The sequence below is a fragment of the Nicotiana tabacum genome, chromosome 6 (assembly GCF_000715075.1).
Source record: "Nicotiana tabacum cultivar K326 chromosome 6, ASM71507v2, whole genome shotgun sequence".
In the NCBI taxonomy this organism is placed as follows: domain Eukaryota; kingdom Viridiplantae; phylum Streptophyta; class Magnoliopsida; order Solanales; family Solanaceae; genus Nicotiana; species Nicotiana tabacum.
The window spans coordinates 171,511,958-171,656,136 of NC_134085.1; the positions used below are offsets into that span (position 1 = coordinate 171,511,958).

The window sequence follows — 144,179 nt, forward strand, 5'->3', positions numbered from 1 at the left end:
GGGAAATAGCCCTAACCGCAGCGCATCCTCGGAGACATTTGTTTGCTTTCTCCCCCAATAAGTATCAACAAACCCTTTGAGATGCTTGTAAGCATTTTGACTCGGAGCCTTGGTGATGAATCCCATTGCGCAAGTAGTGTAAGAATCACATTGGTGATCTGTAAGCATCGCCCTAATACGGGGCGGGACTATAGCACTTGCATAACCATCGTTCGGTAACTGTCGGTGTGTTGTTGCTCTTGGTGGAGGTGGGGTAGGGACGGGAACATTATCTTTAGGTGGGCGGCCTCGTCTATTTGCTTGAGGTTCAAGAGGAACCTCATCAACTTGGTCATCATCCACATCCTTCTCCATTGTCCCGATGGGCTCGTTGTTGAGAGCCATTTTCTTACCTAAAATCTATTTAAAAACAAAGTTAGTGACTCGGAAAGAAAAGAAGACAAATCACACAAAAATCTAGATATATAGCTAAATCTATTTAACTCCCCGGCAATGGTGCCAAAAATTGATGTCACCCAAACTCACACCACAAATATAGGTAGTGAGGTGGTCGATGCAATAATAAAATCCAACGCAAGTCGGGGTCGAATCCATAAGGAGTTAGAATTGGGATTATGTATATATTTAGTATAATTGTGTGATGTGTCTCAAATTACACTTCCACATTCTTATTTGTTGTTTCTACTTCTACTTTAAGCTATTGATTGCAATTATAAAACTAGAAGACAATATTTTTTGTTTAGTTTTTTTTCAAATGATAAAAGATTTAAGGTTGTGACTTCCACTTAGGTGGTTACCTAACTAGTTGTAAACTCTAGGACAATTTTGATTTGTCGGGGTTGTAATATAGCAATCACACGTAATTACCCACTCTATACCTCTCGGTAGTTTGAGTGATTTTGCCTAATTTGGCTTTCTCAAGTCCAAATGGGTATTGCACAAAACAAGTGATATATGCTCAAGTCGGGTCTTACTATCTCTAGATTTGACCCTTTAATTGGGGCTATCAATTTCTTGAGTTCACCTCAATTTCTTATTAGCCAAGTTTTCCTAGACTTGGTCTCTCTTTCTCAAGTAGAGACTAAGTAAATTAGGCATTGAATCAATATTTGTAACCATTAATTCTTGAATTCAAGCAAGAACTAGGTTAAATATCACCAACCTAATCACAAACAAGCCATAAATCAAACACCCATGAAGTACCCACACTAGGGTTGGGCCACAACCCTAGCTAAAAATTTAGCTACTCATGAAAATGGAGAAATTAAAGAAGAAATTAAGATAGAATGCATAATAATTAATTAAGGAAAGAAATCTAATGTTTAGAAGTTAATCTAGTACAATATTACTCAAAACAGTAAAGAAAAACAGCTCAGGTGCACTACATTGATACAACTTAACCTAAAAATGACAAAAAGTTCTATTTATACTAAGCTAAAAATATCTGACTAAAACGCCCATGCGGAGGTTGTACGGCCGCACAATTCTGTGTGTGGTCCGCACTCTGAGCTTGACTGGTCAAGTGGGCTTTCTGCAGTCGCATAAAAGTGGGATGTGTCCCCACTTCATTTGATTGTGCGGACCGCACAATTCTGAGTGCGGCCGCACACTTGAATCTAGACTAGACATGGCAATCTGATTCTTCTCTTCTGCGGACCACATAATTGTGAGTGTGACCGCACAATTATGGTGCGGTCCTCATATCTTCAGCCACTCAAAAACCAACTCTCTCAATCTCCTCTTCTACGGCCACACAATATTTGTGTGGTCCGCATACTCTGAAGGAAGTCTGACATTGTTCTTTCCTTGTTTGTGCCCGCACACAGTATTGTGCGGTCCGCACTGTAGGCATTTTTGCCTTGTTTTGGTCCTTGTCCACTTTTGACTCCTTTATGAGTTGATTTTGACTTTTTTGGCTCGCTTCCCAATGTTCCTGCACGAAAGCACATTTCATTAGTTTTCCGGAATACCTTTAAGCATTTAAGAGCTAAAATACAAGTAAAAGAGAGCAAATAAGCGGTCAAAATCCCTACTTATCAGTGCACACAAGTGTCATGAGTTAATTTTTCTGTACTTCTTTTTACGTATGTATGTCTTATTCTTTTATAATGATGCAAAAAAGGGAAAGAAAATTGAAGGGCAGAAAACTAGTCCTTAGGGGGAAGGCGTCTGATTCGTAGGGGGAACATGTGGAAATTTAGTACTCAAAAGAAAATATCAATTCTATGTTTGTCATCACCAAAAAGGGAAAATTTGATAAATTATGCGAGTATGGTTTATATGATTTATCAAACTTCATTGAAGAACATGATACAAGGTTTTGACCTAATACTTACAACAAAAACATATATTCTCTCAAGTGTATGGAGCCGCCTTTGTTTCCTCAAGTGCATTGAAGAACAAAGCTGCTACAGAACAAAGGACTAGATCCCATCATTGAATATGTCTTGTGTCCTTTAGTTTGTTGTATCTTTGTCTTTTGTTATTTATTTGTATTGCTACACGATTTTTTGAAAGCATTTAGTAGGACTCATTTAATTATTATTGCTTTTGGTTGTTTGACTAGAGTTAATTAAGAGTGTGGCTTTGTAATACAGTTATTACAAAGAGTTTAAATAGAGTTATTGTAAGAGGTGAGGGATTAAAAGTGTAATTCATGCACGTTAAAAATCCTGCTAAGGTGGTGATTTTTAATCGTGTGAGCCGATTGTTGTTTGTTGTGAGAACTTTGGTGACCCTTATAGCTTGTGTGGATGGTTGTTACGTATCGTTTAATTTCATAATGTATTGTATTGTATTATACTGTATCGTTTGATAAATACAATGTTTGGATAGATTGTGTCGTTTGTCATCGTTTCACGATATCACACACTTAGTAACATGAAGAATAAACTTACAATATTATAAAGAAAAATTATGATACAAGATAAATTATTATATAAAAAGGTAGAGTAAATGATAAAATATTATTATTTAATAATAATGAAGGGTGAGATTGAGAGAATAAAACAAGGTAACGATGCGACCACACCAAATATATCCTTACATAAAGTGGTATATTTTATTGTTATAAGGATACCATACCATAAAATTTAACCAAGCATACAAAAAATAAGTGCATTCAAATTGAAATAATCCTTAACACCATATTGATCTCCAACATCTACCTCAACAAGTAGAATTTCTCAATCGACATTGACAGCTTAGTAATGGCGGAAACCGTGAAAGAAGAGCTGGAGGAATCCGAGCAAAGCGAAAATCAGTTCGTATGGGATGAAAGTTCTCAGCTTTACTACCACGCCCGGTACTGTCTTCTTTTCTCGAACAATTTCCGTGATTCGTCTCCAATTCCATTCCTCGTTTTTCTCTTCGCTCCTGAAATTGGGGCTTAAACTTTTAAATCACCTCTGGATTTAATCTGAGATAGAATTTGGATTCCTTTTAGCAATTATATTAATTACTTAAGATTAATCGTTATTTCTCGCGTTCATTTGTAGCTAATATTGTGTGACCTTCGTCTGGTTTGATGCAGCGCTGGATTTTATCACGATCCTCAAGCAGGCTGGTACTACAGCTGTAAAGATGGCCTATATTACAAATTCGAAAATGGTACTTATGTTCTCATGGAGTATTCTCAGGTATTTTTTTGGGGGGGTTTAGCCTTCCATTTACGACATCCAAACAGTTGGCGTAGTAGTTGATTTTCGGAGTGATTTGTGTTTGTAAAGCTCGTTTATTATTCAACATCAGGTTGCTTCTCCTGAAAAGAATAGTTGCGTTGCGCCTGCGCCTGCGGAGTCTAACAAATATGAGATAAATGCTGACATCAGTGAAGATGTGGCTCAAACAGTGGAACCACTTTCTGTTGAGTTCTCTGAAGGTAAATTAGTTCGCCTGCCCGTCTCTGCCTATGTATAAGATGTTGTGTTTTGTGATGAAGTTTGTTGCTGCAGTAGATATACTTTGCTTATCCATTAAGTTTCGAGCTATTTGAACTTTTTGTTGCAACTTGGTGGGTGCGAGTAGTCTAAGATATATAGATGTGGAGCCATTACTAGGAATCAGTTTCCTATTAAACTGGGAAAAGTGGTTTCTTTAAATTTAAATGAATTGTAGCAGTTTCTTCTGAATTATTGCTGGCTGAGTTATTGTCGAATAAGTTTTGCTCATGGTTTGCTCATTGCTGATATATTTGACTTGGGGAAAGTGTTTGATGTAAGATGTTTATGTTGAATATGTCTTCATCCCACATCGGTGGGAGACTTGTATTTGGGGGAAAATTGCTCCCTATAAAAGGAGGCCTAATGTTTAGGATTTAAACACACCTCTCATTTGCCTTCTTATCTTCTTAAGGCATTTGTATCTTCTCTCTTTAGTATTATTTTACCTGTATTTTGGAGTGGAATAAAATATTGGTTGTGTCCGAGGAAGTAGGCAAAATTGGCCGAATCTCGTAAATTCTGGTGTTCCTTTTGTTGTTGCTTTATTGTCTTATTTATTATTTGGTGGTTGCCATAATTTTTGGTATAGTAGTTGTGACTCATTCACACTATATACACTTGGCTTCAGCAACAATTGGTATCAGAGCCAAGGTACTGTCTAAGTATGCTCTGTGATTGCAACATAGTCTGATCTTCCACATCAGAAAAGATTTATCTTGGTAACTGAGTCAAGGTTCTGTCTGAGTATGCTCTGTTGTTGCAGCTTAATCTGATCTTCCACACCAGAAAGAAAATAATCTTGATTTGTGTCGTCAGCTATTAAATAATATTTGTGTCAAAGATGGGAGATAATAAACAAGAAGAATCTACATCAAGTGTCAACAATACGTCATCATTGGCATCTTCGCTTGTGACAAGAATTGTGTCAAATGCGAAATTTGCGGTAAAAATTTCTGACGGGTCAGGACATTTTGGGATGTGGCAAGGCGAGGTTCTAGATGTCCTTTTTCAACAAGGGCTAGATCTTGCCATTGAAGAAAAAGACCAGATGTTATTGGAGAAGAAGATTGGAGAATTATCAACCGTGTTGCTTGCGGTACCATTCGATCCTACCTTGCTAGAGAGCAGAAATATCCATACACAAAGGAAATTTCTGCAAGTAAATTATGGAAAGCACTGGAGGATAAATTTTTGAAGAAAAACAGTCAAAATAAATTGTACATGAAGAGACTGTTTCATTTCACCTATGTTCCTGGTACCACAATGAACGAACATATCACCAGTTTCAATAAGTTGGTCACAGATTTGCAAAATATGGATGCAACTTTTGATGATGGTGACTTGGCCTTGATGTTGTTGGGGTCACTTCCTGGTGAGTACGAGCACCTTGAAACTACTCTACTCCATGAAAATGACGAAATTTCTCTCAGAGAAGTTTGTTCGGCTTTGTACAGCAATGAACAAAGAAAGGGAGAAAAACAAAAGGGCGGAGAAGGAGAGGCACTGGTTGTGAGGGGTCGTCCTCAAAATCAAATGAGGACAAAGAAGGGAAGATCCAAGTCAAGATCTAGACCCAGCAAAGATGAATGTGCCTTTTGTCGAGAAAAGGGACACTGAAAGAAAGACTGTCCGAAGTTGAAGAATAAAGTCAAACATAACAATGGAAAGGCCATTATGGATTCAAATGTAGCTGATTGTGATGATTCAGACTTCTCATTAGTTACAACAGACGGCTTGTAGCTATCATATGTGTCCCAACAGGGACTGGTTCGTGGATTTTCAAGAAGGAGAATATGGAGTCATCCACACAGCGGATAACAGCCCTCTTACCTCATATGGCATTGGTTCAATACGATTAAGGAACCATGATGGAATAATCAGAACATTAACAGATGTTTGATATGTACCGGATTTGAAGAAGAATCTCATCTTTGTGGGAGCCCTAGAATCAAAAGGGCTCAAAATCATTGCAGAAAATGGAGTGATGAGAGTATGCTCCGGTGCACTAGTGGTAATGAAGGCCAATCGGAAGAACAATAACATGTACCGTTATCGCGGTAGTACAGTTATTGGGACATCGACAGTAACATCCAGTGACGAAAAAGAGGCAGAAGTAACCAGGCTATGGCACATGCGCTTGGGACATGCAGGAGGTAAATCCTTGAAAACTTTATCAGATCAAGGATTGTTAAAAGGAGTAAAGGCTTGCAACTTGGAGTTTTGCGAGCATTGTGTCAAAGGGTAACAGACAAGGGTTAAATTTGGTACAACAATCCATAATACTAAAGGTATTTTGGATTATGTACACTCTGATGTTTGGGGTCCTTCCAAAACACCTTCATTGGGTGGGAAGCACTATTTTGTAACATTTGTTGATGATTTTTCCCGAAGAGTGTGAGTGTATACAATAAAGAGCAAAGATGAAGTGTTGGGAATTTTTCTCAAATGGAAAATGATGGTGGAGAATCAAACAGGCAGGAGGATCAAGTGTATTCGCACAGACAATGGAGGCGAATACAAAAATGATCATTTTAATAAGGTCTGTGAAAATGATGGCATCGTCCGACACTTCACTGTCAGACATACACCACAATAGAATGGAGTGGCAGAACGTATGAACCGGACCTTGCTGGAGAAGGTATAGTGTATGTTGTCCAATGCTGGCTTGGGCAAAGAATTTTGGGCTGAGGCAGTTACATATGCATGTCACCTCATTAATCGTCTACCATCTGCTGCTATTTATGGCAAGACACCATTTGAAAAATGGTATGGAAAGCCTGCTGTAGATTATGACTCTTTGCACGTATTTGGCTCAACTGCATATTATCATGTAACAGAGTCAAAATTGGATCCAAGGGCAAAGAAGGCTATTTTTATGGGGATTAATTCTGGAGTCAAAGGATATCGCTTATGGTGTCCTATGACAAAGAAAGTAATATTCAGCAGGGATGTTACCTTTGATGAATCTGCTATGGTAAATAAGGTAACAGAAGATACCAAACAAAATGAGGGTGCTTCTAAGCAGGTGGAGTTTGAGGGAAAATTTATTTTTCCTACATAAGAAGCAGAGAAGGAAACAAATGAAGATTATCCTCTGGAAGAAGAGCCAGTAGAGAGGGAGATTCCAACTCAGGAACCTCAACAACAACTTGAATCAATTGCAACTAGCAGGCCAAAAAGGACAATAACAAAACCTGTTCGTCTTATAGAGACGGTTGCTTGTGCAGCCTCAATTGTAGCTGATGATGTTCCTACCACTTATAAAAACGCAATCCAAAGTTCAGAAGAAGATAAGTGGAGGATTGCCATGAAGGATGAAATATAGTCCCTTCATCAGAATCATACATGGAGATTGGCCAATCTCCCGAAGGGAAAGAAAGCAATTGGGTGCAAATGGGTATTTGCAAAGAAAGAAGGATTTCCTAACCAAGAAGATGTTCGCTACAAAGCAAGATTGGTGGCCAAAGGATATGCTCAAAAGGAGGGAATTGATTACAATGAAGTGTTTTCTCCAGTTGTAAAACATTCCTCTATTAGAATTATGTTGGCTTTGGTAGCACAGTTGGATTTGGAACTAGTTCAGATGGATGTAAAAATTGCGTTTTTACATGGAAACTTGGAGGAGGAAATCTACATGACTCAGCCAGAAGGATTCAAAGTTGCTGGAAAGGAAAATATGGTGTGCAAACTTGAAAAATCGTTATATGGATTGAAATAATCTTCCAGACAATGGCACAAACGATTTGACAAGTTTATGTTGCGGCAAGGGTACAAGAGAAGCAAATATGATCATTGTGTGTATTTGCGCAAGCTTAAAGATGGTTCCTTTAGTACTCCACTTGCTCCCCATTTTAAGCTAAGTACTACTATATCGCCAAAAGATGAAGCTGAACGAGGGTAAATGTCAAAGGTACCATACACAAATGTTGTTGGTAGCTTGATGTATGCAATGGTCTGTACGAGACCTGATATTTCACAAACTGTTGGAATTATTAGCAGATATATGCATAATCCAGGAAAGGAGCATTGGCAAGCTGTGAAGTGGATTCTGCGGTATATTCATAATATTGTAGATGTTGGGTTAGTTTTTGAGCAGGAAGGCAATCAGTCTGTAGTTGGATATTGTGACTCAGATTTTGCGGGTGATCTGGACAAACGAAGATTAACTACTGGTTATGTGTTTACTTTTGCAAAGACACCAGTTAGTTGGAAGTCTACTTTACAGTCAATAGTTGTTTTGTCTACAACAGAGGCAGAGTACATGGCTATTACAGAGGTTGTGAAGGAGGCAATTTGGCTTCAGGGGTTGCTAAAAGAGCTTGGTATTGGACAAAAAAGTATCACAATTTTTTGTGATAGTCAAAGTGCTATTCAATTAGCGAAGAACCAAGTTTATCATGCAAGGACGAAGCACATTGATGTTCGGTATCATTTCATACGAGAAATCATAGAAGAAGGTGGAGTCATGGTGAAGAAAATTCATACTACAGAGAATCCTGCTGATATGCTGACAAAAGTGGTGACTGCGGTCAAGTTTTAACATTGTTTGGATTTGATCAACATTGTTGAACACTGAAGATTGAAGATGAAGACACAACCAAAATTTGTTACTGAGAGAAAATTAAAGATGTGGAATTTTGCCAAGGTGGAGATTTGTTGAATATGTCTTCATCCCACATCGGTGGGAGACTTGTATTTGGGGGAGAATTGCTCCCTATAAAATGAGGCCTAATGTTTAGGATTTAAACACACCTCTCATTTGTCTTCTTATCTTCTTAAGACATTTGTATCTTCTCTCTTTAGTATTATTTCATTTGTATTTTGGAGTGGAATAAAATATTGGTTATGTCCGAGGAAGTAGGCAAAATTGGCCGAACCTCGTAAATTCTGGTGTTTCTTTTATTGTTGTTTTATTGTCTTATTTATTATTTGGTGGCTGCCATAATTTTTGGTATAGTAGTTGTGACTCATTCACACTATATACACTTGGCTTCCGCAACAGTTTATTCATGCAATTTCTTCCCTTATGATATCTGTAAATTCTTTGTTATTTTACTGTGTCTCATTATTGAGCCCTCTTGATATCAGTCCTTTGTCACCACCAGTAGTGTTTTCACCCTAAGTATAATCATTGTTCTTCGAATTGCGGCCTATTCAAGAAAACTATTTGGGCATGATAATCCTTGTTTATGGTAGTTTAGAAGTCATCTGCACTTGACTGTCGCTTACTTTCTCTTTCAATTTCACTCTAAGCAGAGCAGTTGGAGGATACCGATTGCAAGCTTCCAGAAAATCCACCACCACCCTCGGAGTGGTAAAACGACGTGTTTAGTTATCTTGTATGTTTGTTCTTGTAGTTATTTTTCTTTCCCAACTGGTGTGATACATCTACTGTCAGGCTTGAAGATACTCTCATTGAACTTTATCTGGCAAATTATTCCAGTCAAGCTGCCAATAGTACTCCTGACATGACAGTGGCTCCAGAAACAAATGAAACAGATAACTCATATTTATCCGCACCTGGTTGGTTCAAGATCTCTGCTTTGCTCAAAATATGATTTGAACTGTTGTATTGCAAGTCATGCTACCTTGGTTGGTGCAGGGAATGGTATCATATATGAACTTGAGGAAGGTGAATGGATACCAGATGACTGGACAGATTCTGCTGATCCAAATGCAGATGTCACGGATGAAGGTTAGTATTGATTTTTGGTAATCGGCATTTATTTATTCTATAAAAAATTTCTCACTTGGAATTAAGGCATTAGTGTTGAAAATGTTGATGAATTGTTGACAGAACGCATATGGGGGTGGCAAAAATTTTGCCTATTGTCAATTGCTTCCTTTGCTTTTCTCTTTTTGTCTAGCATTTTGTTCTATTGACAGGTTTAACTCTTAGTGAAATCGAGGCGTAGTAGTTGTTGTATAGGTTTAACTCTTCTCCAATGATATAGTAGTTTAGAAATTCAAGATATATCGAAGGAAGATAGAAAAAGGGCAGCCCGGTGCATGAAGCATTCCGTGTTCAAGCAGAGCCTAGGGAAGGGCTGCACCCAAGGGGGAAGATATCCTCATAAAAAATTATTTGGGGTCACTGGAGAGAACTAATGATGGTGAATCTCTCTCTCTCTCTCTCTCTTACTTCTTTTTGTAGTTCGAACAAAGTGGGAGTTAAAGAAAATCTGACTATCTAAGGGATTCCTCTGTGCTGCAACTCATACGGGGAAAATGGAATAGGCAAGCAAGGAAAGAAGAAGGATTTTGGGGATTTTGAAACAATATGATGCTTATTTTGAACTTCTTCATTTTCATACTTTTGTATGCATGAAATTGACTGAAGTTTCCTCAGAACAGACATTTGTTTGGAGGAAGAAAACTGGCGAGCCCAGTATGGTCAAGTTGAACGACCATTTGAAGATTCTCTCTCACATATTCAGGCTGTTGATTTGTGGGACTGGTCAGTGGTTAAAAAGATCAGAAAAGGTCGAAAAAGAAGGGTGGCCAGGCTGGTTGGACGACTGGTAAAGCCCAATGCTAAGTTGCATCCATCAATGCCCCCAAGTGGCCATCTTCTTAAAACTGCTCCAGTATGTGAAGTCCATCTTGATCTGGTACGAGTTACATCAGGTTTGCATTGTCAAACTTCCATTTACATGGAATCTTCTGCATCCTATGCAATTACACAGATCACTTACTGCTAACATGTCCTGTTTTAGTTTAGGTTTACAAAATGGCCAGTTAAACTATTGTGATCTACTTTTTAAAAGAATCTCAATTAACGTAATTCCCTTTCATATGTTCCGTCCATTCAATCTGTGATATTTTCATTCCATGTGCTAGAAACTTCCTTTTTATTTTTTTACATGTGAGCACACTCATGCTGCCCTGGCAAAACTTAATGGCCCAATACTTTCTTTTCCTGTTTCTGTCATCAGCATGTATGCATTCACATTCATTCATGATCAGCCTGATTCAGAATATTACCGTATTAGGCGTTCATATTTTAGTCAAGTCATTTAAGTTATAGTATGCTATGTTGCTCGGACTCTCCGAAAATGTGGCAGGATACGTGTCAGATCCTCCAAAAGTAGTGCATTTTTGAAGGATCCGACACGGGTGCGGCTACATTTTGGAGAGTTCGCGCAACATAGATAGTATGTATATCTGGACAGTAAAGGAGATGTAATGAGGTGCAACTTTGAAGGAATAAGGTTTTCCAACTTCTTCTGAAATATCCATAACTTTCTTCAGCATTCTGAAATAAGCTTGCACTAAAAGGAACTGAAAACTGCAGATACAATCATTTATTTCATTAAATCCACTGCATCAGCAAATTCACAGAATACTTGTGTAGAACCACAAGGAAAGAAAAGTTCTGTTAATGTGCTGTCATGAAAAGATGTTTGTTTTCTTATCTTGAGTACGAAATTTTAGTTAAGGCATGGGCCATCCTAGTTTCTATCTTCACTGGCGTTCTATCAAAATGTTTCCTTCCTACAGGTCAGGTGTATAGGTTGAGAAATCCTAGCACACAATATTTGGCTTCTTTGTCCAATTATGATTCTTCCAATCCAACGAAAAATTGGCGCTTTCCACAAATGTCAATCAGCAGAGAAATCAAGACATGCTCACCAGTCACTGAAAGATATAAACCCATAAGCACAGGGCTACCGGGTGAGGAGGATGTGTGTCTGCCGTTAGAGATCAGTGCTGCTGAAAGGGTATTTTACGTCCACTTTATGTTTCAAGTGCTTTACAATTTTTCTACTTAGAGATGATTTGGGTTATGCAGTCAATTAGGGTGAGTTCTTTAGCAGATTTAGTATCTTAAAGCTCTAAAAATGAGTTAGACCTTTTCGAAAAGAATTACTATCTATTAAGTTGCTGCACTAGAAAAATTGTTATCTGGGAAAGGTAGTAAATTGTGTTAAAATATTTAGATGGTCAGCACAGCTGAAAAAACGAAGATAAATTAACATGTCAGTACAGCTGATTAACAGCATAAAATGAAATATCTAGACAATAGTGCTAGTGGCTGAGTTGTGTTTGGATGGATGATGATTTCATACTCATTAGTGATAAAATAATCAATCGAAGACAAGGGAGGGATGATCTAGTGGTATCGACCCTCCATCTCCAAGCATAAGGTTATATGTTTGAGTCACCAAGGAAACAAAGTGGGTAAGGGCCACTTGGGGCTCCTGGATAGAGGGGCTTTTGTTCGGTGGTTGGGAGAATTCTACCATGTATCGTAAAAATAATTGAACTGTCTCATAAGATAATTTTGTAATTTTCAACAATCAAAAAAGATAGTTTTGTAATTTTACTAAAGAAATGCTTTCTTCTATTTAGATGGGCATGCACTAGGATCTTTATCTTACCTATCTGTTAAATTGTGTGATTATGTCATTCCAGGACAGAGACCATGTGTACAGGGACAGAGCTGCAGAAAGAAGAGCATTGCATGGCGGGTTTGGTGTTGGTCCAGGGCAAAAAAGTTCACCTAACTGTGATGATTCTGTTCCTTTGGATACATCTGCCGGTCCAGAGGAAGCTCTTTCTGAATCCTTGAGCAATTCATTTGGAGCTGGTAGCTATGCCAGAAGAATTTTGGAAAACATGGGCTGGAAGGAGGTACAATTTAAAACATTCACTAGCTCAGGAATTATAATTTTAGCTACTAGTGTCATGAGGTGGTTTCACATAATTTAGAAATGCCTTATCTGATGATCTCAAGAAAGTAGAAACCCGCCTAGACTTTTACCTTTCTATCACAAAAAATAAAAGGAGATTCACCTAGACGTGTAATACTCTGAATGTTCTCTCTCTTTCTTCCATATTGATCGCCTATCTCTAGGTGTCCATCCAATCTTTTCACTTGTGTGGAAAAGGAACCTTTCCTTGTTAATTCATTACAAGGTTGCTGCGAGCCTCTTTAACTTTAGGGTTGGACGGCTTTCTTTGCCCCAGATTGGCAAATCACATCCTCGTGCAATGACATTCTTTGTGTGTGTCCCTACCAGTCTCGCTCAGTCTTTCAGTGGATATATTAGTTCTAACTTATCATAATCCATCTTTTATCAAAAAGAAAAAGTTCTATATTTGAAAATTATTAGATTCTCTTTATGGGTAATTTCAGTGCTATGTCTAATAATGAAGATAATGTAACCTCACGATTACATAGGATCTTTGTGAAAGAAACTGCTTAAGAGAAATTTGCAAATATACTATTGGTGTTGTCACCTAAATGCTTGGCTGTTTGCACAGGGGGAGGCACTTGGCCGCAGCAACAATGGTTTGATCGAACCATTACAGGCCACAGGAAACAAAGGTTCTGCAGGGTTAGGGTGGAACGATGAAAGAAGAAAGCAGTTGATATACAGTTCTAAATAAATGAAGCGATGTAATTCCTTGTTGGCTGTCTGGTAGAATGTAATAATCTAACTTCACTTGTCTGCTCAATCGGCTTAGTTTACTATTTGTTGCCGTTTTACTTGTCACTTATATGCTTAGGACCTATTTTATTGAACACTGTATTTGTTAAGATAGATTGAAATCTCACTTAAAAATCATATAAAAAGTTGTTGGACAAAATGTTAGAAAAGAAAGTGTTCCAAAATAGCTTCCTAATTTTTGGTGTTGGGTTGTGCGAAATTATGCCCCCTTTTTTTTCTTTCTGAAATACTACACAAATAACTATTGATTAATAATAGTTTAATAGCTTTACATCTATTATGCCCTTTTTGCCGATGAGTAGTTATGATTGCATATTTGATATAGATATTCGAAATAATATATATCTGATAAGACTATCTAAGCTTCAAAATAGTACATCATGGGATTAATCTAGTGGATCTTATTGTAAATATCTGTTTTTTAATATTTATTTTTGAATTCAAATTTAGAACTTTATCTTTCACTTATCAATTCTTAAGTTTTATTGCAATTCTTATCGCTTTGTCTAAATTAGTTTAGTCCTAATTTTTCCTTGCGTCCTTTCTTAAAGTGCTAGTTGGCTTAACCACATTGCAAACTATCCTCTTTAATATAGGTTTACATTGTTAAGGACTAGTAGTCTGCTTGGCCAAGCTTCTTTTTGGCCAAAAGTACCTTTTTGGGGGCCAAAAGTACTTTTGGCCAAAAATTGAGGTGTTTGGCCAAGCTTTTGGAAGGAAAAAATGTTCTTTTGAGGAGAAGCAAAAGTAGTTTTGGAGAAGCAGAAAACAGTGTTTTTAGGGGCGTTTATGGGGCGAGTCTCGGGGCGTGAATCAGGGCGGGGCGTATGTAAAACGCATCTGGGCGTTAATGAGAGGCGTAGATCCTTTGGGCGCACGCTCCAAGAGATGAGGCGCACGCTTAGGCGCAAGACTCGCCTCAGAACTAAGACTCACGCCCCAGGGAACTTAACCAATTGAAGGATAATTTTGACAATTGCCCTTATATTTTTAAAACCCTTTTTGGTTTTACCCCAAATCTGTCTCCACCCCATTAAAAAAAGAAACATTAACCTCGTTATAATCATCCATACTCCATAGAACCTTGAGCTTTCTCCTCGTTAGATAGTGAAAAAGCACTAACATGCATTTCTGCTTTTTTGTTGAAAATGAGTGTCATTTGTGCTCTTAGCAATGATATCAATATCTGACCAAATTAATTTGTTTGCAGCAAAATTTTCTCTAATATTAAACTACTAGAAAGTTATCCTCACTCATATTTTAAAATATTATATTCTAAGGCATCTATAATGTTTGTCTTTATAGTTTAGAACGGCATATAATTGCCATGAACTTGTTTGATTTTATTTCATTTTTATATTTTCCTACAAATAATCAATGACGCATTTTGCTTATCTTGTTTGGAATATGGATTGTTATTTCGGTTAGAACATTATTGACTTATTGTTAAGTTGTATCTCATTTATTAGTATATTGTTTATTGTTAGTTCATATAATTATAATAATTATCTATTTTTTGTGATTTGTATGGATTTTTTAAAAGAATTATGTAATTTTTAGATTTAAAAATAATTTTAATTTTATTTTATTAATTATAAATTAAAGATTTTTGGGACTTACGCCCCGTGTCTCGGGGCTTACGCCTCACCCCATGTTGGGTAAAACGCCTCGCCTCAGGCTTCCGCCTTTTAAAACACTGGCAGAAAAAAGTAGCTTCTCTCCAAAAGCACTTTTTTGAGAAGCACTTTTGAGAAAAATACACTTAGAAGCAGTTTTTTAAAGCTTGGCCAAACACTAATTGCTGCTCAGAAGTGCTTTTCAAACTAATTAGCCAAACATAAACTGCTTCTCACCAAAAGTACTTTTGAGAAAAGCACTTTTGAAAAAAAAAACACTTCTCAAAATAAGCTAATTTTGCAGCTTTGCCAAACGGACTATAGAACTTGTTATTTTAAAATTAGACCCATCTTCTTATCGGGTAGATTAAATGGGTACAAGGGACCTTGTTGTCCTAAATAAAACAAAAGTAACTTTGCTAAGACATTTCTATAAGTTGGATGACCATCCATGAAATTAATTGGGAGAATTGCACATAAGTACAACTCATACACACACATTACATCTGAGTAGCCTAGTTATAACTTTGCAAATCTATAGCTCAAAGACAATAGGCCCAAATCCGAAAAACCCAACATTTTTTGACGCAATCAGCAGTTCTTGCGATCAATGCTATTCAACATTCCTATTGTTGAGGAGAGCTTCTGTATTTATCTTCTACCAAAATCAGTGTTTTACTATTAACTTTATGAGACAATTAATAAAAATATATTTAAATACAAAAAGGGAAAGGAAAAAAAAGAATTGGTAGCTTTTTTCCCTTTGCCAGAGGTAGAGAATTTGATGGGTTTCAATTAAACAGTTATTAAATATATAGTATATGAATATAAAAGTAGAAGAATTCGATTTAATAATTAGCAAAATATACATTCAAATATAAACGAACAAATAAAAATAAATTTGGTTGTTTCCTCAAGTCGAATAAAATCATGAGCTATTCGGCTATCAAACCGACTACTCAGGCTATTCAGAGCGGCATAGGAGGGATTGGGAAGAAGAAGAGAGAGGAAGCAGCAATGGTTGATTCAGGAACTTGGTCCGGATCTAGAGGTTCACCTTACCACTACAATCAACCTCGACCCCACCAACAAACTTATCACCACAATCCACCCCAATACTACTATCCCCCACCAGAACCTCATTTTTCCGTCCACCATGCACAAGCATACAACCAACCTCCTGCCCACGCTCAATAGCGTGCTCCTGTCCTACCAAATACTTATCCACATCCACACCATGCCCCCCATCTTTACTACTTCGTTGAATGACTTTCCCACAGCTGAGACCAAATGGCCATAGTAAGTAGGTTCCAAAGCCTGTAGGAAGTAATCTACCATCTCACTTTCCTTCATTGGGGGATCTACCCTTGCTGCTTGTTCCCTCTACCGGAAACCATATTCTCTAAAGCTTTCACTGTGCTTCTTCTCAAGTTTAGTCAAGGATAGTCGATCTGGAATGATCTCAAGATTGTATTGGAAGTGACAAGCAAATGCTTGCGCCAGATCATCCCATGTGTACCATCTCCCATGGTCTTGGCGGGTGTACCATTCCAATGCTGATCCACTCAAACTCTGACTGAAGTAAGTCATTAACAATTCATCTTTTCCTCCAGCTCCCCTCATCTTGCTGCAAAAACCCCTCAAGTGGGCTATTGGATCGCCGTGCACGTTATATAGATCGAACTTGGGCATCTTGAAACCTGCCGGTAATTGCACATTTGGGAACAGACATAGGTCCTTGTAGGCCACGCTGACTTGCCCTCCTAACCCCCTCATGTCTCGGAACGATTGTTCTAAGCTTTTAACTTTCCTGAACATCTCCTCTTGTTCGGTATTTTTGACTGGTTTATCAGCTTCTATTGGGAGGTCAAAGCGAGGAGTATATGAATGGGTTTCTGAAGCTTTGAAAGTGGGCTCCGAAGAGTAGTATTGGTTGTCTTGGACCTGGAACATAGGCTCATTAGGAGATTTGTGGAGTGTAGCTGGTGGAGGTGCTACGAAGACAGGAGTTACTGGTGGAGGAGGGTATGGAATTGGTTTAGGGGGTGGCGATTGTGGTGTATGAGAAGTGGTGCCCCGGTAGTGCTGGTAAATGGGAAAGCTCGGGGATAGATCGGTGGCAGGATGATCTTGAGTCTGAGCCGGTGGTGGGGTGGAAGCAGGGTTAGCAGGGTAAGCTGGGGGTGATTGTCCTTCAGACCAGGCCTGATACATCTCGGCCATTTGCTGCTTAAGTTTGAGCATCTCCTCTTTCATTTTACTGACGTCCAACTCCTCTACCTCAACCCTTGTGTCGACATCCGGGAGAGACATGATTTCCGGTATTGGTCCTTTTGATCTGGTTTGGTAATGATAATGTGTCGTATACTCTAGATAAACTAACTGCTTGAATTCTCTGGAAAACAACAAACTTGTTAATTTTTAGAGTTTAACACATATGCAATTACACGTTGGGATACAATGCACCTAGGCAATTAACCATTTTCTATCATGTATTTGCTCGGTTGCTTGTGTCATCCCAGCTTTTCCTGATCTTTCCTTTTATTGTCACTCACGCCTATCTTTATTTCCCCTTTTTCATTTTATTCTTTTCTTTTGGTTGTGGTCGAATCTTATGAAGATTGCATACGTATCATGACCATGCATGAATCAGACCGAGCGTAGTTCTGGTGGAAACAATTATTAATACTCTTATTCATTTTTAACAAACGAAACAATACAAAGACAGAAATGACATTACATTTGGACAACACTTTAAGAAAATGGTTTTAAAAGACTCGACACGGACTCAAACTAAAACATGACTATTATACAAGAAGTTCCAACAACTATGACTACGCTTCACTCCACAATCTTTTGCTTTTGATTACTGGAACATCTGCTCACGGTGGGGTTTGACCCAGCTGACCTCCTAGTGTATGGTACATTCTTTCTAACTCCACCGCAAGATGATGAGCAAAAGTAGGTGCATGCTCTAGAAACCTTCCATAATCCATCCATTGGCAGTTTACATAACTTTGAGAGGTGTAAACAGCCAAATCATGGATTTGTGCTCTGAAATCTTGGAGATTTTGGTCTTGGTTTTGCAATCACTGTTGGCGAGTGGTGGCTATATCTCTTATGCGGTCTTCGCGATCTAAAGCTGACTCCAATTGAGCTCGAAGTCTGGCCTGATCGAGTCTTGCCTGTGCTCTTTCCCTATCAATATCTGCGTGCTGATGTTCTCTATAGTACCTTCTCATTTCTTCCAACTGTGCATGGAGTTGAGCTTCTGAATGTATCCAATGGTCCTTCTCTCTCTTAAATTGAGCCATTTCTTCTTCACATCTCATTACTTGGCGTTCCTTACTAGATTTGGCTTCCTCATTTAACTGTATGATTTTTTCCTTAGGTTTGTCTAAGGCCTTTTCAGTTTTTGTCAAGATGGAGTCATAATCTTGCATTTTTTCCATCAGATTGGCAATGATTTTCTGATCTTTCCAACTTCTCACTGGCGCTTCAGAGGCTTTCTTCATCTGTTGAAACTGAGCGCGAAGAGTTTTATTCTGGCTAATCAGACTCTTCTTTTCACCTTCTGCTTCTTGTGCTTGTAAGTCTCTCTCCAAATTGAGGTTCCTCAGGCTTTCTTCTAAGGCACGAATAGTTGCTTTGTACCCCTTCTCCTTTTCAGCCCAAGCCAACCGTTCTTGGATTTTGTCATCAAAGGCTTGAACATGCGGTCTTTTTATGGGCCTTCTAGGATCAGGTTCTGGCGCATCATCCACATGGGATCTTTTCTCAAACCACCTAGCATAACCCGGATTTATCTCGCCTTTCGCAAGATCTGGAACTTGGGTATCATCTTTCAAGTATCGACAACCATTCCAAATCTGCTGGATTAAAGCCTCAGGGATAGTGGCTTCGGGGTGCAGTTCGATCACTTGCACACTTAAATCTTCATCATCAGGCACCACTTGGTATCTCCCCAGTTGTCTTAGAACTCTCTGTGGCGCATGCGGCTGGATGCTTCTTAAACCCAACAACAGCAAATAACTCTTCAAGGTTGACATGTGTATCACCTCTCTTACCGGGAGCCATCCCAAAGTCCACTCAATTTGACTCGCCATTAAAGATCTTAAATGGGATATCCAGGCTTCCACCCCTTCTGGAGATTTATAATCTTTTATTCTTTCTTCATAACTTTCGATGAAATTGTCTTTGCTTGGACCATACTGCATGAACTTGGGGTGATGTCGGAGATGTTCAGTCAACCACATTTGCAACAAAATATTGCAACCTTCGAAGAATTTTGCCTCGGATTTACACAAAGTCAACGTCCAATAAATGTCTGAGAGAATGATCGGGGCAAGAGTGTGATGTTCTTTGGTAGTGAGGACTTGTACGACTCTGGCTATGTGAATATCAATCGTCCGCTCTTTGTTCGGGAAGACCGTGATTCCTAGAAAAGCTACCATGAAAGCAAAGCGTCAGTGAATCTGCTAGGTGTCCCTGTTTTGTTTGTTAGTAAGGCCCTTTTCATGAATTTCAAATCTATCCTGCTTTCCGAACCTTTAAATAGGAAGTTGAAAGAACAACACCCTTTGACAATGTTGCTTTTTCTGATTTGATTACTGATATTCAAAAGATCAAAGAATCGGTGTATTGAGGGGGCCTTTGGGAATATAAGATTCTAGTTTCTCAAATTTCCGTCAAAACCGGAATATCCAGCTATTTCTTCTAATGTGGGAGTAAGCTCGAAATCAGAGAAGCGAAAGACATTGTGAACAGGGTCCCAAAAGTCACTAATGTCGTGATCAAATCATCGCGTGGTTTAACTTTCATAATATCTGTGAGAGCTCTCAAATACTTAATGACCCATTTCGGACCATCTTCTCCTAACTCATGCCACCACATATGAAGCTGAAATAGAAACTCATTTGTATCTGTGAACGGTGAGTTTTGGATGGTGCTCATTTTGTACCTGGGAGCGATGTTAATTTTAAAAACCCAAAATCAAGACTCATTTTGAAAAAATCATTAATATTAAAAAAAATTCATATATATAAAAAAAATACTTCGATGAAGAAGGTTTAAAGGCTGTGTTTGCTAACCGACAAAATAAATTGTTTTTTTTTTTAAGAAAAACGACCAAAGGCGGTTGTTCTTGTAAAAACAGCCTTCCGGCGCCCTTTTGGGGACATTCGGCATATTTTGGACAAGAATGGCATCGCCTTACTTATGACAACACAATGACATTTATGTACTCACATTTTTAATTATTTCTTCTTCTTTTTTTAAATAATTGGGCCCGATGTGGGTTGCCTACGTATCTCACATCCGGCGAGAATCAAACTTACGTAGTTCGAAAAAATAAAACCATTTTTTTAAAAGAAACACGACATTTCCTTTCCTTTTCAGAATTTCAAACTATTTTAGAAATTATTATTTTTTTCGAAAACTGCCAATTTTCTTTTTCGATTCTCACATTGATTTTCCTTTTCTAACTTTTCCTATAAGCTGGTCAACATGCAAATCCGAAACAAATGAATGCACAAGAAGCAAGTAAGATGCATCAGGATGGTCTTTTCATTTCGGGTGCACCTGTCCTAGACAGACCCAACCCCTGTGTTGAGTCTCCGAAGTCAAATGCACATGATGCAAACAAACGTTCCTACTAGGGATCCGGCATGAAGCTGAGTTATTCTAAGTGTAAAACCTGGGGTATACTGTTCTAGACCTGGCTTACCCAAGCGGACAGCTTGAGCCGAAGTGGGGGCAACGTACCGGGAGCACGAAAGTCTACCCGACCTAGTTACTTGGCCCATCTTCGTTCTATTTGGTATGACTTTTAACAGAAAGGTGGGCCACGCGCACGTGTGCACCATAAATTCAGAAGACTCAGAAAGAAGAAGGGTTTCGTAGCAGTTTATATATACAATTCAGATAATATCAAAGCGGTAAAAAGCAACATTTAGCACATTAGGCACAAACATGTAAAAATACAAATAATAAATAAAGCCAAATATAACAATTATTCTAAGCTCAAAATACTATTGGAATACATTGATTTACTTTGCATTCAGTTATTATTTCTCAATTATTCCTATTTCAATTTGATTATCAGTAACCCGAGTTCTTCTAATATAAGCTTTGACCAAAGTACTTATTTTTGGTTAAACAAATTGGTTCCGTTACCGGGAATCTGATAATTGTTTACTTTCTTAATCAATTCTTTCATCAAAAAACTTACCATGTCGAATAACAACAACAACCACCAACAAGATCCTCAACATCAGAAGAATGATGCGGGTGACAGGACCCCACTTCCCTCACCGTGTGATTCACAACATCAGTCACGAGAAGAAACTCCAGATGGCTTTGAAAAAATAATGGGGTTGCAAATCAAAACGGATTCGAGGCAAATCAAAATGTTGGAGTTGCGAACGAACAAGAACTCGATGATGCCTTAAAAAATCTCATTGCTCAACAAGTCAGCAATGCTCTCCGAGCTTTTACCAGCCAATTGTCAGTTGCACCACCAACACCAACTCCGAATCAGAATACTTTGGAAAACCCACGTTCTAGGCTCGTTAACTTAGGCACTGGTGGAACTCCAAGCGAATCTCGCGATGGTGAACCGGGTAACATAGTTAATTCTGATTTACAAAATTTAGTTCTAACCTTGCAGAAGCAGCTCAAGGAACAAAGCGATCGCATAGAGCAAATACCTGGAGTACCACCTGTAATCAAAGGAATAGACATGGATAAATACTCACAACAACCATGAAAGCCTAGTGCTGCTCCGGTGCCGATCTCGAAGAAGTTTAAAATGCCTGATATTCGAAAGTATGATGGCACAACGGATCCACGAGACCACGTGACTGTATTTACAACTGGTGTGAAAGGCAACGATTTAACCAAGCAAGAAATCGAATCAGTTTTGGTCAAAAAATTTGGTGAAACACTCACCAAGGGAGCATTGACATGGTATTCTCTTTTACCCGAAAATTCTATAAATTCGTTTGCTGAGCTTGCAGATTCATTTATCAAAGCTCATTCGGGGGCTCAAAAAGTTGAAAAAAAATGAAAGATATTTTCAAAATCAAGCAAGAAGATTCAGAGTTTCTTAGAGAGTTCGTGGATAGATTCCAGCGTGAAAGAATGATGTTACCACGCGTACCTGATAACTGGGCATCTATGGCTTTCGCCAGTAATTTGAATGCGAAAAGCTCAAAAGCCACGAGACGACTCAAGGAAAGTCTGCGTGAATTCCCAGCAACAACCTGGAATGACTTTACAACAGATACATCACGAAGCTAAGGATAGAAGAAGATACTATCTCTCGATCCCAAAAAGAGGAGAAAGTAAGTTCGAGACGAGCAGAAACCGAAAAAGGTCCGGTGAAAATAGATACGAACCATACATGGGCCCAGCAGGAAAAGACTCACGATCAAAGCAAGATAATTCAAGGTATGATCATAGATCGAGGAATAGAGAGTCGAACCTGTACTTCACAGATTTCTTCCTTGACTTCCTTCCCTTTGTACATCACCGTTACCCGTTCGTAATTCCATGGAATAGCCTTGTTGTTGACTACTGGTAACTGGGTTACTGGCTTGATAATAACCCGATCTGCGCGGGCTCCTTCCACGATTATGATGGGTTTGCTGGCCGCTCCCGGTACAATCACCTTTACCCCTTCCTGTTTCGTTGCAACTTTGCTTAAAGATCCCTTCTCTACTGTCATAGATGGCTCAACACTCTTTTTGCTCTGCTTGAGCACCAACTTCTCATCTGTTGATTGTTCATTTGTCTTGACTCCACTGGACCGAATCATTATGACGGTCTGTGATGGCTTCTTGGGTTCCCCCTCCGCATGCACTATTTCGATCATATTTGCCTCCTTATGAGCTGGCATCGGATTCCTGTTGATATTGGGTGCTTCAGGAGCTTGAACTTCAATTCTATTGGTATCAATCAGCTCTTGTATCGCACTTTTCAAGTGCCAACACTTTTCTGTATCATGACCCGGGGTACCAGAACAATACTCACAGTTGACAGTATAGTCAAGATTCTTTGGAGGAGGATTTGGTAGTTTGGACTGTATCGGCCTTAGCATATCTTGCTGTTTTAGCCTGTGGAACAGACTAGTGTAGGACTCTCCCAACGGAGTAAAGGTTTTCTTTTTCTGCAACCTTTCACCCTTGAGTGCTTGACTAGGCCTGAAACTTGGTCCGGGAGTGTTTTGGTAGATGGTTATTCCTTCTCATACACACATCATTGCTAGATTTTAATTTTTTTATTTTTTTCCTTTAATGGTGCTACTAATAGAGTTTAACCCAAAACAGAGAATAAGTTAAAAACAAATAAAGGAGGTTGTCCAGCTCGAGAAAAGGTAAGAAAACATACAAAAATTGGATTTCACCTTTCTACATTCTTATACACTGGTATATACATAATTATACATATTTATACGACAATATATATACTTATATTTATAATGTTTAAACAATGTATTTACGTAAAAATTGCACGGGGCGCCCTATTTGGTCGCCCTCATTTAACCTATGCCCAGTTTTTTTAAAATTTTTAACTTGTACCCACTTTTTAAACAATTTCAGTCCTCCTCCTCCTCCTCCTCCTTCTTCTTCTTCTGCTGCTGTTGGTGCTGCTATGAAACTTCAGTTCATGGGATAATTGTCATAAATATGTTTATCAGATTATTTTAAAAAAATTATAAATAATTACATAAGTTAGTAGACAATAATTTGTAAATATTTTCACATACATAAGTTAGTATACAATGATAATTCTGTTTTTTTCATGTTTATTGTTTTTAAAATTTATGATTTAGATACTGTTGGCAATCTGATTATTTATCTAGTATGTTAGAAAGCTTTTTCAAAAACTTCAGCTTATATAGTGCAGAAGTTTATACAAATAAACTAAATAACTTCATCATTTTCTGCTGAAATTTTTGAAAAAGCTCTATGACAAAACTAATGAATCCAGGACAAAAAAACTTCAGCTTTTAGTGCTAAAGTTTTTACAAAAGAACTAAATAACTTCAGCATCTTCTGCTGAAGTTTTTGAAAAAGCTTATCCATGACAAAAAAAACTTCAGCTTATTTAGTGCTGAAGTTTTTATAAATGAACTAAATAACTTCAGCATCTTCTGCTGAAGTTTTTGAAAAAGCTTAATGACAAAACTAATGAATCCAGGACAAAAAAACTTCAGCTTATTTAGTGCAATTACAAACAAAAACTTCAGCAAATAGAGAACAAAACTTCAGCTACTATGCTTAAGTTCAGCAATTACAAATAAAAACTTCAGCAAATAGAGAACAAAACTTCAGCTATTATGCTTAAGTTCAACAATTACAAACAAACACTTCAGCGCACTTGGTTCAGCACACTTGCTACTTCAGGCTCGTCTACTAGAATGCTGAAGTTTTGTGTGATTGTCTTTGCTACTTCAGCCCCGTATGCTGAAGTTACGCGAAAAAGTGGGTACGCTTGCAATTTTCTTTTGCAAAGCGGACACAAGTTAAAACGTGACCCAAAAAACGGGTATAGATGCAAATGCCCCTGTATTTACGTTGTACAATTGTGCATAAACAACAATTATAATACGTTTACAGAGAAAATATCTTTTAGCCACCATTATGCATAAACAACAATTGTAATACGTTTATAGAGAAAATATCTTTTAGAAGATAATGTATCGACTTGGTATAATAGTGTATAAGAGATGTTTACATACCCATATACATTATTATACAATTGTTATACAAATGAATCCTATCAATGGAGCTTCACGGGTTTCCTTCTTCTTTCTTTAGCCTTTACTGAAATTTGACTTAAATCTATCTCAAATCTGCTCTAAATAACTTCAAATTTAGGGTGTGTTTGGTATAACGGAAAATGTTTTCCAAAAAAATATTTTCTTGGAAAACAAGTAGTAATCTTATTCATTTTCCGGTGTTTGATACGAAAATTAAGGAAAATGACTTCTCAAGAGTATTCATAAATAATTTAGCTATAATAAACATGAAGTCATAAATTTTTAAACCAACAACCTTCCGAATCCACAAATTTCATAAACTTTTGAACCGCTAAACTTTCGAAACCGCGAAATTTCGAACCTGTAAACTTTATAATTTCTAGACCCGTAAACTTTCAAACACATAAACCTTCGAACTCATAATTTTGGAACTTGTAAAATTTTGAACCTTTAAACCGATAAATAAAAAAAACTGAAATTTGAAAAGAAAAAGCTTTTTTTTGGAAAGATGGGGTGGGGTGGGTTGGTAATGGCGGGAAGGTTGAGAAGGAGTTTTGGAAAATGTTTTCCCTTCTCTTGATAAGGAAAATGAGTTGATAAGGAAAATATTTTTCAAAACATTTAAGCCAACAAAATATGAAAAAATTGGAAAATATTTTCCGAAAAATGTTTTCCTTCGTACCAAACACACCCTTAAGCTTTGAACTCCTCTTGATGTTTCCAATCAATTAGAACAACACACAATCATGTTTTCAAGCAAATCCAATAACACCCATTTCAAAATTAATCTCAAATCTTAGATCTGAGTGAGCTTTCAAACCCAAAATCTCAAATATGGTTCAACCTTAAAGCTTCAGCCTTCAATGTAGTTTTTTTTTTAATCAATCAAATTTTAGATTTGAGAAACTTGAGCTCCAATAATGGATGTTTTATGATTATATACACTTGAACGAAGAGAATACTAAACCTAGTAGCAAGGATGAGAAGAATTCGTAACTAAACAACTTCAAATCTGTTCAAAGATGAGCTTCGCTCTTGGAGTTGAAGTGCGCTTATATGATAAGGCAGAATACGCATAAAAGAGAGATATCAAGAAGCTTAGGTGTGTTATGGACTGTGGAGGAACTGAGTATCTAATAATGGGCTAAATGATGAAAAGATTCTTTCAGGTTATGTACAACCTGGACCAAACAGCATAAGGACTTCAAACCTGGGTCATTTTCAATTAGGTTGTTGGGCCAAGTGACATCGGACGTAATTCTTTCAAATAATTTACCAAACAAAAATTTTTTTGGAAAGGAAAAATAAGATGTGTTACCATACAAATAGCACTAGTCTAATTCCAGTAGCCTACCTACTCATTCTCTGCCTGTGCTTCTGTAGCTGTCATTCCCTCATCACTGGCAGTTTTATCAGGAGTTAATTCGGTTTTCTCCATTACTGTGTTTCTTTCATTCAGCTCTACCTTCAGCTTACTGATCTCTTCATCCTTCTCTTCAAGTTTCTCTTGCAAGATTAGTACCTAGGACAAATACGATTAAACCATTAAACTCCACATCCTTCAAAAGTCATCCTAATACTGACTCACTCTAGATAAAATGGAAACTGTGTAAAGCACCATTTCATTTGATCTTTCCACATCGTTTGTCAGTCCCTCTATCTGCTTGCACAGGCCTGCAAGTGCGAATGAAAATTGGAAGAAATTGAGTGAATCAATCTACTCATCATTGCATCCTGAATAACGATGGCAAATCAACTGAATCAATCTCCATTACTGTGTTTCTTTCATTCAGCTCTACCTTCAGCTTACTGATCTCTTCATCCTTCTCTTCAAGTTTCTCTTGCAAGATTAGTACCTAGGACAAATACAATTAAACCATTAAACTCCACATCCTTCAAAAGTCATCCTAATACTGACTCACTCTAGATAAAATGGAAACTGTGTAAAGCACCATTTCATTTGGTCTTTCCACATCGTTTGTCAGTCCCTCTATCTGCTTGCACAGGCCTGCAAGTGCGAATGAAAATTGGAAGAAATTGAGTGAATCAATCTACTCATCATTGCATCCTGAATAACGATGGCAAATCAACTGAAACTGGTTAGGTTAGGTCAGACAAAAAGGAATCCCGATGAGAGCAAGAAGGTAAAATGAAGTCAAGAAAACTCTACAACAAAATTAGCAAAGATATAGATACCTTAAGCAACAAGGGTGCTTGATGCCTAGTTATGCCATGTTTCTTTTTTCCCCACAAATTATATGAATGTGAAAGTCAAATACTACAATCCACCATCAACCTGCTTCAACTTCATTAAAACAAGTTCTCATAACAGAAGTAAACTACACTGTTGGCAAGATATTAGGGGGAGAAGAAGATGGAAACCAAGGCAGAGAAGGCATAAAGACCCATCCATAAAAAAGCCCAGTTTCTCCATAGTGCAAGGAGATACTACTTTAATCTACAAACAAATTGTGAGCACTGGCAAGAGCAGGTTAATGGCTGAACCAGTGTAGGAATTAATGGTTTCTCAGTTGGGATGGTGCAGGTCTCTCTGATTATGATATGACTCAATTCTATGTAAAAGCATGCCTTATGTCTGGCATGACTTTACTGTCGCATGAATAAGGGCATGCAGATATATGGCAACCACACAGATCAGGTGACAGCAGCTGGTTTCTTTCTGGGTACAGAGAAGATATGCATGTGAATCATGGTGGTATAGTTCCTTTTCCAATACTCACTGAAGCATTTAAATTCCACAAAGAACCATAATCTAAGAGTATGCCTCTACTCATGTAATGTCATGAACCAGAGGAGTATATGCAAATATTACCAAATGTTTCAACATTTAAAGCAAATATAAACATCCTATTTAATACAAATCTAAACATCCTCACAAATATTACTATCAATTACACTGATCATATCTGGAACCTGTTGTACCAAACCGATTAGTCAATCACAATAAAACAAGCAGCAAACGAAAAATTCCTATCCCAATCAAAAGGCAAACAGAGATGTATTTATGAAGCAACTTGAGAGAACATTAACCTTCAAATTGACCTTTGAGTTCAGCATTCTGAGACCTCTGCAAAGCCAGTTTCATTGTTAATTCATGCATCTGCAAGTGAAGAAATAGACCATCTGTAACATCTCACATGTATGATGTACAAACCTGGAAAAACCAAGCTAAGCAACTAGGTAACCTATGAATAGACTAGTCCCTTCCATCTCTAAATTCAGTTGTGAACTAAGTGAATTATATATTTTACACACTTCACTGATCATATAATCACCTAATACCTTTCCTTCATTAGCCTGGTTTCTGATCTCTTCATTTTCCTCTTGCAGTGTCCTACATTTAGCCATTAGCATCTTCCCCATTTTGCTTTGTGGGGTAAAATTGACTGCAGCAATGTTATCATGCAACTCCTTCACTTTCTTATCCTTCTCCTCAACCAAATTCTGGCATTGCAAAATAAGAAAAGATGTAAGCAAGAGTGCAATCAGGCAAGCAAGCCCATGAAGGAACAATGAGAAAGTCAACTAAACTACATGCCAAAAGCATCCAAAAATTTAAGCACCAACATGCTTTATTCATTGGCAAAAGGATGCATCATCAGAGCTCATAGAGCAATTCAAAAGGCAACCAGTAACTATGTCACCAACAGAACACTGCCCCCAGTAAATAACGAATACCAGCCAACCATCATAGAGACTTGGAAGCACAACGAAGTTAAAGTATGGAACCACTAAATAAGTGTATCAAATTCCTCTATATACATTTCAACTTGAAATTAAAATTAAAGTCCAGAACTTACCTTCAGTCTAGTGAACTCTTCATGAATTGCTGGATCCAGCAATAGCTTCCGTGCCTGTTAATATACCCCCCAAAAGAATAAGGAAACTGAGCAAAAAGTGAACCACCAATAAAGAGATTAAAAGCAAATGTTAACCCCATTTTTTTTTTTTTTGAAACGTTATGGTATAAGATGAGAGAGAGAGAGAGAGAGAGAGAGAGAGAGAGCGCACTCAGTGCAGATGCATATCATAGCAGAAAAGAACACAAAGCTGCAAAGGTGTATTCAGCAAATCATAGTGCTGTTCTGAGAAGAAAAAAAAAAGATAAAAAAGAACATAAAGAATTAAAAAAACAGAAAGGGTTTTATTCCATAAATCTGGCGCATTGCAACGTCTAGATTTCTGGAAAGTACTGGAATTAATTATATATTCCTTGAAACTTTCTTCTTAGTACCATCTGTTCTCACCTAACAGGAACATCTATTAGGCATCATTGAGCATATTTGAATCCAAATCTTAGAGAAACTAGTTAAAGGGGCATCTGGTGTGTGTGCATAATTTTGGTTTAGGAAAGAATAAAAGGGCAGCCCGGTGCACTAAGCTCCCGCTATGCGCGGGGTCTGGGGAAGTGCCGGACCACAAGGGTCTATTGTAAGCAGTCTTACCCTGCATTTCTGCAATATGATGTTTCCACGGCTTGAACCCGTGACCTCCTGGTCACATGGCAACAACTTTACCACTTACGTCAAGACTCTCATTCAAGGTCTAGGAAAGAATATAAACTTTAAAATATAGGTTGAACTGATGTGACTGAGCATAACTGTCAAAGCAGAGTTAAACAACAAGGAAATCACCACCCATTAAATACAATAACAATCTTAACATCTCTGAGTTTTTTATAAGTGTGATTATGAGGGCGTCAACAACAACAACAACACAGTGTAATCCCACAAGTGCGGTCTGGGGAGGGTAGGATGTACACAGCCTTACCCCTATCCTGGAAGGGCAGAAAGACTGTTTCCAATAGACAAAATAGTGCCAGCTTCACAAATTGTGATACAGTAAGAATATATCTGTCCCTTAATTAGGAGTATAGATAGTAGAACAAGTGCCCACTGAGGACTAAATCTTTTCGAAAAGATTAAAGACCCAAACTTAGCTAGTAGGATCTACATTAGAATTAGACAGAATGATTCAAGCAGATAAGAGGTCCAGGCCACCATTTTGCAGTTCCTAAGCAGTTCTATCTTATAGGGCGGTTTCATATTAGCTATATGCTGCTCTTACCCTTCAGTTCTCTTTCCTCGCATCAAATGTATCAACAAATAGAAACACAAATTAAACCATTTCCATTCACGATTCCCCTTGGTAACTTACAATTTACAACCCTAATTACTACTCCCTTGGTTTCAATTTAGATGAGGTAGTTTGACTTGACATGAAGTTATGTGGAGGTAGGGGATTCTAGAGCCTTGAGACCACAGCACTAGTGTTAACAGAGGGATTGTATTCTCAGGCCAATATGTGGATAAGGTTGATAACTGGATTGGAGTTGGAATTAAGATTTCAGAACTAGAAGAACCTTCTTTAAGTAAATCAAGCAGTTAATACTCTCTCGAATGTATCCAAAATTACACATGAAGGTGCACCAGCTAACAAAGTGTATTATTTAAGCAAACGGCATAAAATTAGCAAAGCAACAACCAACTGAACCAGAAAGAAAAAGGAAGTTTAAAAATTGAGATCAAGGTGGCTGCGATAATCTGTTGTCCTTGTTTTGGCGGACAAAACTAAGCCAAGATGCAATTCGGAAAAAAATGAGGTGGGATGAAACTAATTTAACCTGTGGTAGGAAAAATACCCCCGACCTTCATATGCAAAGAAACTCTGCATCACAAATAACCCCAAGAGAGGAATGGGACTTCTATTTTTGTTAGAGGGTAGCTAGGTGGGAGTAGAGCAAAACTAACTTCCCTCGGTTGACAGTTCCAAACACACATCAAACTATGTTGAACATTCGTTTAGATTTCAGCAACATTCAGGTTAAATTCTTTACTTCCCCATAACTCATCAAGCAGCATCCAATGACATCATAATCAAAAGTCTAACCGAACTCCTAAAATGCTACATCTGTACCACTTTTAATACAGTTTAGGTGTTCAATAGGTACTAGCTCGTGTATAGGTGTTTAAATGAAAGTCAGGGGGCCCATATGTATTTGGCCGATTGTATTCTTTTGGCTGTCTTGAGTGATAAGACTTTTACTTTTCTGTTTGGCAAAAAGTATCATCACTAAAACAGGCAGCAGAGAAGTATTTAGGGATGGGAAGAACCAGCTCCAGAGGATCAATGACCTTTTTCTCCATATTTTACATGTGCTACAACTATAATTCAATACTTCTCATTCAGATAGTTCATACTAAAAACTCTATTGTTCCAAAGAGAGTGAAAATCATATGAAACGAATCATACTTGACAGCTCAGATACCAAATGAAATTCTTATGTACCTGTTTGACCCTCTGTTGCATCTCAAGGTACTTTTCCTTAGAGAAAAGGAGTAAACTCGTTGAACTTGGAATGTCCTTTTCCTATGATGGAAAACCTTAAAAAATAGAGGGATAATTGTCAGGTATAATGATGGAAGCACATCCTAGAAGATAAAAACAAATAGGACCACTTGCTTTGTACATCTTATCGACTTACTGTATGTCTGAAGTCTCGGATATTTCTTCACTCAGGACTCATTCGGTTTTATGATGATCATGATGGACATGGTATGACTGCAGATTTCTGAGGACATGGCCCTTGATAGGAAGGTTTGGAGGTCAAGCATTAGGGTTGCAGGTTAGGGGGTAGTAGAGCTTTGCGTACTTCATACCGGGGGTGAGGCAGGGTTGGATTAGGGTTGATCTTAGATAGCTTGCAGTTTATGTTGAATCCACACTATCCCTGCTGTTTATCTTAGCCCCGGGCCTTAGTAACCGGTTACTGTTATTGTATGTCATTTATCTTTTAGTTGTTATGCTTCTGTTACTATTATGGTTTCTACTGGAGTCACTAATGAATTGTCTTTATCTTTTTCTTTTTTCTGAGCCGAGGGTCTATCGGAAACAGCCTCTCTGCCCTATCAGGGTAGGGGTAAGGTCTGCGTACACATTACCCTCCCCAGACCCTACTTTGTGGAATTTTACTGGGTAATTGCTGTTGTTGTTGTATAGAATAATCATGATATAAGATTTAGTATTTGCTTTAATCCATGCATTGTTATTCCATGTTATTAGCTATAAAATAATACACCAATCAGTGTTACCTCAACTGAATATTCAAAGGAACACTTCACCTGTTCTTTCCATCTCACACTGGATAAGAATGTCGGCCGACAATACACAAATCAGAGTGCAAAATCAATAAATGAGATGTAAGTTGAAATCTGAAAAGAGTTATCAATCAAACTGACTAGAAGCCCAACTATTTATTTTTTTATTTTTTTGCACAAAACTGGAAAGAATTCAATTAGGTGGAATATGGAATACAATTGAGGGTCAATCTCAACGGTGACGTGACTATTTGTTGACAATGCTGAGGCACAAGTAGGATCACGATATTAAAGCAATCTTGATCATTCATCAGCACTTAATACTACCAATGCTTGAAGCTAAATCTTCTTTGCCACAACGTCCTAGACATTCAATTACATTCTTAGTACAAGGACCTTTAAGCTGAATTCCTTTCCCTACCATTAGACTAGCAAGCTTTGCAGCTTCAACAAGATGATTTTCCTCACATAGTCCAGCCATAAGTATACAATAAATATCAGAATCTATAGAAGATACGCCTGCAGACTGCTCAATCGCGTCAATCAAGTGATATCCATCAAGTATCCTTCTCTGCTGACAAAGCCATCTCATTATTGTGCTTGAGGTCAAACCATCAGGCTTTAGGCCACCAGCCAACATTCTCCTAAAACACATTTCTGCCTCCTTGAGTTTTCCAATCCGAAACAGTGATAAAACTAGAAAACTGTAACAAGAATCATATGGAATACCACATTCAGCTACTCTGTTGATGACTTGATGAGCTTCCTCCATATGCCCATCTTTGCAAAGACCCTGAATCAAAGTACAGATAAGTACTCTATTTGGTTTACAACCAAAATCCCTCATTTGGTCCAAAATACTTAATGCCTCTATCGACTGACCTTTCTCAACAAAATTCTGAACCACAGTAGTATAAGTAACGACGTTTGGCTTACACTGCCCACCATCTTTTTCCATTTCTCTCAATAACTCAAGCGCCCTTTCCAAACTCCCGAACCTACAAATCCCATCAAGAAGAGCTGAATAGGTCACCGTATTTGGCACACATCCATGTCCCCTCATAGCTTTGGTTAATCCACAAGCTTCTTCCAACCGACCCACCTCAGACAACCCCTTAATCATCACAACATATGTGATCATATCAGGATGAAGATCACTCGAATCCATCTCTCTCATAAAAAACAGAGCCTCATTAATATCACCCTTCTCGCACAATAATCGAATAACTACATTATACACTGTCGTGTCTGGCCGACAGTTGGACTCTTTCATTTTCCTCAATACCCACAAGCCCAAGGTAGCATCTTTTCCCACTCTACACAAATTCAATATAACCTTAAACATCTTAGCACTTGGAACATATTTATTCTGCAGCCTATAAGCCTCAATGAAATCTTCAATAATTTGTGGTTCGCGATCAAATCCAAGCAATTTATAAGCTCTACTGAACATGTAACTGCTGTGTCTATAGCTGGGATGAAGTCCAGACCAAATGAAGAATCTGAGACCCATATGAGGATCATCAATGGCGCATTTCTCTAATACTTCATTAACACATTTAGCATCTAGTTTAGTCTTAACCGTGTTCAGAGACTTCTCCAGACCAGACCCCTTTTTACTTTCCAGCAAATGACTCAAGAATTCTCCAGCTGATGATGAACAAGTGGTAAAAAAATGGACCTTCTCGAGTACAAATTTTGGCTTATCGGCTGGCTTAGTGGTCAAGAAAAGGCGAGAAATTGATGGAGGAAGCATAATTTTCTCATAAGGAATTGGATTTTGGATATGCTTGGCGGAATTGTAAGAAAGTGAAATCAGCTGCTTGTATGATTAGAAATATGCGGTAAATTTGTAGACCTCGATTTCAAGAACTGAAAATTTACAAAACACAATAAAAAAAATCTCATCATTGTGGCCTTTTGTATTTTTATTTCATACTCAAGAGGTAGTAGACTAGTACTGTATCTAATAATTTGTAGCCATTATAGGAAGCAAATAAGAATGCAAGAAAGTAATCAACTTCAATAAAAAATTAAAAGGAACTATGAAAAAGTCAAATCCTTCTGAGCATCACCAAATTCAAAAACATAGAAATTACTGAAGAAGAAGAAGAAGAAATTAGAGTTTTGAAGAGTACTGACAGAAAAGTATAAACAAAGATGGGAACCTATAACTTGATTTTCGCCGGGGAAGTTCGCCGGGGAAGTTCGCCGGAAGAGATGGAGAACAGAGAGGCCGCACTGGGGAACAGAGGAGGAAGGCGCAGTCAGCTTAATGGACTGGCCAAGGAAGATAAATATGGGCCTGAGGTTCTAAAATAGAGGGGAGAAATTTAAAAATAGCCACATTTACAACGGGTCATTCAAAAATAGCCACAGTTTCAAAAGTAATCGAAATTTAGTCATTTTTCATGTAAAGATAAATTTGAGCGAAAATACTGTTCAAAATCCGGAAAATACGCCCGTATATTATACTGGAGTTTCAGCATAAGTATGCTTGAACTCCAGCATATTATACGGAAGTTCCAAGATAACTATGCTGAAACTCCAGCATAATATGTTGGAGTTCCAGCTTAAGTACACTAGAACTCCAGCATAATATACAGGAGTTCCAGCAAGTATAAATGTCCAGTATAATATACTGGAGTTTGGAGCACCGGTGCTCCAGTCTCCCGTATATTATACAGGAGTCAGCAAAGTATATCAGTCCTGCATAATATGCTGGAGTTCGTACACAGATGCACCGAACTCCCGTATATTATACGGGACCGGTCTTTGTTGCAGCAAAATAGTGGCTATTTTTCATTAAATTCGTAAACGGTAGCTATTTTTGATTGACCAGCCCGAAAACTGGCTATGCCGTACTATTTTGACAAAATAAAGGGCCCAATTAATCAGACTCAAATTTGTTTCTGTTGGGACTTTTGCATCTATACCCGAAATTGTACATATACCCACTTTGCAAAAAAAATTACAAGCCTACTCACTTTACAATTAACTTCAGATTTATCGGATCTGAAATTAAAAACAAAATTAGTCTGAAGTGAAAAAATTGCACTTCAGATGCACTTAGACCTTGCCAAAAGGTCTAAAGTGCAACAAATATTTTCCTACACTTAAGGCCAATAAGTCTGAAGTGAAAAATTGCAGATCAGGTGCACTTAAGACCAAACAGGTCTGAAGTGTAACCAATGATTTCATACACTTAAGGTCAATAAGTCTGAAGTGAAATGATACACTTAAGGCTAAAGGGTCTGAAGTGCAACAAATGTTTTCTTACATTTAAGGGCAATAAATCTGAAGTGAAAAATTGCACTTCAGATACACTTAAGACCAAAAGGTCTGAAGTGCAACCAACATTTTCATGCACTTAAGGCTCAATAGGCCTGAAGTGCAAATTGCCTAGAAACATAAATTTGTTCTTCGGATTTTAACAATCCAATATACAATTTAATATCTAAATCCACTTCAAATGTGCTCAAATTTAAAACATAACCTCCAAATGTCATCAAGAATAAACCTCAACCATCAATTTGTCAACACAACAATAAATCTAACAAACTCATTTTACAATTAAGAAAAAAAACCTAAGCAATAGTAAAAATAAAATAAAATGTCACAACAGCTCACCACTGTAAAATATTACCTTAAAATATGTTCACAAACACCATATAAAATCGTTGTTACCCGAAGAAGAAGGAGGAGGAGGAGGAGGAGGAGGAGGAGGAGGAAGAGAAAAAGACCTGAAGTTATTTAAAAAATGGGTACAAGTTAAAAATATTTTAAAAAGCGAGTACATATTAAAACTAAATAGGTTGTCGGTGCAATTTTTGCGTTTCTGTTGTCCTTGACGTGCTAGAGGAAATTTGAGCCTATGACTGCTGCCTAATCTTTTTTTTTACGAGAAATCCATATCTTTTGCAAAAATAACAGCCGACAAGGTATGTTTATATATATACTAGATGCACGGGCCCAATAAATTGTGTTGCACTACCTTTGATCCAAAATATCTTTGAGAGATAGGATTTTTACACAAATAGACGGTCGATTCACTAATTACTTCTTTTGCTTGATTTATATATATTATACATTAATTATACATTACTATATGTATTATACATGAATTATGCATACATTATTAATTCCTGAATTTTTTTTGCTTAAGCGAATTGGTTAGCGAATATTTAGATTAATTCTTCTCCTTAAACTTTTGCACTCGTGTAGAAATTCAATTAATAAAAAGATTATTTGACCGAATTATTATTGATCTCTCTTAGTAAATACAACTAAGCATGGACAAATGATTGTTATATCATTTATTAGACAGCATATGTAACTTTGAAATATTAAAAAAAACTTAATATCTTCTTAATTTACACCTTTTAAATATTTTTGAATTGTTAATACTTTTACGTAATTTTTAAATATATAATTTTTATTTTAAAAAACTTAAATATTTTATTCTGAATTTATGGTTAAAATTAAGAAGTTTGACTCTTAAAATTTAAAAAGTATATCGTTTTTGGGACATATGGAGTACAAACGTTTTTATTCCTTACCATTATATTTTTAAGTTGGAATAGATAAAGAATATGAAAATTAAAGATAAAGTTGTTTTGAATTATTCAGTTTGCCTCCGTTTGACTATTAAAGTTGGTATGGATTATTATGGTGAAGGTTGATGTTTTTTCCTATTAATACTAAAATGTTATAAATATATTATATTATGGATGTTCATTTAGTACTCTGTTGTAAATAATCTTCCTGAAGAAGCTTATTCATATGGGACTCCACCGTAAATATGTTTATCTATTTAGTACTCTATTGGAAATAAGCTTCCTGAAGAAGCTTATCACTTCGGTACCCGGTTATGGATAAACATTACCCTAGGTAGAAGATTATCCATACCGGGTATAATAAGCTTATCCATTCAGTACTCCGTTATGGATAAACATTGCTCTCAGTAGAAGATTATCCATATCTGGTATAGTAGCAGCTTACACAGCAGCTTGTATAGCAGCTTACACAGCAGCTTCCTTTCTTCTATAAATAGAAGAGATTTCAGTTCATTATGTACATCAGTTTGAATTTGAATAATACATCAGTTTCTCTCTATACTTGTCTTTACTTTACAGTCTTTATTTTATAACACGTTATCAGCACGAGACTCTGACATCTCGAGCAAATACTTTGAAAGTATTAGAGGTAAGAACTTTCTTTTCCTAAATAATGTCAAATCTTTCTAAACTTGAATTTGTAGCCCTGGATATATCGGGCAAAAGCTACATGTCTTGGGTGCTTGATGCTGAAATTCATCTTGATGCGATGGGTCTGGCAGACACCATCAAGGATAAAAATCAGGCATCAAACCAAGACCGTGCCAAAGCAATGATATTCCTACGCCATCACCTGGCCTGAAAATGGAATATCTCACTATTAAAGATCCAGTCATACTGTGGAATAATTTGAAAGATAGATATGAACCACCTGAAGATGGTCGTTCTTCCACAGGCACGTTATGATTGGACTCATTTAAGGCTACAAGATTTTAAATCTATCAGTGAGTATAATTCTGCTATGTTCAGAATTATTTCCCAATTGAAATTATGTGGTGATAATATTACTGATCATGATATGTTGGAGAAAACTTTCACCACTTTTCATGCCTCGAATATGCTCCTACAGCAGCAATATCGAGAGATGGGATTTAAAAAGTATTCTGAACTTATCTCACATCTTCTTATAGCAGAGCAACATAATGGGCTATTAATGAAAAATCATGAAAGCCGACCTATTGGTTCTTGTCCATTCCCTGAAGTGAATGAGACGAACTTCCACCAAGCTAAACGTGGAAGAGGTCGTGGCCCCAGTCGTGGTCATGGCCGTGGTCGGGGAAGAAACCCCAATAATGGTAATAATAATGCACAATCAAAAACGGAATTTATTATTAAGAAATTCAGAGTCGCCACTTGGGAGATATATAGTGTCCCAAGTCACCGGTTTAATCCCGAACCGAAGAAAAGAATGACTCTGTTTAACAGTCCGCGAACCAGAAATCCGGATAAGGAATTATGTTAACCCGGGAGAAGGTGTTAGGCATTCCCGAGTTCCGTGGTTCTATCACGGTCGCTCAACTGTTATGGTCGGCTTAATTATCTGATTTTAATACATTTTTGAACATATGTGCAAATTTTAAATTTTTAAACCGCTTTTGTAAAAAGCGTTAAAGAAAATTGAACGTCGCTTAAAACATGTTTTTGGATCACGTCACATGAAATACACCCGCAATCCTGAACACATTTAACTCGACATTTTGGGATTTGGATTTGGGTCGCATGAAATGCACACCCGAGTTTAAGAAAGTAAATTATTAAAAGCGCGCCTAAAAGTGACTAGCGTATTATTATTTTGGGGAAGTCCGTGAAATTTGCTAGACGGCACATCCCAAATTTTAAGTATTTTTAATATATATGCATTTATGAGGGCCCCACGGCTTGTGCGTTTTATTTGGCGAGGCTTGTTTCGTTTATTTTAAAAGGATAATCCTAAAATGACTACATTTTTTCTATTTTTGTTCGTCTCTAAAAATGAAAGAAGAAAAAGTCCTAATTAACTTACATGCTTGGCAAGTTCGGGCCTCTTATTAATTATTAGATTACAAAAGATGCTAACGGAAAATTTCACTCGAACTCATAAAAATGAAAAATTGTTTCATGCCTTATTCTATAAGCGAATATCGCTAAAATTGAAATTATATATAAAAAACATACGAGATTGCAAGTTTGGTTCTAGTGACTCGTAACGCCAACTACTGAAGTTACCAATGTCTGCTCTAAAATAATGAACTCAAAGGCATATTAATTTTGACAATTGAAACCTACTCTACTGATATTTAACTATTGCATTTACTAAGGAAGCATGGACTTGCTGATTTCAAATTAACAACATGCTTAAACTGTTCCTAATTTTTAACTTCAAACAGAAAAATGCTATCATACAAACAAAACTAACTACAACTATAAATATCACCTAATAGTTCATTATAACTATAACTTCAATTAATCCAAATCAACTGGAAACAGTCCAACTATACAAAGCAGCAGAAATCTACATTACAGCAGTATACAAAATGTTCTAACTACAAACAGTAAAAAAAAGAAAAAAAAGCTGAATCAAACTTCAGACTTCCATTTTTATATATATTCATGCTTCCACATATTTCAGCTTACAATAGCCAGTGTTAGAGTCGTGTACCTGGTATTGGAAACAAAAGAAGAGAAAGATGAGAAACAGAAGATGCAGTAGCAACACAGCAACAACCACAAACAGCAATAGCCCAATAACAGATTAAAACCAGCAAAATCCCAGCAATAACCAATGGAACAGTAACGAGAAACCCACAACAAACTCAGAAAAACCAGTTGACAACCCCAACAATACCAAACTGAACTAGAGAACTCCCAGAAACAAACAGAGGGCAGAAATCAACTCAGAAATGCAATGAAACAGTACTTTCTGATTCTCTATTCTTTAACTCTCAAAGAAGAACACTTTCAAGAAACTCTACTCTTTTAACTGATTTTCAGCAATCAAAGAAGACTAGACTTCCTTACTCTCAATATTGAATTCTTAGTATTGAAATCCAGCTTGTTTTCACTCTCTAACTAACTGAACTTTTGTGTTAAAATCCAGCCACTTTCACTCTCAAACTAAACTGACCTCTCCAACATTAAAAGCTAGCCTATTTTTATATATTTTTAATTCTGAATTTCTGATCTCCAAAATTCCCATTTAATCAGTCCAAATGCCTTCTATTTATGGCCATTACAGACCTGCCCCCTCTTTAAAACTTAACTACCCGACCCCCCAGCAACAAAAACTTACATATTTCCACTTAAAACCCACTAAGGAATGCTTTTCCTTATTTTCCGCCCCAATTCCCTCTTGTTCCCCACTAACTTATTAATTTAAAGACATTTAATACCCCACTAACAAGACACTAACATTAAAATATTATCCTAACTGTTCTATTCCCAAATCACCCCTGAAACCCCTTAATATTACTGCCCTAATACAATCTATTCATCTGCATTAAAACCTTTAACTCTAAAATCTGTTCAAGCTAACAATTATCTAAAACTAATTCTGATTGACAGCTATAACCAATCCTCCTGACAACTGAATGACTAAGGTTGAATTCCAATTGAAACAAATGAACTGAATTTAAATCAAAACCAAACTAACACAACACAGAACTCAATAGAATCATTAAAGCTGAAGCTGAAACTGAATCAAAATCACATGAATGCAGGGATTAAACTAACACAATTCTAAGTCAAACCTATACAAGAATGCAGGATCATTGTCAGCATATTGACAATGCCCTGAAGCTAATTGCCTAAAGATCAGTACATACCACATTCGACCTCAAACCATTTGACGAAAACTACTAATAAAACTGAATTAATCGACGATAACTAATTAACCGATTGCCTATAACAATTGACAACAATCAATCAGAAATAGATAATCAGGCAATTCAAGCGGCATTGACAAGAACAAGGATTTATAATAAGACTTAACTAATCGACGAAACTTATTCGAATCGATTACACAACCTATAATTATACACAACAATGAGCAGAAACAAATTCGACCAAATAAAAGGTCTGAGGGAGAAGAACAGTACAATCGACAAAAAATTGAAAAATTAATTTAACAATACTAAACAAAATAAACATACATTAATATCAAAAATAGAATAGAAGGGAAAAAAGAAAAAATACCTTAAAAGAAAACAGAAAACATCGAACCGTTCTAGCACGATTCGAACCAAACCAATGGTGGTTTATAGGTAAGTGAGGTCAGGTGGATATATGGTGTGAGTTTGGGGTGGATTGGTTTTGGTTCATGGTTTGCTCGAATCTTCAATTGAAGATTCGAGAAGCTGGGGGATGGTTCGAAGCAAATGGTTAACGGATTCGGGTTGGGGGTGTTTAGGTGCTCTAGGGGTGTTAGTTTGGTGACCGGCGGCGTTGTTGCCGCCAGGTTTCAAGCGAAGGTGTGAGAGGGCGGCTAGGGTTTGGGCTATGGTGAGGCTCCGTCTCTGAGAGAGACGATGAATAGGGGGTCTGGTTTGGGGGGCTGGGTAGAGATTAAGGTTATATATGGAGGGGGTGGTTTAATCTTGGCCGTTGGATCAAGCACGATCAACGGCCTGGACCAATTCACTTAAAGGAAATGGTGACGTTTGGTCATGCATCGAGACTGGGTCGACTCGGGTTGAAATGGACCGGGTTATGGGGGAAGGCTGGGACCGTTAGATCACTGGGAAAGGACGGCTCGGATAAACTCGCCTAAAACGACGTCGTTTCAAATAATGCTGGGTTGAACTGAGCCGTCTAATGGAAACAAATCAGCGGCTTAGATCTGAGGTGCCGAAACGGCGTCGTTTGGACTGTCTGAGAGACCAGGCTTATTGGATTGGATCGTTTGATATGATTTGGGCCTGATTTTGCATTGAAATTGGCCCAGTTCCGATTTGGTCCAATTTTTCACTCCTTTCTTTTTTCCTTTCATTTTATTTTAATTCCTAAAAACCAAATTCCTAAATTAAATTGTAAAACCAAGATTATTTTAAAAAGATATTAATTAACCCTTAACAATAATTAACACACAAGATCAAATATTGATTAAAATAAAATTACACAATTAAACAATAAAAATGACAAAACTACCAAAATTCATATTTTTGTGATTTTCATTCTTTTAAAATAGGACATGGTTTAATTAATTCAAAAATGCACAATTAAATTCTAAATATGCATGCAACATGTATTTTGGTATTTTTCAATTAACTAAAACAAGATAAACATTCACAGACAAAAATAATTATCCAAAATGTCACGCAAAATTCTCAAAATTGTACCCAAAGGCAATTTGTTTTATTTTTCGATTTCTTTTGGAATAATTTTCGTAAAGCAAAAATCACGTGCTCACAGCTGCCCCTCTTTGTCCGAAAACACAAAGAGTTTTCGTACAAAGATAAAGTGAGCGGATACGAGTGATTTTTGCCCGTTGGAATACTCGGTGTGAAGCATTTTTGAAAAGATTTAACCGAACCTTTGCTTCAAAGGTTTCCTACATATCCCTGGCTAAAAGGGAATCAGGTTAATGTAGTTCGGGAAGTTTTGGTAGCTGGGACTACCATGGGACTGCATTTTTGCTGTTACTGCTGTTGCATGCTGTTGCTACTGCTTTTCGATCTCCTTATTACACCGTGCCAAAAGAAAACAAGAAGCTAGACTTAAACTAGGAATTACAAAATCTTATCTATCTCCGACTTGTTCTTATAGTCTTCTTTCTGATTTCTGCGATGGGATTCATGCTGGGGGTATTTTGTTGTAACCCTCCGCATTACTGACCTCTGATTTGATCTTGAAATGTATTCCTCTATTCTGCAGGCGGGCTCCTGACTTTAACAACTTAAAAAGTAACGCCTCCGTTCTACGGGTGGGCTCCCGAATGCAACAACTTTAAAAAAAGTAACGCCTCCGTTCTACGGGCGGGCTCCCGACTTCATCAACTTAAAATTTAACAACCTCCATCATACAGGCGGGCTCCTGACTTCATCAACTTTAAATTTAACAACCTCCATTCTACAGGCGGGCTCCTGACTTCTTCGACTTAAAATTATAACAACCTCCGTTCAACAGGCGGGCTCCTGACTTCATCAACTTAAAATTTAACAACCTCCATTCTATAGGCGGGCTCCTGACTTCATCAACTTAAAATTTAACAACCTCCATTCTATAGGCGGGCTCCTTACTTCTTCGACTTAAAATTATAACAACCTCTGTTCTACAAGCGGGCTCCTGACTTCATCAACTTAAAATTTAACAACCTCCATTCTACAGGCGGGCTCCTGACTTCTTCGACTTAAAATTATAACAACCTCCGTTCTACAGGCGGGCTCCTGACTTCATCAACTTAAAATTTAACAACCTCCATTCTACAGGCGGGCTCCTGACTTCATCAACTTAAAATTTAACAACCTCCATTCTACAGGCGGGCTCCTGACTTCTTCGACTTAAAATTATAACAACCTCCGTTCTACAGGCGGGCTCCTGACTTCATCAACTTAAAATTTAACAACCTCCATTCTACAGGCGGGCTACTGACTTCATCAACTTAAAATTTAACAACCTCCGTTCTACAGGCGGGCTCCTGACTTCTTCGACTTAAAATTATAACAGCCTCCGTTCTACAGGCGGGCTCCTGACTTCTTCAACTTAAAATTATAACAACCTCCATTCTATAGGCGGGCTCCTGACTTCATCAACTTAAAACATAACAACCTCCGTTCTACAGGCGGGCTCCTGACTTCTTCAACTTTTAAAATAAACAACCTTCGTTCTACAGGCGGGCTCCTGACTCTAACTTAAAATTTAACAACCTCCATTCTACAGGCGGGCTCCTGACTTCTTCAGTAATTACTTCCCTCAAACTGGTGTTTTCACTTCTCTGAAACCTGCCGGGGATAACACTGCTGGGGAATTATCTTTCTTCTTTAAGACTAGTTACTTTCCTCCTTTTAACAATGGTGGGGATGATACTAATTCAAAGACCACTACCCTTAAAACTTGGGTTATCTTGCTTCTTCCAAGATTGCTTTCTTTAAAACTTGTATTGCCTTCTCCCGTAAACTGTTGGGGATTCCACTTCCTTCAAAACTTGTGTTATCTTCCATCTTCCCCAAGTGGGTATCTGATTTCAAGAAAATTTTCGCAATGAGAGAAAATTTTCTGCCCCAGTTTGATAATCTTCTTTGTGGCCATGTCTTCCCGTTGTCAATAACATTTCCTTTCCCCTGCTTCAAATCAAAGAAAAATTTGTTAGTTTAAAACGTGGTGAGTGGTCGTGCCACTCCTGCTGGGGATGGTTTTTCCCTTTTTCCTTTCCATGCTTTGAGTTTTATTACAAAACTTGTTGGGGATGATATTATTTGCTGGGGATGATATTCCTGCTGGGGATAGTTTTTCTTTTCTCTTCCTTCCCCGCTCTGTGTTGTCCGACCATCGTGGAACTTGGTCGATAATCTGTCGGAGTTGTTACTGCATCTCGCAAATCTGCTGGGGATCCTCTTGGAATTTGATCCATAACTTTTCAACTTCCTAATTTTCTGTTTTTCTCCAACTTCCCCTGGAAATTTGGTCCCCTTGGAATCTAGACCCATTCATCATTTGGTCTTGCGACAAACTCCTTTTTGCTTTGTCGCCTTATCTTTGGCTTGTCCTATTCGCATTTTGCTTTGCACCGTTTTGGCAACTGGTAGTAAGCGCTGAAAAATCTTTCTCAAAACAAACTGCTGGAGGAAAAATTCTTAAAACAAAAGAAATGAAAAGTGATGATTTCAAAAGACAGAAAAAGAAGAAGTCTTTCCGAACGAATGCTGGGGAAAAGAAAAGGAAAAGGACTTATCTGAATGATATAACCGATCCCACCGATCATGTCGTGCATTCCAGATTAATCAACCCAGTCTATTGTATCAATCAATCTTTCTAGTGGCCTCATTTCGCTGGGGGATATGCAGGTGCCCAACTCTTTTTGCCAAATCAACACTTTTGCATTGTTTGATGCCTCGACGGATCCTTTACGCCAATCTTATCTTGTCACCTCATAGTGCCCGTCGAGGGGTTTTCACTAATAAGACTCTCTTATTTCTCTCAACTCTCGTCTCCTTCTGGTGCCTATGAAGGTTTTCACCATAAGACTCTCTCATTTTGTTTCTCTCAGTTTTCGTCGCCTAAGGGTGCCTATGAAGGTTTTCACCATAAGACTCTCATTTTATTTTCTCTTTCTCAGCTGGGGATTGGAGTGTTGCCGATAAGATTCTCTCTACTGGGGATTCCTTTGGCTATCAATTCTGTCGGCTTATAATCCTCTTTCAGTCGGGGATCAGTGCGTTATTCTCGGCTTTCATTTGCCTGCTCGGCATCTCTCGGATACTGATCGGGAGGTCTTTTTGGACATCAAATATGAGTTTTTGTGTAGGGCTAAAAGGAAAAGGATATCAAAAGATTCAAAATAAATTTAATGGGTAAAACATTACAACTCTCGGAATCAAACTTTTTTCCACAACTTAAAACGTAACTTCTGCCCCAGTTTTCTTGTTTGGGGGATTTTTTTTATTTTTGTTATACTATGACCGAGCCGTGAGGTGCCTACGTATCCTCTTTGAGGAATCAGGTCGAACGTAGTTCATTCGATTCCTTTGTATTTCTTTTTCTTGTGGCTTTTCTTTTTGTTTTGTTATTATTTTTTCTTCCTTTTCTTTCTTTCTTCTTTTTTTTTGTTTTTCATTTTCATTAGTTATTCCAAGAGAGGGGTATGAAATAATAAATAAGGCTCAAAGGGGGAAGCAAAAGTTAAAGTGTTTGGATAGAAGAAAGAATTGCCTCCGTCATTTCATTCTCCGATAAATGCCAAGTTCAAACAGACAAACATCAATTGCAATCAAAGGAATTACACATAATATCTCTTGACTGTGTCAGAATTGATATCCATGTCTATGCATCTTCCCTAGACATCTGTCAGACATAAGGTGTCGTTGGATAACACTCTGGTCACAATAAATGGCCCTTGCCAATTCGGGGTGAACTTGCCCTTTGCTTCGGCCTGATGTGGCAAGATTCGTTTCAGCACCTGCTGTCCTACTTCAAATTTCCTGGGACGCACCTTATTATTATATGCTCTTGCCATCCTCTTTTGATACAATTGGCCATGACATACTGCTGCCAATCTCTTTTCATCAATCAAGCTCAACTGCTTCAATCGGGCTTTGACCCATTCATCATCATCAATCCCAGCCTCAGCGATAATCCGGAGGGACGGAATTTTTACTTCTGCCGGTATCACTGCTTCAGTTCCGTATACCAATAAATAAGGAGTTGCACCTACTGAAGTGCGGACAGTAATGCGATATCCCAACAATGCAAATGACAACTTTTCGTGCCATTGCCTGGACCCTTCTACCATCTTCCTCAATATCTTCTTTATGTTCTTGTTGGCTACCTCAACCGCGCCATTCACCTTGGGACGATACGGGGTGGAATTACGGTGTGTAATCTTGAACTGTTGACATACTTCTTTCATCAAACTGCTGTTAAGATTAGCGCCATTGTTCGTGATGATCACTTTGGGGATCCCAAATCTATAGATGATACGGGAATGAACGAAATCCACTACTGCCTTCTTGGTTACCGACTTGAAAGTTTTAGCCTCAACCCACTTGGTGAAATAATCGATGGTGACCAGAATGAATTTATGACCGTTGGAAGCTGACGGCTCAATCGGTCCAATGACATCCATGCCCCATGCAACAAATGGCCATGGTGCTGACATTGTATGCAGTTCTGTTGGCGGAGAATGAATCAAATCTCCGTGTATCTGACACTGATGGCATTTTCGCACGAAATTGATACAATCACTCTCCATAGTGAGCCAATAATACCCTGCTCGAAGAATCTTCTTTGCCAATACATATCCGCTCATATATGGCCCACAAACTCCTGCATGTACCTCTGTCATCACTGTCGTGGCTTGACCAACATCTATACATCTCAGCAATCCCAAATCTGGTGTTCTTTTGTATAACACTCCTCCATTGAGGAAAAATCCATTTGCCAATCGCCGAATGGCTCTCTTTTGATCTCCAGTGGCCTGCTCTGGGTATATCCCCATCTTGAGGTATTCCTTGACATCATAAAACCATGGCTCGCCATCCATTTCTTCCTATATCATGTTGCAATAAGCATGCTGATCACGAACTTGGATATGCAACGGGTCAACATAAATTTTGTCCGGGTGGTGAAACATCGATGCTAAAGTGGCCAAAGCATCGACAACCTCATTGTGAACTCTTGGGATGTGTCTGAACTCCACTGATCGAAATCGCTTGCTCAGATCGTGCAAACATTGTCGATATGGTATAAGCTTCAAATCCCGTGTTTCCCATTCACCCTGGATTTGATGCACCAGGAGGTCCGAGTCTCCCAAGACTAAGACATCCTGGACATCCATGTCTGCTGCTAACCGTAAGCCCAAAATGCATGGCTCATATTCAGCCATGTTATTGGTACAATAGAAACGTAGTTGTGCCGTAACAGGATAATGATGTCATGTTTCAGAAATAAGTACCGCTCCTATTCCAACTCCTTTCGCATTTGCGAATCCATCAAAGAAGAGCTTCCAACCTTGTTCCTCAGATAATTCCAACTCATCTATATGCATCACTTCTTCATCAGAAAAATGCGTCCTCAATGGCTCGTATTCTTCATCAACAGGATTCTCAGCCAAGTGATCGGCCAATGCTTGGGCTTTCATGGCCGTCCTCATCACATAGACGATGTCGAACTCCGTGAGTAATATTTGCCATTTCGCTAACCTCCCTGTGGGCATAGGTTTCTGGAAAATATACTTCGGTGGATCCAAGCGTGAAATGAGATAAGTAGTATATGATGACAGATAATGTTTAAACTTTTGTGCCACCCAATTTAGGGCGCAACACGTCTTCTCAAGTTGAGTGTACTTAACCTCATAGACCGTAAACTTCTTACTGAGATAATAGATGGCTTGCTCCTTCCTTCCTGTGATATCATGTTGCCCCAGTACGCAACCAAATGAATTCTCCAGTACTGTTAGATAGAGAATCAACGGTCTTCCTGGTTCAAGTGGGACCAACACAGGTGGGTTTGATAGATACCCCTTGATTTGGTCGAAGGCTTCCTGACATTCTGCCGTCCATTCTACCGCAGCATCTTTCTTCAGTAGCCGAAAAATGGGTTCACAAGTCGCCGTGAGTTGAGTGATGAACCTGCTGATATAATTCAACCTTCCCAACAGACTCATTACTTCTGTTTTGTTCTTCGGCGGTGGCAATTCCTGGATGGATTTGATTTTTGACGGGTCCAACTCAATGCCTCGCCGACTAACGATGAATCCCAACAACTTTCCAGATGGAACACCAAATGCACATTTGGCCGGGTTGAGCTTAATGTCGTACCTTCGAAGTCTTTGGAAAAACTTCCCTAGGTCTGCCACGTGGTCTTCCTGACGCTTAGATTTTATGATCACATCATCTACGTATATCTCAATCTCTTTGTGTATCATGTCATGAAACACCGTAGTCATTGCTCTCATATACGTTGCCCCAGCGTTGTTCAAGCCGAAAGGCATTACCCGGTAGCAATAAGTCCCCCACGGCGTAATGAATGTCGTCTTTTCCGCATCTTCTTCATCCATCAGAATCTGATGATACCCAGCATAGCATCTACAAAAGAACCGATCTCACGTCCGGCACAATTATCGATCAAGATATGGATGTTGGGTAATGGAAAGTTGTCCTTGGGACTTGCCCTGTTCAAATTGCGGTAATCGACACACACTCTGATCTTCCCATCTTTCTTCGGCACTAACACCACATTAGCCAACCAATCAGGATATCGAATGACCCGAATAACCTTTGCCTATAGCTGCTTGGTTACTTCTTCTTTAATCTTCACACTCATATCTGTCTTGAACTTCCTCAGTTTTTGCTTGACGGGAGGGCACGCCGGGTCAGTGGGCAATTTGTGAACCACTAGATCGGTGCTTAAGCCCGGCATGTCATCGTACGACCATGCAAAAACATCTTTGAATTCAATGAGTGCTTTGATTAGTTCCTCTCTGATGTCCGGCTCAATGTGGATGCTTATTTTGGTTTCCCTGACATCGTCTGCATCCCCTAAATTGACAGCTTCAGTGTCATTCAAATTGGGCTTGGGTTTCTCTTCGAACTGGCTTAATTCTCTGTTTATCTCTTCAAAGGCTTCATCCTCATCGTATTCCGATTCATCATCATAATCAACCTCTTGTACAATTAGTTCGGAATCAGATTGATTTTTTAGACTAGGTTGAAGATCCGTTGTGCATGCCATGTCATTAGAACCAGTATAAAGAGAACTGTTCAGAAAGAGAAAAGAAGAAAACAGAACTAAAACAAAATAAAGAGAGAAAACTTTCACTTTATTAAAATGCGGGATAATAGAGTTTCACGCTTTTGTTGAATACAAAAATAAAATAAAACTGGATTACAACTCTGGAATAATCCAGAAAACAAGAAAGAAAATCCAGAGCCTACTACCAAGACTCCCTCCGGGTAGGAAGAGGAGTAGCTGTCCAATTGTTGATATTGGCCCTAGGCCCCACAAACTGTATATCTACCCTACTGGAACCTTCTCCAGCTTCTATCACGTTGACGTCGGCGAACATCCTTTCAAAACCCTGATTCAAATCTCCATCTGACCCAATCAGAGGTCCGAGAATTTTGGGGACTGACAACCTTCTGATACCTGCTCTGACAAAGGATCTAGAAAGACGTGGAACTGGCTTGGGAAGAACCCAAACTTTCTTCTTCAACTTTCGGGCCCGCCTTACATCTGCTGCCGTAGGCTTGAATCCTAGCCCAAAAGTGTCCAGGTTCTTGGGCAAAGAAACTGGCTGGACCATACCTTGCAGATCAACCCCCAAATCTTTTCCTGGTACAAACCCGCTGTTTAGCATTTCCGAGGATACCATGAAGGTTGCAGCTGCGATCCTGGGAAGTGGAAGGTCCTCGCCTTCAAAAATTTTATCCACTGAAACCGCGTTGAAAACCTGGTACACCCATGGACCTTTGTCGTCATCAGTTTCTATGAATGGCACAACGACATCACTCACAATGCCTGTACCGTCATTCCCGTGCACCACTATCTCCTGCCTGTCCCATTGAACATCAGGGAAAGGACATAGATCTTTGTAAGCTACACTGACCTGATTGCCTAACCCATGTATATTCCTGAAGGACTGCTCCAGGATTTTAAATTTTCGAAGCACTTCGTCCTGCTCCGGGACCTTAGCTGGCTTTTCAGTCTCCACCGGGATTTCAAAGTGAGGATTATAAGTATATGGCTCGGGTGCTTTGAGGGTAGGTTCAGGGGGGTAATATTGGTTATCGTGATCCTGAAACAACGGCCCACTGGATGATCTTTGTAACGTGGCTGGTGGGGGTGCCACGAAAACAGGAACATTTGGTGGGGGAAGGTTCTGATTGGGTGGTGGAGCTTGGGGATCATAGGGATTTCTTCCCTGATAGTAGTGGTGACTTGGGAAGCTTGTCGAAGGGCCGGGTGACGGGTATTCCGGCGTGTGTCCTGGTGGGAGAGTAGGAGTAACGGGTGGTTTGGGACCCTTTTGTACCCTAGCCAGGGCTAGCTGCATTTCGTTCATCTCCAGTCTCATTTTTCCATTTTTTCCATTGCCTCTTTCAGCATCTGACTTTCCGTCCTTTCCTCTTCAACACTGTTTTCTGAGTTAGTCATGCTTTTCGGTATGGGCCCTTTGGATCTTGTTTGGTAATGGTAATCTACCAGAACGTTCTAACAAACTACCTGGTTTGAAATCTCTGGAAAACAACAAACTTGTTAGCGTTAGAGTATAACACATATTGCAATTGCACGTTGGGGGATGCAATGTTCCTAGGCAGTTTAACCATTTCTAACATGTCTTTGCTCCGTATGCATCATCCCGGCTTATTTTACTTGTGCCCTTTAGGTGTTTCTGAAACTTTCCTTTATTTGTTTTCTCTTTCTCTCTTTTCTTTCTTTCTTTTCCTTTCTTTTATTCACTTTTTCTTTTAGCAGTGGTCGAATCTTATGTGGATTGCCTACGTATCATGTCCCCGTATGAATCAGACCGTGCGTAGTTCTACCACAAATAAAGACACTAATTTTTGGAAAATTTATTTTATTACTAAAACTTCTATTACAAACTACCCATTTGGAAAAGGAAAACAAAATATAGACTCCAAAGTACTAACATAATTTGATGCCAAAAGGAAACACACGGACAGACAACAGACTTTTGAAAATAGAAAAATATAGATTTGAACTAGGAGTACATTAACGCTTTGAATTTTGGTGCCCACGGGGCATCGTTCGGCCTTTCCGTGGGCTTTGGTGCAAGGCCCCCTTGCAAGCTTTTCAATTCTTCCATGATTCGGTGGACGTAACCCATGACTGAAGCAAAAAGGGTATCACGGGGTATTTTCTCACATGCTAGGCACCTCATGGTGATGTAATGCCCAATCTCCTCAATTCTACCCCTAGTTCTATCCCTTTCCATGAACAGTTGCTCTATTCGTTGATTCTTTGCTCCCAGTACTTGAGCGTTGTCAGCGAGTTGATCTTGGAACTTCTCCATTTGTTCTTCCATTCGGGCCATTAAATCACAGCAGTGCTTCCTGTCCGTTCTGGCATCTCGAACTTGTTTAAAGACCCGATCTTTGAGAGTGGAATTTGTTTCTCTTAATATTTCAATGCTCGCTTCATAATCCCTTCTCACTTGCCGTAAGTGCTTTGCTCGCGCTATTGTACCTTTTGCCCATCTGACCCGAATTCTTGCTATGCAGGCCTCTGATCTTGCCAAACCCTCTCGGCTTTCAATGACTTGGTTCCTCCACCCAGTTATCAGACCTTCGTCGGACCGACTCCTTTGTTGGTTGTCGGCATCCATTCTGACTCGTTGGATTTGGGCTTTTAAGGCCTTATTTGCTTGAGTCAATCTGTTCTTTTTTCCTGTGTCAGCATCGACTTGCACGTTATTTTCATATTTCAGATCCTCAATTTGCTGTTTCAACTTGCCAATTTCAACCCGATAGCCTTCTTCTCTTGCCAGCCAGCCCCATTGTTCTTGCGAGTCATTCGTGAATTGCTGGACATGGGCTCTTTTAGCAGGCCTTTGACGAATCCGGAACCTTTTCCCAAACCATGCATCATACTTCGGGTCCACCTCGCCTTTGGCTAAATCTCGCACCATAGTTTTGGGCTCAAGGAATCTGCATTCATGCCACAATTTGCGAATTGTATCTTCCGGGGCTGTGGCATTCGGTCTTAGCTCGATGGTATGCTTGCTCAAATCTTCATCATGAGGGATAATCTGGAACCTTCCCCATTGACGCAATACCTGATGGGGAGCATATGGTTGGATACTACGGACACCCATCAGAAGAACATAACATTCTTTGGCCGACATGTATATTGCTTCAGTAGCGGGCAACCACCCAAACGCCTATTCAATTTGGTCCGCCGTTAGTGATCTCAGTCGTATAAACCAATCTCTAGTACCATCGGGGAACGCAACACCCGTTACCCGTTTCTCAAACTTTTCAATGCAGTTTAAACCAGTCAACCCGAAGTTCATATACCCCAGTCGATGGCAGAGATGTTCTTGTATCCACAACTGAAGTAATAGATTGCAACCTTGGAAAAAACTTCCTCCCTCCTTACACACGGTCAATGCTCGGTATATTTCTGATAAGATCAGGGGAACTATAGTGCTGTCAGCCCTTTTCATTGTGACATCAACCATCCCCACAAGACCTATCTCTATTTTCTTGTCGTCTCGTGGGCAAACCATGATTCCCAAGAATGTCGTTATGAATGCCAAGGTTCGTCTTGCTTCCCATTTACCTCTGTTTCCGGCGTGAGTTAGTCCCAAATTTGGCTCGTCAAAACCCCGCGGATTACCATAATGTTGATATAAGAACTGAAGAGCGCAACATCCCTTTGATAAATCATTATTTTGCACAGTCCGACTGATATTTAACAAGTCCAGAAATCGGTGTGGCGATATCAGCCTTGGTGACAACAGATACTGACTTCTCAGATTCCCATTCATACCCGCATAACCTGCTACTTCCTCCAGTGTGGGTGTAAGCTCAAAATCTGCAAAGCGAAATACATTTCGGGTCGGGTCCCAAAATGGTATCAAAGCCTCATGACATCCGTCCTTGTCTTGACATTTAGTAGACTGATGAGACCCCCCCAAGACTCTGACCACTATTTCTTTGCTGCTTTTTGCCAAATCGTCCCACCACAAATGGAGCTGGAGAGGGACCTCGCTAAAGACAGTGAAGGATTTGTTTTCACTTGTGCTCATCCTGCACATTTATTAAGGTGATTTAAACAAAAGCAAAAAAAATATAATTGACTCAAAAAATGATTTGACTACATTTTCAGAAAGAAAGATCCGATTTTCCGAACACAGCCTTTCAGCACTTCGGGGATGAAGATTTTAAGGCTGTGAGGGTCAACCGATCAAAACTCTAAAGGATGATCAAAAGTGGTCGTTTATGCAAAGTCACATGAAGTGCACCCTTCTTCATGATTTAGAAGACTCAGAGAGGAGATGAGTTTCAGCACAGTTTATATATAGTTCACATAATATCAAAGCGGTAAAAGCGGTCAATTAGCACATTAGGTACAGATCATGTAACAAAATTAGATAAAGCCAAACACAACAATTATCTAAGCTCGAATTCTGAACCCTGAACAAAATGTTCTGGGTTCTAGTCCCCAGCAGAGTCGCCAGAGTTGTCACACCTCCTTCTGGCCCGTGCCCGCAGGGGCATATAGGGAGTTTTTCCAATTTAAGGACAATCGAAAACGGGATTTATTATTAAGAAATTCAGAGTCGCCACTTGGGAGATATATGGTGTCCCAAGTCACCGGTTTAATCCCGAACCGAAGAAAAGAATGACTCTGTTTAATAATCCGCGAACCAAAAATCCGGATAAGGAATTCTGTTAACCCGGGAGAAGGTGTTAGGCATTCCCGAGTTCCGTGGTTCTATCACGGTCGCTCAACTGTTATGTTCGGCTTAATTATCTGATTTTAATACATTTTTGAACCTATGTGCAAATTTTAAATTTTTAAACCGCTTTTGTAAAAATTATTAAAGAAAACTGAACGTCGCTTAAAACATGTTTTTGGATCACGTCACATGAAATGCACCGCAATCCTGAACACATTTGACTCGACGTTTTGGGATTTGGATTTGGGTCGCATGAAATGCACACCCGAGTTTAAGAAAGTAAATTATTAAAAGCGAGCCTAAAAGTGACTAATGTATTATTATTTGGGGGAAGGCCGTGAAATTTGCTAGACGGTCCATCCCGAATTCTAAGTATTTTTAATATATATGCATTTATGAGGGCCCCGCGGCTTGTGCGTTTTATTTGACGAGGCTCGTTTCGTTTATTTTAAAAGGATAATCCTAAAATGACTACATTTTTTCTATTTTTGTTCATCTCTAAAAATGAAAGAAGAAAAATTCTAATTAACTTACATGCTTGGCAAGTTCGGGCCTCTTATTAATTATTAGATTACAAAAGATGCTAACGGAAAATTTCACTCGAACTCATAAAAATGGAAAATTGTTTCGTGCCTTATTCTATAAGCGAATATCGCTAAAATTGAAATTATGTATAAAAAAACATACGAGATTGCAAGTTTGGTTCTAGTGACTCGTAACGCCAACTACTGAAGTTACCAATGTCTGCTCTAAAATAATGAACTCAAAGGCATATTAATTTTGACAATTGAAACCTACTCTACTGATATTTAACTATTGCATTTACTAAGGAAGCAAGGACTTGCTGATTTCAAATTAACAACATGCTTAAATTGTTCCTAATTTTTAACTTCAAACAGAAAAATGCTATCATACAAACAAAACTAACTACAACTATAAATACCACCTAATAGTTCATTATAACTATAACTTCAATTAATCCAAATCAACTGGAAACAGTCCAACTATACAAAGCAGCAGAAATCTACATTACAGCAGTATACAAAATGTTCTAACTACAATCAGTAAAAAAAAGAAAAAAAAAGTTGAATCAAACTTCAGACTTCCATTTATATATATATTCATGCTTCCACATATTTCAGCTTACAATAGCCAGTGTTAGAGTCGTGTACCTGGTATTGGAAACAAAAGAAGAGGAAGATGAGAAACAGAAGATGCAGTAGCAACACAGCAACAACCACAAACAGCAACAGCCCAATAACAGATTAAAACCAGCAAAATCCCAGCAATAACCAATGGAACAGTAACGAGAAACCCACAACAAACTCAGAAAAACCAGTTGACAACCCCAACAATACCAAACTGAACTAGAGAACTCCCAGAAACAAACAGAGGGCAGAAATCAACTCAGAAATGCAATGAAACAGTACTTTCTGATTCTCTATTCTTTAACTCTCAAAGAAGAACACTTTCAAGAAACTCTACTCTTTTAACTGATTTTCAACAATCAAAGAAGACTAGACTTCCTTACTCTCAATATTGAATTCTTAGTATTGAAATCCAGCCTGTTTTCACTCTCTAACTAACTGAACTTTTGTGTTGAAATCCAGCCACTTTCATTCTCAAACTAAACTGACCTCTCCAACATTAAAAGCCAGCCTATTTTTATATATTTCTAATTCTGAATTTCTGATCTCCAAAATTCCCATTTAATCAGTCCAAATGCCTTCTATTTATAGCCATTACAGACCTGCCCCCTCTTTAAAACTTAACTACCCGACCCCCCAGCAACAAAAATCTGCATATTTCCACTTAAAACCCACTATGGAATGCTTTTCCTTATTTTTCGCCCCAATTCCCTCCTGTTCCCCATTAACTTATTAATTTAAAGATATTTAATACCCCACTAACAAGACACTAACATTAAAATATTATCCTAACTGTTCCATTCCCAAATCACCCCTGAAACCCCTTAATATTACTGCCCTAATACAATCTATTCATCTGCATTAAAACCTTTAACTCTAAAATCTGTTCAAGCTAACAATTATCTAAAACTAATTCTGATTAACAGCTATAACCAATCCTCCTGACAACTGAATGACTAAGGTTGAATTCCAATTAAAACAAATGAACTGAATTTAAATCAAAACCAAACTAACACAACACAGAACTCAACAGAATCATTAAAGCTGAAGCCGAAACTGAATCAAAATCACATAAATGCAGGGACTAAACTAACACAATTCTAAGTCAAACCTATACAAGAATGCAGGATCATTGTCAGCATATTGACAATGCCCTGAAGCTAATTGCCTAAAGATCAGTACATACAACATTCGACCTCAAACCATTTGACGAAAACTATTAATAAAACTGAATTAATCGACGATAACTAATTAACCGATTGCTTATAACAATTGACAACAATCAATCAGAAATAGATAATCAGGCAATTCAAGCGGCATTGACAAGAACAGGGATTTATAATAAGACTTAACTAATCGACGAAACTTACTCGAATCGATTACACAGCCTATAATTATACACAACAACGAGCAGAAACAAATTCGACCAAATAAAAGGTCCGAGGGAGAAGAACAGAACAATCAACAAAAAATTGAAAAATTAATATAACAATACTAAACAAAATAAACAGACATTAATATCAAAAATAGAATAGAAGGGAAAAAAGAAAAAATACCTTAAAAAAAGGAACAGAAAACATCGAACTGTTCTAGCACGATTCGAACCAAACCAATGGTGGTTTATAGGTAAAGGAGGTCAGGTGGATATCTGGTGTGAGTTTGGGGTGGATTGGTTTTGGTTCATGGTTTGCTCGAATTTTCAATTGAAGATTCGAGAAGCTGGGGGATGATTCAAAGCAAATGGTTAACGGATTCGGGTTGGGGGTGTTTAGGTGCTCTAGGGGTGTTAGTTTGGTGACCGGCGGCGTTGTTGCCGCCGGGTTTCAAGCGAAGGTGTGAAAGGACGGCTAGGGTTTGGGCTATGGTGAGGCTCCGTCTCTGAGAGAGACGATGAACAGGGGGGTCTGGTTTGGGGGGCTGGGTAGAGATTAAGGTTATATAGGGAGGGGTGGTTTAATCTTGGTCGTTGGATCAAGCACGATCAACGGCCTGGACCAATTCACTTAAAGGAAACACTGACGTTTGGTCATGCATCGAGACTGGGTCGACTCGGGTTGAAATGGACCGGGTTATGGGGGAAGGCTGGGACCGTTAGATCACTGGGAACGGACGGCTCGAATCAACTCGCCTAAAACGGCGTCGTTTCAAATAATGCTGGGTTGAACTGAGCCGTCTAATGGAAACAAATCAACGGCTTAGATCTGAGGCGCCGAAACGGCGTCGTTTGGACTATTTGAGAGACCAGGCTTATTGGATTGGATCGTTTGATATGATTTGGGCCTGATTTTGCATTGAAATTGGCCCAGTTCCGATTTGGTCCAATTTTTCACTCCTTTCTTTTTTCCTTTCATTTTCTTTTAATTCCTAAAAACCAAAATTCCTAAATTAAATTGTAAAACCAAGATTATTTTAAAAAGATATTAATTAACCCTTAACAATAATTAACACACAAGATCAAATATTGATTAAAATAAAATCACACAATTAAACAATAAAAATGACAAAGCTACCAAAATTCATATTTTTGTGATTTTCATTCTTTTAAAATAGGACATGGTTTAATTAATTCAAAAATGCACAATTAAATTATAAATATGCATGCAACATGTATTTTGGTATTTTTCAATTAATTAAAACAAGATAAACATTCACAGACAAAAATAATTATCCAAAATGTCACGCAAAATTCTCAAAATTGTACCCAAAGGCAATTTGTTTTATTTTTCGATTTCTTTTGGAATAATTTTCGTAAAGCAAAAATTACGTGCTTACAGTGGTCATGGCCGTGGTCGGGGAAGAAACCCCAATCATGGTAATAATAATGCATCAAAGAAGCCTCCTCACCACCAACAGTGGAAAAGGAAGGAACAAAAGCATAAAGCGGTGCAAGCGCCAAATGCAGAAAATGCATGCTATAGATGTGGAGGAAAAGGGCACTGGTCACGTAACTGTCGTACGCCAAAACACCTAGTTGATCTTTATCAAGCCTCCCTGAAGAAGACAGAAAAAAATGTTGAAGCAAATTTTATTTCTGAAGATAATTTAGACTTCATGCATTTGGATGTAGCTGATTACTTTGCACTCCCAGAAGAAGAAACAAGTCATGTAATCGGTAGTGAATCTGTAGAAATGTAAATATATTAATTTTTGTTGTTTGTAATAGATAGTATGGTTATGTAATTATTGTACATAAATAAAAGTTATGCTTTGATAATGATGTTTACTATAATATATTTTATTTATGTTATTTTGAAGAATATGGATAACCCTCAAATTATGTTTGGATCAAAGACAAATCATTAAGATATTTGTGTTATTGATAGTGGAACAACTCATGCCATATTCAACGATCAGAAATACTTTTCTCATTTGCATAAGGAAAAAGCAAATGTTTCAACAATTTCTGGTAATATAAGTTTGATTGAAGGCTCCGGAAGAGCCATAATATTTCTGTCTAAGGGAACAAAACTTATTATAGACAATGCATTGTTCTCCTCCAAGTCCCGAAGAAACTTGTTGAGTTTTATAGATATCCGCCGAAATGGGTATCATGTTGAGACAATAGATGAAATGAACAGGGAATATCTTTGTATTACAAAGAATATTTCTAGCCAGAAATGCATTGTAGAAAAGTTACCAACTTTATCTTCTGGATTATACTATTCAAAAATTAGTACAATTGAAGCACACTCTATCGTAAACCAGAAGTTTACGGATTCAAATACTTTTGTGCTTTGGCATGGCCGTTTGGGCCATCCCAGATCAATAATGATGAGACGAATTACTGAAAATTCGAGTGAGCATCCATTAAAGAACTTGAAGATTCTTACAAATGATGAATTTTCTTGTGAAGTTTGTTATCAAGGAAAAATGATCACTAGACCATCACGAATGAAGGTTGGTATTGAATCCCCTGCCTTTTTTGAGCGTATACATGGGGATATATGTGGACCTACTCACCCACCAAGTGGGGTTTTTAGATATTTTATGGTCCTAATAGATGCATCTTCAAGATGGTCTCATGTGTGCCTACTATCATCTCGCAACCTGGCGTTTGCAAAGCTATTAACCCAAATAATTTGATTAAGGGCACAATTCCTAGATTATCCTATAAAGGATATTCGCCTTGATAATGCTGGAGAATTCTCATCTCAAGCTTTTGATGATTATTGTCTATCCGTTTGGATAAAAGTTGAATATCCTGTAGCTTATGTTCATACTCAAAATGGCCTTGCAGAGTCATTTATTAAACGCCTGTAATTGATAGCAAGACCACTACTTATGAAAACAAAATTGCCCACTACTTCTTGGGGCCATGCTATCTTGCATGCAGCATCACTTATCCATCTCAGACCGACACATTATAATAAATATTCTCCGTCACAATTAGTTTTTGGTCATGAACCAAATATTGCCCATCTACGAATTTTTGGATGTGCTGTATATGTGTCAGTAGCACCACCACAACGTAGTAAGATGAGACCATAAAGAAGGATAAGAATATATATTGGGTTTGAATCACCCTCTATTATTCGCTATCTTGAACCATTAACAGGAGATTTATTTACTGCTCGATTTGCAGATTGTCGGTTTGATGAAACAAATTTTCCACAATTAGGGGGAGAGAAAAAGGAAATCAAAAGAGATATTGTGTGGAAAATTTCATCATTATCTTACTTTGATCCCCGTACCCCTAGATGTAATCAGGAGGTCCAGAAGATCATCCATTTACAGAATATAGCAAATCAAATGCCAGACGTATTTACTGATTTGAAAAGGATAACTAAGTCACATATCCTAGCAGCGAATGTGTCATTCGAATTGATGTCCCAGTAGGACCATCTACTAGCATGAGAGATAGTGAACCTAAAGCATGCCTGAAGCGTGGTAGGCCTTTGGGTTCTAAGGATCGAAATCCTCGAAAAAGAAAATCGACAAATGATCAAAACGATACTATGAAGGGATCTCCTGAAGAGACCCAAAATCTGATTAGTTCTGAAATTCCTGAAGAAATTAATGAACCCGAAGCTCATGTGAGTGAGGAAATTTTAATAAGTTCGATCGGTGATGGGATTAATTTAAATCGATCTGAAATAGTGGTGGATAATATTTTTGCATATAATGTTGCACTTAATATTATGCAAGATAGTGAGGATCTTGAACCTCGATCTGTCGAAGAATGTCGACAAAGATCTGATTGGCCAAAATGGCAAGAGGCAATTCAATCGGAATTGAAGTCACTTGCTAAAAGAGAGGTCTTTGGACCAGTAGTCCAAACACCTGCTGGTATAAAACTAGTTGGTCATAAATGGGTTTTTGTGCGAAAAAAGAATGATAAAAATGAAGTTGAAAGATACAAAGCTCGCCTTGTTGCACAAGGATTCTCACAACAACCTGGAGTCGATTTTGATGAAACATATTCACCTGTTATGGATGCCATAACATTTCGATATCTCATCAGTTTAGCACTACATGAAAAGCTTGAAATACATCTAATGGATGTAGTTACAGCTTATCTGTACGGTTCACTTGATAATGAAATTTATATGAAAATCCCTGAAGGATTTAAAATACCTGAAGCAAAATCTCAGGAAATGTATTCAATCAGATTACAAAGATCTTTGTACGGTTTAAAGCAATCTGGGCGCATGTGGTATAATCACCTTAGTGAATATTTGCTGAAAGAAGGTTACATAAATGATGTTATTTGTCCATGTATTTTTATAAAGAAAATGACATCATAATTTGTTATACTTACTGTTTATGTTGATGACATAAATCTTGTTGGAACCCCAGAAGAGCTCCAAAAGGCAATTGAATATCTTAAGAAAGAATTTGAGATGAAAGATCTTGGAAAGACAAAACTTTGTCTTGGTCTGCAAATTGAATATTTAGCAGACGAGATCTTTATCCATCAATCTGCCTATACAAAAAGGGTCTTAAAACGCTTTTACATGGACAAAGCGCACCCATTGAGTACACCAATGGTTGTTCGATCACTTGAAGTGAATAAGGATTTGTTTCGACCTCCAGAAGAGGACGAGGAACTCCTTGGTCCCGAAGTACCCTCTCTCAGTGCAATTGGTGCACTAATGTATCTTGCTAATGCTACAAGGCCTGACATAACATTTTCTGTTAATTTACTAGCAAGATATAGTTCTTCTCCTACACGGAGACATTGGAACGGGATTAAACATATATTGCGATATTTAAAGGGAACTCTTGATATGGGTTTGTTTTATGCTAACAAAGATAGTGCAGACCTTGTTGGTTATGCAGATGCAGGTTATTTATCTGATCCCCATAAAGTTCGATCTCAAACCAGCTACGTATTTACATATGGAGGTACTATCATATCATGACGCTTCACAAAACAATCTATTGTTGCTATTTCTTCAAATCACGCTGAGATAATAGTTATTCACGAAGCAAGTAGGGAATGCGTATGGTTGAGATCAATAATTCATTTTATTCGAGAAAAATGCGGTTTGAAATGTGAGAAAAGACCCACAATTTTATACAAAGACAATGCTGCATGCATAGCCCAATTGAAGGGAGGATTTATAAAAGGAGATAGAACGAAGCACATTTCACCAAAATTATTCTACACACACGATCTTTAGAAAAGTGGTGACATTGATGTGCAACAAATCCGTTCAAGTGATAATCCAACAGATTTATTCACTAAATCTTTGCCAACTTCAACTTTTGAGAAGATGGTATACAAGATTGGAATGCGGAGACTCAAATATTTGAAACAAGGTTTTCATCAGGGGGAGTAAAATATGTGATGCGCTCTTTTTCCCTTACTAAGATTTTTTTCCCATGGGGTTTTCCTTATAAGGTTTTTAATGAGGCACCTAGCAATGCGTATTACTAAATATGTGTACTCTTTTTCCTTCACTAAGATTTTTTCCCACGTGTTTTTTCCTAGTAAGGTTTTAATGAGACACACTATCTTTTAATGAACATCCAAGGGGGAGTGTTATAAATATATTATATTATGGATGTTCATTTTGTACTCCATTGTAAATAATCTTCCTGAAGAAGCTTATCACTTCGGTACCCGGTTATGGATAAACATTACCCTAGGTAGAAGATTATCCATACCGGGTATAATAAGCTTATCCATTCAGTACTCCGTTATGGATAAACATTGATCTCAGTAGAAGATTATCCATATCTGGTATAGTAGCAGCTTACACAGCAGCTTGCGTAGCAACTTACACAACAACTTCCTTTCTTCTATAAATAGAAGAGATTTCAGTTCATTATGTATATTAGTTTGAATTCGAATAATATATCAGTTTCTCTCTATACTTGTCTTTACTTTACCGTCCTTATTTTATAACATAAAACAAATATATGCTATTTTATAAAATCATAAAGCGCATGAGCTATAAAATTTAGAAGAAAAAAAGTGGCATGATATTTTATTCAGTGCTGGCAAATCCAACTCTTTTTTGTTAAAAAGAGATCTCGGATCAAGGGCTATCGACGAACAGGTTGAAGAAAAGGGTTAGATAAAATTAAGAATTTGGCTATTACCAAGTGGGTCCCACAGGTCAAATGTGTACTTTGTGAATGGCTGCAAGCCGTATGTGTTAGAAGGAAATGCAATTGGGGCCCACTTGTTCCGCCAGATTTTCACGTGTGTCTAGAATTGAACAAAAACAGTGTTGTTATAATGTCCAGCACAGGGAAGGTACACGTACAGAACAAATAAGTACAACAATATAGATGCACAAAAATCTTGAAATACCGAAAGAAGGCCTTGGTCGGCAAGCTGGCAAGACAATGGCCAGCTGCTTCCGAGGCTCTTCTATATATTAGAATATTACTATTATATAGAAATGGAAGTTGGGGTGTACGAACAATGGCACTATGGTATCAGGGACTGCCTTGGTGGCCTAAAACCAATTTTTAATCTGGGACCTATCAGAAGGAAACAAAAATTCATCTATATTTTTAATAGAAGTCTATTTTTTTATTTTTTAAGATGTAAAGTTGTTAATAGTTTCTTTTATAAATAATTTAATCTCTCCTAGGATATTATTGATCTTAGATAATTGAACTAGATTCAAGAAGTTTATAACTTGATATCAAAATAATTTTTGATGTTCTAATATACTTGTTGAAATGCTTGAAACCTAAGGAAGAAAAGAGGAAAAAAAAGAATGCACAATGTAATTTTATTCAACGGTACTCTTCAACTCTTGTTTTTTTATAGAAAAAATAAAACTCTTTTTTCCCTACAGAGAACAATATAACTTATCGAGAACTTAAATTTTTTTTTTGTAGAAATCAAAAAGAGAATATAAGAATGTAGTACTCATTTTCTGATGAGAAAGATAAAAATAAGACTTGGACTATTGAATTGCACGTTTTTAATGAGAAATGTAAAAGGAGAATAATAATATAGGTACCTCACTAATGATGTCAATCGTCAAATTTAAATAATGAAAAGTTTTATATTCGTGACGACGGTTTAGGTGGAGTGATTCTCTTTCTCCAATTTTTGCTTAAACGGTTACATCAATACTAAATTAAAAGTTATATTTATTTTTTATAAAATATTTTTTTTTAATTTTAACATACCCAATATATTTAGATCCTACCTCTAAAGATTGTTGTGAGATGTATATGATCCAACTTACTTTATATTAGGTTCGAGTCATGTGGGTGAAATAAATCCTGTCAAAACGTATTCTCTCTTTTACTAGGCCTTATGCGATACGAATTTAGATTAGTCGGGGCTCAATACAAATACGAGTAAAAAATAAAAAGAAAAACTTGGGGCCTTCAAAAGTTGGGGGCCCAAAGCCTTTGCTTTAGTGACTTGACCCTTGGGCCGCCCCTGTATGGTACGAATAGTGGCTTTATGGTAAATGTAGTATTTTTTATGTCCTTTATATCAAAGTCATTGATGCATGCACTTCATTATTATGTATAAGTTGACACCTTTGTATTGATACTAGGGGTGTCAATGGATATCCGAAAACCGACTAAACCGACCGAACCGTACCGCACCGAACCGATTTTTAGGTTTCTTTTTAAGAAACCGTAGGTTTTAATATAAATATATAACCGCACCGATAATTAGGATAGGTTTTTTATTTTATAAAAATAAACCGAAAAAATACCGAACTGTACCGAATAAATTTTACATATAGAAAATATATTTATTTAGTTAGTTTAATAATAATAATGCATTAAATTTTCTTTGAGCCTTGAAATTATGAAAACTATTACAAGCCAACAAGTAATTAAACTCAAAATAATAATTCCTAAAACCTATTATGCTACTTCTACTTAAACTAACTTATTTCAAGTATCTTTATTAGAAAGACACAAAGTGTTCTAGCGATTATGAGTAACAAACTACAATGTATTGAATATGTTTCCTTTCATATAATTTAGATTTATCTTTTTGAATATTTAATCTTCTATAGACTTTATTCTTGAGTCCCAACTTGGTATATCTTTCAACTCGTGTGATTAATATTTTCTTTGCCTTTGTTTGATTTCTTTTACGCTGTTGTAGAATAGTTGATGGATCTATACTCTAGTCATTTTTTTTAATTCATCACCCTTTTAAACAGTAAAAATGTCTAGAGAGTTTTGCTAAGTCCTATAAAAGAACGTATGTTATTGCAATTCTACTTCTACTGGTGAATTTTACATGATATTAAAAAAAAATACCGAGAATTAACCGAACCGTACCGATACCGAAGAGAAACCAACATGATTGGGACGGTTTCGAAAAGTCTAATTTTGGTTATACATAATAGAATAACCGAAAAATTTATATGGTACAAATTTTATAAAATAACTGGCCGAACCGAACCATTGACACCCCTAATTGATACATTCTAGAATCCTCATTCAAGAGCTCTCTTTCCTTCTACATTCGCCCTTTGCTATTCTCATGTCTCCTATCCCTCCCCCATCTACCAATTTCTCCAAAATTTCCAAACAAAAATCTCCAACTCTATTTTTTAACCCTAGATTTAGTCGCTAAACCCAATACTGTGAATTGTTAAAGTTCTTAAAAGCCAAGTGAACCTAGAATTAGAAGCTCCAAAAGATGGATCTCTTACTCTTTGTTCGCGCCGATTCCGTCGGAGTTCTATGGTTCATGCCTTTGCGGCGAGCATGGATAATATTCCTATTATCTTTTCCCCTGTTAAAACTTATCGTTCTTCCTCCTTTATCATGTGCTTTTTATTTTTTCAATTCATGCATAGATGTTGTGTTCGCTTATCTTGGTTTTTTGTCTTATGATAGTTATTGATTAGCGTAGATATGATTAGTGTCCCAACTTAAACAAAAATGAACTGTTATTTTTTGTTAGAATGAAAAGAGGATTGGAAGAAAATTTGGTTATTACCTTAATATCCTAAATTTGTCTAACGTGTACATAACTTCACATTCTATTTTCTTTATTTTTTGTGTTATATGGAAATATTTCCTACTTTATTTGATGAGATATAAATTAGTGTTTAAATTGTTTATCTTTTCTTGGTTAAATATTGAAATGCTGGTTGTCCTGCAATTAGATATACATGTTTCACACGGTCCTTCACCATTTCTTTTTCTCCTTAGTTTCATCGTTATGGCCACACAACTGGCTATTGGACTTCTATGCTTAGGAGTAGATGAGTATTCACAATCTAATTACAAAATTTTGATGGTTTAGTTGTCAAGTTTATGTTGGTAAGAGTGGGTTTTACTGCATTTTTTCATCATCGTCACCGTCCTCTAGGCTCCTCAGCTCTTCAGAATCCCCTTTTCAATTCTGTCACATATACTGAAAATCAAGTTACTCTTTCAGTTTTTGTTTCTCCTTTTTTAAATATGTATATGTATCAGAATTCTTACCAACTTTAGCTTTACTATGACTATCTTTTACTTTCTTTTTTGTGCTTTATTAATTAGAATTTGCATTTGCATTTGAACCCAGTTAACTCCGAAGTTATAAGGAATTGCACAATTAGAAAATAGATAATGGCTTTCATTGTTTGTGGAATAGCATCCTACTTAATGTATTTGAATCAACTAAAGGTCTGTACATACTCAGTAAGTAGTCATATTCTCAATGGTGTTTATTGTATTGATTTTGCGAGGCTTTTTCAGTATCCTTCAGTAGATGGTGCCACAATGGTTCAATTTTTTTCTCGCTGTTATGGTACATCCTTCTATTTATGAATTATTTTATGTCTTAGACAAAATGATGGGTATGCATGCCCAATGTGTTTAGCATATGAATGTAGCTTGGTAACAAATATAATTCTTCCTCTTTTATTTTATTCTCGGGAAAAGAAGAACTGAAATTAGGTGTGAATAACACTGATTAACGCATATTTTGAAGCTTATTCTCAATAGTTAGAGATCCTCTAAAGGGTATCTTTTAACATATTAGATGCCAAATCTTTTATTTAAAATCGAGAGAACCTTCTGTTAATGGTAATGAGGATCTTTGGATAAAATTCATGAATATTATCAAAGAACGAAGAAACAATTGAGCACATTGTGTCGACACGCTTTCTTATTTTAATTGAGGGGGTTTGTGAAATTAACTGACTAATAGATGAATCTCTTTCGCGACAGGTGATCCATGAATAAATAATTATTTTCTCGAAAGATTGAACTGTAAAGGTTCTTACTTGGTACATGTCAAAGCTAACAACTGAGGTGAGTAAGAAATTGAATTTTGTTTACAGATGGCCAATTTCATTATTCTGTCCAATTTCGGAATACTGTGAATTCTTATTGACTAAACATACATGAACTTTTGGTGAAACCTTCTTTTCTGATGCACCTTTGATTGATATTTAGGAACTTACTAAACTTTTTAAAATACAAAAAAATAATAAGACAAGTTCATTCAATTGAAATTCTACGGGTTTTATCGAAAAATGGTGTAAAAGTCAAGTAGGTTTTGTGAAGTTGTCTGCCATGATAGGTTTGTGACCTTCAAGTCGATGTTACAGGGTTGGGATCCCCTCCAGTAACTTTTCCTCGAGTAATGTTCAATTGTTGCTTTAGATTGTGACAACTCATCAAAAGAACATCTAAGGCTATAATATTCATCCAAAAATCCAACTTAACTTTGTCAGAATCTTCTTACTTCTCTCTCTCTCTAAACAACTAAGTATTTCACATTGCATGTTTATTTGTTCCTCTGAGGTCTCTGTTTCTCTCGTATTATTCATGTTTCTTTGCTAAAGTTTTCTCTTCAACTCACATTTTAAGATTTCTTTGTGCAAAAATTGTTTTGTTGAAGGAATTTGACATTCAACAAATAGGTTGACAATAGGCTGGGAAGACCTTACAGGGTTGTCGGGCCTACATATATGTGTTACTTACTCAGTATAGCAGCTTATCAATTTTTTGTCACAGGATTATTGGGTGCAATCAGCATGGGCTATCTGATTTTTTTGTCAGTTCGTCATGTAACTTCAAACCAAGTTCATCTGAGTTTCATTACTTTTGCTGCAACGCACTTGTGACTTTTGGCTTGATGGGAGACAATGTTGGACTTTAAGCCATCGGGCTTTAAAAGAGAAGAAGTGTGAATTGGAAATGGAGGGAAAATGAAAATTTGAAGAAGTGAACTTTTGTCTTGCACTTTGTCCCTCATTGGTGAGGGACAATCACATTTATGTGCTTATATATAGATTCACTTCTTAAAGCTCTTAAAAGGAGTTGAAGAGAATGAACCCTCGCGCTGTCGTCGTCGCTCGCTCGGCTCGGCTTCGTATTTGGATTTGTCAAATCGATCGATAAGATTATTTTTGGACAAAATTTATTTAATTATTTAATAATTAATTAAATGCCAAATCACTGCTGAACGTTCAGAGGGCCTCACTGGCCGCGGTTCTGCCGCGACCGCGGTAGAATCGCGACAGTCAGATTCAGAGAAGCTCTCTGGCCGCGGTTCGGCCGCGATCGCGGCAGGCCGCGTATTTTCTGAAAATGCACCTTTCCAGACACCTCTTTTGATATTTGCCTATAAATTATGAGGCAAGGCTGCATCTTCCAGATACGAAAAAGACTCTACAACTTCATTCTTTCTGAATATACTGCATCCTAATTCGCAGTCTCTCTCTCAAATTCGTAAGTGTGATTTTGCTCCGTTCTTTGAGTTCGTTGGTATCCTGCAGTTTGTATTGCCACTGTTGCAGGAAGGTTTATTCCGTTTTATCCTGGGAGGATTTAATCCATTACCTTGGCAACGTGTGAGGGGATTAAAATTCCTTAAGGACGCACAAGAAAATTGTGGACTCGGAAATATTTCTGATTCTTTACTATTTTATATATTTCATTATTCTTCTAACAGTTTCCTGAATTTTGTTTTAACTCAGTAACGTTCACAAGCTTAAGGAATTTTAATTTTTACTAACGTTTCTGTGTTGATTATTAAATTATTTTCTTTATACTTTGTTGGAGACTAAAGCCTTGTTGCTTTCTACTCCTATAATTGTTTCTGTCCGGTTTAAAGTACATAAAAACTTTGCCGGAATAATAAACATACGGGTTTGAAGTATATAAAAACTTCACCATTGTTACGTGTTGTATGGTTGGTTTGGTATTCAGTTTGAAGATATCAAAAACTTCACTGATTAACAAGTTCTGTATTGTTTTCAACTTTACAGAAATATGACGAATGAAAACCAAACTAATGGAAGTGTTGCGGGAACGGTTGCTGCTGTTACAAGCCGTTCTACTCCTGCTCATGCTATGGCACCGGCAGAAAAACTCGGAAAGTTTTCCGGGATTGACTTCAAACGTTGGCAAATGAAGATGCTCTTCTATCTTACTACGTTGAGTTTGCAACGTTTCATCAAGGAGGATCCTCCGGTCATGGCTGATAATACTCCGGATGATGAACGACTTGTTGTAACTGAAGCATGGAAACATTCTGATTTCTTGTGCAAAAACTACATATTGAGTTGTTTGGAAGATGGCTTGTACAATGTCTATAGTGTCATGGAAACTTCAAAAGCATTATGGAATGCACTAGAGAAGAAGTACAAGACTGAGGATGCCGGACTTTAGAAGTTCGTGGCTGCAAGGTTTTTGAATTTCAAGATGATTGACACTAGGTCCGTCATAACTCAAGTCCAAGAATTACAAGTCATTGTGCATGACCTCCTTGCTGAAGGTATGACCCGAATCAATAATTTTATTAATAAGATTTATCTTATTATTAATTATTAATTTATTATTGAAGGTATGGTCATAAATGAGGCCTTTCAAGTCGCTGCTTTCATTGAAAAGTTACCTCCGTTGTGGAAGGATTTTAAGAACTATCTTAAACACAAGCGGAAGGAGATGACACTAGAAGACTTGATTGTTCGTCTGAGGATAGAAGAAGACAACAAAAATGCTGAAAAGAAGTCACGTGGAAACTCGACAATAATGGGGGCAAACGTTGTTGAGGAGGCGCCACAAAATAAGAAGAGGAAGAAGGCTTCCGGACCAAAGAATTACCCAAGCAGGACAATGTTCAAGGGTAATTGCCACAACTGTGGAAGATCTGGGCCCGTGGATTGTCATGCGCCCAAGAATGATAAGAAGAAAAAGAATCAAGCTAACATGGTTGAAGATGAAATGGAAGACTTATGTGCCATGTTGTCTGAATGCAATTTGGTAGGAAATCCAAAAGAATGGTGGATAGATTCTGGAGCCACCCGCCATGTTTGTGCTAACAAGGAGTTATTTTCTTCTTATGCCCCCGCAGGACCCGACGAGACAATCTTCATGGGAAATTCATCTACGGCCAAAATTGAAGGAGTTGGCAAGATTGCGTTGAAGATGACGTCGGGAAAAATAGTGACTCTAAATCAAGTCCTCCATGTTCCAGAAATTCGCAAGAATCTTGTGTCTACCTCACTTCTTGTCAAGAATGGATTCAAATGTATTTTTGTTTCTAATAGTATTTGAGCTCAAAATGACCCCTTCACCTCAAAACCTAAACCCTCAACACTAAAAATACTATCTCCCCTGGTTTGGTATTTGGCCCAGATTTCTGGGCTTCGGACGCGATCTGGTCGCGATGGCAGCACTTCACTGCTAGCCATTTCTTTCGGACGCGTCGCATCCGTAGGCTCCTCCGCCAACCTTTGGTAATTTGGTCATAACTTCTTGTAGGAATATCCAAATGACAAAAGGGTTGAAGTGTTGGAAACTAGACTCAAAGGGCTTTAATTTGATAGGTTGTGCATCACACAACTCGTTATATCCATGTAGATATGCTCGTCCAAAGTGAGGTCTTGTGCGTACTCATTTGCAATTTTAGTATATAATGAAATTTTCCAACTTGGCTTAGGCTTAGGACTTTACTTAGACCCCATATATCTTATAGTATGCCTCATACACTTGCTATCATATCCATTTGGCATCCATCATGGTAATAGACCTCTTCCACATACTAAATAATATAATTAGAACACGTCAACTATCTTATTTCGCCAAAATGCGCCGAATTATCCTATGGACTTCCAAATCCAAATTTGGACACATGTCTAAGTCCGAAATCACCATACGAAGCTATTGACATCATTAAAATTCCAATTTGGGGTCATTTTCTCAAAAGTAAACTCTTCGGTCAACTCTTTCCATTTGAGCTTCAAAAATAAGATTTTGATTTTCTTTAAATTTAACTCCGAATCTTACGAAAAAATCAAACTTGACCATACATGCGAGTCGTAATGCGTATTACGAAGCTCCTCGAGGTCTTAAGCTGTTGAACGAGATGCTAATTCTTATAACGACAGGTCGGGTCGTTACAGAATCATGTGGTATAGTTCCTTGTCCAATACTTACTGAAGCATTTAAATTCCACAAAGAACCATAATCTAAGAGTGAGTATGCCTCTACTCATGTAATGTTATGAACCAGAGGAGTATATGCAAATATTACCAAATGTTTCAACATTTAAAGCAAATATAAACATCCTGTTTAATAAAAATCTAAACATCCTCACAAATATTACTATCAATTACACTGATCATATCTGGAACCTGTTGTACCAAACGAATTACAACAACAACAACAACAACCCAGTATAATCCCACAAGTTGGGTCTGGGGAGGGTAGTGTATACGCAGACCTTACCCCTACCATGGGTAGAGAGGCTGCTTCCAAATAGAGCCCCGCCATACTTCCCACCAAGAACTCCCCACCTTGCTCTTGGGATGACTCGAACTCACAACCTCTTGGTTGGAAGTGGGGGTTGCTTACCACTTAGTCAATCACAATAAAACAAGCAGCAAACGAAAAATTCCTATCCCAATCAAAAGGCAAACAGAGATGTATTTATGAAGCAACTTGAGAGAACATTAACCTTCAAATTGACTTTTGAGTTCAGCATTCTGAGACTTCTGCAAAGCCAGTTTCATTGTTAATTCATGCATCTGCAAGTGAAGAAATAGACCATCTGTAACATCTCACATGTATGATGTACAAACCTGGAAAAACCAAGCTAAGCAACTTGGTAACCTATGAATAGACTAGTCCCTTCCATCTCTAAATTCAGTTGTGAACTAAATGAATTATATATTTTACACACTTCACTGATCATATAATCATCTAATACCTTTCCTTCATTAGCCTGGTTTCCGATCTCTTCAATTTCCTCTTGCAGTGTCCTACATTTAGCCATTAGCATCTTCCCCATTTTGCTTTGTGGGGTAAAATTGACTGCAGCAATGTTATCATGCAACTCCTTCACTTTCTTATCCTTCTCCTCAACCAAATTCTGGCATTGCAAAATAAGAAAAGATGTAAGCAAGAGTGCAATCAGGCAAGCAAGCCCATGAAGGAAGAATGAGAAAGTCAACTAAACTACATGCCAAAAGCATCCAAAAATTTAAGCACCAACATGCTTTATTCATTGGCAAAAGGATGCATCATCAGAGCTCATAGAGCAATTCAAAAGGCAACCAGTAACTATGTCACCAACAGAACACTGTCCACAGTAAATAACGAATACCAGCCAACCATCATAGAGACATGGAAGCACAACGAAGTTAAAGTATGGAACCACTAAATAAGTGTATCAAATTCCTCTATATACATTTCAACTTGAAATTAAAATTAAAGTCCAGAACTTACCTTCAGTCTAGTGAACTCTTCATGAATTGCTGGATCCAGCAATAGCTTCCGTGCCTGTTAATATACCCCCCAAAAGAATAAGGAAACTGAGCAAAAAGTGAACCACCAATAAAGAGATTAAAAGCAAATGTTAACCCACTTTTTTTTCATGAATTATGGTATAAGATGAGAGAGAGAGAGAGAGCGCACTCAGTGCAGATGCATATCATAGCAGAAAAGAACACAAAGCTGCAAAGGTGTATTCAGCAAATCATAGTGCTGTTCTGAGAAGAAAAAAAAAAGATAAAAAAGAACATAAAGAATTAAAAAAACAGAAAGGGTTTTATTCCATAAATCTGGCGCATTGCAACGTCTAGATTTCTGGGAAGTACTGGAATTAATTATATATTCCTTGAAACTTTCTTCTTAGTACCATCTGTTCTCACCTAACAGGAACATCTATTAGGCATCATTGAGCATATTTGAATCCAAATCTTAGAGAAACTAGTTAAAGGGGCATCTGGTGTGTGTGCATAATTTTGGTTTAGGAAAGAATAAAAGGGCAGCCCGGTGCACTAAGCTCCCGCTATGCGCGGGGTCTGGGGAAGTGCCGGACCATAAGGGTCTATTGTAAGCAGTCTTACCCTGCATTTCTGCAATATGCTGTTTCCACGGCTTGAACCCGTGACCTCTTGGTCACATGACAACAACTTTACCAATTACGCCAACGCTCTCATTCAAGGTGTATGAAAGAATATAAACTTTAAAATATAGGTTGAACTGATGTGACTGAGCATAACTGTCAAAGCAGAGTTAAACAACAAGGAAATCACCACCCATTAAATATAATAACAATCTTAACATCTCTGAGTTTTTTACGAGTGTGATTATGAGGGCATCAACAACAACAACAATCTAATGTAATCCCACAAGTGAGGTCTAGGGAGGGTAAGATGTACACATCCTTACCCCTAATCTGGAAGGACAGAGAGACTGTTTCCAATAGACAAAATAGTGTCGGCTTCACAAATTGTGATACAGTGAGAATATATGTCCCTTAATTAGGAGTATAGACATTAGAACAAGTGCCCACTATCTTTTCGAAAAGATTATAGACCCAAACTAGCTAGTAGGATCTACATTAGAATTAGGCAGAATGATTCAAGCACATAAGAGGTCCAGGTCACCATTTTGCAGTTCCTAAGTAGTTCTATCTTACAGGGCGTTTTTATGTTAGCTATATGCTCCTCTTACCCTTCAGTTCTCTTTCCTCGCATCAAATGTATGAACATTCAACAAATAGAAACACAAATTAAACCATTTCCATTCACGATTTCCCTTGGTAACACACAATTTACAACCCTAATTACTACTCCCTCAGTTACAATTTAGATGAGTTAGTTTGACTCGGCACGGAATTTAAGAAGAAAAAAAAAACTTTTGAAACTTGTAATCTGAAAAACTTAAGGAGTAAAAGCTTTGTGGGGTCATGACATTTGTATGGTTATAAAAGCTTTTCATTAAGAGGAAAATTGGTAAAATAAATACTTTAAAATTGAATTATTTCCAAATTTAGAAATGTATCATTTATTTTGGAACAGACTAAAAAGAAAAATACCTCATCTAATTTGTAACGGAGGGAGTATGTCCTAAGTGAATTATCTTAAGTGGTTTCTAGCATACCGAGTATATTAGGGGGGAGGGGGGATTCAAGAGCCTTGAGACCATAGCACTAGTGTTAACAGAGGGATTGTATTCTCAGACCAATATGTAGATAAAGTTGATAACTGGATTGGAGTTGGAATTAAGATTTCTTAACTAGAAGCACCTTCTTTAAGTAAATCAAGCAGTTAATACTCTCTCGAATGTATCCAAAATTATACATGAAGGTGCACCAGCTACCAAAGTGTATTATTTAAGCAAACGACATAAAATTAGCAAAGCAACAACCAAATGAACCAGAAAGAAAAAGGAAGTTTAAAATTGAGATCTAGGTGGCCGTTTTGGCGGACAAAACTAAGCCAAGACGCAATTCGGAAAAAAAAATGAGGTGATGTTAGGAACTTTTGTTATTTTTTTAATTATTTAAATACTACTTCGCCTCTAGCAAAAAAAATAGACTATTCCATATAACTATAAAACTCTTTCACATTTTGTCACACCTCCTTTTTCCGTACCCGAGAGGGTACAAGGGAGTTTTTCCAATTAAAGGACAATCGAAACGGGATTTGTTTATTTATTTCAGAGTCGCCACTTGGGAGATTTAGGGTGTCCCAAGTCACCAATTTTAATCTTGAATCGAGGAAAAGAATGACTCCATATTACAGTCTGCGCACCAGAAATTGGGATAAGGAATTCTGTTAACCCGGGAGAAGGTGTTAGGCATTCCCGAGTTCCGTGGTTCTAGCACGGTCGCTCAACTGTCATATTTGGCTTGATTATCTGATTTAATACATGTTGAACCTATGTGCAAAATTTAACTTTTAACCGCTTTTATCATTTAATGTTATTTTTATCAAGAATTGCAACGTTGTGGAAACATATCTCGAACTACGTTACATCAATGCACCCGTAGTTATTTGACATATCTCGACTCGGTTGAGATTTGGATTTGGGTCACATAAATGTGCACCCGAGTTAAGGAAAATAAATTATTAAAGGCGTGCCTAACGCAACTAGCGTATTGTTATTTTGGGGAAGGCCGTAAAATTCGCTAAACGGCTTGTCCCGAATTCTAAGTGTTTTAATATATACATTTAGAGGGCCCCGCAGCTTGTGCATTTTTGTTTGTCGAGGCTCGTCTCATTTATTATTAAAAAAAGAATTTGCAACGTCATGGAAATGCATCTCGGACCACGCCTACAATCAATGTACCCGTGATTAGAGACACATTTCGATTTCGTTGAGATTTGGATTTGGGTCACATAAATGTGCACCCGAGTTTAAGAAAATTAAATTATTAAAGGCGCGCCTAAAGCGACTAGCGTATTATTATTTTGGGTAAGGCCGTGGAATTTCGCTAAACGGCCTGTCCCGAATTCTAAGTATTTTAATAGACACGTTTGGAGGGCCCCGCAGCTTGTGCATTTTTTGTGTGTCGAGGCTCGTCTCATTTTTATTAAAGGCAAGCCTAAAAACAACTATGATTATCTACTTTATTCGCCTCTAAAAAATCCTAATTTATTCACTAAGACCTTAAAGTCATTATAATCGGGTTACATAAAATGTACCCCCGAATTTTAGGCATTGTAACCATGTCATGGGAACCGTACCCCTAATCACGATGATGATTTGTATACATGCCTAAAGTAAGCTACGAATGTTCATAACGACCGAAAATAATTAATAAAAATAACGATCAAGTATCATTCGTTCATGAGAACTAACAGTTTCATAATTCATACACAAACTAAATTCACGCTACATCATTCAATCACAGAAATTTAGAAGCATGCTAATGGAAAATCCCGAAACAGAGAATCAAAAGATGGAAATTTTACTGACTAAAGCAATATCACGTATTCATTCGAGATTCAAGTATCACTCCGGCTAAAAATGTAATCACGCAAGAACAGAACAAAGAGAGAATAAAACTGGACCTCAAACTTGTAATGTTTTCGTTTCTTTTTCTTTTTGAAATATGCTGAATAAAGCATTCAACACATAGTTCAACCATTAAAACCCAACTTAAACAAAATACAATCAATGATCAACATTAGGATCATAGTAGATTCCAAAACTCACGGAATCGTGTAATATATCTATGGATCAATAAAAGAGAGTGATAGGAACGGACCTTTCTTTGTCCTCAACGTGACGGACCTCGACGAACAACGACGACCTCAACGGAAACGAAAACTTGAACCAAGATTGTCAACGACCTCGACGCTCACCTTCTCTCTCTCTACGACCTTGACGGGCAGTGGGTTATTTGGGCGATGGAGGGAACTGGTAACGAGCCCGTTTGGTGGTAGTGTTTTCGACGTGGGGGAGTGGGGGTCTCGTCTTGGCAATGGTCGAGGACTGCGCTGGTAGCGGCAGTGGGTCGACGGGGCGGCGTGACGCCGGGAAAGCAGCAGCAGTTGCTGTTGGATAGAAACTGAGGCGTGGGGGTCGTGCTGGTTCAGCTGGTAGCGGGCAGCAATGGTGGTAGACGACTGGAGCTGGGCGTCACTTGTGGTCGACGGGCAGTGGACGGTGGTCCGTGACGATGAAGGCTAAGACGCGCAGCAACAGCTGCTCAGAAACGCAGCCACAGATGCTTGGCATGCAGCAACAGCTGCTCGTTGGACTGAAAATGGTGAAGCAGCTACGGTCGGGGTTGTCCGGTGGTGTTCGTCGATGAGTGACAGTAGGGTCGAGGAAGCTGGTGGATTTGACGGTGAGGAAGACGATGGAGTTGGGGCTGGTTATGGCGACGGGGTGATGGAGATAGGAGGAGGAGGAGTGTGGTCGTTTGGTGGTGCTTGGACGTGTCGATGGAGATGGTCGTTTGGAGGTGGTAGGGTTCCGCTAGGGTGGTTTCTTCTTCTTCTTTTAGGAAGAAGAAGATGAACAGTATCCCCTCTAAAAATTTTCCAGTCTCTTGCCTTTTTTCAAAAATCCCACTTCCGTGTATTTGTGTAGATTTGCCAAGAAAAATGAGCCCCACGCGTGGTGGGGTTCAAGACTTGTGTCTCCCACGCGTGGTGGGGTTCCCCGTGTATCGTGTTCCGTCCGTGTTCCCCACGCTTGTCCCCCATGTGTGGTGGACTCGGATTTTTATGGGTTAGGCCCGGAAATTAGGCCTAAAAACGGGTAATTTGAACCCGAATATTATTCTTTTGCTCGGACCCGAGAAATAGGAACACGACGTTGCTCAACTGATTACGTAAGCAAAATAGCTACTAAAATAAGACTAATTATTTAAAACAAAACTATATTATTATATTTTCAAGATTAAAATAGCTACAAAATATTAATAAAACTATTTTTGTAATTTTCGTTTTTATATAAAGATAAAATATAAAGTAATATTTTTGTATTTTTCAAAAATAAAAATGACTACAAAACATTAATAGAACTATATTTTTTGGTAATTTTCGAAATTATATAAAGTACAAAAATAAAGTACATTTTTTTTTGTATTTTTTCAAGTTTATGAGAAATACATAAACTAAAATTTATATATATATATATATTTTGTAATTTTTCTTTTGCGATGAAAATAAAGTAAAAATAGTTAAAAATAACTAATTAGACCCAATTTCACATATTCGCGCTAAAAATGGGAAAATTCTCGGGGATGGTCAAAAATCACGTGTCTACAGCTGCCCCTCTTTGATTGGAAACACGAAGAGTTTTCCGACAAAGAATGACTAGACATGTGTTTGACCCGACCATTATTTGGAGGGACTACACTAAAGGAAAGGAAGGGGGTGTGACCGAGCCCTGGTATCTGAGCTGCCTACATATCCTTGGTTATACAGGAATCAGGCCACGTGTAGTTCGGAGCTGAGAGAGATGGTAGAGTGTACCGAGGTGAAGAGCCGATTGAGGTGCCGTTCCGTTGAGGTTCCGGTCCGCGGTCCTGTCATTACAACAAAAATGAAAACTGAAAAAGACTAACTAAGCCTATCAGCTACTAGTTACAAGGATTCCTATCTTCAAGTCTTCTGAAACTTGGTCTTGAGTCTTGAATGGTGCTTCATACAGACTTTGGATTTGAACCTTGATACTTGCTAGTTGTAGGTGCTAGTTCTTGAGCAGACCACATTTGTTCTTCACTTCCGTATTTTTCTCTCTCTTTTTTTTTCTATGCTTGCCTTTTTTCTCTTCTTGTTTTTGTTTTTGTGACTAGCTTTTGTTGACTATCTCAGACTGTTGACTCGCATTCTTGAGGCGAGCTTCTTGTTGTTTCTAACTTGGACTGAATGCTGGAGATTTTTGTTGTAGCCTTCTGCCTTCCAATGGGTTACGGCTTGACCTTGAACGTTGTTCCTCTGTTCTACAGGCGGACCCCTAACTTCTTCAATCTTTGACATATAACAACCTCCACTCTACAGGCAGGCTCCTGACAACCAAAACAAACAACACAAATGAAATTTCCTAACCCAGTTTGCACTGGGAAGGTTTGTGAGTCGTTAGCAAAATCGTAACCCACCGACACTACTGATGCAATGCTGAGAGTGAACTAAAGACTAGACTAGGATGTGCATCTCCTACGAGTAAAATCTCAATTTAGGAAGTGAGTCTACTAAAATAAAATATAACCTGAAAAAAGCCAAGCTAGGAAGCGCGCCTCCTATTGGTAAGACATGGAACGTATTCCCTTGTTATACAGGTGGGCGCCTGGCTTCAACACTTGAAATGAAAAGACTGAAATGTATTCCTCTCGTTATACAGGTGGGCGCCTGGCTTTAAGAAAACTAAACATTGATAATCTTAAGAAAACTAAAAATAACTCTCTTTTTTTCAAATTCAAACGTTTTTTTTTCAGGTTATCCTAGGAGAAAATTCGTCAGACTAGATTTTTTTTTTTGGTATCTTAGGAGAAAGATTCATCAGACTAAGATTTTGATCCTAGGAGAAGGTTCGTCAGACTAGGTCTCTATCTTAAGAGAAAAATTCACCAGACTAAGATTTTGATCCTAGGAGAAGGTTCGTCAGACTAGGTCTCTATCTTAGGAGAAAAATTCATCGGACTAAGATTTTGATCCTAGGAGAAGGTTCATCAGACTAGGTCTTATGTTTTTTTTTGGTATCTTAGGATAAAGATTCATCAGACTAAGATTTTGATCCTAGGAGAAGGTTCGTCAGACTAGGTCTCTATCTTAGGAGAAAAATTCATCAGACTAAGATTTTGATCCTAGGAGAAGGTTCGTCAGACTAGGTCTTTTTTTGTTTTTTGGTTATCTTAGGAGAAAGATTCATCAAACTAAGATTTTGATCCTAGGAGAAGGTTCGTCAGACTAGGTCTCTATCTTAGGAGAAAAATTCATCAGACTAAGATTTTGATCCTAGGAGAAGGTTCATCAGACTAGGTCTTTTTTTGGGTATCTTAGGAGAAAGATTCATCAGACTAAGATTTGGATCCTAGGAGAAGGTTCATCAGACTAGGTCTCTATCTTAGGAGAAAAATTCATCAGACTAAGATTTTGATCCTAGGAGAAGGTTCATCAGACTAGGTCTTTTTTTTTGGGTATCTTAGGAGAAAGATTCATCAGACTAAGATTTGGATCCTAGGAGAAGGTTCATCAGACTAGGTCTCTATCTTAGGAGAAAAATTCGTCAGACTAAGATTTTGATCCTAGGAGAAGGTTCATCAGACTAGTTTTTTTTTGGTATCTTAGGAGAAAGATTCATCAAACTAAGATTTTGATCCTAGGAGAAGGTTCGTCAGACTAGGTCTCTATCTTAGGAGAAAAATTCATCGGACTAAGATTTTGATCCTAGGAGAAGGTTCATCAGACTAGGTCTTGTTTTTTTTGGTATCTTAGGAGAAAGATTCATCAGACTAAGATTTTGATCCTAGGAGAAGGTTCGTCAGACTAGGTCTCTATCTTAGGAGAAAAATTCATCAGACTAAGATTTTGATCCTAGGAGAAGGTTCATCAGACTAGGTCTTGTTTTTTTGGTATCTTAGGAGAAAGATTTATAAGACTAAGATTTTGATCCTAGGAGAAGGTTCGTCAGACTAGGTCTCTATCTTAGGAGAAAAATTCATCAGACTAAGATTTTGATCCTAGGAGAAGGTTCATCAGACTAGGTCTTTTTTTTGGGTATCTTAGGAGAAAGATTCATCAGACTAAGATTTGGATCCTAGGAGAAGGTTCATCAGACTAGGTCTCTATCTTAGGAGAAAAATTCGTCAGACTAAGATTTTGATCCTAGGAGAAGGTTCACCAGACTAGGTTTTTTTTTTGGTATCTTAGGAGAAAGATTCATCAAACTAAGATTTTGATCCTAGGAGAAGGTTCGTCAGACTAGGTCTCTATCTTAGGAGAAAAATTCATCGGACTAAGATTTTGATCCTAGGAGAAGGTTCATCAGACTAGGTCTTGTTTTTTTTGGTATCTTAGGAGAAAGATTCATCAGACTAAGATTTTGATCCTAGGAGAAGGTTCGTCAGACTAGGTCTCTATCTTAGGAGAAAAATTCATCAGACTAAGATTTTGATCCTAGGAGAAGGTTCATCAGACTAGGTCTTGTTTTTTTGGTATCTTAGGAGAAAGATTTATCAGACTAAGATTTTGATCCTAGGAGAAGGTTCGTCAGACTAGGTCTCTATCTTAGGAGAAAAATTCATCAGACTAAGATTTTGATCCTAGGAGAAGGTTCATCAGACTAGGTCTTTTTTTTGGGTATCTTAGGAGAAAGATTCATCAGACTAAGATTTGGATCCTAGGAGAAGGTTCATCAGACTAGGTCTCTATCTTAGGAGAAAAATTCGTCAGACTAAGATTTTGATCGGGAGGAAAATCTATCAGACTAGGACTTTTTATCCTAGGAGGTAATATGTGAAGATCAATGGCAAGATTTTATGCACAATAGCAAGACAAATAAAGGCAAAGATTTGAGAAACTTCCCTTTGTCGGCTCTTCTCGTCTTTTCTCCTTCTTCTCTTTTTTGTTGTTTTTTTTTTCATTTTTTTTGAATCACTTTCCCTGCACCACTTTGTTCCTGTTTCATACAAAGAAATTTGTCAGTTTTAAAAATGGTGGTCGGTTTGTGGCCTTGAGTCTTGTGCAGCTTGGCTTCTGCTCAATCAGCTTGAGTCGGCTTCAAGAGACTTTTGCTCTGAATCAACCCTAATTGTTTCACACCCGGTACCATTGTATTTCTGGCTCAATCAGCATTATCCCAACTGGAGATCTTTTCTTAGATGACCTTTTCTGATGTCTTGAATGACTTCCTACTTTTGAGAAATTTGTCTCAGAGAGAATCACGAGTTATCTTTGTTTGCGCCAAGCAAGCTAACAAGAGTCTTTTGGGGGAGCCTTTGTATGAATCCTCAAGGCATGTTGACATTAACAACTGAGTTTGCTAGCCAAATTTACTTTGTACAACTGAAAAGCTGGTAGCAGATTTTGAAATCCTTTCTTTCTTGTTTTGAGAAGGACTAACTCAGGTGAAGGACACAATGACGCAAAGAAACAAATATTAACAAAAAATGCTCCTGTCAGAAGGACAGAAGGAAGATTTTTTTTTCAATAACTAGCCTTAATGATCATGACATGCATTTTGGACTCAACAGCCTGATCTATCAAACTAATACAATCCTTTCTTTTCTTTTTCTTTCCCTTTTTGTGAGAAACTCGACGGTGTTCTATGTCATGCGACAACCGTTGCCCATTGCATGCTTCTCTTGGCATTCTTGAAGGCATATCGGGAGGTCTTTATTTGGAAGGATTTTGGATAGGGTTGGAAAAAAAGGACGTCATGAAGGCTCAAAATAAACTCAAAGAAAAGGGGGTTGTGGACTTACAACTCTTGGAATCGACTCTTTCAAACGTGAAATAAAATCTCTGCCCCAGTTTTAAATGTTGGGGATTTTTTTTTTGGATTTTTCTATATTTTTTTCTTCTTTTTTTTCTTCCTAAATTCTTATTTGGTTGGACCGAACCGTGAGGCTGCCTACGTATCCTTTTTTAAGGAATTAGGTCGAACGTAGTTCAAACATCTGACCTAAACTATTTTCATCATTCTTTCTCCTTTTTTTTCTTTTTTTTTTTCCTTTTCTCTTTTTTTTCTTCTTTTTTTCTTCCTTTTTTTTTGTTTGCCCCAGCTTCTATTTTTTGAGGGCATGGACCTTTGACAAAACTCTTTTTTTTTCTGAACTTTCTAAGAATTGTCCCATTTTGTACTCTTGGGACATGGATTTTTTTTCTGACAAAACTCTTTGTTTCTTTTTTTTTTTCTTTTTTTTTCTAATCTTGATTCCAAAAGAGGGTAGTCAAAGAAAAATAACACAGGCTCAAAAGGGGTAGCAAATGGTATAAAGTGTTTGGGTAGCAGAAAAAGGGCCTCCTAGCCTCGAGAATGCCAGTCATGCTATCTTTTTGGTGTGTCGTGGTCACAAGACACTTTCCATCCCTTAATGTCAAACCTTACAACAAACTTCAATTGATCCTTCTTCAAGCCCGATCTTCATAATGATTGGAAGGTGAATTTTACCCGAAGTACTTCGACTATTTATTCATCCTAAAAAGTGTTTTTTTAATTATTATTTTTTATTATTATTTTTTTGTTATCCAATTCAAGATTAATCAGTTTCTAAGATCTGGCTAAAATTTCCGCATGCATGTCATGTCATTAGAACTAGAATGACACAATAGGACAAACTGTATTTTGTTGAATAAGGATGGAAGGGTTTGACAACTAAACAAGCAACCTAAAATCCGAGTAAAACCCTAAAATAACCCGGCTAATGGAAAATAGCCACAAGACAGACAGACAAGACTCATACAAACAGAATGGAGGGATAGAAGGGTTTGACTCAATAAAACAAATAAAATCTAGATCACAGAACAAGCTTAGGCCTGACATTTAGACACAAATTTGTTCATCAAAATCAGTAGAGCCTTCTCTAATTTCGGCATCATTATCTCCAGTTAGCAAGCTCCCGAGAGGATTCTCAAACTCCATGTCACCAGGCGTCTTCCCCACAAAGTGTGCATCGTGATGTGCAGGTAAAGGATTTTGCGCGATATTCTGGGTGTCACTATCTTGGATCACAATCAGATTTTCCTGGATCATCCTTTCTATTTCTCTTTTCAAATCCCGACAACTTTCAACATTGTGCCCCTGGGCATTGGAATGGTATTCACACCTTTTAGACGGGTCAAAACTTCTTGCACGTGGGTCCACATGATTTGGAGGAATAGGTGCAATCATGTCATGATACTTTAACTTCTCAAATAAGCTTTCATAGGACTCTCCTATTGGTGTAAAATTATCTTTCAACTTTTGTTCCCCTTTATACCTCTGGCTTGGATGTGGGTTATAGGGCACCTGAAAATTTTGTGGAGACTTCTGGAGATTTTGAGATGCTCGTGCTCGCCTCCTGGGGCGTTTTGGTGGCTGGACAACATACTGAGGTGGAGCGATAAAGTATCGAGGGTTCTGAGGTGGATAATACTGCTCAGGGGAGCCATGGAAAATCTGAGGAGGCTGCTCATACCTTCGAGATGTACTCCTGGGACCTCTTCTAGACCCTGATGTCATCATGATTTCTTCAATCTCCTCATCTGTGTCGCTAAGATTATCAGACTCAACCCGGACAGCCTGAGTTGCGGATTTTAAAGCTGCTTGACTTATAATTTTGCCTGTCTTAAGACCATTCTCTACCATTTCTCCCATTTTGATTGCTTCTGAGAAGGATTTGCCAACTGCGGACACCATGTTTTGAAAGTAATCTGGCTCTTGCACTTGAAGGAAGACAATTATTAGCTCGGGGTCATCCATGGGTGGCGTAACTCGAGCTGCTTGCTCTCTCCATTTAATGGCATATTCCCTGAAACTTTCACTTGGTTCCTTCTTCAGGTTTGAAAGGGAAATGCGGTCTGGAGCAATGTCGATGTTGTATTGGAACTGCTTGACAAAGGCTTGTGCCATGTCATCCCAGACATACCAGCGAGACGTGTCTTGATCCATAAACCATTCGGAGGCTACTCCCGTAAGGCTTTCCACAAAATAAGCCATCAACAATTTTTCATTTCTTCCCGCACCTCTCAGTTGATTGCAATACCTTTTCAGGTGGGCTATGGGATCTCCATGTCCATCGTACTTTTCAAATTTGGGTGTCTTGAAACCAGGCGGCAAATGGACATCGGGGAACATACATAGATCTTTGAAGGCAACACTCTTTTGACCTGCCAACCCTTGCATGTTTTTCAACCATTGTTCTAAGCTTTTCACTCTTTGGGCCATTTCTTCCTGTACTATCTTTCGGGCAGGCTTCTCAATCTTTGCAGGAAGATCAAACGAGTACGAGTGGTACTCAGGAGCGTGGTACCGCTCTTGTTGTGTCGCAAATTGTGACTCATGACGAGGCTGTCCTTGACCACTGGCCCATGCTTGACACATTTCGGTCATTTGCTGTTTCAATATTCTATTTTCCTCAACCATAGTAGACTCGTGTTGAACCCTCCGACCCTGAGTCTCTGGAGCACTTGTAACAGCTTCGACGTCAGTTGTCATTTTTCCTTGGACCTTGTGTTGGCCGCTTACCACAAACCGACCACCTCAATTTTCTTCACAATTCAAAACAGAACATGTTAGAATGGACTCAGTTGGTCCTTATAAATCAATATATTTTTTCATCATTTTTCGATTTTTCATATTATTTTTTCATCATTTTTTGTCATTTCATTTTTCTTTTTTATATATATTTTTTTTGTTGTGGTCGAATCTTATGGAGATTGCCTACGTATCATGACCCCGCATGAATCAGACCTTGCGTAGTTCGGAACAATAAAAGATAAACAATACTAAACACATTTTTTTTAAAAGAATTTAAAACAAACTGGGTTTCAAGGATTTAAAGATGACCCACAAACTTGAGAATCAAACAACCCGCATATTCTAGTCAAAAGATTTATAAACTTCAAAACAAATGGCCAACTTCCTTCCTCCGTTTGCTAATTTTAACCAAATGGTTATTTTTGCAAATGTGGCCCCTTCCAAATTCCATATGAATTTTGAGGCCGGGGAGGATTATTTTATGACACTTTTACAAACTTGTCCGTTCTTTTACGAAAATAGCCTTTCGACAACTGAGAGATACTCTAAGGCTATTTCGGCAAGAACGGTTTAAGGCGCGGCCGAATCTGGCTCGGCCTATTTTGACTAAAATTCAAACGGTATTCACTTGACCGTTGACTCTTTGTTTTTTTTTCTTTTCAAATTACAATAAAATCTGGTGTTGCAAACACGGCCCTTCAGCGCCTCAGGGACGAAGATTTACAGGGCTGTGTGGGTCAACTAGACCAAAAATCCTAAACATGACCCAAAAAGTGATTGTTTATGCAAAGTCAGCCTTCCGGCGTCCCTTTCGGGAACATTCAGCTATTTATGACAAAACAGCATCACCCGAACTCTTTATGACAGAATTGAAATTTTGACATATTTGTTTTTAATTTGTTTTTGGCTATTTTAGCAAAAGGTGGGTTGGACATCACCCGACTTATTTATGAAATATTTTTTTATTTTATTACTTATTCGTTTTTGGCTTTTTTAGCAAAAGGGGGTTGGACCCGATGAGGGTTGCCTACGTATCTCACATCCGGTGAGAATCAAACCCGCGTAGTTCGGGCAAATAAACTATTTTTGAGAAGATCATTTTCTATTTTCTATTTTTTTATTACTATTTTTTATTACAGCAAGTAAACAAACTATTATTTTTCATTCATATTTTTCATTCATAACGAACAAACAAACTAACGTAAAACATAAAACATTCATTCTTTTTTTTTTCAAAATTTCGGCAGAGTTTCACCACTTACTTGGACATTTGTTTTTTTTTCTTTTAAAAATAAGTAGTTAGATCTCTACACTGTTATTTTCTCATCTTTTTCACTATTTTCTAATTTGTGGAAAATGATGACAACATACAAAATCTTTTTTGAATTTTCATGCTTTTTTTCATTTTTTTTTATATATATTTTTAATTTATTATTATTTTCAAAAATGTGGCATGGGAGACATAGAGATTTCCAAGACTTCTTGGATTCCACAAATGTTCCCCATGTGCTTTTCCCAAAATGTGAAGCATGGGGGACATGTGGAATACCAAGGCTTCTTGAATTCCACAATGTTCCTCATGTTCTTAATTAACATAATAGCATGCTTATCTAAAAAATCGTGCAACTTTCTTATTTAACGTGATTAGCATGATAAGGAGTGTCATTTGTCCGCAACTATCATTGGTCTGTCAAATGACCTATTCACCCTTGAATAAATACAACATGTAGCACATAGGATGCCCAAGATGGTCTATTATTTTCAGGTTGCTTGTCCTTGACGGACCCAACCCCTGTGTTGAGTCCCCTAAGTCAAATGCACATGATGCAAATAAACGTTCCTACTAGGGATCCGGCATGAAGCTGAGTTATTCTAAGTTGATAACCTGGGTATTTGTTCTAGACCTGGCTTACCCGAGCGGACAACTCGAGCCAAGGATGGAAGCTGTGTACCGGTAACCAAAGGGCCATCCGGTTTTGCAACTCCTCCGAATCCTCGTTCTATTTTGGTATATGACACTAACAGAAAGAAGCCACGACCAGCGTGCACTCCTCAAGAGAGAGAAGAGAGGGGTTTCGGCACAGTTTATATATACAGTTTCAAATAATATCAAAGCGGTAAAAGCATCATTTTGCACATTAGGCATATATCATGTAACAGAATCAAATAAAACCAAATATAACAATTTATCTAAGCTCGAATTTCTGATCCTGAACCAGTGGTTCTGGGTCTAGATCCCCAGCGGAGTCGCCAGAGCTGTCACACCTCCTTTTTCCGTACCCGAGAGGGTACAAGGGAGTTTTTCCAATTAAAGGACAATCGAAACGGGATTTATTTATTTATTTCAGAGTCACCACTTGGGAGATTTAGGGTGTCCCAAGTCACCAATTTTAATCCCGAATCGAGGAAAAGAATGATTCCATATTACAGTCTGCGCACCAGAAATCCGGATAAGGAATTCTGTTAACCCGGGAGAAGGTGTTAGGCATTCCCGAGTTCCGTGGTTCTAGCACGGTTGCTCAACTGTCATATTTGGCTTGATTATCTGATTTAATACATGTTGAACCTATGTGCAAAATTTAACTTTTAACCACTTTTATCATTTAATGTTATTTTTATCAAGAATTGCAACGTTGTGGAAACATATCTCGAACCACATTACATCAATGCACCCATAGTTGTTTGACATATCTCGACTTGGTTGAGATTTGGATTTGGGTCACATAAATGTGCACCCGAGTTAAGGAAAATAAATTATTAAAGGCGTGCCTAACGCAACTAGCGTATTGTTATTTTGGGGAAGGCCGTAAAATTCGCTAAACGGCTTGTCCCGAATTCTAAGTGTTTTAATATATACATTTAGAGGGCCCCGCAGCTTGTGCATTTTTGTTTGTCGAGGCTCGTCTCATTTATTATTAAAAAAAGAATTTGCAACGTCATGGAAATGCATCTCAGACCACGTCACAATCAATGTACCCGTGATTAGAGACACATTTTGATTTCGTTGAGATTTGGATTTGGGTCACATAAATGTGCACCCGAGTTTAAGGAGATAACATTATTAAATACGCGCCTAAAGTGACTAGCGTATCATTATTTTGGGAAGGCCCGTGGAATTTCGCTAAACGGCCTGTCCCCAATTCTAAGTATTTTAATAGACACGTTTGGAGGCCCCCGCAGCTTGTGCATTTTTTGTGTGTCGAGGCTCGTCTCATTTTTATTAAAGGCAAGCCTAAAAACAACTATGATTATCTACTTTATTCGCCTCTAAAAAATCCTAATTTATTCACTAAGACCTTAAAGTCATTATAATCGGGTTACATAAAATGTACCCCCGAATTTTAGGCATTGTAACCATGTCATGGGAACCGTACCCCTAATCACGATGATGATTTGTATACATGCCTAAAGTAAGCTACGAATGTTCATAACGACCGAAAATAATTAATAAAAATAACGATCAAGGCTCATTTGTTCATGAGAACTAACAGTTTTATAATTCATACACAAACTAAATTCACGCTACATCATTCAATCACAGAAATTTAGAAGCATGCTAAGGGAAAATCCCGAAACAGAGAATCAAAAGATGGAAATTTTACGACTAAAGCAATATCACGTATTCATTCGAGATTCAAATATCACTCCGGCTAAAAATGTAATCACGCAAGAACAGAACAAAGAGAGAATAAAACTGGACCTCAAACTTGTAATGTTTTCGTTTCTTTTTCTTTTTGAAATATGCTGAATAAAGCATTCAACACATAGTTCAACCATTAAAACCCAACTTAAACAAAATACAATCAATGATCAACATTAGGATCATAGTAGATTCCAAAACTCACGGAATCGTGTAATATATCTATGGATCAATAAAAGAGAGTGATAGGAACGGACCTTTCTTTGTCCTCAATGTGACGGACCTCGACGAACAACGACGACCTCAACGGAAATGAAAACTCGAACCAAGATTGTCAACGACCTCGACGCTCACCTTCTCTCTCTCTACGACCTTGACGGGCAGTGGGTTATTTGGGCGATGGAGGGAGCTGGTAACGAGCCCGTTTGGTGGTAGTGTTTTCGACGTGGGGGAGTGGGGGTCTCGTCTGGGCAATGGTCGAGGACTGTGCTGGTAGCGGCAGTGGGTCGACGGGGCGGCGTGACGCCGGGAAAGCAGCAGCAGTTGCTGTTGGATAGAAACTGAGGCGTGGGGGTCGTGCTGGTTCAGCTGGTAGCGGGCAACAATGGTGGTAGACGACCGGAGCTGGGCGTCACTTGTGGTCAACGGGCAGTGGACGGTGGTCCGTGACGATGAAGGCTAAGACGCGCAGCAACAGCTGCTCAGAAACGCAGCCACAGATGCTTGGCACGCAGCAACAGCTGCTCGTTGGACTGAAAATGGTGAAGCAGCTACGGTCGGGGTTGTCCGGTGGTGTTCGCCGATGAGTGACAGTAGGGTCGAGGAAGCTGGTGGATTTGACGGTGAGGAAGACGATGGAGTTGGGGCTGGTTATGGCGACGGGGTGATGGAGATAGGAGGAGGAGGAGTGTGGTCGTTTGGTGGTGCTTGGACGTGTCGATGGAGATGGTCGTTTGGAGGTGGTAGGGTTCCGCTAGGGTGGTTTCTTCTTCTTCTTTTAGGAAGAAGAAGATGAACAGTATCCCCTCTAAAAATTTTCCAGTCTCTTGCCTTTTTTCAAAAATCCCACTTCCGTGTATTTGTGTAGATTTGCCAAGAAAAATGAGCCCCACGCGTGGTGGGGTTCAAGACTTGTGTCTCCCACGCGTGGTGGGGTTCCCCGTGTATCGTGTTCCGTCCGTGTTCCCCACGCTTGTCCCCCATGTGTGGTGGACTCGGATTATTATGGGCTAGGCCCGAAAATTAGGCCTAAAAACGGGTAATTTGAACCCGAATATTATTCTTTTGCCCGGACCCGAGAAATAGGAACACGACGTTGCTCAACTGATTACGTAAGCAAAATAGCTACTAAAATAAGACTAATTATTTAAAACAAAACTATATTATTATATTTTCAAGATTAAAATAGCTACAAAATATTAATAAAACTATTTTTGTAATTTTCGTTTTTATATAAAGATAAAATATAAAGTAATATTTTTGTATTTTTCAAAAATAAAAATGACTACAAAACATTAATAGAACTATATTTTTTGGTAATTTTCGAAATTATATAAAGTACAAAAATAAAGTACATTTATTTTGTATTTTTTCAAGTTTATGAGAAATACATAAACTAAAATTTATATATATATATTTTTGTAATTTTTTTTGCGATGAAAATAAAGTAAAAATAGTTAAAAATAACTAATTAGACCCAATTTCACATATTCGCGCTAAAAATGGGAAAATTCTCGGGGATGGTCAAAAATCACGTGTCTACAGCTGCCCCTCTTTGATTGGAAACACGAAGAGTTTTCCGACAAAGAATGACTAGACATGTGTTTGACCCGACCATTATTTGGAGGGAAATGTAATATATAGGGTACACGTCTATATTTATCCAAATAACAAAAAAGAGTTTACAAAACCAAATAAAAGTTTACTTACATATATAATAAAGTAAACACACATGCTGGAGAAAGAAACATCACAAAATCAGTCAATATTAAAAAAAAGTTATTTTTTTTCTTGTTGAAGAATATTTGTTTAAAGAGTCAATTTGCATAAATGGAGATCAAACAAATAACAAAACTTTGGCTATACAATTGTTATCATTAATTTCAACTTAGCACATTCAAGGAATTGAAGGGTATAAGATGAAACCCCTTCATTTAGCTGTAGTCAAGCCAATATTGCAAGGGTATAATATTTTTTTCGTTGAAGAATATTAGTTTTGAATCATTAGATTATGTAAAAGGTTTTTTTTCAAACTTGTAACGACCCGACCGGTCATTTTGAGCTTTTGCACTTTGATCGCCAGTTTTCGGGCATGACTTGCCCCGTGTGATATATTATAACTTATGTAAATCGTTGGTTTTGGTTTTCATGGTAATCAAAATGAATTTGGAAGAAAACAGTTCTCAGTTGAAGCTTGAAATTCGAAAGGTTTGACCAAGATTTGACTTGTTTGTATATGATCTCGGATCGGAATTTTTATGATTGGGTTAGCTCCGTTAGGTGATTTGGGACTTAAGAGCGTGATCGGAATGCATTTTGGAGGTCTGTGGAACGTTTAGGCTTGAATTGGAGAAATTGAGATTTCGGCGTTTCCGATTGATAGGCGAGATTCTGATATAGGGGTCGGAATGGAATTCCTAGAGTTGCAGTAGCTTCGTTGTGTCATTTGGGATGTGTGTGCAAAATTTTAGGTCATTCGGACGAGATTTGAAAGACTTTTTGATGGAAAGCATAATTTAAGAGTTCTTAGAGTTCTTAGGCTTGAATCCTATGTTAAATTGGTGATTTGATGTTGTTGTGAGCGTTCAGAAGTTTTGAACAAGTTTGAACAATGTCATGGGATGTGTTGGTACAATTGGTTTGAAGTTCCGGGAGTTCCGGGTAGGTTCCGGGATGTTTTAGGCCGAAAATCATAGCTTTAGCAGGTCCAGAAGGGTTGCAGGCCTAGGAACTCACCCGCGCGATCCACACAAAAAGAAGTGCGGCCGCGGTATGTGCTGTGCGGACCGCACAAAAAGATGTGCGGCCGCGGTAGGTGCTGTACGGCCGCGTAGGGAACTTTTCACTGGTCCTACTTCGGAAGCTCATATCTTTTGATCTACAAGGAATTTTGAGATGATTCAAAAATGAAAGTTGTATACCTTCGTGTTTAGTTTCCAAAAAGGTGAAGATATTGCAATTTGGACATCTATAGCGAAAGTTATGGCCAAAATATTAAAACCTGTCACTGTAGAGGAAAGTTGTGCGGCCGTGGTCGTTTTTGTGCGGACCGCTCGGGTTTTGTGCGGACCGCGGTCGATTTTGTGCGGTCCGTAGAGGTGGAAGTCTGTAGGGTACTCTATAAATATGAGGTTTTGGGTTTTATTTGATATTTTGACCTAGAGAGCTCGGATTTTGGCGATTTTTCGAAGGTTTTTCAAGAAATTCATCGGGGAAAGTGATTCTAACTCAGATTTGGCTAGAGTACATGAATCTATCATTGAATTCATCATTTAATTCGTGATTTGGGATGGAATTTGAGAAGAAAATTTGTGGAATCTTCCAAAAATATAAAATGATGATTTGAAGGACCAAATGGTACAGGAATTGGATAATTTTCGTATGGTTAGACTCGTGAGAGTATAAGGATTTTAGTTTTGTGAATTTTGCCAAATTACGAGATGTGGGCCCGGGGGTCGGGATTGACCAATTTCTGAAATTTTGTTTCGCTTGGGCTTTGTTCCCTTAGCATATTGTGATATATTCGTTCTGATTTTGGATAGATTCAACACGCGTGGAGGCCGATTTGAGGGGCAAAGGCATCACGAGTTAGAGATTTAGCCTGTTCGAGGTGAGTAATGATTGTAAATGATGTTCTGAGAGTCTGAAACCCCGGATTGCACATCGTAGTGCTATATTGAGGTGAGGCACACGCTTGATGACGAGTGTGGGGTCATGTATTATTGAGGATTGTGACTTGGTCCGTCCCGACTGATGATTTTACTGCGTATTTGACTTAAACTTATATGTTATCATCATGATTTAGGCTGATTGCCATATTTGGGCTTCGTGCCAACTATTTGAACCCTTCGGGGATTTTTATTACTATTTCCTTATTGTTTTGACTTATTAATTGAACTTAGTCATGTTATTTTCTACTGTTTTACTACTCAGCCATTTTTACTCCGTTTTGAGACTTAAATGATATTTTAAATAATGTTTTGGGCTGAGAAATACTGTTTTACTAATGTCTGAGGGGCTTGTGAGTATTTTTGACTGAGTAAGGCCGAGGGCCTAGTTGTGAAGAAACACTGATATTGATATGAGGCCGAGCGCCTGAGATATCTACGCCACGAGGTGGTTTGTTGATATTGTTTATGAGGCCAAGGGCCTGAGATATATATGCCACGAGGTGTCTTGATTGACATGAGGCCGAGGGCCTAGATTTGATACCACGAGATGACTTGATATTGCGCTTGGGCCATAAGGGGCCTCTCCCGGAGTCTGTACACCCCAGTGAGCGCGGGTACCTATTGTGATGTGAGATATAGCCTGAGGGGCTGATATTATTCTATGTGATAGCCCGAGGGGCTGGTATTGTTCTATGTGATTGCCCGAGGGGCTGGTACCGTTCTATGTGATTGCCTGAGGGGCTGGTATTGTTCTGAGATATTGCCCGAGGGGCAGAGTTATTGACATTGAGCCCGATGGGCGAACCTTTATGTTTTTATCTTTCATATTTACCTGTCATTTACCTGTTAAAATATGTTATTTGTGCCCGAGGGGCGGATTTCTGTGCTTCTCTTCAATAACTATTTTGCGTTCATTTGCGTAACCGTTGAAAAGCCATTTTCAAAGAAGTTTGAACCGAGCTAAGATATTTTAAGAGATTTTTACAGCTTCACTGCTTTCTTACTGGTTTTGGACTGCTTCTATACAACATCTTGATATGTTTTACGTGATTTCTTGCCTTCAGTCTTTATTTATTATTATTACTCACTGAGTCAGAGTACTCATATTATTCCCTGCACCTTGTGTGCAGATTTAGGTATGTTTTGACTGATCGGAGGCAGAGTCATCAGAGTTTAGCAAGGTAGCTGCCGGCATTCACAGCACTGCTTTTCTCTCTTCATTTCATTAGTCTGTATTTGTACACTTCGTACTGTCAGTTGTAATCATACCCTAGTAGATGCTCATGACTTGTGACACCCCGGTTAAGGCTGTGTCGGGTTGGACTTTCCGCATTGTTAACGATATTTCCGCTAATTAGTATTATTTAAATCATGTTTAGACTATTTTTATGTTGATTAACTGCTTTAAAAGATTTGAGTTGGGTTGAACTGGCTGGCCTTGTCTTCACGAGAGGCGCCATCACGACCGGGTTCGGGGTTAGGGTCGTGACAAGTTGGTATTAGAGCCTAGGTTACATAGGTCTCACGAGTCATGAGCAGGTTTAGTAGAGTCTCGTGGATCGGTACGGAGACGTCTGTATTTATCCTCGAGAGGCTGCAAAACTTTTAGGAAGAACTTCACATTCTTGAATTCTTATCGTGCGTCCTTGATTCAGCTTGAAATGTAACTCTTGAATTCCTTCCACGCGTTCGTATGCGCGCATAAGCGCTCAGTATCAAATATGCATCGATGGCTTGTGATTTCCTGATCAAGGGGCGAGATATGATCTCTGTGTGTTGATGTTGGGCCAGTCTGGAGGACTTGATGCCGGATTTTTGCCTATAGCTTGAGCACCGAGGTGCTGATTATGTGAGCAAGTGATTTTGAATTTATATGTTCGGTATTTTTCCCTATTAGTGGAAGTGACGGCTGGATGGCTATGTAATGAAAATGTTAGTGCTGCGAGATGTATTCGTATGATTTGAAAGTGACGAGAAAGGTATGCTGGAGGATAGAAGAACTATTAGGTGCTTGATTTCCGTCTTGATTCGAGTTATAACCCGAGTTATGGGCGTGTGAAGAATCTTTCCATGTCTCCTATTTGGGAGTGGAGTAGATTTCATGTTGCGGTATGAGTTCAGACTCAGGAAGACTAAGTGATTGCGTACAGCTTATGACGATGGAAGATATACAGAAACGTTAGCTGGAGGCAAAGCAGGTGGGTTATCTTCTGCGAAGTGTTTTGAGGTTGTGCGATCCTTATGTGTCTGTTAGAAGATCTTATTTGCGAGTGAAAGATATGTGTTGCAATTTAAATTAGGTCGCTTAGAGAGTGGGTGTAACTGTTGCGAGAGTGGAATGAGAGATTGTAGAAGAGTTAAAATTCTAGATGAACTGTGTTTTCACAAGCTTATAAAATATTTGAGTTTAATCTCACTATGATATCATGGCATCAATAGAGTATAATCGTTATGGACTATTGAGTGTGTGTTGATCTATGGCTTTGAGCCAAGTGGGGGAGTCTGCTATTGATTAGGCGATTGCACGGTTAGGTGCTATGTTGGTTCCAGTTTGAGGCGTGCTGGTGAATCAGTTATGGCTTGCGGAAATTGAGACCGAGGATGGCTCGAGTAAAGGAAAATTTTGACAGAGGTTATATTATGCTTCATAGGGCATGAGAATCACGGAATGTCTTGGGTTGTTGGTAATGGATGCTCGGTTCATAGAGCAAGAAGTGGCTTGGTTGTTCTAGGATGAGGTTACACTCAGCGGTGTCGGAGTGCTATTGAGGCACGGGTTGTTCGGTTCACTTGATCAGGCTAATTGCAGTTTGAATAGAGTGAATGACTCTCGAGAATGGTTCCAATATGTTCAAGATTCTACATGTAACAATGGGGTATTTTAAAGTCGTATATGTGGTTAGGAACTGAGTTTTCATTTGGGAGATGTCAAGACTCGTGGTATTTTCTATATTAATTATGGGATTCTATATATCAGTATTGGGAAGATGAAGGTAATGGCTTTGGGGAACACTTAAAAGAGTATTCAGCAACTTATGAGCCTTAGACGGTGTGGCTTTATGATTGGGTTCCGTATGGTAAGTCTGGGTTGAGGAATTGTGATGATATAGAAAGGAGGGATATCAAGCTGAAGGTGAATCAGAAGGGAACTCGGATAGATGGGGTAGCTTGGTAGTAGGCCGGATCGGTATGGTAAGGATATGATTAGTTCCTTGGGGGTGTTCAAGGTAATGAGTTTTTACGGGTATTTCGCGTCAATGCATTTGGGTTTTAGTGGCTTGCGTATGTTGGCTGAGTTAGGAAGATTTAGTCCTGACGGACTTGTTGTTCAAAGGGGAGTCAGAGAATTCCTGTCGATTTCTACTGTGGTTAGAGATGTATATTTCTGCCGGTGTGAGGAACAGGGAATGTATAGTGATTTTCTTCCAGGTTGGGCTCAATGGAAAGTTCTTGGTTGGTTGAGTGCATAGTTGCTTGTGGTTCGGAAGGGATATGAAGTTCTCATGGTTATCCTAGGATAGTATGGTATATGCGGTACATGTGGGGGATCGATATTTGCGTGTGTAAGGTTACAGTTCAGTTCTGAACGGAAGGCCATAAAATTCTTAGGCAGCACGGGCAGTTTCAGATGATTAGAGAAATGAGCTTCAGATGATTAAGGGGATGATCTTCAGATGATTAAGGAAAATGGTATTGCTAATTAGAGTGATTTGACGAGGGTATATGTTTCAGGAAAGGCAACGTGATTAAGTTGATGGTATTTCGGTAGTATTTGCGGCACCTTCTTGTTAGATCGATTGCGGGTATTCGAGTTTGCTTGGTGGCACCGAGGAATTTCAGAGTATCTCTCGTGGAATGATTGGGTATTTGAGGTGTGGTGTGCATTCAGACGACAGAATTGGGATCAGGTGTGTTGAGTCATGTGCCATATGGATTTAGAGTCAGGGAAGTTCTCACATTTAGGCTATGTTGTAATTATGAGTCGTGTGTATCGGCACTGTTTAGTGACTATCGGGGTTTGGAGACCCGACCGGATCTTTCGTTGCTTGGTATGTTAGATTTTAGATGCAATATTGGGTTCAGACCGGTTGTCTCTATATTGTATCATTTTGGACTATTGCGCTAAGGCGGCACTGTTGGCTATGCCGGAAATGCCACGGATTGAGTGGCGAGGTTCGACGAATTATGTCCTAGTGGAGTGGTTTTATATTTGAAAGACCCAGCGGAAGGCTAGGAAGAATTATCCTTCTTATGTGGGCTTTCGTGATGAATGTTAGAGCATAGGCTCCTACCATTGATTTAGTTCTGGTGGCAAGGGACTTTTTGGATATGTTTCTTGTGGCCGGGCATGTCGTCGGGCAAGGTTGTTGATTTCGGTATTGATTTGATGTCGGGCACCATATCGTATAGCACCGACAGAGTTAAAGGAGTTGAAGAGCAGCTCCAGGATTTTTGTGATAAGGAGTTCGTTGGCAGGCCAATGTGGATGCATGTTCTAATTTGAGCCGACTTAGTTGGCTCTGAATTGTACTGTTGAGAGGTGTGTTGATTCTATTGTTATTGAGCTTATTAGTAATCTAGGGAGATCCATGAGTTACCTTTCTGTGTTATGAGATGTTATGATTTGTTGGTTATGGGCACATATGGTGCGGTTCTATTGGGGTTTCATGGTGGAAGTCGAGCGGGAAGAGTGATTGGGTATTGCTCGGTAAATGGCATATCGGTTATGTCCTTTCGGGTTATTGTGGTGTATGTTATTTGCTTCACCGTGGGTATGATGATTTGCTTTGGTTCCAGACATCGAATTGTGCGTGGTTGTCAATTTCGAGCATAGTGACTTAAGGTGGTTCATGTGGAGCAGTGTTGGATAGGATCGCATATCGCAGCGAAGTTATGTGGAGGTATGACCTTGCAGATTAGATTCGTGTGTTCTGTTCCTATAATGTGAGATGAGTTCTCAGCCTTGTGTTGTGGTGGTACTGGTGAACTTGAGGTACAACTCTTTCATTTGAGTCATTTTCATGATTTGAGTATGTTCGGACTGTTGCGTATTGGTGCATGTATTGTGCAAGTTGTGGCTTAGGCTTGTATGGATGTGTCATGTCACAAGAGTAATGTGTTGGATTAGAGGAGATTGTTGGGGATCATTAATAAATACGAACGGATGCGATTTTAGCATGTTGGAAGGATAGTATCGAGCTTCGGTTCGGAAATTTGCTGTGGTATTTTCCAAGGAAGAAGTGGCTTCATGAATGGATGATCTGGGAAATGGTTATGGATTACCGCGTGTCTTAATGATCATTGGCAGTATATGAAAGTGTTGGAATGATATTTTAGTTGATAAGAGATTTTCTACCAGTATTCGGTTGTTGTGGGCAGCTGTTGTGAATAGAATTTATCGATATAAGCGTTTGAGTTATTTGGTTTATCATGAAATGGCATCTGAGGTTGCAGGTATAGTTGGTTACAGCTGGTTCGGGTTTATTCTCAGTATAAATGTGAGATTCTGATCGTATTGAGAATTTTAGAAGTGAAAATATGGTTCTATGGTTTATGGGCTAGATTGGGTTGTGAAATTTTAGTTACAATGTGTTATTGGACCTATATGAGATAGGGTGACGTGGGATCACCCCGGATATATGCATGGTAAGGTTATTCAGCAATTGGTTGGCTTTTAGATCAACTCTGGGCACGTTCGAGGACGAACATATGTTTAAGTGGGGAAGGATGTAACGACCCGACCGGTCGTTTTGAGCTTTTGCACTTTGATCGCCAGTTTTCGGGCATGACTTGCCCCGTGTGATGTATTATGACTTATGTAAATCATTGGTTTTGGTTTTCAGGGTAATCGGAATGAATTTGGAAGAAAACAGTTCTCAATTGAAGCTTGAAATTCGAAAGGTTTTGTAGACATGTGATTTTTGACTCTCCCCAAGATTTTTTATATTTTAGCATGTAAATATTTAATTTAGGCCTAATAGCTCTATTTCAACTTATTTTTACTCTTTTACTTTATTTTATTACAAGAAAACAAAAACTACAAAAATAGTTTTATTAATATTTTGTAGTCATTTTTAATCTTGAAAAATACCAAAAATAGTTTTGTTTTAACAGTCAGTCTTATTTTAATAATTATTTTACTTAAATAGGATTAATTAATAAATGAGATCGTATTTTAGTCTCATTCGCCGAGAAAGAATAAAACTCGGGCTCGTGCAACCCATTTTTAGGCCTAATTTTGGACTTAGCCCATAATTCCCAAGCCCATAATTACTAGGCTCATACCCATAACCTAATCCTTATCCCTATATAATAGTACCTAACCCCTAAATTGACATAACACCAAAAATAAGCTGAAAAAGGAACGCTAGCCTAGAGCTGAAAAGCTGCGCCGCTTTCCAAACAATACAGAACCCCACCCCCATCGTTCATCTTCTTCTTCTCTAGCTGAACAGCCAACGAAAAATATCACAGACCTTCCCCATCGGAAAAGCTCTTACACCGCAGCAACGCCTAGCTAAAAACGTAGTACTTCAGCTCCAAAAGTCATGAAAACATAGTTGTAGTACCGTCCCTTTTAGCACCCTTAAAATGCCCCTGTTTTCTCACCAATATTCCAACCAAACAACCTCCAAAATATCATTGTTTCAGTCCAAAACCCAGCTTAAAAATAGCCGAAAATGACCTCAAAATTAGCCAGCTTTCAGCTTCGCCGTTTTGATTTAGTTCGAGTTTTCCGACAAAATTTCTGCTGCCGTCGAGGTCCGTTCGTTGGTTCAGTTCATGTTTCGCTATTGCTAAATGAGTTTAGGCGGAGGTTCTGTACTAACTCAATATCAGAAAGGAATTTTTGCTACTTGAAGGTTCACTCTTCCTTTTCACTCATGTTATACTATCTATCTTCCTGTTATTTGTGTTGATTGGTGCTCTATTACTTGGATTTATTTTGCTTTTATATTTAATCAGCTATGGTTTCCAATTAACGTTATTGAGTTGGTTTAATTAAAGTTGAGATGGAGCCTTTATAGGTTTAACTTGGATTGAAACGGTTTCTTTTGTCAGATTCTAAGTCTACCCGTAATACCTTTCCTGGGAGTATATTAATTAGTCAACTCGGTTGAGCTTTGTCATAGATCATGGCCTTTGCTCTTGTGGTGTAAGCATTCAAACAATATGTGTTTCTTGGGTTATTTTTCTTCACTTTTAATAAATTACTTTTTATATGCAAAGGTTACTCTCTTAATGCATGAAAATATCATGAAGTGTTGATATGTCAGTAAATTTTATAACTGAATAGTAGTCTTTCCTTTTGGGTGGTGATGTTTTTAAATGCTTGAAATAGGTATTAAAACAATTTTCTGTGTTGCACAATTACGGGAGTTAGCTTTATAAACGTGAAGTAGACTTGGATAAATATGTCTAATGGTTGGGCAAATATGATCTGACTTAGTATTACTTAGTCTAGAATTAAAAGAATCAAGAATTAGCTTTGTTGCTTATTTTCTTCTATTGAGCCGTGGGGTTGGACAACAAGAATGAAAAATTGAATTTATCATGTTAATTAGCGCGTTCTGAATTTTTTATCGTGATTATGTGTACGTTCACGTGAAATGATTACGGCTTCTAAAATAAAGATGCGTAGTTGCTTTAGGCGCGCTATTTTAAAAATTACCTTCCTAAACTCGGGTGCGCATTTATGTGACCCAAATCCAAATCTCAACAACGTTAGATAAAATGTGTTGCGGACTGCGGGTGTATTTATGTAACGTGGTTCAAGACGCGTTTTATGTGACGTTGAATTTTCTAAAAATAATTGAACAAAAGTGGTAATAAAGTTAAATTGCATCATAGGTTAAAACATGTACTAAAGTCAGATAATAGGCCAATTATAACAGTTGAGCGACCGTGCTAGAACCACGGAATCCGGGAATGCCTAACACCTTCTTCTGAGTTAACAGAATTTCTTACCCGGATTTCTGTGTTCGCGGACTGTAATACAGAGTCCCTTTTTCTCGATTCGAGATTTGAACTGGTAACTTGGGACACCACAAATTATCCCAAGTGGCGACTCTGAATTTTTTCATAAAAAAATCCCGTTTCGATTGTCACATTAAGTTGAAAAAACTCCCTTATACCCTTATGGGGTGTAGATAAAAAGGAGGTGTGACAGGTTTGACCAAGATTTGACTTATTTGTATATGATCTCGGATCGGAATTTTTATGATTGGGTTAGCTCCGTTAGGTGATTTGGTACTTAGGAGCGTGATCGGAATGCATTTTGGAGGTCCGTGGAACGTTTAGGCTTGAATTGGAGAAATTGAGATTTCGGCGTTTCCGATTGATAGGCGAGATTCTGATATAGGGGTCGGAATGGAATTCCGAGAGTTGCAGTAGCTTCGTTGTGTCATTTGGGATGTGTGTGCAAAATTTCAGGTCATTCGGACGAGATTTGAAAGACTTTTTGATGGAAAGCATAATTTAAGAGTTCTTAGAGTTCTTAGGCTTGAATCCTATGTTAAATTGGTGATTTGATGTTGTTGTGAGCGTTCAGAAGTTTTGAACAAGTTTGAACAATGTCATGGGATGTGTTGGTACAATTGGTTTGAAGTTCCGGGAGTTCCGGGTAGGTTCCGGGATGTTTTAGGCCGAAAATCATAGCTTTAGCAGGTCCAGAAGGGTTGCAGGCCTAGGAACTCACCCACGCGGTCCGCACAAAAAGAAGTGCGACCGCGGTTTGTGCTGTGCGGACCGCACAAAAAGAAGTGCGGCCAAGGTAGGTGCTGTGCGGATCGCACAAAATGCTGCGTGGCCGCGGTGGGGAACTTTTCACTGGTCCTATTTCGGAAGCTCATATCTTTTGATATACAAGGAATTATGAGATGATTCAGAAATGAAAGTTGTATCCCTTCATGTCTAGTTTCCAGAAAGTTAAAGATATTGCAATTTGGACATCTGTAGTGAAAGTTATGGCCAAAATACTAAAGCTTGTCACTGCAGAGGAAAGTTTTGCGGCCGCGGTCGTTTTTGTGCGGACCGCACGGGTTTTGTGCAGACCGCGGTCGATTTTGTGCGGTCCGCGGAGGTGGAAATCTGTGGGGTACTCTATAAATACGAGGTTTTGGGTTTTATTTGATATTTTGACCTAGAGAGCTCGGATTTTGGCGATTTTTCGAAGGGTTTTCAAGAAATTCATCGGGGTAAGTGATTCTAACTCAGATTTGGCTAGGGTACATGAATCTACCATTGAATTCATCATTTAATTCGTGATTTAGGATGGAATGTAGGAAGAAAATTTGTGGAATCTTCCAAAAAATATAAAATAATAATTTGAAGGACCAAATGGTACCGGAATTGGATAATTTTCATATGGTTAGACTCTTGAGAGTATAAGGATTCTAGTTTTATGAATTTTGTCAAATTACGAGATGTGGGCCCGGGGGTCGGGTTTGACCAATTTCTGAAATTTTGTGGTAATTCGATTGTTTTTGCTTGGGCTTTGTTCTCTTAGCATATTGTGACGTATTCGTTCTGATTTTGGATAGATTCGACGTGCGTGGAGGTCGATTTGAGGGGCAAAGGCGTCGCGAGTTAGAGATTTAGTCGGTTCGAGGTGAGTAATGATTGTAAATGATGTTTTGAGGGTCTGAAACCCCGGATTGCACATCGTAGTGCTACATTGAGGTGAGACACACGCTTGATGACGAGCGTGGGGTCATGTATTATTGGGGATTGTGACTTGGTTCATCCCGACTGATGATTTTACTGTGTATTTGGCTGAAACTTATATGTTATCATCATGATTTGGGCTGATTGCCATATTTGGGCTTCGTGCCAGCTATTTGAACCCTTCGGGGATTTTTATTACTATTTCCTCACTGTTTTGACTTATTAATTGAACTCAGTCATGTTATTTTTCACTGTTTTACTACTCAGCCATTTTTACTCCGTTTTAAGACTTAAATGATATTTTAAATGAAGTTTTGGGCTGAGAAATACTGTTTTACTAATGCCCGCGGGGCTTGTGAGTATTTTTGACTGAGTAAGGCCGAGGGCCTAGTTGTGAGGAAACACTGATACTGATTTGAGGCCGAGGGCCTGAGATATGTACGCTACGAGGTGGCTTGTTGATATTGTTTATAAGGTCAAGGGCCTGAGATCTATACGCCACGAGGTGGTTTGATTGATATGAGGCCGAGGGCCTAGATTTGATGCCACGAGATGACTTGATATTGCATTTGGGCCGTAAAGGGCCCCTCCCGGAGTCTGTACACCCCCAGTGAGCGCAGGTACCCATTGTGATATGAGATATAGCCTGAGGGGCTGATATTGTTCTATGTGATAGCCCGAGGGACTGGTATTATTCTATGCGATTGCTCGAGGGGCTGGTACCATTCTATGTGATTGCCTGAGGGGTTGGTATTGTTTTGAGATATTGCTCGAGGGGCAGAGTTGTTGACATTGGGCCCGAGGGGCAAACCTTTATGTTTTTATCTTTCATATTTACATGTCATTTACCTGTTAAAATATGTTATTTGTGCCCGAGGGGCGGATTTCTGTGCTTCTCTTCAATAACTATTTTGCGTTCATTTGCGTAACCATTGAAAAGCCATTTTCAAAGAAGTTTAAACCGAGCTAAGATATTTTAAGAGATTTTTACAGCTTCACTGCGTTCTTACTGGTTTTGGACTGCTTCTATACAGCATCTTGATATGTTTTACGTGATTTCTTGCCTTCAGTCTTTATTTATTATTATTACTCGCTGAGTCGGAGTACTCATATTATTCCCTGCACCTTGTGTGCAGATTAGGTATGTTTTGACTGATCGGAGGCAGAGTCATCAGAGTTTAGTAAGGTAGCTGCCGGCATTCGCATCACTGCTTTTCTCTCTCTTTATTTCATTAGTCTATATTTGTACACTCGAGGCTTTTAGTTGTAAACATACCCTAGTAGATGCTCGTGACTTGTGACACCCCGGTTAGGGCTGTGTCGGGTTGGACTTTCCGTATTGTTAACGATATTTTCGCTAATTAGTATTGTTTAAATCATGTTTAGACTATTTTTATGTTGATTAGCTGCTTCAAAAGATTTGAGTTGAGTTGAACTGGCTGGCCTTGTCTTCACGAGAGGCGCCATCACGACCGGGTTCAGGGTTAGGGTCGTGACAAAACTCAACAAGAGAGAAATTGGTTTCTAATTGATAGTTTCTATAGCGACTTTTAAGTGTAACAAAGAGTATATATAAAGAAAAAATTGGTACGACATGAAATATTTTTTTTAAAAATGTAAACAAATTATTTCGAAAAAACTCTTTACTTTTTTTTTTTACCTCAAAGATAATAAAAAGATAAGATATTTTTGAACATTAGTAGAGAGTTTTAAAATTATTATAATAGAAGTTATATCATGAATAAACTCAAAAAATCGAAATCTTATGGAATATTTACATAATATCCGACAATATTTATTGTTTACTTTTTATAACTAATATAAATAAATGATATACCAACAACACACGATTATACACATATTATATATGGATTATATATAAATTACACATCATTCAATTTTTTAATTTAAATGGTCGAGTGAGCTCCTATATAGGCTGATTAGATAAAGCTAAAAGAAAAATATGAAATAATTTCAACCAAAGACTAAAAATATAATTAAAGTTCATATGTAGACAATTTTTATTAAAATTCATCCTTTTATAGTAAAATAAATTAATTTTTTGTAACAAAAGAAATAATGACATAAAAAAATAAGATAAAAGAAAATAAATATTGAAAAAAATATTAGAAAGATCTAAAAACCAGAAATAAAAGATGACAACAAATTTCTTTTATGTTTCATCTTTGTTGAGTATAAAAAATTTGAAAGTTAATCTAATCGATTTCAAATATATTTTTTTCAACTCAAATACATAGATTATAAGATAAGGATATCTTAGAATATTTTTTTTAATTTATATTATATGTCATTTTTAAAAAATCACTATTACTAACAAACTGATATGATATTCGAATTTGAATTGGAATGCAATTTGAGTAGTTTGCATTGAGGTTAAACCAAGTTTGGTATCGAAAAATAAATTACTTGACAATTTTAAGACAATATATGCAATGTTTTATAATAATAATCAACTAATTTAACATTTAATGATTCAAAGAACAAATTTTTTGTATATATAGGGTATTAAAAATTCAAATTCTGGGCTAGAGATATCGATAAACTTAAAGTGGAATCATACTGAAATAAATCTTGTCAAAGAATCATTTAAATTTTTAGATAGCCGATTAAAGTGAACTTTAAATTAAAGATAATATCTTCACTTGCATCATTATAAAGATAATCATTATTATAATATATATAAAGTTTTAGAAATTGAAATTTCAAAATAGAAATATTTTTGAATGATATATCATACCAAATAAGAGTTCAAGTCGTAGTATAAGAGTCGCGTCATAGTCAAAGAATTGTTTATATCGTGTCAACCTTTGTGCTTTGCTATAAATATGGATTATTATTTCACTTTGTGGCTTATTTTAGGTTCCAATGACACCTATGATAATAGTGCAAAAATAAAATTATCACTGCGAGAATTGAGAAAATGTTATTCGTTTTTCATGTAGTGTTTCTTAATTAATATCTGACGATTATCTATAATTATTTAGAAGGTTTAAATGTTAAGGTTATTTACATATAATTCAAATAACTCAAATATTTAACATGGTTAATGTCAACTATCAAAATGGAGTAAAAAAAATTCACTAGCAAAGGAATTTTTTATATTTTTAGATAGCCAACTAAAATGAGTTTTGAATTAAGAATAATATTTTCAATCACATTATTATAAAAATAATTATTATTGAAAAATAAAGTTTTAGAAACTGAAATTTTAAGAAAGAAATCTTTTTTAAGAGATATCAACACACCAAATAAGAGTTCAAGTTGTAGTAAAAGAATTAAGTCTTATCCAAAGAATCATTTATTGTCTGAACATTTGATTGTTTTGCCATAAATATGAGTTATTATTTTGCTTCCTGACTATTTTAGGATCCAATGACACGGACAAGAATGGTATCAAAAAAGAAAAATAGAAGAAATGGTTAATTTTTTTCATGTAGTTAATATCCAATGATTATCTATATTTACTGAGAAAGTGTAAATTTTAAGATTATTTACATACAATCCAAATAACTTAAATATTTGACATGATTAGTGTCCGCGCATCCGCGCGGGTACTAATACTAGTTAAGATTTCATAACTAGAAGAACCTTTAAGTAAATCAAGCAGTTAATACTCTCTCGAATGTATCCAAAATTACACATGAAGGTGCACCAGCTAACAAAGTGTATTATTTAAGCAAACAACATAAAATTAGCAAAGCAACAACCAAATGAACCAAAAAGAAAAAAAAGTTTAAAAATTGAGATCTAGGTGGCCGCGATATTCCGTTATCCTCGTTTTGGCGGACAAAACTAAGCCAAGACGCAGAAAAAAAATGAGGTGGGATGAAACTAATGTAACCTGTGGTAGGAAAAATACCACCCTCCTCCATATACAAAGAAATTCTGCATCACAAATAACTCCAAGAGAGGAATGGGACTTCTATTTTTGTTAGAGGGTAGCCAGGTGGGAATAGAGCAAAACTAACTTCCCTTGGTTGACAGTTTCATAATACACATCAAACTCTCTTGAACATTCTTTTAGATTTCAGCAACATTCAGGTTAAATTCTTTACTTCCTCTTAACTCATCAAGTAGCATCCAATGACATCATAATCAAAAGTCTAACCGAACTCCTAAAATGCTATACTTGTACCAAGCAACTTAACGTGTGATACAGAAGCAAGCTACATACAATACAGAGATTACACCCATTGTGCTTCTTTTTAAAGGAGTAAAGTGGGAAAAAATCACCAAATACTTGAATAAAGACAGAGAATAACCCCTCTCTCTCTCTCTCTCTCACACACACTCCTTTTTCGGCATTTATATTATAGAGCACACAGACAATAGATCTATGGGTGAGAAAGATACTATTACTACCTACATTGACGGCGGCTTGAGTTGAGCTCTAAGGTCCCAAACTGCAGACTAAAACATTTACCAATAAGAAAAGTAAGAAGAAGAATTGACCAACAATACATAAGGAGAAAACTATGAATTGGATATATGCATTTAAAAATAAAAGCAACTAAAGATAAGGGGAAAAGAACCCAACATTTTATGCATTCACAAAAAGGGTCATAAAAATTAACACTCAACATTCATCAACAACATTGTACCGTGTTCTTCCCCACCCTCACCCAAAAAGAAGAAAGGCATGACATTTGATCAGCTGTCAAGGATAAAACTAGATTTCATAACATAAGCGCATTGAACTTGATCTTGTCATAATATTGCTAATATTGATTAGAAAACGAATATCTTCAATTGACAAAATCGAGAATGAAAGATCAGCTTACTAGCAGTAGGCTTGTTTACCCTAAGATATAGGCAAGCTTCATTGTGCACCATAAGGATAAGAGATTTTCTCAGTGTAAGCAATTTACAGCTGGAAACTCAGATAACTTTCAACCAACTCAATTTTCATTTTTGTAGTGAAATTATGTTCTTTTGCTCCATATATGTTTTTTCGCCATACACTAAGATAACATGTTTCCCTAAATATCCTGCCTAATTTTGTTGAGAAAGCAACAATGAAAACCAAATGCATACATGATAGTTCGAAATAAATATGTAACAGATGCAATTTATCTTTTGATGGCCATGGACAACTTTACCTTCAACTCTGCTATCTCCTGCTCTCTTTTGGCAAATGTCACAATAAATGCAGACTCCTTTTTCTTTGCTCTTTCAAACTACAGATTGCAAAGATGAGAAAATGATTAGAAAAAAGTTTCACTAATTTTATTAGCAGTGAACAAATAAAGAGGAATAATCAAAAACCTGTTCACGCAATGACTCCTCCGATGATCTGAGGTTGAGAAGATAACTGACCAAAAACTTGGGTTCTGCAAATAAGAGTACAATTAATTCTCCTCATTGGACGAAGTTACTCCCTCCAACTCAATTAACATGAAATAAACATTCCATTCTAAGGGCGACCCCAAATGTTGAACACGACACTGCAAATGATAACAAATGCAACAACAACAACCCAATAGAATCCCACTAGTGGGGTATGGGGAGGGCAGAGTGTATGTAGACCTTACCCTTACCCCGGGGAGGGGGGAGGCACAAATAATAATAGATGCATTTGAAAATTTCAACTTTAAGCAATGATATAATGGTGGAAGCATCACAATAGTCTACTACTCCTATTACTTCAACAAAAAAGTCAAACTTTCCCATAAATTCCATACCCTTTCAAAACCATATCATATATCAAATGGGACAGAGGGAATTAAAGATTTCTTTCACGTATGACTCAAACAAACAGCAGCAACTGGGCAAACACAAAGATGTAAAAAAGAAAGACCAGAAGAAGAGAAACAAGATTATAGTCACAGTACAACAATGCTAAAAAGGACATACCAGGTGTCATGCCAGGTGGTATGAAAGATTCCTTTTCAAACACAGACCGCCACTTTTGTATTTCAGATTTTGCAGCTTCAACTTCTGTCTAAAAAAAACATAAACTGTCGAGTCAGTAATTAATTTAAGCCATTTCAATCAGAAATTTGGTCATTCAACAGCATAATGCCATAATTCAGGCTCCATTAAGTGTGTTGCAGTTCCAAAAGGTCCCCACACAAAGCTTGAACAAATTAGTGTTAGCATAAGAATCAAGGAAGACACAGAAACATCAAAAGAAGACTATGAAAACTGTGAAATTAGAAATCTTAGCCCCTCGGACATTTTAAGGATGTATGAGTGGCAGATTTCAAATCAAAAGAGCATGCTGGAGAGGGAAGAACTATTTATGCTGATGAAAAGACAGGTTGTCAGTAAATTATCACCAATTATGCTACTTGGACTCTTCGAAAATATTGTCGGATGCGTGTTAGATCCTCCAAATGTAGTGTTTTGGAGGACCTGACACGGGTTTGGCAGCATTTTGGAGAGTCCACGCATAAATATTCACCATCAAGGCAACATGTTTGTTAAAGCATATTATTATCTAGAAGGCAAAAGAAGAAAAAGATCTTATCCTGTACTATGAAAGCATCTAAAATGAATTTAAGAACGAATTGAGTAAAGGATCAGAGAAAGAACAAAACAACTTCCCATGAAAGGCACTATATGTGCTTACTTCTAAGCTAATTACAACAACAAACTCAGTGTAATCCCATAAATGGGGTCTGCGGAGGGTACTGTATATGCAGACCTTACCTCTACCTTATAGAAATAGAGAGGTTGTTTCTGATAAATCCTCAGCTCAAGGAACAGTGAAGATTTACTTTTAACCTAATTAAAACCCTATATACATTTTGAATATTAACTGAGATAAAGTATGATAATCCAACATACTACAAGTAAAAAATATATCTAGATTTATGAGCTTTGATAATAAATAAAAATAAAAATAAAAATCATATGACATCAATATGCAATGTTGAAATCAAAGGATGATAGGTCGTTTTGAATATAACCATGGAAAACAAAAAACAAAACCTAAAATGATATACACCTGACATGATGCAAGGGTGTCCTTACAGTCCTGAAGACTGCAATGTCAAAGCACAAAAGACAGTGAGAAAGTGGAAAAACATAAGCAATTAAATCCAAAAAAAAGTTTACAAATATGGAACAAGGGTCAAATTACCATACCTCTCACGAAGAGACAAGATCATCCTTGTCGCTACACCGGGTGCTGTTTCTTCTACTTTCAAGTTACCCTAGTATTGGAAGGAGTAAATGATAAATATTAACTTGCTAATAGGTCCCTATGACACCTATTAGTTTAATATGATTAGGATTAAGAGAGCAACCCACCTATCATGTGAGAAATTGTGGAAGATAGTGGTAAAAATTGTTCTAGAAAAAACCTTGGACATCAGTCCAAGTTCAATATTCTTGAAGGATTTAAATCCTTGACCGTATCAAAAAGTGCACCTTATTATGGTAAACATTTTGCAATGTCCCAAAAGAAGCATATCTTATAAATTTAACAAGGAGAGTGATTATGAGCAGTCAACTTCTCGTGTACCCTATTGATTTTCCCCTGGATCTCTATATTTTATACTAATTCTACTATACAACAATTATGTCGCAGTCCCAAACAAGTTGGGGTGAGTTATATAAATCATCACTGACCATGTACCTCATTTAAGTTTAACTCATGTCATTATCAAACTAAATAAAAAGATTAAATACATAAACAAACACTTAAAGTTAGCCCCAACTACCAGTTGAACACTTCAACTTACCCAATAATTATCTAGACACCTCAACTTTCTCTCAGTGTATCTCGTGGACACCTAAATCCGTCAAATCCCACACATGAAGGCCCATCGTGGGTGACGTGTCAAATGACCAAATGACATGATGACACGTGCCATTTTAAAAAAATTGCCACATATCATAAAAAAGAATTTGCAATAACTATACCACAACAACAAAAAATCTTTCAAAAACAAACCCCACTCCTCTACCCCCAAGTTCTTCTTCTTGCCAGAACAAAACCCCTTTGTCCCCATCTTCATTTTCTCCCATTTGATTTATCTTTGTTTTTCTACCATTTTTAAATTCTAGCCCCAACACTATAAAGGCAATAGCCAAAAGATGATGAGTGAGTAATCTAGCTCCAAATCTGAAGTCAAATCACTATAAAAAAAATTCAAGCCCGATCTGAAAGCATGATGCAGATTACTTGTACATATGTACTTTTCAGAAGATTAGATTCGAGTCAATCTGCTTCAATTTCTCCAATATGTGTCAGCCAGAGATGGAAGCAATGTCGTCAGTGAATGGTGTATAGCTGTCGGTGCTCCATTTTTGCTTTGTTTCGTCGCCACCATTCCGGTGTGCTTCCTCTATCATTTTTTCCTATGCTTTTGAGTTATGTTGCTATGGTTCTCAATGAATTGTTATGGCATTGTAGTCGCTATTGATTTATTTTGTCAAGATTGAAAGAGAGGTGGTAGATTTACGGCAGAAGATGGTGGAGTAGTGCTGTGAGAAAGGTTGTTGGAGGAGATGAAATTTTGATGAAGTAGAAATATTGTGGGTAAAAATGAAAAATGTAGTGTGGGCCCCACATAAAATAATCTAATCCTAGATGCCATTGGATAAGTTGGAGTATTCAAGTTACATTTGGGACCAACTTTAAGTGTTTGTTTATTTATTTTGCCAAATAAACATAATAGTGAAAAATTAGCCAAATATATTTACAAATAATAATAGTAGTAGTAGTAATAGTAAAAGTTTTCTATATTTTTCCTGGCATATAAATCTATGATAAGGTCAAAATACTCCTATTAAAGCATATGTTCAATACAAACGTACTAACAAGACTAAAACCTCAACTAGTATACAACAACAACAACTACCCAGTATAATCCCACCAAGTGGGGTCTGGGGAGGGTAGGATGTACGCAGCCTTACCCCTACCCTTACTATTTCCTAATGACCCTCGGCAAAACCTCAACTAGTATATATCACCTATATGGATCTTTTTCTTCCATTGCACTCTATTTTTAGCTAAATGTGCATTGATTCCAACGAATTGTAGCTCTTTTGAGATAATTTCCTCCCATGTAATTTTAGGCCTACCTCGTTCCCTTTGAATAAGTTCGCAACTAAAGGTTCATTCCTAGGGACCGGTGCATCTGTAAGCCGATGTAGGACATGACCATACCATCTTAAGTGACCTTTTCTCATTTTATCCTTAATGTGTGGTACTTGCACCTTATAGGGAATGTGGTCATTTTTAGTCTTACCTAATTTTGCATATCCACAGTGCACACATCCATCTAACCATTCTCATTTACAATACTGATCCTGTGAATATGTTGGACTTTAGCGGCACAACATTCACTACCATATAACATTGCGGTCTTCTAATTCTAGTGAGCACAAAATAATTTAACCATATAATTCACGGTGAAAATTTCTTAACAATGGTTGCATCAACTCCAGTATTTAAGTGGAGAAGCATAGAGCGGAGGACCATTATCCCCAAGTTTTAGAGCTAAAACAGAGGATTTCTCGGTCATTAAAAAATACTTAGCAGTTTAGCAAGTTAGGAATAACCAACTTTACCAACATCGTAAAAATATTAATAGGAATTTTACCAACATCTTATTACAGCAACACTGTAGAGAAATTGCATAAACATTTCTTTCAGAAGACATAATCTCCTTACTTCACTCAGCCACAAGGCTATCATCTAACTTAGCTAAGGCCACACTAGCTTCCAAACATGTAAATCATGTCCAGAAAGTTGTATTTTCTACATTGATAATTAAAATAAAGTTAATGACAGTCTCATGGTCACTATCAATACTTAGAAATCCAACGCTAAACCAAAACAATACTGTGGCCGTCTCTGATTTCTCCAATTCATCAAACCGCACTTTGACTATTCTTCTCTCCTAGAACCATAGTTGGTTTGCTAGTATGGCTGTCAAGACAGCCTAAATTACATTAAGTAAAAAATAAAACAAGAAAGGGAGCACTTTTTTAGAGCCAAAAACATCATCTTCATCATCGTCAAGGTCTCCAAAGCTTCTTTTAGTACCTAAAATCACGTCTTAAAGTGTTAAAAGGCGAGAAATATACGAAAAAGGCTTGCAGTAAAGGTGAAACGGAGGGGAAGAATGAGCAAACCTGAACGCCTAGAGCCGGCGAAATCTCCACCAAAATCGAGGTCCTGACAATTCCCCAAAAACGAAAATTCTTCAACATTGTATTGTATACAGGAATACAAGTAAATACTATTAGACAAGAAAACCTTAGAAATTGAAATAGAAAAAAACATTACATCGTCCAGGTGGTTATGGGACGCCATTGGCGTAATCAATTTAAAAGTTCTGGAGTTAAATTTGGAACCCTAAGCTGTTGAAGGAGGCTTCAGTGAAGTGCATGGGAAGGAGGGGGAATGATTTACTGCGTCCGATTTTATCTCCTCCTTAGTACAACTTGCACGTGGCTTCTCTACTTTTGCGTCCAAACCAAATTTATTTCGGAAAAGGGCTATTCCTGGCCCTGTATTATTATATATTAGTAGTTATTTGTGCTGCCATGTACTATTATATATTAGTTATTTGTACTCTCGTTATACTATTCAATTTTTTCTATTCCTGATGTTAGTGTTATGAATAAAATTACCTTTTCATTAACTGACCCAGCCGAAATAGACACGTGGCTCAATCTCAAGACACCCAACCCTTTTTATTTTTCTTTTTTTTAATTATCGTTAGGTACCCATTTTTACACCTGATTTGAATCCGATCCATAACCCTTTAACGGGTTCATTTAAATAGAAAGGCTTCAGCCCTTTTATCTCATTTTATACCCAAATCTAAGAGACTCGTTCCTTCTTCTTACTTCATTCCCAAATCTTAGGGTTCATGGTATCTCTTAATTTTTTTGCCTCCTCCTCCTATTATCACACAAGGGATTGCTATTATTATGATATAATAAATTTGTAGTTGGTTTCTTCTTGTTTTGCTCTATCTGTTATTGCAAGAAGATCATTTAATTTCTCATTGTTGTTCCCGTAAATTTGTCATTTAATTTAAAGTATGTCACAAGATAGTTGTTTGTCTCAAGAAGTTGGTTCGAAGAGGAGGTGTTTATGCGGTATGACTGCCCACTACTTTACAGCTTACACTCCTTGCAATGCTGGTCGGAGATTCTACAAATGTCCTAAACCTGATGTGAGTTAATTTATATAATTATCATGTTGTGATTGTTCAATTCTTTTCTAGATTGAAATCATTTGAATTATTTTTCCAGAAAAATTCGTGTTGTTATTTCGAATGGGTTGATGAAGTATTATCGGACAGAGTTCTGACTGTTATTTGCAAGTTGAAGTCGCAATTGGATGCAGCTAAGGTTGAAATTAAAAGAAAAATTGAAGCAATGGAGGCTATAATTGAAGTTGGAGAGACCGAAACAAGTATGTTGGCGTCGATGTTGGATGCGACTTATCTCAAAAGGGACTTATTGAAGACTAAAGTTGAAGAAATGGAGGCTACAAATCAACTGGAAAGGACCAATTCCAAGAAAATGAACTTAGTTATTTTGATATCATGGGTCCTATTTGGTACCTTAGTTGCAGCTTGTTTGATGAATTAAATGATATCTAGTGTTGTGGTCTTTTGTGTTATGAAGTTAAGTTAGGTTGGGATATTTAGAGCAATGTATTGTATGTTATTTTGTTGGGTAAAAGATGAAATTAAATGTCCTTGCACCACCTATCTTCACTGCTAAAATAGTGTGTTTTGAACCGACAATTGTCTGTTTTGGAGTAAAATTTGAGAACAAATCAAAAGATTATCTGGTGAAGCTATTACAGTAGCTAAATCATGTATTGCTATTGCATTTGCTTGAAGATTCTCATCTATTAAAACATCCAAATCTGAGTATCCAATTAGATCAAAAACATCCAAATTTGGTTTGTTCAACAATAGCTAAGATTCACATAAACAGGTTGATACATATAATATGATATTAAAATTACATAACAAGTGGATTAAATAACTATTATCATTAATTTAAAATATTAATTGTTAAGGTACATTTAAATTGACATACGGATGCTATATTATAACCCCAAAAGAAGTTACCACCTAAGTCATACTATGACATCCAACTGTCATCACCAACCTAGCAAAAAAAGAGTAGTAGTAAATGTACTGGCAGAAGCCGTAAATTGCATCACCAACCAAATTATTTTGACAAAAAAATAAGTCCCAAACCATTACTCCAAAAACCTACTTCCCATTATTCCAGCATATTACTCTTCTTTCCCTTTCTTGCCTGCAGTTTTCCATTTTTTTCTGAGCTTGCATCTCCAGCTGGTTGCTAGTTACAACCTCGTTTCCCTTCCATATGAGTCCTGTTGGTGAGTAGGGAAGATTTGAACGATCACTCACACTAGTTGAACTATTTCTTACAAGGATAAATCTTGTCACGAATGGAAGACTTGATTTTTGTCTCACCTGAAGCCTTGTCCTTGTCTCTGAAATAATTTTGACCTTATAATAGGGTCTTCTTCATCTGCAAATTGTGGAGGTAAAGGTCTCCTACTAATAACATCTCGTAGAGAGGAAATGCTATAAAAAACAGTTGGGGTAGGAATGAACACAAGTGGACTACTAGAGGTTTGACTATTTTGAGATTGTGGGAACTTGATAATGGTATTTCTTCATTAATGTCTTCATAATCCACAATGTTTTTCCTTTTCATTGTCTGCTTTCCTTTAGATTGTGCACTAGATGGCTGTCATAAATAAATAACAAATTGTTAGATAATAGAAAGTCTATTGTTAACGACTAATAAGAGTAACAAATCATATTTGTATACTTTCTTGCATTATGATTTGGTTATCCACAAGGGCAGCCAGAGGGTAAAGCCACTAAATAGTGGCTTTAGGTCCCAAAATTTTGGGGGGCCCAACTTTTGTTTCCCAATTCTTATTTGATGTTCGATATTTAGTTTGGGACATCGATTAATTCAAATTCATACCGTGTAAAGTCCATTAAAGACAGTTCCTTATAAGGATTTTTTTTTCATTTCAAATACTGAAACTGAATACTTTCGATTAAAGGAGATATGCTATTTATCCCGCCACAACTCTTCTTGTGAGGACCCAAATATTTTTAAGAAAATATAAGTATTTCAAAGTAGTAAAGTAAAATATTTTATATAAAAAAAGGATTACATTAATTATTATAAAATATGTAATACACTTTTAAACTCTATTTTTCCTCATGTTTTTATCATTGCAACAAGTATATTGAAACGTTAAAAAAATTCTTTTAATACAAAGTTATCAACTTCTTGAATCATGTTCTATTACTTAAGTTCATACGGCACATGAGAGATTAAATGGTTTATGCGAAAAATTTAGTAATTTTATTCTAAAAAAGCTAGAAAAATCTACTTCAATTAAAAATATATATGGCTTTTTAAAAAGGCCCTCACATTAAAGTTTGGCTTTAGGCCACCAAACTTATTGAGCCGCCCCTGGTTCTCCACAGTAGCTACAGTTCATGGTTATCCTTTTCCTTGAAGCAGACCATTCACCTTGTCTTTTGCTTGTCTTATGTTTTTGCCTATTTTTCTTCAGTTTAGGCCTGCCAGCTAGGGGTGGCAATTTGAGCCCAAACCCATCTAACCCGCCCAGAGATTAATGGGTTGAGTTACAAATATTTTAGCTCATTAGTCAATTTGGGCCGAGACCAATTTAACCCATTATATTTTATAGCTCATTCTGACCTATTAAGCAGTCAAATACAACCCATGAAACTCACCCAAAACAAAAGGTATCTCAACCCAACTTATATAGAAATTTATTTAGTTGCTCCAATTTTACTTTTTTTTTAATTTTATGTTCTTTTTTTCTGCACCATCCACCCACCCTGCCCCTCCCCCTCCCGCAAAATCCCCCTCCCCTCAAAAAAGAAATTTTTTACTTATTTTTTTGTACTTTTAGTTTTCTGTTTTTTTTCTGCACCACCAACCCCCCACCCCCTTAAAAAAAAATTTACTTTCTTTTTTTGTATTTTTACAATTTTCTATTTTTTTCTGCACCACCCACCCCCGCAAAACCCCCCTGCCCTAAAAAAATTTTTACGTTTTTTTTGTATTTTCAATTTTCTGTTATTTTTTCTGCACCACCCATGCCCGCAAAACCCCCCTCCCCTAATTTTTTTTTGTTTTTTCTGCACCAACTCCCCCCTTCCCCTCAATTTTTTTTTTCTTTTTTTTTGTATTTCAAAAAAAGAAAATTACGTTTTTTTATTTTTAATTTTTAATTTTCTATTTTTTTTCGTTTTTTGTATCACCCACCCCCACACCCACCCCTAAGATTTTTTTGACTTACACATTTTAAGGTAAAATGCTTTTTTATGCAAGATGAGCATGGTTATAGAACGTGGGTCAAGTTGGGCGAGTTGGGTTATGACCCATTGTTTAACCCATCTTAACCCAGCCCATCTTAGCCCAAGTACACTTTGGGCTGGGTTGGGCAACGACCCATTTATTGACCTAACCCATCTTGACCCGCCCAAATTCAGCCCAACCCGTCTATTTGCCACCTCTACTGCCAGCTAACTTCACCAAATGTGGTGGTTCCATGGCCCGTGATGGGTCTATTTTCTAGAATTTCTCACCCCTAACAGGCTGCGACTTATGTGAATAAGTCTTTAGAGCAGCCTCTTTGCTATACCACCAATGCATTTGCTCCAAAGAGTCATTCCTCTTGTATATCACTGCTTTGATTGTGTGAGAACATGGTATTCCTGAGAGTTGTCATTGCCTCTACATTGCTTCACTTCCATTTGACAATATGTTCATCTTCTCCTTCTCTAATCTCATAACCAGCATCTCCATTAAAGTAAACCACACATGTGTGAGCAATCTTCAAATAATCAACATACAATTTCATGCTTTGTGGACTAAAGTCATGCGTTCATGACTTCACTTGATCTTCATGTTCTCTCAATAAGGTCATAACCTTAACTCTAATGTCTTCCAACATCTTGATTATTGGTTTACACCTTGCATCCAAGATCAATACATTGAATGACTCTGTGAAGTTATTGTCCACTGTCATGTTTTTGCAAACAGTGTCAAAATAAGCTCTACACCATTACTGGGCAGGATAATGTAGCAAATCTCTCACAACATCTTCATCCATATCCCCCATATTCTTCAATTGGTCTTGAAAATCCTTCTCATAAGTTCTCTATGCACCCACCATAGAAGCTTTTTCATCTCCCCAGATCTCCATCTATTACCCCGGTTAGCCTCAATGTGTCTAACACAATATCTGTGGTTAGCTTTAGGAAGTGTTGTTCTCATTGCCTCAATCAGACCCTATAAATCATGAACCAAGCAGAAAAGAAAAAAGGCTATAAAAAACAGAAAACAACTGAAAAGAAGTATGGAGAAATAGACTATGAAAAAATAGAAAGTTTACTGAAATAAACAACTGAAAAGTACCTTTTGTATGTTTGAGATGAAAGTGTATCATTCTCCATTCTGTAGGTCCAATGACCCTTTTTACAATCCTAAAAATCAGTCCCAAGTCCTCTTTGTTTCTTTGTCAATACAGCCCATGCTATAGGATAAAAATGGTTCATTGGGTCTTGACTAACAACAACTAGAAGTTGTCCTTTAGCTTTTCCCTTAAAAAATGTCCCATCCAATCCAATGAAAGGCCTCAAACCAGCCTTATAACCCATCGTCAGTGCATTGAAACAGATATACTTTCTTAAAAATCTCCTCTTACCTTCAGCTAGTGCATCTTTTGACAAGTTAATAACAATATCACAACCAAGATTACTGATCTTCAACTCATTGGCATATGCCTTTAGCTTATTATACTCATCTTTAAAGCTTCCTTGCAGCTTATTAAGAATCAATACTTTTGCTCTCTTGCATTTTCCATGACTAATATTCAGCTCAAATGCATCTTTCAGGTCAACCGTCATCTTTTTCACTTTAAATTTTGGATTATTTTGTAATTTCTTTTTAAAATAATATGCAATAGTGCAGTAGTCAACAATATTATTGTCATAAGCAACATATGCAATAGTGCAGTAGTCAACAGTATTATTGTCATAAGCAACATAACAATCATTATGTGGGTTTAAGGTCTTGATTCTTACCCCCTGAACAGTTCCTATCTTTAGAGATTAAACAAACAAATGGGCAGCTAGTGTGACACTCATACCTAAGCCTTGTTTTATCACTTTTTTAAGAACTATCTCTTTCTTATTTGTCATAGCATAGAGTTTTAGACACTTCTTAGCTTCAGAGATGTCTTTGAAGGTCATACTCTTGTCTAGTTCCTTATAATCAAGGAGTTGCTCAGTAATACTCATGTTTCTTTGAGTTACAATAGTATCTAATTCTTCAGAATCATATTCTGAAGGCTCAGAATCATACTCATCACTATCCTCACCATCAGTTGAGCTACAGTCAGTAGCAACCTCAAAATCAGGTACTACAACCTCATCATATTAAGTAATATTAGGTACTTGGACTGACATCTCACAGTCCTCAACAACAAACCAATTGATAACATTATAATCAGTACCAACCATTTCTAATAGGCACCTAATACCACTATCCTCTTCAACTTCATAATAGCTACCAGAAGGGCAGAAACTATAAGTTGTTAAACACCAATAAATTTTAATTCATTGCAAAACTCATCTATAATGTCTTTATATGAAAAATGGTTAGAGTCATAACCTGTTCAAGTGTGCAATAGGTTTTTAGCATACTTCACTTGTGGCTCTCTACTCCATTCCCCACTATAGTTGAATATTATATCTAGATTAACCATTTTGTTGATCTGAAATTAAATAACATAAAGAAAGATTGGATCATGAATGATAACAAATTGTAAGAAAGTTGAGCTAAGAAGATCGACCACAAATTAAACTAAATTAACTCATTATTGATCCATGCATTATATAAGAATAATAAAACAAAGAAAAACACATAAAAAAATAAAGTTCACATAACCTAAACCAACATAGCAATAAAACCATCTCCAAAATCCTAAACCACCCAAAGAAAATAGAAAAATGGGACCAGCACATCAACCAAAACAATGAATGTGTAAAAGAAATACAACATTACTAAAATAATTGGATTACCTCACATTCAGGACCACTAGTGAGTAATATTACCTCACATGCAGTAAAGTCAAAATTTGGCCCATAAAAAAGCCAAAAGTTGCATTAAAATAATCAGAAATTGCAGTAAAAATAATATACAAATCAACCCATACACGAATCCCTAACTAAAAATGATAAAATCAGAAAACCCTAAAATCGACAAGATTAAACTTATGAAATAAACGCTAATGTAAGACACACTACTATAAAAATTATAGGCTAACAAGAATGAATCTACCGTTTTGGTGAAATTTTAGTACCTTTATACCATATGAGATTCAATAATCGGCGAATGGATGGAGTAAGAAGAAGAAACGAGTCTCTTAAATTTTAGGGATAAAATGAGACAAAAGGGCTGAAGCCTTTATATTTAAATGAACCCATTAACGTGCTATGGATCGGGTTCAAATCAGGTGTAAAAATGGGTATCAAATGATAATTAAAAGAAACGAATTGGGTGTCTTAAAATTGAGCCACGTGTCCGTTTTGGCTGGGTCCTTAATGAAAGGGTAATTTTATCAATAACACTAACGACAGGGATAGAAAAGGTTGAATAGTATAACGAGGGTACAAATAACTAATATATAATAGTACAGGGGCAGGAATAGCGATTTTTCGAATTTATTTCATTAGTCAAAAAAGAGTAAATTTTACATTACCCCTAACTAAGAAGTCAATATGGGTTTGGCCCGTTGGTCTAACCCAGCCCAGCCTAGCCCGTGATTTAGCAGGGTTGGACTAGAATTTTTAGAGCCCATTTAAAAAAAGAGGCTTTTAAGCCCGGCTCGAGTAAGCCTGTGGCCTGTGAGGCTTGATTGAGGCTGGGCTGGCTCGTGGCCTAATAAAATATTTATTTAAAATATAAAACACATACTGCTTCTAACGATGGAAAGTCAAAATTGGATCTTTACTTAGAGAAACCAAAGCTTGATCTTAGAGAAGTTTCAAAAGATGGATATTGTCATGTATTGGAAGGACCATTCTAGAAAACATCCCGATCTTTCAGTGATGGTGCGTGATATACTTAGTATTCCTATTACCACTGTAGCATCGGAATCAACATTTAACATTGATGGGCGTGTTCTAACAAAGTACAAAAGTTGCATCCGTCATGAAAATGTCCTAACACTTATTACTACTCGAATTTGGCGACATGGCTTTTTCTCAAACTCAAACTAGTAATATTTTTTATGCGAATTGAATATTATTAGTTTTCAAAATTTTATTATACTTAATATTGAACTAATTAATATTGCATATGAATTATATATGTAGATGAAAGTGAAGATTTTAAGACAACCTTATCACAAAACGGATTTATATGTGTTTGATAAAGATGATGTGTTGGATATCCCATAAGTATCATGGACATTCTCTTGAATAGTTTGTTTTGAGTTTTAATTTTTAGCGAATGAAATATAGTCTTGTCTTTTACTTTTTAGTATTTACTGTGATATATTGGAACAGTATAAAATGCTATTAAGTTTTGCGAAATTTTTCCAATAAGATATTTTTTAACTTTTAAATATTTGTATTTTTTTAGGTTAGAACTTAAAAAAAACTATAAAATTATATTTTAAAAAATGATGGGTCGGTCCGTGGGGGTCCGCGGACCACATAGGACTGGGGTGGACTGGCCATTATAAGGCCCATCAAAATAGTGGGCTAGCCAGTCCAGCCCATCAATTGCTAAAGCTCACGTGGGCTGGGCTAACCCGACCCAACCCATATTGACATCTTTAGACTAATTTATAGTGTTTCTTTCCATAATTTCCTCTTCATTGCCATGTGTCTTCCTTGACAGGCTTTCTTTTGAAGTTCGCTCTCCCTTAACCCTAGGTGAACCATCACCTCAAGCTCCTTCTATGATTTCCTTCAATTACGTAACAATATGATCTAATCTCTTAAAAGATGCCACCTCTTTTAAGAGTTCCAATATTGGAAACCAATTTTTGCAACATCTCGCGCACATCAACACCTTCCATAGTGGAATTAGCGGCCTAATCATCATTTGACCTAGTCCCCTTAGCCATTTATGCAAAGAATCTATTCTATCAGCTCTGATACCAATGTTAACTGAATCGCAGGAACTAAACAATAGCTCAAGAATTCAATGGTTAGTTCAGGAGTTATGCAGAGTAATTTGAGAAGATAACATAAATGATGGGATGAAGAAGATAGATTTAGAATAGAGTAGTATCTAGAAAAAGAGCAAATGTATATTGATGATGTTTACTGAATGAATTACAAGTCTATATATCACAATTGCAATGAAAGAGTAGTTGGTTACTTCCTAACGTTCCCTCCCAATTTCTCTTTAACCACTTCTAACTTACTCGAATAATAAATCAATCATTTCCTCACCTACTAATTAATCCAACTGACTAGGATTATACTCATCTATTTACAATATACTAATATTAGTATCTGATGCATATATAATTTTTGTCTTGTTCTTTACCATTTGACAACACTGTACTGAATAAGTTCTTTTATGATCTATACAATTATACATTTGTATAAGTTATTAATTTCAGTAATTGCAGTAAAGGTGTTGCCTGTTTGTGGGTATCGATTGATTTAAATGAAAAATGTTTATGGAGAATCTTCATGCATTTTATTAGTCGTATCATTTTTTTTTCCAGACCAATCTTGAACTTGTATCCAAATCATCCAAAATGCATCTGGTAATGTTTTTCTATTGTTTGTTGCAATGGTGGAGTCTATGTCTGCAATCTAGTGGACACCTATAGTCGTTGACATATATTTCTAATAAATCCTATTATCGTTGATGCATATTGTTATTAAATATCATTGCTTAGTGATGTAGATGTGGCTTTGAGCAAGAGAGCAACGAGGCAACAAAGTCAGACGAAGAAATGATCCTGAAAGGTTAAGGTAAAACTCGTATTACAAACTTCTTGTTCCTCAAATGAATTTTTAGGTATAACTTTTATTAGAACTTTCAAGTTACTGTTGTTTTAGAGAGGAGATAATGAGGCTTTATGAAGTAAAGAAAGAGCTAGATACCAGGATCAACAAAATGTAGGAGTTGGTCGGAGAGGTCAATATTTTTTTTTTTGACATGATCATATACTTTTTCAATGTTTAATTTGCAAAGGATTCCTCGCTTTCCTTGTTTGATTATGGAATCCACAGCTTTATTAGAAATTAAAATAACATCAATTATTTGTCTCTTTTTAATGAAAATCATTTGTTGGACATCTAGCAGCTTGCTTATTACTCTTTTCAACCTTTCTGTTAAGTGTTAACACTTTTGAGATCAACTTGTAGACATTGTCTATAAGGCTAATGTCTCTTAACTCCTTAGCTCCATTCTTTTATGGGATCAAGGCTATATAGGTTGCATTATAACTTTCTCTAATACTCCATGAATGTGAATGTTTTTGAAAGTTTTCATGATGCTTCAAAACATCCCAACATTTGATTAGGAAGCCCATTGTGTAGCCATCTTGGCTAGGGGCTTTGTCCATGACACACATCTTTAGACATAACAACACCTCGCATTCACTAAATTCACTTTGTAAAACTGTATTTTCCTTCCTCTTCAGTACAAGTGATCAGATTACATGATGGTCTCTTCAAATTCACCTTGTAAAACTACATTTTTTTTACATGATCAAATGTTTTTGTGTTTTACAAGGGAGCTCAACATCACCTCATTAGAATTACGGATACTAGAGTACGTGTAGGATGACATGGGGTGATGTCAAATTGAGGTGTCCATGTAAGTTAGCCGGCGTGATGTGTGGGTGTGATGACCCAAAAGGTCATCACTTGTTTTAGAAATAAATTCTGTATTTTGAGGCCTTAAAACCTCTTTTTATCTCACCTCGATTTGCGTGCGCAGTCTGATGTGTAGACGGAAAGTCATTATGTGAAAAAGGTAAAAAGTGCCTTTAAAATAAATTTAAGTTGACTTCGGTCAATATTTTGGGTAAACGGACCCGGAACCGTAATTTAATGGTCCCGGAGGATCCGTAAGAAAATATGGGACTTGGATGTATGCCCAAAATCAAATTCTGAGGTCCCAAGCTAGAGAAATAAATTTTTAAAGAAAATTATTTTCTGGAATATATATGAGTTTTTAGAAATAAAAAATATTTGAAAGTTGATGGTATCAAGCCCGTATTTTGCTTTCGGAGCCTTGTACAGGTATTATATGTGATTTAAGTCGAGCCTATAAAATTTAGTAAGAAACGGAAGTCGTTTGATGTGATTCGGATCCGTAGTTGTGAAAATTGATACTTTGAAAGTTTTGAGATTTTTCTTAGATTTCTATGCTAAATTCATTGTTTAAGATGCTATTTTGACGATTTGATAGCACGGATAAGTTCATATGATATTTTTGAGTTAGTATGCATGTTTGGTTTGGAGCCCTAAGGGCTCGGGTGAGTCTCGGATAGGTATCGGAAGGTTTTTAAACTTAGAAATGTTGCAGGTTTTCAGTTCTGGTGCACATGGATTTTGTGCTTCGCGTTCGCGTAGCTTCACTCGCGAACGCAGAAAGCAATATCCCTCAGGTGAAAAATTGTTCTTCGCGAATGCGGAGCTTGGGACGCGAATGCGAGGCTGTGGGGGGAGTACCCTTCGCGAAAACGTCCAGGCACTCGCGAACGCGTAAGGTTAATGGCCTGGGGGAGGGGTTTCACATTTGCTCTACGCGAATGCGGCCATGATCGAGGCCAACCTTGCACTACTATGGAGTAGCGAGAGAGGTCGAAGCAGCTTTTACCCGATTAAGGTCGGGATCGATTTTCACAGGGAGTTAGATGTTGGAGTCGGGTGTCTATCTAAAGTGGAGTTGTGTATTTGCTCCAAATTGCACTTTTACACATTTTTGGTTTTAATTATGATTCTAATTTTATAAAACTACAATGCTCAATTAAACTAAAATAAGCTAAGGTTAAACTATTGCAAGTTGTTCAAATGATTAAAAGGCACTAGGGTAGTGACTTTCACCTAGGTGGTTAATTGACGGCTTCTTGAGTCTAAAGCTAGGTTGTCACATTTGGGGAGTATGATATAACCATTGCACGATTCTACTCACTCTATACCTCTTGGTAGTTCGAGTGATTTTGCCCGAGTTGACTTTCTCAAGACCAATTGTGTATGTAAATTTACACAAGCAATCAAGGTTCAAGTCGGGTATTACTATATCTAAGTTTAACCCTTTAATTGGAGATATCAATCTCTTAAGTACGCCCCAATTCCTTATTGGATTAATTTCATGGACTTAGGCTCTCTTTCTCAAGAAGAGCCAAAATCTACTAGGCATAAACTATTGTTTGCAACCACTAATTCACAACTAAAACCCTAAATTAGCCAAAATTTCAAACACCCATAGACAATCAAGCATAAAAACACAAGACCCATCAATTACCCACACTAGGGTTGAGCCACAACCCTAGCTTATGGGTCTAGCTAATCATAATTAGAGAAGAAAATAAAGAAATAGATGAAGAAAAACTCATCTTAATTAATTGCTAAATTAAACTTGAAGATTCAATGTTAAAATGAAGCTAAAATTACTCAAAACAGATAAAAGAAGCGAAGTCACGAGCGCAGCTCAGTACAAAAACTATCTGATGGCCTAAAAATGAGAAAAGAATCTATTTATACTAGGCTAAAAATCTTGGACAAAATCGAGTGCGGCCGCACTAAGGCTTTTGACTTGAATATCCAGCTCTCTGAACTTGGGCAATGTGGACCGCATGAAATCGAGTGCGGTTACGGTGGCTACTAGTGCGATCCACACAAAAAGGAACGCGGACCGCATTGCCTTTTGGCCTAAATGACAACCTCTCTGAACTTCACTTGTGCGGACCGCATAGAATGGTGTGCGGCCGCACTGGCTCTGTTTGACTGAGCTTTGTCTTGTCTTGGTACTTGTGCAAGTTTCACTCCTTTTTGAGCTGATCTTTGACATCTTGTCACCTTGTTGATCAAACCTGCAATCAAGCACACCTTGTGAGACTTTGAAACTATTTTGTACACATTTCTAATAAAAAATTGAGCATGAAGGAGTGTAAAATGCATCATAATTCTTAGTTATCAACTCCTTCAAACTTAAGCTTTTGCTTGTCCTCAAGCAAACAAAATAATACCCACCCCTTAAGAGAAAATCCAAGAAAATTCAGTAGTCCTAAAGTGACCTCATCTAGCATCAAAGGGACTAACAATTGCCCTCAATACAAATGAATCATTAACAACATTTTACTCTTTTAAACACCATGGATTAAGTGAGACACAAGAGCATCAAGAGTTGACTCAAGACAGCAAAGAACTCTTTCTATTACTTTGGTCATTGTGGAACCCAAACTCACACATCCTCAACTCTCCCTAAGAAAACCTCACCTTTAGGACAGTGGCACTCAGAACGAGGTTAATGGAAACTCACTCATCTCTCTCAAGGAAAAGGCACAAGTCCGACTCTAAGTACCATATGCTTGCCCCTTATGTGAGTCACCACTAATGTAAGCTTCATTCAACTTAAGATCATATAGGGCTTTTGTGGAGACATAGTGAAGACTTTTGGTTCAAGATAGGAAACGTTTGGTCTAAATAGGTTCCATCTACCCTTAAGAACTTCTTTTGTTTTATTTTGGCACACATTCACTTGACTTTTTAAGTCATTTCACTTCTTTCTAAGGGGTTAGAGAGATACACTGTCACTCTTTCTTGTTCATTTCAAATCTTTTCTCCTTTCTCAACTTTTCACACCTTTCATTCGTTGCTTTTCTTGAATCCCTTTATTCAATTCTATATTGAACATTCTTTTTGTCTTTCTGCTTTTCTTTCTTTTTCATTGCCTTTCCTTTTCTTCTTTTTGTGCCTTTTTACCACTTTTTTGCAATCCTCGTCTCTCCCCCCAAACTTATACTTTTGCCATGTGCTAAGGAAAGATCAGATTCCAAGAGAGGGTATCTTTTAGAACGGGTAAAGGCTTATTTTCTGGTTCTTGAAGGAAAAAGGTCTAAGGCTCAAAAGGGTTGACTAAGGATTTTATCATTGGTAGGCTATGGAAGTGTTCAAGCTATCATTTGGATCAAGGAGAGCCTATATCATATGTCAAGTCAAAATTAACTTAGGATTTCGCCTCAACAAATATTCAGGGCAAGTTCTAGACCAATGGCTCAGGACTTGGACTTGCAATGCAAATTTCTCACCACACAAGCTATGAGAGCAAAGACACATAGTCGGGGACCCACAATAACCTTAGAGATTTAAGCACACAATGGTTCCGAAAAACCACTTGATGATTATCGGCCAACACAATAGTTTCAAGGTCACAACTTTCACCATCCTATACACAACGATTTGTTTTTGACCATAAGATCAAAGGCAAATGTGCTAGGTCCAAGTGAAGCTTTTCTTGAGGTACTCTTAACCACTAACTACTAAAAAGCAAAAAGAAAGGAAAAACAGACTCAAACCCTTAAGAAGGTAGTCATGCCATCCATCATCGGGAAGATCCACCCGGTTTACAAAAATTCCACCTTTGGAATGAACCGTGGCATTAAGAAAACTAAAGGCTTATTGCAAAAATCCAAAACAAGAAGCTACGAACACAAATAAGAAGCTAAGAAAAGAAAAATTGCAGAAAGTAAAATGAATATATACAAGAGGGGTTTTATCGAATATACAATAAGGGAGATGAATATTCACAATGTAACATAACTTTTATATACAGACCCAAAGTGAAAACTACGAAAAATGTAATATAGTGCTAAAATTATATACATACCAAAGATGAAAAAGAAAAGAAAGAGATAATAAAATTTGTCATATATATACAGTCATCCGTCAAATCAAAGTAGGGCCTACCCCCTCAAATAAAAGTTGGCATTGTCCTCAATGCCAACTAAGCAAAATAAGCACCAAAAATAAAAGGAAGAGGATACAGAAACTCCCTATGGCCCATCTGTCTGCATGGGATCCTGAGTAGTCCCTGGGTCCTCTGTAAGCTTAGGAACCTGAGAATGGCTCCCTATGACCTGCTGTTCTGCTGGGACCTGGACCTGGACCGAGGCTTGGGCTAACTCCTGGGGCCGGCTAGAGGACTCTCCCTGTGGGTCCTCCAATTGTATGACTGCGTCATCTGCCCGGGGAATCACCCTCTTCTTCTTCGAAGGCCTCTCTGACTGCACTGGCTGGGGATGGGCTGCTGGCACCGGGTCATCTAGCAATAAATCTAAGGCAGGTGATCGGCCTTCAACCTGTCAACCTCAACCCGCAACTCTTTTACGGACTCCTTGGAAGCCCGAGACTTTATCATCTTCTTGGCCTCCCTAGCAAGCTCCTTGAGAGCTTTCCCATGAGAATCCACTGCCTCTATAAGCACTTTTTGAGTGTCCAGTATCTTCTTTTGGTTGTCCAAAATATCCTTGAAGGCGTCCTCAATAGACTGTGGGACCTGTGCAGGCGGAGGTGCCGACTGACCTGTCATTGTAGTAGTAAGGACAAACAACTTAGAGGAAGCTGTCTACATCCAGTTTATTGATACTGAGAAGGGCCTGGCTCAGACGGTGGGCAGTCACTGGGTAGGCTGAGGTGGAGGGTATGTCTGGAACTACCGAAGTGGATGGACCAGGTGGCATATCCGCTGAGGTGGAAGAAGGCTGAGTAGGAGCCACTACCACTACTGGCTCTTCAGACTGGCCAGTTGAAGCAGTGGCTATTCCCTTGTAGTTCTTGCCTTTAGGGTTGTCATCGCCCTACATGCTGTACCATGAGAACGGTGCCCTTACTTTCACTTCGACATCAAATTTCCGCTTTTCTACCTCTAGGTCACTGAAGTACATGGTTAAGAAGCTGGGGAAAAGGTAGTTTCTATAACCTTCACTCACTACATGCGTAATAACCCGAGACATCACATTCCCGATGTTAATCGGGTACCCCGCCATAATTGATGCTACTAGTACCACCCGGTGAAGAGGGAGTGAGTTGTCGTGGGTAGTGGGGTCTAGTCTGCTGCACACGAATGTCTCCCACCCCTTAGCCTCGAAATTCAAACTTCTCCTTAAGATCTTCACTCCCACATTCAACCAATTGGGGGTGGTACCTGGGATTCCTAAGTACTGTGACAACCAAGGACGGGCCACCTCACCTAATTCCATCTTCTCCAGATACAGTGATTCATCCTCCTCATTGAAGCCCAAGTAGTTATTTATTGCTTTCCCATCAAATAGCACTTTCAAATTCCGCACCTTGGTCACTTTTGTGACCTTCTTGATGTGGGCGACATTGGTGTAGAATTCCTTGACCAGGTGCTCGTTTGCATCCACACAGTTGCTTAAGAAGTACTCCCAGCCCACTCTCTCTCTGAACTGTCTTCTCACATTGGGGTTGTAAGGCAAGAGGTCTCTATCCACAAAACTTCGCTCCGGAATCAATTTCCTCACATGCCACCATTCTCTGAACTTATGATAGGCCATCTCACTCACAAAACGGTCTTGCCACACCTCCAGTTTTCTAGTTCTCGCTACTCCTCCCACCTGAGGTTCACCCCCTTCTCCTACTACCTATTTTTCTCCTACTGTACCTTCTCCGGATAATGAAGTTGTGGGAGAGGTGGAGTATTCATTTCCACTACTGGCAGCTGAGCCCTCAGACGAATCAGAAGATACACACACTGAAGCTTAGGCAGTGGGGGAAGGTGGAGGAGTGTCTCTCAGTCTGTTTCTCTCTGGCCAGTCAGCAATGTACTCTGGCACTGAATCTGATGATGCCTCCTGGGAGGGCTCGTACTCACTCTCCGACTGATCAATAGCCCTATCAGCAGCTCTGCTAAGTTTCCTTGTGTTTTTTTTATGTTTTGTCGGCTTGGGGTGTCAACTTTATCATCTTTTGTTTCCCACCCCAGGAGGACTCTCCTCTAACTGCTTGTTTAGCACCCTTACCTCTTTATTTCACCATTGTCTGCAAACAACATTCATTAGACTTGTTAGTATCCAGGAAAAACATTGCAATTAATAGTTGCAGAAAAATGTTGCAGACAGGGTCACTTGTTGCAGAGTGCGGTCCGCAAAAAAAGTAGTGCGGCCACAGAGAGGCCAATGCGGACCGCATGAAATGGCTCCGAGGTCCGCACAGAGGTGGGGTTCAGATTATCCACTCTCTGAATAATTGCACCGCGGACTACACAAAATGGCAATGTTGTCCGCATTGAGGCACCGCGGACTGCACAAAATGCAATGCGACAGCGGTCCTCAAGGATCAGGTTTCACAACATTCTTCAATGCGGTCTGCACAAAATGCCATTGCGGACCGCACAGGGGCACCGCGGACCGCACAATTTCCACCACGGTCCGCACTGAGCAACAAAACACAGCACTAACCTAAGGTTTATGAAATGTTCAATTTAAGTTCAATTTTTCACCTATTAAAGGGTCCCTAAGCATAGTTCAGTCAATTAACTACCTAATCCCACTTTAAATAAGAAAGTAACTAACCTAGTGTTACCAAATCAAAAGAAATACGGGAAGAACAGAAGAAAAGCTACGAAAACAAAAATTTAATGAAAATAATAAAATTAAACAACTAAAAAGAAGTAAAAGTTACCAGATGTGGGAAGTACTGATGATAATCGAGACTATGCAGATGAATTCATGCAATTTTAGTGATGAACAGTGATTTTTAAGGCTTTGAGAGCAAAAGGATCGAAAAGTTCAAATGGTGGGCCTCAGGTACTATTTATAAAAAAAGTCTTGGGGCCCAGCTTACCTACCCACTGTAGACCGCACAAAATGCAGTGCGGTCCGCACCACACAGCATTGTACAAGTTTGAAAAAGGCAACCATTGCAGTCCGCACAAAATACCACTGCGGCCGCAGTGGTCCACCGCGGACCGCACAAAATGTAATGCGGCCGTGGTGGAAAACTTCAGAGAGTTGGTTTTTTTCATCCATCATCAGTGCGGTCCGCACTGATTTTGTGCCCCCGCACCAAGTTCTTTACGGCCGCACAAAATGTAGTGCTGTCCGCATTGCAAACTTCAGAGACTTGAACAATTTTTTTCCACATTGTCCTGCACTGCATCAACACAATCTTGTAGTATCTCACAACAGTTAGTCCAAAAATACATCCTATACTAAAATGAAAATTAAAGAAAAATAAGAAGAAGAACACATGGGTTGCCTCCCAAGAAGCGCCTGATTTAACGTCGCGGCACGACGCAGGTTACCATCAAATCATTTGAGATGAAGAAGTGCCACCACATGGCTGTCATCAATTTTCCCAAGTAGTGCTTGACCCTATGCCCACTCACTCTAAAAACTTCCCCATTTTTGTTCTTTAAATCAAGTGCACCAAACGGGGTCACACACACCACTTCAAAAAGGCCACTCAATTTTGACTTAAGTTTTCCCATAAACAGACGTAATCGAGAGTTGAACAAGAGAATCAAATCACCCACTTTAAACTCCTTGCTACGAGCATATTTATCATGAAGGTACTTCATCTTGTCCTTGTACAAGGACGAACTAGAGTAGGCATGGAATCAGAATTCATCAAGTTCATTAAGCTGCTCCACAGGAAGGTTGGCTGCAACATCCAATTCAAGATTTAGCTTCCTCAAAGCCCACATGGCCTTGTGCTCTAACTCAATCGGTAGATGGCAAGCTTTCCCAAACACCAACTGATACAGAAACATACCAATCAGAGTTTTGTAAGCATTCCTATAAGCCCATAGAGTGTCATCCAACTTATTTGACCAATCGGTTTTATTTGCATTGACCGTCTTTGACAATATGTTCTTGATTTTCCTATTGGAGACTTCAACTTGCCCATTTGCTTGAGGATGATAAGGAGTAGAAACCTTGTGATTAACACCATACTTTGCAAGCAAAGTGTCACAAGCTCTATTGCAAAAATGAGACCCCCATCACTTATGATTGCACGAGGAGTACCAAACCTTGTAAAAATGCTCCTCTTGAGAAATGCAACAACACTCCGGGCCTCATTGTTGGGCAAAATCACGGCTTCAACCCACTTTGAAACATAGTCCACCGCCACAAGAATGTATGTGTGCCCACACAAGCTAACAAACGGTCCCATAAAATAAATGTCCCATATATCAAAAATATCAACCTCAAGAATGGTATTGAGAGGCATCTCATCTTTCTTCGAAATTCCACCCGCTCTTTGACATTCATCACACCTCTTCACTAATTCACTTGCATCTTTGTACAAAGTTGGCCAATAAAACCCACAACTAAGAACTTTGGAAGCCGTCCTCGCCCTGCCATGATGGCCACCATAGGGAGAGGAATGAAAGGCCTCCAAGACACTCAATTGCTCTTCCTCCGGGACACCTTCGGATAACACCATCCGTGCAAATCTTGAACAAGTACGGCTCATCCTAATAGAAATCCAAACTATCCTGTTTGAGCTTCTTCCTTTGGTTAGAAGAGAGCTCACACGAGATTATACCAATCACAAATAAATTAGAAACATCCGCAAACCATGGCATACCATTCACCGACACCGAAAGAAGTTGTGTCGGGAAATGAATCATTGATCTCTAGGCCATCACGAGGCCTCCCCTCCTCCTCCAAGAGGGACAAGTGGTCCGACTACCCTTCCGGTCCACAATCTCCAAATCAAACTCTTGAAGTAACAAGATTCATCGCATCAATCTAGCTTTGGAATCCTTCTTTGTCATCAAGTACCGGAGTGCAACATGGTCGGTATGCATTATGACCTTGGCACCCATGAGATACGGCCGAAAATTTTCCATTGCAAACACAATAGCCAAAAGTTTTTTCTTGGTCACCGTGTAGTTCACTTGAGCATCATTCATTGTCTTTCTCGCATAGTATACCGGATGAAACATTTTGTTCACTCTTTGACCCAAAACTGCCCCAATCGCAACATCGCTCGCATCACACATGAGCTCAAAGGGAAAGTTCCAATTAGGTACGGTAATGATAGGAGTGGTGGTCAACTTATGCTTGAGAAGTTCAAAGGCTTGCATACATTTGTCATCAAACACGAACTTGACATCTTTTTCCAATAGCCTGCATAAAGGATTCACTACCTTCAAAAAGTCTTTGATAAATCTCTGGTAGAACCCCGCATGCCCAAGAAAACTTTTAACTCCCTTGACAGATGTAGGGAGAGGGAGCCTTGAAATCACATCAATTTTTGCTTTGTCTACCTTAATACCATGCTTCGAAATTTTATGCCCAAGAACTATGCCCTCTTCCACCATAAAGTGGCATTTCTCCCAATTGAGAACAAGATTGGTTTCTTCACAACGGGCCAAAACTCTATCAAGATTCTTCAAGCACTCATCAAATGAATCAACCACAACACTAAAGTCGTCCATGAACACCTCCAAAATTTCTTCCACAATATCGGTGAAAATGACCATCATACACCGCTGAAATGTAGCAGGTGCATTACACAACCCAAAAGGCATCCTAGAAAAGGCAAATGTGTCATATGGACAAGTGAATGTGGTCTTCTCCTGATCTTCCGGAGCAATCAAGATTTGGTTGTACCCAGAATACCCATCCAAGAAACAGTAGAAGGCACGCCCAGCAAGTAGGTCTAACATCTGATCAAGAAAAGGCAAAGGAAAGTGATCCTTGCGGGTCACTTTATTCAACTTGCGGTAGTCCATGCATACCCTCCAACCGGTGACGGTTCTGGTAGGAATCAACTCATTTTGTGAATTTGCAACAACGGTCATGCCACTCTTCTTCGGTACATATTGCACTGACGAAGTCCAAGAGCTATCAAAGATGGGGTACACAACCCCGGCATCCAACCACTTGTTCACCTCCTTTTTCACAACTTCTTGCATTGCCTCGTTCAACCTCATTTGATGTTCCAAGGAGGGATTTGCATCATCTTCCAGAATAATTTTGTGCATATCGAATGCGGGGCTTATCCCCCGAATATCAGCTAAAGTCCATCCAATTGCCTTTTTCCGCTTTTGAAGCACCGCCAATATGGCATCAACCTGCATGTTAGTAAGACAAGAGGAAAGAATAACTAGCAAAGTAGAACTTGGGCTTAAGAACTCATACATGAGGTGCGGAGACAACGGCTTCAACTCCAACACTGGAGGTTCCTCAATTGAAGGCTTTGTTGGTGGAGTCCTCCTATTCTCGGGATCCAAAGAAAGTTTTCTAGGCTCATAAGAGTACGAGCCCATTCCATGTAATGCATTCACACACTCTACCCGGTTTGCATCCTTATTGACGTCAAGATTCAACAAAACGGTCTCAAGAGGGTCCTCCACATTGATCATTGCACTGGTATCATCAACTATTACTGTTGTGACAAGGTCCACAAAAGAGCACACCTCGGAACTGTTGGGCTGCTTCATTGACTTGCACACATGAAAGACCACTTTTTCATCACCCACCCGGAAAGTGAGTTCCCCTGCTTCCACATCAACTAAGGTCTTCCCCATAGCAAGGAAAGGTCTCCCCAATATGATAGGAACTTCATAATCCACCTCACAATCCAAGATCACAAAGTTAGCTGGCAAGATAAATTTGTCCACCCGGACAAGCACATCATCAATAATACCCAATGGTCTCTTCGTCGTTCGATCCGCCATTTTTAATCTCATGGAAGTCGGCTTCGGTTTCCCAACACCCAAAGTCTTGAAAACTGAGTAGGGCATCAAATTGATACTATCCCCCAAATCACATAGAGCCTTAGCAAAGTCCACACTCCCAGTGGTGCAAGAAATGGTGAAAGCAACGAGATCTTCAAGCTTCGGGGCCATTGAATGCACTATTGCACTAACTTGGTGAGTCATCTTTATAGTTTCACAATCCATGGACCGTTTCTTTGTCACCAAGTCCTTCATGAATTTAGCATAGCCCAGCATTTGTTCAAGAGCCTCCACCAAAGGCACATTAATGGATAATCTCTTCATCATGTCAATGAACTTTTTAAACTAATTTTAATTTTTCTGCTTTGCGAGCCTTTGAGGATAAGGCGGAGGTGGCCTTGGCAAAGGTACCTTGGCTTTAGGCACCACCGGCTCCGGCATGTCTATTATGTTTTCTGTAGATGGGTTCACATCATTTTGAGTTTCCACCTCGGCATCTTGAATATTAATCCTCACTTCTTCGTTTACATTGTCATCAATCACATTTTCAACCACCAAAGGAACTTCATCTTATTGCAATTCAACTTCATCACTCACAATTTGCTTTTGTTTGGAGGCATTCACATCACCGCCTTGTTCACTCCTTGTAGTTACCGCTATAATATGATTGTTCCTATCCTTCGGGTTCACTATCGTTTCACTTGGTACAGCACCCTTAGGGCGAGTATTCAAGGACTGTCAGATTTGGCCCAACTGAACCTCCAAATTCTGAATCGACGTATTGTGGGAAGACAATTGAGCATCAGAATCTGCACTCTTTTTCATCATTTGTTCGAACATCATTTCAATTCTCCCCATATCATTGCTAGAAGAACTAGGAGCTTGAGATGGAAAATGGGGGTGTATTGTTCGGTTGTTGGTACATTGGGGGCCTTTGAAAGCCTTGCCCCCGGTTTCCTTTGTTTCCATTGTTCCATCCACCTTGATTGTTGTTACCACCCCAATTGTTATTACCATTCCAATTTCCTTGATTGTTTTGATTGTTGTTCTGATTGCCCCAATTGGAGTTTTGGTTATTGTTCCCACAATTACCATTGCCTTGTTGTTGTTGATTTCCCCAATTGTCTTGGGGTCTCCATTGTTGTTGGTTGGAAGAATTGCCCCTTTGGCCTTGATAATTATTCACGTGCTGCACCTCTTCACTTTGTCCAAATATCAACCAAAATCTACTAGGCATAAATTAGTATTTGCCAAAATCTACTAGGCATAAATTAGTATTTGCAACCACTACTTCACAACTAAAACCCTAAATTAGCCCAAATATCAAACACCTATAGACAATCAAGCATCAAAACACAAGACCCATCAATTACCCATACTAGGGTTGAGCTACAACCCTAACTTATGGGTCTAGCTAATCATAATTAGAGAAGAAAATAAAGAAATAGATGAAGAAAAACTTATATTAATTAATTGCTAAATTAAACTTGAAGATTCAATGTTGAAATGAAGCTAAAATTACTCCAAATAGATAAAAGAAATGAAGTCACGAGCGCAGATAAGTACAAAAACTATCTGATGACATAAAAATGGGAAAATAATCTATTTATACTAGGCTAAAAATCTTGGACAAAAATACCCCTGCGAGGCTAGTGCGGACCGCACAAAATTGAGTGCGGCCGCACTAAGGCTCTTGACTTGAATATCCATCTCTTAGAACTTGGGAAATGCGGATCGCACGAAATCGAGTACGGTCGCGGTGGTTATTAATGCGGTCCGCACAAAAAGAACAGCGGACCGCATTGACGTTCATCCTCCAAAAAACCACCTCTCTGAACCTTCGCTCCGCGGACCGCACTAAATCGAGTGCGGCAGCAATGATCCCAATGCGGACCGCACAAAACCCCTTGCGGCCGCATTGCCTTTTGGCCTGAATGACAACCTCTCTGAACTTCACTTGTGCGGACCGCACAGAATGGTGTGCGGCCGCATTGGCCCGGTTTGACTGAGCTTTGTCTTTTCTTGGTACTTGTGCAAGTTTCACTCATTTTGAGCTTATCTTTGACATTTTGTCACCTTGTTGATCAAACCTGCAATTAAGCACAACTTGTGAACCTTTGGGACTATTTTGTACACATTTCTAATCAAAACTTGAGCATGAAAGAGTGTAAAATGCATCATAATTCCTAGTTATCAGGTCACCCGACCGCGAACGCGAAGGCTCTGGGGGCTGAAGCTCCGCGAACGAGAGCCTGTTATAGCGAACACGATGGTCAGTTGGGCCTGACCCATCGAGAACGCGATGAAGGCCTGCCCAGTTAATTTAAATCAATAGCAAAAACGGGCAGAACCCATTTACTTCATATTTTCGAAATTTGGGAGCATTGAGGCGATTTTCAAAGAACAATTTCTTCCCCAAAACATTGGTATATAATTCTAAACCTTTTTCGTTCGATTTCCCATTGAATTTCATTAATTTACATCCTAAAATCTAGGGTTTTCATGGTAGAAATTAGGACATTTGGGTAGAGTTAGGGCTTTTTGAATAATTGGAATTTAGACCTCGATTTGGGGTCAGATTCCGAAACTAATTACATATTCGGGCTCATGGGTGAATGGGTGATCAGGTTTTCATCCGAACCTTGTGTTTTGACCAAGCAGGCCCGGGGTCGATTTTTGACTTTTTGGAGAAAATGATAGGAAACCTATAATTTAGCCTTGGGATTGGATCATTTAGCATTTATTGATATTGTTAAATTAATTTGGATTAGATACAAGTAATTTGGAGGTGAATTCTAAAGGAAAAGCGGTGTTTGAGACTTGAGTTGGTCGTGAAAGTTTGAGGTAAGTGTTTGGTCTAATTTTATCTTAAGGGATTAGGAGTCGAGTCCTATTTGCTATGTGTTATTTGTTGAGTACGATGTATAGTCATGGTGACGAGTATCTATAAGTCGTTGTCAAGCATGCCCGTGAGTCTTATATTGAAATCGTTGTGTTCTTAATAAGTACTACAAATGCCTAAGTTGTTGATTCTCTGTGTTGGGAAAGAATTATGATTATTCTCGTGGAAATTGCCTATGGTTGAGTATTGGTGCTAGTTGAGGTTTCTGTGTGAAGTTAAATGTTGGGACAAGTTTGGTTATAGTTGATTCCCTTGCCGGGACGTATTTACTTATACTATCGATTCCCTTGCCGGGATGTTGTTGTTCCCTTATCGGGACTCTTTTGTGATTGGTGTGGAATTGTATATTGGGATCGGGTTGCACGCCGCAACAATATTATATTTGTATCGGGTTGCATACCACTACAATATTATATTCGAATCGGGTTGTACGCTGCAACAATACTATATTTGGATCGGGTTGCACGCCGCAACAATATTATATTTGGATCGGGTTTCACGTCGCAACAATGTTTATTTATGATTTGGATCACGTTGCGCACTGCAACAATAAAGGATAAAAGTGGTTATTGATTTGGTATGGTTTCCTTATTCTTTCTGCTGCGAATTTTAAATTGTTCTTTATGCTAATCTCCTCAGTTACTGTTGGTAAATGATATTTCCCCGAAACATGTTCCCCCCTCCCATTCTTAACTGTGCCTTTCTGCTTTATTTTCCGTTGAATATGATATAATTGCACAGGTTTATTTGGTAGTCTGGTCCTAGCCTCGTCACTACTTCGGCGGGGTTAGGCTAGGCACTTACTAGCACATGGGGTCGGTTGTGCTAATACTACACTCTGCACTATGTGCAGATCCCGGAGCAGCAGCTTTTGGACCTTAGCTTGGGTGGCTGCCTTCAGTCCTTACAGAGATCCAAGGTAGTCCTGCAGGCGTCAGCAGGCCCTGGCGTTTCCCTCTATCTTTTCTTCCTGTTTCACTTATGTAATTCAAAAACAATGTTGCATTTATTTTTCGGACCTTGTTTGTAGAATTCTTTGACCGTCTGTGGAGTTGTGATAGTAGTCTTGGATAGTTTTTAATTAAGAAATCATGTTGGAATTATTTAAATAGGTTAATTGTTTCTTCCACTTGTTTTAAATTTCCGCTGTTTATAAACTGTTGATTCACATTTGTTAAAGAATTAAAATGGGAAAAGGTAATTTGTTCAAATGGTCGGCTTGCCTAGCTTTCACTAGTAGGCGCCATCATTACTCCCGAGGGTGGCAAATCCGGGTCGTGACAAGTTGGTATTAGAGCTCTAGGTTACATGGGTCTCGCAATTCACAGACAATCTTAGTAGAGTTTGAGGGATCGGTACATAGACGTCTGTATTTATCCCCAGAGGCTATGGAGTTAGGAAAAACTTCACATCTATTCTTTCCTGTCGTGCGGTTTGGTTTCTCAATGCTAATTGAATTTCTACTCTATTCTTTCAAAGATGGCGAGAACACGCGATTCCTCATCTACTGATCAGCAGGCAGAGCCTTCGGCAGCAACTCCCACGAGTGGCATAGGGCAAGGCGAGGCCGTGCCAGAGGTCGAGGTAGGGGCAGATCTCAGCCCAGAGCAGCAACACCAGCAGCGAAGCCTCAGGTTGACTTTGATAATGAGGTTCCAGCCCAGGCAGTTTTGGTGGGCCCAGCTCAGATCCCAGAGGGGTTCATTGCTATCCCAGTACTCCAGGATGCTCTGGTCCGTCTAGTGGGCCTTATGAAGAGTGTCACCCGGGCAGGCTTGCTTCCTATAGCACCAACCATCTCTCAGGCTGGAGGAGGATCCTGGACTCCTGCTACTCGCACTCTGGAGCAGATGGCTCCCCAGTTTCAGACTCAAACAGCTCAACCAGTTGGAGCAGTTCAACCGGGTGTGGTAGTTCAGACCAGTGATGGAGCAGCTATGTCTGTCGATGCTTTGTGGAGATTGGACAGGTTTACCAAGCACTCTACTACTACTTTCAGCGGTGCATCTTCTGAGGATCCCCATGATTATCTAGACAACTTTCATGAGGTTCTCAGGAACATGAGGATAGTGGAGACCAATGGGGTCGACTTTGCTACTTTCCACTTGTCTGGATCCGCCAAGACTTGGTGGAGAGATTATTGTTTGGCTAGACCAGCCGGATCACCAGCTTTGACTTGAGAGCAGTTTACTCAGCTATTTTTGGAGAAGTTTCTCCCTATCACTCAGAGATAGATCTATCGGAGGCAGTTTGAGCATCTCCAGGAGGGTCCTATGACTGTTACTCACTACGAGACCAGATTCATCGACTTGGCCCGTTATGCTCTTATCATACTTCCTACCGAGAGAGAGAGGGTGAGGAAGTTCATTGAGGGACTCATTCAACCTATTAGACTTCAGATGGCTAAGGAGACGGGGAGTGAGATTTCTTTTCAGGAGGCTACCAATGTGGCTAGGAGAGTTGAGATGGTTCTATCGCAGGGGGGTGGTCAGGGGTCTGAAAAGAGGCCTCGTCATTCAGGTAGATTTAGTGGTGCCTCGTCTGGAGGCAGGGATTCGTATGGTAGATGTCATCCTCCTAGGACTTTTCAGTCAGCACTTCAGGTTTCTCATGGCGCTTCAGGTAGCCGTGGTCCTCATATGCAATATTCTGATCAATAGACCTACAGTGCACCACCAACTCCTATCAGTGCATCGCCGCTCCAAAATTTTTTGGGGTGGTCATTCAGGTCGCCAGGGTCAGTCTCAGTTTCCTCAGCCGCAACACTCAGGTGGATGCTTTGAGTGCGGTGAGTATGGTCATATCCGGAGGGCTTGTCTGAGATTAGTGGGTATTTAGTCGCAGCAGCAGGGTTCCCGTGCTATGGTTCAGGCGCCAGGTGTTCCACTGCCCACTCCGCCAGCTAGGGGTGGGGGTAGAGGTGCTAGAGGTGGAGGTCATGCAGCTAGAGGTGGAGGCCAGCCAACAGTAGGCCGTCCTAGAGATTTAGTTCGGGGTAGGGGTGTGCATTCGAATCGGTTTTATCGATAAATCGAATTAATTATTTGTTATCGGTTTATCGATTTCGATTTCAATTTTGTCCTCTTCGGTTATCGGTTTATCGATAAACCGATAAGATATACTAAAAAGATAATTTTTTTACCTTTATTCTATAATACCCTTTCATTTACCCTAAGTCCCTAACCTTATTATTTCCTCTACCATATTTAAGGAATGATCATATTTAAAGCTCAAGGGAATGAAGTTCAAATTAATGGAAAATAGAATTAGCCGTGATGATGTATTTTTCTATACCATTGGAGTGTTGGTGACATATATTTGATCCCTTACTTTAGTTTTGTTGCATGTGCTTGTTGACATAATTTTTATGTTATAAACGGTGTTCGTCTTATTTTAGCTTCTTTTTGTCCATATTAGTTAGGCGTGTTTATAGCGATATACTTTCCGTGGAATCCCGCAAATTTTCTTATTGGTGTAATCGATAATCGAATCGATAAGCCCCAAAAATCGATAAATCAAAATCAAAAAAATCAAAACCTTATTGAAATGATAACGATAAGCATATGTAAAAATCTATAATCGATAAGGGTCAAAATTGAATTGATAAATTGAATGCACACCCCTAGTTCAGGGTGGTGGGGCTCAGCCCCGATGTTATGCACTTCCAGCCACGCCTGAGGCTAAGGCTTACGATGCAGTTATCACAGGTACTGTTCTGGTTTTTAGTAGAGATGCTTCAGTTCTATTTGATCCAGGGTCGACATACTCCTATGTGTCATCTTATTTTACACCATATCTGGTCATGCCTAGTGATTCTTTGAGTGATCTTGTATATGTGTCTACACCGGTGGGTGATTTTATTGTGGTAGAGCGAGTCCATCGTTCGTGTATAGTTGTGATTGGGGCCTTGAGACTCGTGTAGATTATTACTTCTGGACATGGTTGATTTTGATGTCATATTGGGGATGGACTGGTTATCACCTTACCATGTTATCTTGGACTGTCATGCTAAGACTGTGACCTTAGCCTTGCCGGGTTTACCTCATTTAGAGTATAGAGGGACTCCTGGTCATTCTACTCATAGTGTTATCTCATATATGAAGGCTCGGCGTATGGTCGAGAAGGGGTGTTTGGCATATTTGGCATATGTTCGTGATTCTAGTGCCAAGGTTCCTTCTATTGATTCTGTGCCTGTTGTTCGTGAGTTTCCTGAGGTATTTCCTTCAGACCTACCGGGTATGCCACCCGGCAGGAATATTGACTTCTGCATTGATTTGGCTCCGAGCACTCAGCCCATTTCTATTCCATCGTATCGTATGGCCCCGCCTAAGTTGAAAGAGTTGAAGGAGCAGTTGCAAGACTTTCTTGAAAAAAGTTTCATTAGACCTAGTGTCTCGCCTTGGGGTGCACCGGTGTTGTTTGTTAAGAAGAAAGACGGATCGATGCGAATGTGTATAGATTACCGGCAGTTGAACAAGGTTACAATCAAGAATAAGTATCCATTGCCGAGGATTGATGATTTGTTTGATCAGCTTCAGGGTGCGAAGGTATTTTCGAAGATTGATTTGAGATCTGGCTACCATCAATTGAGGATTAGGGCATCCGATGTCCCTAAGACAACTTTTCGCACTTGGTACGGGCACTATGAGTTCTTGGTGATGTCATTCGGGTTGACAAATGCCCCAGCAACGTTTATAGATTTGATGAACCGAGTGTTCAGGCCTTACTTGGATTCATTCGTGATAATCTTTATTGATGATATTTTGATCTATTCCAGCAGCCGGGAGGAGCACGAGCATCATCTTAGAGTGGTTCTTCAGACTTTAAGGGACAGTCAGTTGTATGCCAAGTTTTCGAAGTGCGAGTTCTTGTTGAGTTCAGTTGCATTCCTGGGTCATGTTGAATTAGCATAGAGTATTTAGGTTGATCCAAAGAAGATAGAGGCAATCAAGAACTAGCCTAGACCTGCATCAGCTATAGAGATCTGGAGTTTCTTGGGTTTGGCAGGCTACTATCATCGGTTTGTGGAGGGGTTTTTGTCTAGTGCAGCCCCGATGACCAGGTTGACCTAGAAGGGTGCCTAGTTCAGGTGGTCGGATGAGTGTGAGGTGAGCTTTCAGAAGCTCAAGATAGCTTTGACCACGGCGCCGGTGTAGGTTTTGCCCACAGGTTCAGGGCCATATATAGTTTATTGTGACGCATCTCGTATTGGACTTGGTGCGATGTTGATGCATGATGGAAAGCTCATTGCCTATGCTTTGTGACAGTTGAAGATTCATGAGAAGAACTATCGGGTTCATGATTTGGAGTTGGCAGCCATTGTTCACGCGTTGAAGATTTAGAGGCATTATTTGTATGGCGTGGCATGTGAGGTGTTCACGGATCACAAGAGTCTACAGTATTTGTTCAAGCAGAAGGAGCTAAATTTGAGGCAGAAAAGGTGGTTAGAGATATTAAAGTACTACAATCACCATCTTATATCATTCGAGAAAGGGCAATGTGGTGGCCGATGCTTTGAGTAGGAAAGTCAGCCAGTATGGGTAGTCTTGCATATATTCCGGTCGATGAGAGGCGGCTCGCTTTGGATGTTTAGGCTTTGGCCAATTAGTTCGTGAGAATGGATGTTTTGGAGCCTAGCCGTGTATTAGCTTGCACAGTTGCTCGTTCTTTTTTATTGGAGCATATCCGAGGTCGGCAGTATGATGATCCCCATTTATGTGTCCTTAGAGACACAGTGCAGCACGATGGTGCCAAGCAAGTTTCATTAGGAGACGATGGAGTTTTGAGGATGCAGGGTCGTATTTGTGTGCCTAATGTGGATGGACTTCGGGAGTTGATTTTAGAGAAGGCCCATAGTTCCCGATACTCTATTCATCCGAGCGCCGCTAAGATGTATCACGATTTGCGGCAGCATTATTGGTGGAGAAGGATGATGAAGGATATTGTTGCATATGTGGCTCGGTGTTTGAACTGTCAGCAGGTGAAGTACGAGCATCAGTGATCTGGTGGTTTGTTTCAGAGGATTGAGCTTCCCGAGTGGACGTGGGAGCGTATTACTATGGACTTTGTTGTTGGACTCCCATGGACTCGGAGGAAGTTCGATGCAGTGTGGGTCATTGTTGATAGGCTGACCAAGTCAGCGTATTTCATTCCTGTGGCAGTCTCCTATTCTTCTAAGAGGTTAGCCGAGATCTATATTTGGGAGATTGTTCGTCTTCATGGTGTGCTCGTGTCTATCATTTCTGATCGAGGTACGCAGTTTACCTTGCCTTTCTGGAGAGCAGCTCAGTGTGAGTTGGGCATGGGTCGAGTTGAGCACAGCATTCCATCCTCAGACGGACGGGCAATCCAAGCGTACTATTAAGATTTTGGAGGATATGCTCCGAGCGTGTGTCATTGACTTTGAAGGCTCGTGGGATCAGTTTTTGCCTTTAGCAGAGTTTGCCTACAATAACAACTATCAATCGAGTATCCAGATAGCTCCTTATGAGGCTTTGTATGATATGCGGTGTCGGTCGCTGGTTGGATGGTTTGAGCCGGAAGAGGCTCGGTTGTTGAGTACGGATCTAGTGCAGGATTATTTAGGATAGGCTCCGTACAACTCAGTCTAGGCAAAAGAGTTATGTTGACTGTAAGGTTCGTGATTTGGCATTCATGGTCGGTGAGCGGGTATTGCTTCGGGTGTCGCCTATGAAGAGCGTGATGAGATTTGGAAAGAAGCGCAAGCTTAGCCCTATATTCATTGGCCCATTTGAATTCTTGATCGAGTGGGAGAGGTGGCTTACAAACTTGCGTTGCCGCGAGCCTATCAGCCGTGCATCCAGTATTTCATGTGTCCATGCTTCGGAAGTATCACGGCGATCCATACTACATGTTAGATTTCAGCACTGTCTAGTTGGACAAGGACTTGTCCTATGAGGAGGAGCCTGTAGCTATTCTAGACCGGCAAGTTCGTCAGTTAAGATCGAAGAGTTTTACTTCTGTTCGTGTTCAGTGGAGAGGTCAGCCTACTGAGACATTGACCTGGGAGTCCGAGTCCGATATGCGGAGCCGTTATCCCCATCTTTTCCCCGACTCAGGTACGTCTTTCTTATGTTTGTTTGAGGATGAACGGTTGTTTTAGAGGTGGAGAATGCGATGACCCAAAAGGTCATCACTAGTTTTACAAATAAATTATGTGTTCCGAGCCTTAAAAATCTCTTTCTGTCTTACGTCGATTTGCATGCGCAGTCCGGCGCATAGCCGGAAAGCCATTATGTGAAAATCTGTGAAAAATAATAAAAAGTGCCTTTAAAATGAATTTAAGTTGGCTTCGGTTAACATTTTGGTAAACGAACCCGGACCCATGATTTGACGGTCCCAAAGGGTCCGTAGGAAAATATAGGACTTGGGCGTATGCCCGAAATCGAATTCCGAGGTCGCAAGCTCGAGAAATGAATTTTTAAGGAAAATTATTTTATGGAATATATATGAGTTTTTAGAAATGATTTTTTTTGGAAGTTGATGGTATCAGGCCCGTATTTTGGTTTCAGAGCCTGATACAGGTCTTATATGTGATTTAAGTCGAGCCTGTAAAATTTGGTAAGAAACGGAAGTCGTTTGATATGATTCGGATCCGTAGTTGTGAAAATTGATACTTTAAAAGTTTTGAGATTTTTCTTAGATTTCTATACTAAATTCGTTGTTTAAGATGTTATTTTAGCGATTTGATCGCACTGATAAGTTCATATGATATTTTTGAGTTAGTATGCATGTTTGGTTTGGAGCCCCGAGGGCTAGGGTGAATTTCGGATAGGTATCGGAAGGTTTTTAAACTTAGAAATGTTGCAGGTTTTCAGTTCTGGTGCACAGGGATTTTGTGATTCACATTCGCAAAGCTTCACTCGCGAACGCGGAAGGCAATATCCCTCAGGTGAAAAATTATTCTTCGCGAACGCGGAGCTAGGGAAGCGAATGTGAGGCTGTAGAGAGAGTACCCTTCGCGAACGTGTACATGCACTCACGAACGTATAAGGTTAATGGCCTGGGGGAGTGATTTCACATTTTCTCTACGCGAACGCGGCCACCTGACCGCGAACGCGAAGGCTCTGGGAGATGAAGCTCCGCGAACGCGAGCCTGTTATCTCGAACGCGATGGTCAGCTGTGCCTGACCCATCGCGAAAGCGACAGGTCCATCGCGAACGCGATGAAGGCCTGCACAGTTATTTTAAATCAATAGCAAAAATGGGCAGAACCCATTTACTTCATATTTTCGAAATTTGGGAGCATTGAGGCGATTTTCAAAGAACAATTTCTTCCCCCAAAACAT

The 144,179-nt window shown here is 38.3% G+C and overlaps 4 protein-coding genes and 1 long non-coding RNA gene across 16 annotated transcripts; 2 read left to right on the plus strand and 3 right to left on the minus strand.

The window, feature by feature from the left end:
• The first annotated feature begins 3,092 nt into the window (after positions 1 to 3,092).
• LOC107815216 (uncharacterized) lies at positions 3,093 to 13,535 on the plus strand. Of its 2 annotated transcripts, none has more exons than XM_016640750.2 (10): positions 3,093 to 3,304; positions 3,533 to 3,638; positions 3,751 to 3,880; positions 9,198 to 9,255; positions 9,340 to 9,464; positions 9,544 to 9,636; positions 10,296 to 10,568; positions 11,442 to 11,662; positions 12,357 to 12,575; positions 13,209 to 13,535. In XM_016640750.2, the coding sequence occupies exons 1-10, from the start codon at positions 3,210 to 3,212 to the stop codon at positions 13,332 to 13,334; spliced, it is 1,446 nt and encodes a 481-aa protein (XP_016496236.1). In that variant the 5' UTR covers positions 3,093 to 3,209; the 3' UTR covers positions 13,335 to 13,535. The 2 variants fall into 2 exon arrangements, with proteins under 2 accessions (XP_016496236.1, XP_016496237.1); XM_016640751.2 differs by having other exon boundaries at positions 3,099 to 3,304; positions 9,198 to 9,280; positions 9,385 to 9,464.
• Positions 13,536 to 25,974: 12,439 nt separating this feature from the next.
• On the minus strand, positions 25,975 to 72,432 carry LOC142161671 (FKBP12-interacting protein of 37 kDa-like). 6 transcript variants are annotated; one of them, XM_075255914.1, is made up of 9 exons: positions 31,281 to 31,902; positions 31,085 to 31,179; positions 28,597 to 28,650; positions 28,079 to 28,240; positions 27,827 to 27,896; positions 26,728 to 26,783; positions 26,575 to 26,631; positions 26,394 to 26,449; positions 25,975 to 26,297 (listed from the first exon to the last, which is right to left on the minus strand). In XM_075255914.1, exons 2-8 carry the CDS (start codon positions 31,103 to 31,105, stop codon positions 26,432 to 26,434), a joined length of 438 nt encoding a protein of 145 aa, XP_075112015.1. In that variant the 5' UTR covers positions 31,106 to 31,179; positions 31,281 to 31,902; the 3' UTR covers positions 25,975 to 26,297; positions 26,394 to 26,431. The 6 variants fall into 6 exon arrangements, 2 of the variants coding, with proteins under 2 accessions (XP_075112015.1, XP_075112014.1); XM_075255913.1 differs by having other exon boundaries at positions 26,551 to 26,631; XR_012710951.1 differs by lacking the exons at positions 28,597 to 28,650; positions 31,085 to 31,179; positions 31,281 to 31,902 and adding exons at positions 71,314 to 71,475; positions 71,832 to 71,885; positions 72,021 to 72,432 and having other exon boundaries at positions 26,394 to 26,631; positions 28,079 to 28,150.
• Positions 32,037 to 34,174, minus strand: LOC107815215 (pentatricopeptide repeat-containing protein At5g47360-like). The gene is made up of 2 exons (XM_075255912.1): positions 34,036 to 34,174; positions 32,037 to 33,765 (listed from the first exon to the last, which is right to left on the minus strand). The coding sequence occupies exon 2, from the start codon at positions 33,647 to 33,649 to the stop codon at positions 32,204 to 32,206; it is 1,446 nt and encodes a 481-aa protein (XP_075112013.1). The 5' UTR covers positions 33,650 to 33,765; positions 34,036 to 34,174; the 3' UTR covers positions 32,037 to 32,203.
• Positions 72,433 to 105,353: 32,921 nt separating the features above from the next.
• Positions 105,354 to 112,230, minus strand: LOC107795223 (FKBP12-interacting protein of 37 kDa-like). Of its 6 annotated transcripts, none has more exons than XM_075255915.1 (7): positions 108,938 to 112,219; positions 108,339 to 108,406; positions 108,199 to 108,235; positions 107,103 to 107,190; positions 106,515 to 106,579; positions 106,349 to 106,426; positions 105,354 to 105,659 (listed from the first exon to the last, which is right to left on the minus strand). In XM_075255915.1, exons 2-7 carry the CDS (start codon positions 108,359 to 108,361, stop codon positions 105,612 to 105,614), a joined length of 339 nt encoding a protein of 112 aa, XP_075112016.1. In that variant the 5' UTR covers positions 108,362 to 108,406; positions 108,938 to 112,219; the 3' UTR covers positions 105,354 to 105,611. The 6 variants fall into 6 exon arrangements, with proteins under 6 accessions (XP_075112016.1, XP_075112018.1, XP_075112017.1 ...); XM_075255917.1 differs by having other exon boundaries at positions 109,395 to 112,218; XM_075255916.1 differs by having other exon boundaries at positions 109,381 to 112,218.
• Positions 109,410 to 113,010, plus strand: LOC107795224 (uncharacterized). The gene is made up of 3 exons (XR_001650060.2): positions 109,410 to 109,532; positions 112,270 to 112,390; positions 112,470 to 113,010. It is a non-coding gene; the product is annotated as an uncharacterized LOC107795224 (long non-coding RNA).
• The last annotated feature ends 31,169 nt before the right edge of the window (positions 113,011 to 144,179 follow it).

Excerpts from the sequence above, each read along its gene's own strand:
- LOC107815216 (XM_016640750.2), top strand. The coding sequence starts at position 3,210 with ATGGCGGAAACCGTGAAAGAAGAGCTGGAGGAATCCGAGCAAAGCGAA. Across the intron at positions 9,256-9,339 it reads CCACCACCACCCTCGGAGTG|GCTTGAAGATACTCTCATTG; the intron begins GTAAAACGACGT and ends ATCTACTGTCAG. Across the intron at positions 9,637-10,295 it reads TGCAGATGTCACGGATGAAG|ACATTTGTTTGGAGGAAGAA; the intron begins GTTAGTATTGAT and ends TCCTCAGAACAG.
- LOC142161671 (XM_075255913.1), bottom strand. The coding sequence starts at position 31,105 with ATGCAACAGAGGGTCAAACAG. Across the intron at positions 28,241-28,596 it reads AAGAGTTCACTAGACTGAAG|AATTTGGTTGAGGAGAAGGA; the intron begins GTAAGTTCTGGA and ends TTGCAATGCCAG. Across the intron at positions 26,784-27,826 it reads ACTCAAAGGTCAATTTGAAG|GCCTGTGCAAGCAGATAGAG; the intron begins GTTAATGTTCTC and ends TCGCACTTGCAG.
- LOC107815215 (XM_075255912.1), bottom strand. The coding sequence starts at position 33,649 with ATGCTTCCTCCATCAATTTCTCGCCTTTTCTTGACCACTAAGCCAGCC.
- LOC107795223 (XM_075255915.1), bottom strand. The coding sequence starts at position 108,361 with ATGATCTTGTCTCTTCGTGAGAG. Across the intron at positions 107,191-108,198 it reads ACACCCTTGCATCATGTCAG|ACAGAAGTTGAAGCTGCAAA; the intron begins GTGTATATCATT and ends TGTTTTTTTTAG. Across the intron at positions 105,660-106,348 it reads AGGAGATAGCAGAGTTGAAG|TCTGCAGTTTGGGACCTTAG; the intron begins GTAAAGTTGTCC and ends TAAATGTTTTAG.